This window comes from Macrotis lagotis, chromosome 3 (assembly GCF_037893015.1).
Source record: "Macrotis lagotis isolate mMagLag1 chromosome 3, bilby.v1.9.chrom.fasta, whole genome shotgun sequence".
Taxonomy (NCBI): Eukaryota; Metazoa; Chordata; class Mammalia; order Peramelemorphia; family Peramelidae; genus Macrotis; species Macrotis lagotis.
The window spans coordinates 281198046-281338053 of NC_133660.1; the positions used below are offsets into that span (position 1 = coordinate 281198046).

Genomic DNA, 140008 nt, shown 5'->3' on the forward strand with positions numbered 1-140008 from the left:
AGCCCCCCCAGTCCTCCGCCCGCCAGCCGGGCCCCCCCTCCCGCGGGTGCCACTGGGTTTCCAGCGGCCCTAAAAAGGGTCCAAGGAGCCCCCGGCCCAGCCTCCCGCCTCGGCCCCATCTTCCTGCTTCCCCTCCCCCCGCGCCGGCCTCCCCTCCACCTGTTCCCCGCTCCGCGCCCGCCCCGCCCACTCCGCTCGCCCCTCCACCTGTTCCTCCCTCCCCTCCCCCTCGCCGGGCCCCCTCCCGCCCCTCCGCCCTTCTCCCCTCCCCTCCCCTCCCCCCCGCCCCCGCCCCCGGCCCCCGGCCCGGCCCCGCCCCCGCCCCCCGCTCGCGGCCAGGCCGCGGAGCCCGAGGCGCCGGGGGGCGGGGCCCGCGCTCTCCCCGCCCCGCGGCCGGCGCCGGCGGCCGTTGGCTGTGAGGCGGGGCCGGGGGCGGGGCCGGGCCGGCGGCCGCCAATGGGCGCGGGCGGCCTGTGACGTCACGGGCGGCGGGGGCTCCTCGTGCCGCGCGCCGGGCGGTGTAGTCAGCGCCGAGCCCGCGACCGCCTCAGACGCGCCTCCCGCCGCCGCCGCCACCACCTCCGCCGCCGCCTCCGCCGCCGCCTCCGCCGCCTCCGCCCGCGCCCGCGCCCCCAGCCCCCGGCCCCGGCCCCGGCCCCCACGCCCCTCCCGCCGCCGGCCGCGGCCCCTTTGTGCGGCGCCCCGGCCCCGAGCCCCGGCCCGCCCCGAGCATGAAGACCAAGTTCTGTAACGGCGGCGAGGCCGAGCCGCCCGCCCTGGGGCTGCTGCTGAGCTGCGGCGGCGGCGGCGGCGGCGCCCCCTCGGCCGGCGGGGGCCCGGCGGGCCAGCGCGGCGCCGAGGCCGAGCTGGAGGCCGAGGAGCGCGGCGGGGGCGAGGGCGGCGGCGGCCGCTGCTGCCCGCCGCCCCCCCGGCCGGCCCCGGCGCGGGACGAGGGCCCCGAGGGCCCCGAGGACGCGGCCGCCGCCGGCCCGCCCGAGCCCCGCACGCGCCGCAAGGCCTACCTGTGGTGCAAGGAGTTCCTGGCCGGCGCCTGGAGGGCGCTGCCCGAGGACCAGTTCCGCATCAGCGTCGTCAGGTCAGGCGGCCCGGCCCGGGGGGAAACTGAGGCGGGGGGCGGGGCCGGGGCCCAAGGTCAGCCGGGTCACCGGCAGTGACCCCGAGCCCACGTCCGGGGGCCCCAGCGGCAGCATGGTGGAGGGGAGGGGGTCTTCTCGGCCCCCCGGAAAGGGCCCCGGGACATGGGGGAGGGGCTCCGCATCCGCAGCTTTATTTGGACACCTTTAGGTGTTGGCGTTAGGGGACCCCGAACTCTGTGTGAGTGTGAGTGTGAGACGCGGTTTGGGGGTCACCCCAGCTTCTCTGCCCAGAGCCCCCCTCCCAGAAGGCTGAGGGCGCACGGCACCAGACCACCTTCACTTCCTCTTTATGCCCCAAGGAGCGGGGGCTCCGCCAGGCCCCCCGCGGAGCGGGCCTCGCCCGAGGCCCCCAGCCCCCAGGCACTCCGGGGCTTTTCCACAGGAGGCCTAGGAAGAAGCGGCCCCACCTAGCAGTGGCCGACATTGTTCCCATCATTCCCGGAGAGAGAAAGAGAAGGCCGGCAGGAGACCAGACTCATTGTTCCGGCCTGAGGGCCAAGTTACCCCGAGGAGGAGGAGAGACACCCCTACCCTCCAGGCGCCCGCCACGGAGTGAGGGAGATGACCAGCAAACAAATATGCATATAAATCTGGCTATATACAAGATAAATGGGAAATCATTAACCAGGGAGTCTTACTGGAGGAGGTGGAGCTGAGCGCAGAGAGCATTCCTGGCACTTGGGAACAGAATACACAGAACTGGGGGGGGGTCTTTCATGAAACCGCCTGGAGCTGGGTCCTCACTGGATGGAGGACACATCTGGGAGTGAGATAGAGGAAGCCTGGAAAGGCAGGGAGGGGGCAGGTAATGAAGGGCCTTGAATGTCCGAACATTTTGTATTTGGAGGTCATGGGGGAGGGGTGGCGATATCAATGACTTTATTGACTAGGGCGGAAGGATGACATGACCTCAGTCTGAATTTTGGGAAAATCACTGATGATTGGAGTCTTAGACTGGAGTGGGCAGAGAATTAAGGCCCCTGGCAGCCACTGCAGTAGTCCAGGCGAGAGGCTTAAGGATCTGCAACAGAGGTCAAAAGGGAGCATGTTTGAGAGGTGTTGCAGAGGTGACACTGGGAAGCTGATCAGCAGATTGGATCCATAGTAACAAGGGGCCAAACTCAATGTCTGAGCTTGGGGGGGGGGGGGGCATCTAATGAGCATGCAGGCAGTTGGAGATGGGAGATTGGGGAGGGAATGGTAGATTGGAGAATCATCTGTATAGGGGATGGTCATTATGTTCACAGGAGTTGATGAGTGATTCTCCAAGTATAGAGGGGGAAGGAAAAGAACCAAAGGAGGAAAGAGCAAGAGTCTACAAACCTAGAAGAGAGGTTCCAAGAGGAGAGGTGACCTCTAGGATCTGAGGCTGCAGAGGTCAGGGAAAAGGAGTACAGGCTAGGAGAGACCAAGGAGGCCTGCATTACGATGCTTCTAGTATTACAATAGAAAATTTTAAGCTATTCAACTGCAAGGGCCCAGAGATAGAAAGTCTGACATTGTTCTTATTCTCAAGGATTTTATAGTGTTATAGGGAATGGTGGGTCTGATTTACTTATCACACCTTACATTCATTTGGAGAAGATGAGATAAAGGGAGAGAGAGAAGCCAGAGAGTAGGAAGAGGGAGATTTCTCTGTGCCCTCAGGTCTGGAAACTCCTCTGGGAAGTTCAGCTAGGATATAGGCATTGTGTTGGGGTGGTTCTCTTCTGGAAGTTAATTTTATGTGTTTTGGACTTAATCTCAATAAGAATAGGGGCAGTTTGATTTTTTTTTTTTGTCACATCTCAACAGTGCCTAGCTCATTGTCAGCCTTTAATACATTTATATTCCATTAGAGATGGCAGATTTGTGTGTGGTGTTGGACTTTTGCCTTGAGAGTTAGGATGATTGAGGTACCCTTCTGAATTGGTTCCTTCTTTGTGATAAGGATGAGTCTAATTCAGTGGTACTAACCAAGGCAACGTGGATTTAATTAGACTCTGGTAAAGTGTGGAAGTCCTTGCAAACTCTAGGATTTTCCAGTCATCTGATATAGTTCACGCTTCCTAATTGGATTGCATATCATGGTGCACACACCCCTATCACATTTTAATCGCCAACTGGTCTGGATACTGATACTCTGGTAATTGGAGCTTGACAAGAGATCGATGTATACTTCTGTTTAGACCAGTGTGTTTTTCTGAAGAGGTAGTGTTTAAAACCTAATGATATTCACTGAGTTAAGCATATTGCCTCTTTTTGATTACCTAATCCCATGGGGTCTGATATTTGTGTTTTCTAAATTTTTATGGTAATCTTGTTCAATATTGATTTTGTTATAATGAGGGCTAGAATCTTAATTTCCTATCAGTTTTGGTCATGATAGGTCCTAATTTTTGTTTGTCTTTTCAGTCGTGTCCAACTCTTTATGATTCCATTTGAGGTTTACTTGGCAAAGATATTGGAGGGGGTTGCCATTTCCTTCTGTAGATCATTTTTACTTGCTCAGGTCCACATAACTGGTGTCTGAAGCTAGATTTGAACTCAGGTCTTCCTGACTCCAGGTCCAGCACTTTATTCATTGAATTACCTAGCTGTGCATATATTGGCCTGAAGCTTCTTTTTAGAATGAGTTATATGGGTCATCAGCATTAACCATGTAGAAGGCATATTTGGGACCTCTGGAGGTTTTGAGTGGCAGAAGGCAGGCAGCCTGTTGCTAAGAAATGAAGGAAAAGGGGCAGCTAGGTGGCACAGTGAATAAAGCACCGGCCCTGGAGTCGGGAGGACTTGAGTTCAAAATCCGACCTCACTTCATAATTACGTAGCTGTGTGGCCTTGGGCAAGCCACTTAACCCCATTGCCTTGCAAAAAAAAAGAAAGAAATGTAGGAAAAGAAGGTATAGGAGGACGACGGGCAGTAGCAAATCTTAAAACATAGACTCTTAAGTTACAGAAGAAATGGAAGGTCTATCAGGGAGGAGAAATAACTCACAGGGACTATGGACTCACTGAAACCCCTTTCCCCCAGCCTCTTGGCAGAGAGGCAAGGAGAAGGGTGGCAAAAAGGCCTGGTGGATGCTCAGCAAAGATCCTGGCCAAGATCCTGTGCCTTCTAGCTATAGTATCTTCAGAAGGATGTCGATCCCATGGCAGGCTAAAGGAGGATTTCTGATGAACCCTCTGGTTTGTAGGGCCTGACCACAGAGAAAGTGGCTTACAAATTAACGAGAAAACCGGATTACACTTTTCCAGGTGTTTGTAATGGAGGCAGGGAGAGGTGCGGAAAGAGGACTTTACTAGCTTCATTTTAATATTTTCAGAAAAATTCACTTGTAAAGTCTATGGGGAAAGAAGCTAGCACTAGAATTTTGGGAGTTGCGGCCGATCTTTCCCCATGAGGAAGCTGTGTGTAGCCCTGCCTGCAAGACTGGGGGTGGGGGAGTCTACCCTTCATGAGGCAGCCCTGTCCACTTGGGGGAGACTCTCATTGTTAGAAAGTTAGACCTCGTATCAGGCAAGCTTCCATCTGCCTTCTCCTATTTCCTGTCCTCTGGGGCCAAGCTAAATAAGCTTTACATCCTTCAAAAGAATGGAGGAAGGTTTTTGTTTTATGCACAAAGGAGAGCAGAAGACAGCAGAGACAGCTCGGAGAGACAGGCTGCCTTGTCTCTTATAGTCTGATGAGCATCATGGGGATTTGCAGCTTTGTAACCACCCTTCTGTTTTGTTCCTGAAGGAACCTCTCCAGGTCATATGGAAGGGACCTTGGTGATAGTTCATTTCTTTTCAGTTTTCAGATGAGGAAACTGAGACCCCTAAAATCAAATGGGAAGTCAAGGGCAGAACTGGAATGTCAACCCAACTCTGCCACTTGGTCCTCTTTCTCAAAAGATAGTGAGGTCCCAGATACGCTGAAGCTCATGGCTCACCAAACCACTCTCAGATAGATGCTGTCCAGTGTGTTTTCTTCAACTTGTAACTAGAAAATTGTTTTCAGGCCTGTGCAACACAAAAGATGCTCATCCCTGTTAGGTATGGTAATACAGTATTTCTCCCAGCGTTCCAGTCTGTCACCTCATTAGCTGCCCTGGGTCATTCTGAGGGGCACCATCGCTGACACTGTTAGTGTCCTCTTGTTAAATTGCTGATTTGATTTTATCTTCCTTCTGAATGTGCCTTTTAAAAATCTTCAGAGTAAGTCTCTTGTACCTTGACAGACTTTCCTTTGAGACTGCCTCCTTTTCTTTCTCATTGGATGGTCTGGCCTCAGAATTTTGTCTTTTCACCTCATCTAGAGTTCATTTAAGTCCTAGGAACATTTTTCTCCTTTCTCTGGACCAGGGACAGGACTGTCCAGTTCTGCAGGCCACAAGAAGGCCCTTGAAATCTTTTGTTCTGATGCTGCCAAAGGCAACAGGGAGTACTCAAATTCAATAAACTTGTTAGGGGTGAATTAAATGTTTGACAAAATATAGCAGGCTAATTTTTTATTTTGGCAGAAAAATTCCTATCCCTGTTCTAGGCCCTTGGAAATTGACCCTGCTCAGATCTAGGGGCCTGTCTTCTCTCTCACCTCCACCCACTGTTTTTTCCCCTCCACCTCTTCTGCCCCTAGCATCTTCAGGTGCACAGACCCCAGTTGCCTGTTCTTCCTTCTCAAGATTGAAGTGTCTCGGGGTGGCTAGGTGGTGCAGTGGATAGAGCACTGGTCCCGGAGTCAGGATTACCTGAGTTCAAATCTGGCCTCAGACACTTAATAATGACCTAGCTGTGTGGCCTTGGGCAAGTCACTTAACCCCATTGCCTTGCAAAAAAACTAATAAAAAAAAAGGTTGAAGTGTCTCCTGGATGACTGTCTTATCTCCAGGAGCTCATCTTTTTTTCTGCCCAGGCAGCTATAAGGTTTCTCCCTCTTGTAACTTCCCACAGTCTTATCCCTGAGGTACCCAGACCCCTCTGTACTGAGTCTGTGGGCAGCCCCGAGGGGGAGGGGCTGGTTTGTTCGGTAGCCTCTTTGTCCTTTGTGCAGATGGTCAGCTCCTCTCCTGGACAGCTCTTGGGCCTCCACTCTGTAGACTCGAGACAGGCAGCTTTTTCTCTCCCTTTATCTTGAGTTTGCCAGAATTCCTTTCTGCTTAATGGCAGTTGTTGCTATGCTCCACCCCTGGATTTGTCAATAGCTTTTAAACCGTAGTCCAGAAATGTAGAGTCTTTTCTCAGATAACCAACTTGTTAACTAGTCCTCCCCAAATCTTCCTTCTTTTCTGAAGCCTTTGCCCTCAGTGGGCAGCAGTGAGAGGAACATCAGCTGTTGCCCTAAAAACTCTTTGTCCAGTTGGGTTGTTTAAGCTGAGCAGGATCTGATAAGTCCTTAACATAGGACATTTAAAAATTGATTCCTGGTAATGTTGGAGCTTTCTGTTATTCAGTCATGGCCAGTCCCTTTGTGAGCACAAGGACCGTACTGTCCGGGGGGGTTCTTTGACAAGAACACTGGAGTGGTTAGCCATTTCCATCTAGATGTTTGAAAAAGACCAGTGGTAGAACTCTTCAAAATAGTAAATTGATAAATGAGCAAATAATGTTGATACTTTGGAATGGTAGTGAATTTGTAGTTAGAATTTGTGAACTTAACTTAAAACATGGTTTGTGAAGAGGAAAGGCTTTCCTTCACTGTCAAAGATCATGACAGCAGGGAGGTGATGCTATGGCATGTGGACTGGATTTAGGTGAGGGGAGCTGGGTGAAGTCACCAGCTTCACCTTCTCCTCCAGAGTCATCTGGGTTCAGTTAGGGCAGCTAGGTGGCTCAGTGGCTTTGGAGTCAGGAGGATGGAGTTCAAACGTAGCCTCAGACACTTGACTCTTAGTAGTTGTGTGACCCTGATTGTCTCATCTCCTGTCCTGGTTCCTATCTGGATTTGAACTCACTCCCCCTGACTTTTGAGGGTCAATACTCTACCCACTAGCTGCCCTAGAGGAATGGGACTGGGATAAATTGACTTCTAAGCTAGAGGAGGCCACCAACTGGAGAAAAGTTCAGACTTCATTGCATAGGCTAAGGTGTGCTGCTGATTGGAATATTGTCCCTGAGGGCTAGTTATTGGGAATTCATCCCCCTCTTAGTGCTTTAAGGATTGCAGAGTACTTGACTCTTTTGTTACCACATGGGGGAGGGGGAGGTAGAGACAGACCCTTTAGTTAGGCAGTTGGTAAGTGCCCTGGGTGGGTGGGTCTAGGGATCCCTATAGCACCTGGAGGCAGGACATGGAGGGTCTTGTGCTTCTCTCTAAGCCCCTCCAGGCTCTAGAACACTTGGTTCATAATGAGCAAGCACTTAGTGACCCAGAGGGATTGCTCTGCTGTGGGAGGAGTCACTGTTGCCTAATTCACTTGCCCAAAGGCAGCCTTGAATCCTGCCCTTGGTTGGCTGGCTCCCTACTGGCAGAGGCTGGTTGAATGGACTCAGATAGACTGGTGAGAAGATTGTCTCATTCTGTCAGAGTCTGTGTCAGTCAGTTGTCGTGGACCTTTTTCTTGAGTATCGGTTGTTGGATATTTTGTGAAGCCCACTCAGTTTTCTTTTTTATTATTATTATTAGTAGTAGTATTATTTTTTAGGTTTTTGCAAGGCAATGGGGTTAATGCTTGCCCAAGGCCACACAACTAGGTAATTACTAAGTATCAGAAGCCACATTTGAACTCGGGTCCTCCTGACTCCAGGGCCGGTGCTCTATCCACTGCACCACCTAGCTGCCCCCACTCAGTTTTCTAGGAAGAATCCATAGGGCACATGGAACTGCCCAGTTAGATTTTCCTAAGACAATCAACCACTCAGAAAAAATTACATTTTGGGAGCTGGCAGGTAGGTTGCATGGGGGAAAGTCACCAGTAATCAAAATGTTTCTGGAAAGTGCCTTAAATCTTTCCCAAAGTATGAGGGTTGTGAATGGACAAGGAATAAGGTCTCTTTATTTTTTATTTTTTTTAGGTTTGTGCAAGACAAATGGGGTTAAGTGGCTTGCCCAAGGCCACACAGCTAGGTCATTATTAAGTGTCTGAGGCCTGATTTGAACCCAGGTACTCCTGACTCCAAGGCTGGTGCTTTATCCACTACCACCTAGCTGCCCCAATAAGGTCTCTTTAAAGAGGGCAGTTCACATTCAACTGGCCATCAAATTAGGTCCTCGAAAAAGAATTTTATTCTGCCAAGCTCATTTTGGGGTGGGGGTAGTGTCCGAGAACAGAGGAGAATGACTCTCGAAAGGGCTTCCCACAAAGTGTGGTCTCTTGGCGAGTGACCCACCACCCTCTGATGGTTCCTCCTTGTGTTTCTGAACAGGGTTACTAGGAAGGCTGATCCTTTCAACAGCATTGGCCCCTTTAACAGACTAGATGTGGGCCTGATGAAGGGGCTCTGCCAATTCAGCAAAATGAACTCACTGAGTCTGGGTAGTGCAGGGGAGGCTCCGGCCCCGCCATGCCAGGCACTGGACTAAGGTTGGGGAGATACAAAGAAAGGCAGAAGAACTCTGCAGACCTCAGGAATGGACGAGCTTTGTAGAGGCTCCATGTGGGCAGTCTCTGAGGGAAGGCCCCAGGATTAAAGGGGAGGGTTGGGAAGGGGGGTAGGAGCCAATGAAAACTGCTGCAACTGGGGAGATGGAGTATTTTGTTCAAGGAACAGTAAAGGAGGCTAGCCTATGGAGGGGAAGGATTTTGTGTTTGATCCTGGATGTAAAAGGAGTTTATGAAAGATGATGCTCAAACTCATGGTAGGAAGGTCACTTGGGTAGCTGAGTAGAAGCTGGACTGGAGTGGGGAGAGACTTGAGGCAGGCAGACAGAAGACACCCCCCCCCACCCCCCCCCCCGCAAAACAGCTATTCCCTTAAGCCAAGAATGAGCTGCTCAGGCCTGTCCTGGCCAGTGACAGTGTCTGAGGAGAGATACTAGAAGGTGGGAATGGCAGGACTTGACCACTAATAGATTTGGGGCTCTAAGAGAGGAGCTAAGTGTGACACCTTAATTTCAAACCTGGGAGGGTGGCAGTGCCCTGGACAGGAAGAGGGGGAGGATTTTGGAGAAAAGAGAATGAGTTTTGGACAAGTCTGAGAGGATCTCTCCAAGATAACCAACCAGTTTCAGGTGTTGACTAGGCGACTAACTTAGGATGGGTTCAGTGACTGCTTCTCAACAATGCCAGCTGTCTCCCAAATGGACTGGGACACTTGTGGGGGGCAGTGATGTCATGGAAGATAGGAGCTTTTCAAGATGAGGTTAGGCCACATCAATCTCTTTAAGTTGTTGCCATTTTAAAGTTGCTTGTTGGTACAGAATTGGGTCAGCAACAATACTTGGCAAGGTTGGCATTGACAGTGACCAGCATCTAATGCCCACTTGGTGGTGATGTCATAAGGTGAGCAGTAGTAAGGACTTATTGGCTACGTCAGTGAAAAAATCTGAATCATCTCTGGCACTGGGGCCTTTAGGTGAGGGGAAGCCAGTGAGAACAAAGCACCTGCCCCAGTGGAGCAGTCAATCATGCAGTGAAGCCATGTGACCTCTAGATGGATCACGAGGGTGAATTTAGGGCTCACTTCAAGGTGACCTGGTGATAGGCAAGATGTGACCCTTCATGTGTTCATGTGGATGAATTTTGAAGTGGCAGGAGGGGGGGGGGAAGAGATTGAGATTGGGGGATTTCACCCATCACCTGCAGATCTGCGGATAACTTGAAGAACCAACCAAATAAATCACTTTTCTCATCTTCCAGATTTACTTGATTCTTTGAGGGTTTTGTAGCCCACGTGCCCTGCAGCAGTTTTGGCTTGTTGTTGTTGTTGTTGTTGTTTGTTTTTTTGTGGTGATAGAAACGCTCATTTGGGGCTGGCTGTTGTGACTGAATGCCAGTGACCCTTCCTTCATGGGCTGTGCATCAGTGATCTTTAAAGAAGACAGGAAGCTGCAGCTAAGCTTGTGGTCAAGCTTCCACCAGAAAGACGGATGGATGATGACAGTCCCTAGGTGGTCGGGAATCTCCTGGTGGAAGTCAAGCTGGCCTGCCGGTCCATTCAGAAGTACAGGGACAAAATTGGGGATTCAGTCATATTGTGGAGAACAGTAGTTCATCTGTTTGCTCAAGCTTTTTAACAGTGTAACAGGAAGGGACAGAGACTTCCCTTGGATGTAGGGTCAGTCTTGTTGCTTGGCAACCAGCAGCCCCTTTGGGTCGTGTCTGGCACCACAATAGCATTTGGACAAGGCTGTACTAATAGAGCAGACTGGCTGTGGACAAGAATTTAAGAACTCAAATGGATTCTTTTCTGATGTATTTTTGGGGTGAAAATGTTACCTGCAAGAACATGAAATTTCTCTCCACTCACCCCCCCCCCCCTTCTGCTTGGATACAGGGAAAGCAGCTTAGTCATTTCCTTTCTGGGCCTAGGAGACCTGCAGATGAGTCCTTGCTTACCCTTCTGTTTGTTGGCTTTCCCTTCACCCCAGGACTCTGTGATTGATTCCTCCTAGGCAGTAAAAAGTGAACCAGGGAACTCAGGCCTAGCTTCTTCCCTCTTTTTCACTCTGTCCTTCATAAAAAGCTAAAAGACACGGGGCGGCTAGGTGGCGCAGTGAATAGAGCACCGTTTTTGGAGTCCAGGAGTACCTGGGTTCAAATCCGGTCTCAGACACTTAATAATTGCCTAGCTGTGTGGCTTGAGCAAACCACTTAACCCCATTGTCTTGAAAAATAAAAAAAACAAGCTAAAAGACAGACCTGCATTGTGGACCCCTTCTTCACAGCTGAGGAATTTGGATAGTCTCCCTAGTTTTATCAGGCTTTGGACTCAGGGAGGTAAGCATTACAATCACCAGGAAGGGCTGCCTGGCAAGAATGGCCCACCAAAAGCCAGTAACCATTAAAAATGTTAAAAATGTGAAGTAGACAAAAATCTTATAGCCATTGTTTTCTAGGTTCGTACTTTTGGGTCTTCACAAGATTAAATAGGCAGTGAATATCGATTACTCAAATGTTGGGTTGAAATATGGCCCACAACTTAATGTTGATGCTGCTACCTAAAGCTGCCATTGAGTGACTTTACGTTGAGAATTATCCTGGCTACCTTTGCTCTTCAGGGGTTTTCACCCAAGAGCATAGGGAGCTTAAACAAAGTGATGGGTTCCTCCTCTCAAATCAGAACCACTATAGTTTGGATGGGATATAGATTGAGGAGCCAAGGTTTGATGGAATGGTCCATCTGCCCCCCCCCCACCAGGAATCCTCCTGCCTTCTGCTTTTGGACTGATTCTCCTGGTGGAGTCCTGTGCCTGGCTGGTAGCCTAGCCTGCTATGAATAAGAAGAAACCAAAAAAGGCCAGGACCAGTGGACCCTTTAAGAAATGATGCTTTCCCATGGTGACTTTGACCATAGCTGCTGCTCTGAACTGTATTTCTCTGTGTTTACAAAGTTGCTCAGTATTTTTAACCTTGTGGCTTGGTTGGATCTCGGGGTGGGTAGGAGAAAGGCAGGGCTCAACTAAGAGAAAACTTCAGAAGAGGCTGCTGCTGTTTGCCAAAACAAACTTTGGAAGATACAAGTGTGGCCTTGATGGTTCATCGTCTTCACTGATGAGCCAGGCCAGAGAGAGTTCTGGGGTCCAGCTCGGGAGACTCTTCCAGCCCCAGAGCCTGGACCTTTGAGGTCATCTAGCTTGAGTCTTTCTAAGTAACTGAGGGCCAGAATGATCCCATGTGGAGCAGAGTTGAGGTTCTGATCCAGGCTGGCCAGTCCCATACCCAACGCTCCAGCCTCACAGTGTCCCTTGCTACTCTCAGTGAATACATGAGGAGGGGGCTTTATTCTCTCTGCCTGCTTTGGTCTTAGTTTTCATTTTGCTCAGTCCTCCCCAGAGGGAGCACACATGGCCAGGATTTGTGTTCCACAGCCTTGAGGGGATCAGGTAGGTCAGCGGTCTCCTTAGTCCTGAGTTTCCGTGTGCTGACTCCATTGGCCTTGTGCCATTTGTTCCATCGAGGTTAGTGATTGCTTCTGGTTTAGTCAGATTTATGTCATCCCGTGGAGACATCTGTTCAGTTCAAAGGGGGCATCATGCCGCCTTGAGCCTTTGTCGGGGCCTGGGCACCCAAGTCATTGGAAATTTTTCCGATTTCCCTTCTCGGACTTTTGGAGTGCTCCTGTAGAGCTGCTGGGTACACCAGTAACCATTCCTGTATAGAAGAAATTCCATAGACACTGAGGGAGCAAACGAGGGTGGGAGGGGTGGGGAGGGGCTGAGGTGAGCTGCAAATCAACCGCTTGGGTCAGTTGATCCCCTGGCTTCCCTGTCCCCAGCGTGACTCACATTGGCTGTTTTGCCCAGACATTCAACCTGGCCTAGAGCAGCAAATACCTTCTTGTTCCTATTGTATGGAAGGGATCTCAAAGATGGGCATACTTCCTGCCCTTCAGTTGCTTTCTCAGCCTTTCCCACACCACTGCTCATGTAATGGTGATGGTGCTAACATTGTGTTCACATTGGATCTGGTCCAAGGGCTTCAGATGAAGAAGCCGAAGGGGAGAAGGGTCATACTAGTCAATAATGATCTGAGCCCCATGTCTGGGGTTCTCTTCTTTGGGGAAAATATTTCCATCTTTCCCTTTTTGGCCTCAAGATCTATTCCTCTAGTCAGTAGACAGCCTAGGGCCTTGGGCAGAGATGGTTAGGGCTAAATTCTCCCTGAACAGCCCCCCAAAAGTTATCATTGCAAGATGGAAGCAGACTCATGGAAGAGGAGGAAATTTCCATCAGCAATGGGTGGATTCTTGAAACTTCCTCAAAAGGGAAGTATTTGCCTCTCTTTTTTGCACTAAGCAAGCTGTAGAGGGAAAGGATTAAAGAGTGACCCTCGAGTAGCAGAAGTTATAGAATGTCTCTGAAGCTGATTAAGAATTGGGCCGTTGGGTAAAGACAGATTGCTTTCCGTAGTGGGGAGGAAAGTAAGATTGGGGGGGAAATTGTAAAACTCAAATAATATCTTTTTTTTTTTTTAAGGTTTTTGCAAGGCAAATGGGGTTAAGTGGCCTGCCCAAGGCCACACAGCTAGGTCATTATTAAGTGTCTGATCTTGGATTTGAACCCAGGTCCTCCTGACTCCAGGGCCGGTACTTTATCCACTGTGCCACCTAGCCGCCCCAAATAATATCTTTAATTAAAAAAAAAATTAAAAAAAATTGGACCTTTGGGGGCAGCTAGGTGGCACAGTGGATAAAGCACCGGCCCTGGAGCCAGGAGGACCTGGGTTCCAATCCAGGCTCACACACTTAATAATGACCTAGCTGTGTGGCCTTGGGCAGGCCACTTAACCCCATTTGCCTTGCAAAAACCTTAAAAAAGAAAAAGAATTAGGGCTGTAGCCTGGGAGAGAGCATGACAGTATTGAAGTGTTTCCCTGTGTGACCATTGGATTACACCTGAGGGTGCAATCTTATGTATTCCTAGGGCTACATCTTGAGGGGAAAAAAACCAGCATCTATCCTAGACTAGTGAGGATGACTGTTGTCTCTCACCTCCAACAGAGGCGGCCTCAGCAACATGCTCTTCCTTTGCTCCTTACCTGACTGTGTCCAATCCGTCTCAGACGAGCCCCGGAAAGTGCTGCTGCGCCTCTACGGCGCCATTCTACAGATGGTGAGTTGATTCTATGGGAGTGGGGGAGGAGGAGACTGGCCTGATGTGGCCCTGTTGAGATGTAGTCATTTGGAATCTGGTGAGAAGGTACCAGTATTTGTTGCTCTACCCTTTGTGATTCTATCCCGGATTTTCTCTTCCCCTGGTGTGGGCCTCTGCCAAGCCAGACTCCCCCACTGGCCACCAGGGTGGAGGGTGGGCTGTGCAAACCTCAAAGCTGAACCCAGGAGAGTGCTCTCTTCAGAGCCTCCACAGCCTGGAAGGGACTTTTTGCCTGGCATGGTTGGCACATCTTAAAACATTCCTACTTTTAAGAGGGCACAAGCTCCATCTTCCTTCAGAAGTTGGAGGCAAGAGCTTTGAATTAGGTACAGATTCATAATCCATCTTTACTTGATTACCTCAAAGCTACTCTAAGAGTGTTTTTAACTTGCAAATGTGAAATCCTAAATATGTTTGGAAGAATATTTAAGCTATGTAACGAACATTTTGATGACCATAAGAACAAATGTTGTAAATATGAACTTTGTATATCAGCATACTTGATTACATTTGAACTTGCATTTGGAAGGATCCATTCCCAGAATGACTGAAATTGGCATTTTACTTAAGAGAAGGAAAGCCTGTTTACCTGGCAGTGTTCTCCTCACTGTTTCCATTACAGTACATAATCCCTGTCCCTAAACATGTCCAGAGTCCTTTTGGGAGGGAGTGTGAATTGGGCCCAACTGGTTTTTATGAGACTCTCTTCTATGGTCCCGGGTTCTTGCTGGATACTGAGAAGAGTCAACATGTCCTAGGGTCACTGTCACTGCTCCTGAGCCCTTACTAGGGCACTGCTGCCTGAGGATGAAAAATGTTCCCTATGATCCAGATGTGGAGGGAGAAATTTCTGTATGAATAGGCTCTTTCATTATGCAATTTTTTCTTGATTGTGGAAGGACACAAAAATGATGACCAGGATATGAAATCGCTCCCCTGGAGCAGTGGCATTTTACAAGGCCAATCTCTCAGGGCCTTTGGTTCCTCCAGGCTCCTGACCCTGGAAAATCCATATTAGAAACAAAACAACTGAGTTCATGAACTCTGGAGAGCAGCTCCCGCCTGGGTCCCTGGCAGGCTTGGATGGTCCTAGGGGCCCAGCCAGATGGGAGGGAGGCTAATTCAGCTCTGAAGGCACCTTTCATTCACAAGATTTGGGGCCCCCAGCAAACAAGGGAGTGGCAGCACCCTCAACAGCAACTAGGGGGCATTCTGGTTGGGCCCATGAAGATTTCTTGGACCTTTTGGAAAACCTTAATGACTTTACTGACTGCCGAGCCTTGAATGTTAGCCTAGTGTGTTCCAGGCCCAAAGCAACCATTTGCTGTTTCCAAAAGCCAGGATTTCTGAAATGCAGCTTAATTTGAACTTTATTATAATCCCACCTAATTCATTCTTAAATGATTGAGGGCCACATCCCAGGCTTAGGGGAGGAGCATTTCTGCTTTGATCAAGTTATGGGCTTAGCCATCTCCTGAAAATGGGAAATAGCTTTTGAGATCCCTTAAGGAAAAAGGGCTTCTATTGATTCTGTCCAGTAGATATCTACATACGCTTTAGCTCCGCAAATTCTCCTAATTCGCAAATAGGGGATTTTGAGTTTCTATTCCCAGACGTAAACCCATGTGAAGTAGACCAGTTTGCCTAGGACCACGTGTATCAAGGAAGAGGGAACCCTTGGCCATTGCCCGGGATAATGGAGAACACTGGGGCCCCTTTCTCCTTGGGGGCACCCCACTGCCAGCAGTCTTCTATTTTGTTTAGGAATATAGATAGTAGCTTCTTAAAACAGATTTGCTTGGTAGCATTCTGAACCTATAAAATTTGGATTTCTGAGACACTAATCTGTTTTGTAGCACCTGAAACCTGAAATTTAAGTTATCTTCTCATGATGTAGGAGAGTGATATATGCTTTTGAGAAGACCCCCAGGTTGCCTTTTTTTAAACACTGTAGGCAAACCCCATACAAAATGAAGGGCAGCTAGGCCCAAGATGTGAATTGAGTGTAGGGGAGGCTACAGATGCCACATTCCTGAAGAGCTCACCTCCCATCCCTCACAGTCCTGCCCTACTACATCCAAATGACCAATTCTGGGGGGAGTGTGCTCTACAAATCATTCCCTTCCTGGTATGACTTTTCAGAAAAGAACAGATTCTATGCCAGTTCAGCTCCTGTCAGCTGCCACAGGTCTCACTGGGTACACCCAGAGCCCTCAAAGGGAGTGTCCTCACCTCTACCAGGTGGTCAGGAACAGCCTTCCCTTAGGACAAGGCAGGGGCCAGTCCCTCCATATGTCGGTGAACATTCTGACCTGGGCCAGACTCCTCCCCAGTGTGGATGGTTATGGGTGTGTACAATTGAGGGTTGGCTGGCGAGTTGGGGGAGGGGGGCCAAGAACCATGTCTCCCCAGTGTTTTGAGATGTCTAATCTCCTTTATTTCCATAGTGGCAATGAAATGGCACTAAGGGTTAAGTAGCAGAGTCAAGGTAAAACTTGTGAGATTGCCCCTGCGGGGTGGGTGCACTTTCTGTGCCACAAACAACTGTCTCTTCAGCAACTATTTCTACGTAAGATAAAACCTAAGTAACTTTTCCTAACTGTTGTTCTGGAGACTTCTTTGGGGCTGGATCTGTGTGAACGTTTAGGTGGCATGTGCACATGGAGGGGGGAGGGGGAGGAGGCTGGAGCCAACTCATTCCTTTTTTTAAAAATTAGCTTAAGCAAGATCAAGACATTCATGCACTGCTTTTTATATTTTATTTTGTTTCAAAAAGCTAAACATTTACAACATCCCTTGAAATTTTATTAACTACATTCTGGGATCCAATCCCAAAACTTGCAAATATTTCAAATTTATTCCTGATAATTCTTCCTAGGGTTGATGTAGGAGGAAGGCCCCCATTTTAACAAACAGACCAACTGGGAAGAGGGAGCTGGACAAATAAAACTCCCTCAAGTAACATGCAGGGCAGTTTTTGTATTCTAGCTACTAGAAATGCTGAGGGCCAGTCCAACGGGCCCTTCTGAAGGGCACCGCCCAGTTGGTCCAAGCGAACTTGAAAGAAGACTAAAAAGTGATGGCCCCCTGTTAATGCAGCTTGAATCTCTCCTTTCTGTATTGGGAGGGACGAGCAGCCAATTTGGCCGGTTTCCAAACCATCCGTCCCCAATTTTGGAAGACACAAGTGGTCAGTCTGTAACACTCAGTCGCAGAAGAACACTTTGTACCTTCCTCAGGCAGAATTTTGATTCTCTGTTGAAACCGATTTCTGTGCATGAATGGGAAGATTTGGCCTCGCCATTGTGGGCAATCCCCCTGGCATGAATGTCTGTACCCATACACATCAAGGGCCTCTCGATTGGGGGTCTGAGTTGGGTTTTTTTTTTAACAGTAGAATGCTAATATTAGTGCTTGTTTGAGTACTAACCATAATGAAGTTAAAAGGTTCAAGGCCCAAGGCAGATATGCTTTAATAATTCGAAAAAGATACTTGGGAGATGACATTTTTTTTTTCCTTTTTACCTTTTCAACTGGTTTCCTAGGAAACCAATCTCCTTCCTTTCCTCCCTTCTTTCTAATTGAATATAAATATTTGCTTGTAGTAGCCTATGAACCATTAACTGTGTAAAGCATTACCCTCTGAAGCAAAGTGACTCCTATTTATTTTCCTCCTTTGTGAAACCAGAGCCCTGGGTTTGGGATCTCACAAATTTAATTTGGTCTCATCCCACTTTGTGAGCACTCCTATTAAGAGATTGTTGTTTTTGATCATCTTTTTCAGAAAGTGATTTGGGTTTGTTAATTCCCTTAAGTCCACAAAAACCTGGATTCCTTTGCGTTGATGAACACTGGATAACCATATATTGCCACAATCTAGAAATAACTTTGCATTCAAAGTTTATGTTGCTAATAGGATCACTGACTCAGTTACATTGAGTTTTGTTCAGTTGCTTTAACAAACCAAACCCATCCACCCACCAGCCAGCACAGTGCCGCTCGGCTGGGACTGACTCTACTCTAAATGTCGAGTTCCTAGGCCTGCCCGTGCCCAGGCAGGGTCTGCATCCTCGAGATGACCCCCAAGCCGAGAGGGTGGCCAACCCCTGCCCCGAGTCCTCCCATACCTGCGTTGGTGCCTCCTTGGGGCAGCTCCAGTCCGGGCCCTTTGTGTCGTGGGTCCTAATTGTTTGGGGTTTGTCGCATGATGCCAAGATGATGCCGGCGCCCGGCCGGGCACCTCGGATGGGGACGTGGCTGTGCTGGGTGGCGCGAAGGGGTTTGGAGGGGAATGTACCACTTGAGCTGTATGTGCATGTGTTCTCTGCTGCAGGCTTGCCCATGCGATCGTGCCTAGAGCACTCTGGTTTCCAGGTGACAGACACGATTCACGGTATAGTATATGAGACCTCGGAAGTGGGAGCGTTCTCTACAGCTCTGATTTCTTTCTCTTCGTTCTTGGTTTCAAGAAATGCTTTAACAAGACAGTTGCAATGCTTGTGCGAGGAGCCCCAGCTCCCTAGTCCGGGCTGGGGGTGCAGAGCTTGACGGCAGCCCTCAGCCGAGGCGCACCAGGCGCGCGGCTTCTGTTTCCTCAGTAAAGAGCGATGCTTGGAGGAATGCTTCCTGGTCCCTCTGTGTCCGGACCAAGTATCTGCCCCTGGGAATCCAAGCCCTGGACTTGATATCCTGCCCCACCCCCACCTCCCAAAGAGTTTAGGACATTGATATTTTCAATGTCGCTGGGTTTTGGAGGAAGGAAAATAAATTTGAAATTCGTTTAATTGGAGACATTCCGGGGCATCAGAAATGAGGGTTGGAAATCACTAGTCCAGGGTTTTTCCTCTGGTACACTGCTTTGTGTACCAATTCTAAAAGAAAATCTTGACCCTTTAAAATGCACTGGGGCATTCTAAGATGGGTCTCAGGAACTCCAAGTTTGGAACCCAGCATGCAGCAAATAGGCACTATAGGGCCACGGGATTTCCCTGTTTCTTGGAGGATACAGGATTCAGTGATAACCTAACATGGAAATTATTGGAAATTGTGAAACTCTCCATCTTCAGAATAAGGGCATGGAACCCCAGGGATGGAGTCTTTTCTGTTCAGCTCCCTTAGTCACCAAGCACGGGCCTCTTGCTTTTGCTGCTTGCCTCCCTTGGGGTAAACGGGGTTCTTGAGGCCGAGGAGAGAGACTTTGTTTAGTGTAGATTCAACTGATCCCAGGTTGCCCCTTGTATGTCCATGGTACACCCATGCTCTTGACCTCCCTGGCCCTGGCTGTTGCACTCTGTTGGCTCCAGCCGTCTTGACTGGAGTGTTTATTGACTCTCCCCCCAGATGCTCCAGTAAATTCCTTCATGGAGGAGCTTGCCTTGTTCCTGGCCTAGAAGCCCCCGAGATCTAATTGGACACTGTTATTCCAGACCGTTTTATTAACAGCCAGCATTCACACATCTTGGAAGTCCATTTGTGTCCTGGGGGGTGGTGTTAAAGTTTGAAGGTTCACCCTCACCAAAGGAGATTTCCTCCTGCCTCAGCTCAGGGTCTGGCTCTTGTTCCCTTCCCCTCATTCTCCCCCCCCCCCCCCAATTTAGAGAAGCCTCGTCTTCTGTACTGAGGAAACAGACCCGAGCCACTGCCGTCCCGGTGGCGCTGCTCTTTCTGACCATCTCCCAGCAGGCGGAGGGGGAGGAGGAGGGAGAGAAGGGAGGATGGAAGATTCCTTTGTAAAGGAGCCCACTGTCCAAAGGGATGATGGCCTTAAAAGAGAGATGGTGCGGCCTTTTCAGGCCTGGAGAAAAGTAAGCAATGTGTAACTTTGGATGGAATGACTTTCTTTCAGGAGCACCATTAGGTAAGGCAAAGGGGCTTCTTCCATTGGCAGAGTAACCCTTTAACTGTGTCACCCCTGAGAAGATACAGCTCTTGTTATGACAGAGTGAGGTAATGACCGTAGCTCTCTTTAGAATTTGTCCACAGGTCAAATCCCGTTACAACTTGGCATGGGCAGACAGGCAGACAGCTTTTCTCAAGGGAGTCTCCTTAGCACCCAGAGGTCGAGGGGAGGGAGGGTGGGGGCAGCGGGGAGGGGATGGGGCGTCTAGCAGCAGGCACACCTGGCTTAGCCCATGTGCCTTAGGGAAAGCTCTGGGGATCCTGGCCTCCAAAGGTTGCAGAGCAGTCAGCCGACTCCTGGGCAGTGTCTTCCCTCCCTCCCCACCCCTACTGGGGTTCCCATCACCAGATTTGTGACTGCAGAAGATGCAGACCTTGCCCTCCCAACAACATACTATCTAGTAGGAGGGAAGAGATAGCTGTAGGGGGCATTTGGAGTCTTGAGTCAAAGACAGTAGACAATAGCTAACATTTATAATATCTCTTTAAGGTTTGCAAAATGCTTTACACACATTCTAACTTGACCCTCACAACAACCCTGTGAGGTAGGTGCTATTTTTATCCTCATTTTACAGGTGAGAAAATTGATTCCAGGAGAGGTTAATTGACTTGCCCAGGTTAACACACTTTATTAGTAAGTGTCTGAAGTGGGATTCGAACTCAGGTATTCTTGACTCCCAAATCCAACACTCTCCACTGTACCAAGCTGTCTCCCACCAAAGAAGTGTGCTTTCTAGAAGGACAGAACTAGAGTGTTTCTCACTTTAGGATTTCTTTTAGGATGAGGTCAATCTAGAAAGAGATTTTTTCATACTTTGTGTAATAACTACTCTCCTTGTAACGGGATTTGACCTTTTAGCACCTTTGCTCAAAGGGAGTAAGAATTTCCTGAAAAGGCCCCACTTGTCCCTTTGTCCAGCTGGGTTTAACTCAGTGCTTAGGGAGGGTTGAGTGAGTGAGTTGGAGCCTTAGACCCTTTCTCATGAGGGGAAAGCAGCAGGAACTTACCTTTTACTTCCTCACTTCTTGGACAAAGTGAGCAGGTGCCCTTGGCTCCACATGCTCCTTAATCAATCCCAGGATGGGTCGTGTCCCTGCCGCCAGAGTAGCTTGGAGAGGCTTCTTTGACCTTGACTTTTTCCCAGGCCCACTTCTACTTTAGGTGCAGGTGTTTTAATAAAACCGTGGGACTTTTGTACAGCTCATGAGACATTTGAAAACTCAGTCCCCTTTTCGAAATTTAGAAAAAAGAGGCTTCCTTTATGGGCTTCTTTATGTTTGTTCTAGAGAACAAACTGTATTTGGGGAGGCTCTATCTGAAGGTCAAGGCTGCTGCCGAAACATTGACCCTCATTGACTTCCTCCTTCCCCATCCCCTTATTAAAAAGGACAGAGCCCCCAGGATGGATGGGGTAGAAAGGGGGGGGGGTGCAATGTAAAAAAGCTTCTCCGGCACTTTCCATGAAGTCTTTGGTCACTAGACTAGAATGATCTCCTAACTAGGAGGGGACCCAACTGTCAGGAGCTTTCACTCAAAAGCTCACCACCCCATTTGTGATGGAGGTTGGGGGAGACTGCTTTGAAAAGTCAGAGACCAGAGAATTGAGCAAGAAGTGTTTCTGCCTCTGCACGAGGAGAGCTCGCTTGGGCCTGGTCAGGCCTAACGCCAGGCCAGCTTCTTGCCTTGGCAGTACATTTCCACTCCAGCGTGATTAGGCCTAGGGCTGACCCAAAGCACATGTCCAGCTTAGCTGTTCTTGGAGGGAAGCCTGCCCCCCAGTATTTTGTGGAAGAGTAGACTTGATAATTGCTTTTGACGCCTCGCCCCTCAACCCCTTAGAGATTCCAATTGAAGATGGAAGTATTCCAGTTACTTTCCTCTATCCATGAAATTGTTCATAGGTGCAAGGGTGCTATTGAAAAGTGAAGTTGCTATTTGGACTCACGGCTCAATCTTTTTTCTTATAAAGATATTCGGAGCCATTGTAAAGTGTTGGTGCTTATTTACGTTGGATTCTGGTGGTGTAGCTTAGGCTTGATGCCGCAGGTCAGATCTGACCAATAAAGAGGCTAGCTCTTCTAGTTCTGTGATTTGGTTTTATCTAGATGTTGATGGCTACAAGTTAGCGTCTCCATTCGCTTTCACCGCCTCACTGAAAGTGTTTGCTTTTTCTCATTCATAGAGGTCCTGTAATAAAGAAGGAGCCGGACAAGCACAGGATGAGAATGCATGCCAAGTGAGTAAGAGATGCTGGGGGACGAGCCCCAAGGCTTTCTGTGGTGGGTTGGGACCAACAACTGCCCAACGACAGTCATGCCACTTGGCTGAAGGGTGGAACAAGTCTGCAGCTCTGAGACTAAGAACCTATTGACAGGAAATTCAATGGTGGAAAACCTTGAATTGGGTACCAGAAAAAATCAGCCTCATCCAGTACAAAATGTGGGGTAGGAATGAGGATGAAAAGTATTTTGCATGACTTTCTGAGTCAGCAGTCAGGAGAGCCAGGGGATTATGGGCATGGGGAAGCAAGAGGGGAACAGCCTCCAAGACTAAGGAGTCCCCCTGAGTACTGCCTTTGTCTGCCCTCATCTGGAGGGGTAGGTTCAGCTCTGGGCAAGACAGTTGACAAACTGGAGGGTCTCCAGGGGGGCAGTCGGCTTGGGGGGGAAAGCCAGAGTTTGCATCGGCAGTAAGACAGCTTCCAGTATCACCAGGCTGTTAGAGAGCCTAGAGTCTGTGGGTCTCCCACCATCCCAAGTCTGATGCCCCTTGCTCTTTCCCTTTGAGGACCTTCTGGCTTGAGAATTCCCATTTGAAAGAAAAACATGTTTTGGGGGGGAGGGAAAGTAGATGTTCAGAGGAGATGGGCCTTGGGACTCAGAGCAGCCCAGGCCAGAAGGCCTTGATCTACCCTGACCCCCTCCCCCAGAGCCGGCCAGATGCGCGAGCTCACAGGGAGTGGTGATCTTTCTCTCCTCTGGGGATGTCTCTACAGGGTGCCGAGGCCATGGTGCTGGAAAGTGTAATGTTCGCCATTCTTGCCGAGAGGTCCCTTGGCCCCAAGTTGTATGGAATCTTTCCACAAGGCCGCTTGGAGCAGTTCATCTCCGTAAGCCTCCCTCCTTCCTTTTTCTGGTCTGCTTTTGCAGGAGGAGCTGTGTCTCCAGAGGGTGAGGTCTCTGATACTTTGCTAGATTCAGAAAAGCGCTGCTGTGCTGGGCACTATTCAGAAGGACTTAGACAGGCACACCTGGTTCCCTAGATCCAGTGAGGATTCCCTGTCTTCATTTGTCGTTTAAAAAAGTTCCAAATGTAAGATCGACTTTAGCCAGAGAAGCAGTTAATGAGCGTCTTCTTTTGCAAATATTCCTCTGAGCCCCAGCTGTCCTGCACGACCCATAGAGACTTGTCCAGACCTTGAGCTGGGCCAAATCTTCCCTCTCTCGTTGACTCTTGGGGACCTCCCATCTCAGCTAACCTCCCCTTGAGATGCTGCTTGTCTCTTTTTTGAGACCTTTGTTGTCAAAGACATCTTCTGGGGGACTGACTCTGAGCCCCCGCCTTTTTCTCTTTCTGAGTAGCTTGGGAAGAAAGGGTCCCTCCCATTGTCTCCCAGGTTTCCCATCCTCCCTGCTTCTTCCTGGTTGGTCAGCATCCAGTCCTGAAGAGCAAGGTCAATCCTTCTGCCATTTGTAGTCAGGACAATTAGGGTTGGGTGGGAGACAGATCAAACTCTGCTCTTCTCTTGGTTCTGGCCAAGTGTGGCCAGGCCCACATGTGCCATTTGGAAATGATGGAATGAGCCAGTGATTCTGAGTGGGTGACGAATCAAGAGAACTGATTTTTAACTAAAACATAATTTGGCTTCTGCCTTTTCAAAGGTCATGTGAATATTGTCATGCCTTCCCAGAAAGTCTCCACAAATGTGCTTGGGAGGTCAGAGGCCTGTCTGCAAGTTAGGCTTAGATTCAAGGGATGTCTCAGGCTCCTCCTGTAAAATGGATCATGAGAGCACTTGCCTCCCAGGGTGGTTGTGAGGATCCTGTGCAGGAAGATCTGGCCCACAGCCGAGCCCTTTTATTTCATTCCTTCCTCCTTGAGAGGAGAGCCGGCAGCCAGATGAGCAGCTTCCTTTGGTGATGATGGAAGCCTAGGGTGGGTATTGGTGGCCAGAACATGGACTTGGAATCTTAGGCTGCGTTAATAAAAGTGATGGCTCCAGGCCAAACGAGCCCTGGAGGATCATGGTCAGTCAGACCATACCATCTTTGAACCCAGAGCCCCAGAGGCTACTTGAGGATCAGAAGAGGAGAGATACCCAGGGGATCCAAGCTGCTCTGGGGGGCCCCAGAGGGTGAGTGGAGCCTGGCAAAGAAGCTGAGGGGATGAAGGGTCCTGCCCGGGGGCGGGGGGCAGAAGAGCTAGCCCATCCCCAGCAAGGGCAGGAGGGAGATGGGACCATGGTTTTTTATTTTCCTCTTTCTAGAGCCGCCGCTTAGACACTGAGGAGTTAAGTTTGCCAGATATCTCTGCAGAAGTAGCTGAGAAAATGGCCACCTTTCATGGTATGAAGATGCCGTTCAACAAAGAACCCAAATGGCTCTTTGGAACTATGGAGAAGTAAGTGGTCAGACCGGCCAGGCCGGGGTTGCGTCGTCCATGAGTGATGCCTCTTCTTCAGAGTGATCAACCATTGTCGTCTTGTAGTTTGATAAGTCATGCGTCCTCAGATGGGAGATGCAGCAGACCTGGCCCTGCCCTCTCAGGGTTTCTCTCTGCTCCTCTGTTCAGTGAAGGGCTCAGCCCCTTCTCCTTCTAAATTCTAAAAAGGCCATTAAACGGCTTTCTGGCTAACAGGGTCGGCCCCCCCCCCCCCCAGACTCCCCATACTTCCCTGGCTTGGATTAGACGGTGGAGGGTTCTCGCCTAAGAATGTAGGGTTGCATTTAGGAGCTTAATGAGGTTCGTCAGACTGAATTTAGAACAACACAAAGAGGTACAATCAATTGTCTAAGCTTCCTTTTTCTTTTTTTCACAAAGATATTTAAATCAAGTTCTGAGAATTAAATTTACCAGAGAATCCAGAGTTAAAAAACTAAACAAACTCCTCAGTTATAATCTGCCTTTGGAAATGGAAAATCTAAGGTGAGTTTTTCTTTTATTTTTTGATCCTATGACATTAGTCTATCTAAAAGATTAATTTTCTCCTTGTCACCATAGCTATCCTATAATTGACTAGAAAAATAGCGACTTATAAGATCCCATTGTTTGCTTGGCTAAGGCCTTGGACTCTGTCAGGAGTGCACCGGGCTGCCTTAGAGCCTCCAATCCAAGTATCTGATGAGGCCCAGAAGATGTAGCCTCAGCCCTGGAATGGAGGAGAACCTGGTGCAGAGTGCCAGGCAGAGATGGGACGGCTGGCTCTCTGGCCCCAAGACCCTGCCGGGTCTCCCGAAAGAAGGGGTTTGGCCTTACCATCCACACAGCAAAGCCCAAGGGGAGGAACAGGATCTTTTGACCAGGTTTCATCACCTACCTGGTTGAACACTCTTGCCCATTGGTCAGGCAGCACCAGTGGGCAGTGAGCTGGACCTAGAAGAGGAGGTGGGCTGCATTGCATAATGGGAAGACCAGGAAAGGAGAAGCTGGCAGGAGGGCAGAGCATGCTGTTGGCCTGGAACCATGGCTGTGTGTCAGAGACAAGAAGGGGATCATTTATTCCGTTCAGTCCACAAATTGGAACCTGCATGGATTCTCTGCATCTTAGGATGAAACGTGCATTAATCAGGTTGTGGACAGTCACAGAATTCACAGATGGAACACTTTCCCCTGGAGAGCACCTTCCAAACAGCTGGGATCCTTTCTAAAGGACATTTCGAGAGGACACGACCTCATGGTGGAAGAGAGTTGGTGGGCAAGGGAAGCGGGAAAGCTGCCGGTGGGTGCCCTGGAGATGCTTGGCCTCCGCAGGCCTGGCAATGCTGGCACAAGACAAAAGCTTATTTCGAGAGGACATGACCTCATGGTGGAAGAGAGTTGGTGGGCAAGGGAAGCGGGAAAGCTGCCGGTGGGTGCCCTGGAGATGCTTGGCCTCCGCAGGCCTGGCAATGCTGGCACAAGACAAAAGCTTATTTCTGGTCTCCTTGCCTTTAGCTTCTGAAAAAGGAAGCATGTGTTCGATGCCCATTAAGTTGGTGTGTATATTTGATACTGAAAAATCCATTCTTTTCTAGGTCATTGCTGGAATCCACTTCATCTCCAGTGGTGTTTTGCCATAATGACTGCCAAGAAGGTAGGAGATTGGTTGCAACCCCCACCTTGCCTGCCCCTCCCCTCTTCCCCCCATCTCCTGCACCTGCTTCTCCACAAATGATGCAGAGTCTGCCTACTCCTTACTGATGCATTTTATTGTAAGGAACTCAAAATCACACCCAAATAGACAGCAAAGGCAGGTGGGCCTGGGTCAGGAACACCTGATTCAAATCTTCCTCAGCACTCACCAACGGTGGGACCTTGGACTAGTCATTTCACCTGTTGGTCTCAGGGGTATTATTGGGGTGTGGTGAAGATCCAACAAGGCAGTATTTGTAGACTGCTTAGTAGTGGGTGTGTAATACCCAGCTACAGAATGGTCACTATGAGTGCCCTGGTCTTAAAGATACCCAACAGCCTTGGGTTCCAAGGGCACCAGAGGGACTCTAGAGGGATGACATCTAGGGGCTGCTATCAAGATGTTGCAAGGTTAGGATAGAGAATCCCGGGGATAGGGAACTACAAAAGAGTGTTCTAGAATATTCCATGAGCTCCAGAAACTGCCTCTTTGTCTTCCCAAGGGGGAGTCTTGGGATGGCACTCTGACCTAGGGGACCCATTCCTCATTAAAAATGTGGGGTCAACACTCTTGTAGGTAACATCCTCATGCTTGAAGGCAGAGAGAACTGGGAAAAGCAGAAGCTGATGCTCATTGACTTTGAATACAGCAGTTACAATTACAGGTAAGATGTCTAGAGCTCCCCGGGGCTCTGCCTACTGTTTGATTATTTTGAAATTCCTCTTGGCTACCAGCTGCTTTCTGGGTAAATCAGAAAGCCAGAGCTGCTTTTTGAGGGGTGGGTACTTCAAGCACAGGAGTTGTGAAGTCATACCACCTGGGGGAATCTGACAAGGAAGAGAGAGGAAAGCTGTTAGCTTTGACCATCCTTCATTTTTGTGACATTAGAAGTCATTTTAGGGCAGCTAGGTGGTGCAGTGAATAGAGCACCGGCTCTGGAGTCAGGAGGACCTGAGTTCAAATTTGGCCGCAGAGACTTAATAATTACCCAGTTGTGTGGCCTTGGGCAAGCCACTTAACACCATTTGTCTTGCCAAAAAAAAAAAACCAACTAAAAAAAAAGTCATTTTAAAAATAATGGGGCAGAAGAGAGGAGCAAGATTGAGGTATTTGTGCCTGAAGAATACTTTTTTCTGGGAAAGGGGACAGCTTCATTTTTTAGTGTAAGGGTACTAAGAAGAGTTGACACTTTGGGGGGGGGATAAGAATTAGGCCATGTCATCATCTGTTACTATACACTATAATAGATTCCAGGTGAGTCGCAGATAGAAATATTAAAAAGGAGGAACATCTTTTTTTAAAATGAGAGAATAGAAAAGGCTATCTCCTTCACCAAAGTTAGGTAGATTTTTTTTTTTAACAATCTGAACTTGAAGGAAAAGGAGTGATATAAAGTTATGTTTAGTTATGTAAAAAGAAAAAAATGTATGACAGAAACAGTGGACCCAAAATAAGAAGGGCAATAATGATAATGAAGGGGAATTTATAAGAAATATAAACTGGGGGGCGGCTAGGTGGTGCAGTGGATAGAGCACCGGCCCTGGAGTCAGGAGGACCTGAGTTCAAATCCAGCCTCAGACACTTAATAATTACCTGTGTGACCTTGGGCAAGTCACTTAACCCCATTTGCCTTGCAAAAACCTTAAAAAAAAGGAAAAAAAGAAAAAGGAATATAAACTGTCAATAACTATTTGAAAAAAATGTTACTTGTTACTTTGTGAAAGAAAAGAATTCTTGGTCATCTGTCCATCCATTTGGTAAAAATCATCATTCAAAAAGGATAATGTTGAATACTAGAGCAGCTGTGAAAAGCCCAGCTTAACCATGTTTGCTGCACCCATTTCTGTCTTAATAGAAAGCAAGTTGATACATTGCTATCTCTAAGGATGTTGTTAATAGGCAGGAAAGACCTGGGAGGAAATGGGAGTAGATAAATAAAATGGAATATTTTGGCCCTGTTAAGAAATGATGGCTCTGGTCTGTGTTGTGTAATTATGTAAATCTGTCTACAGCCAAATGGGGCCAATACAGTTGAGTCCATAATTTACCACCCCTGCTTATTGATTGTTGAATCGTTTTTCAGCAGCAGGTGCTTAATACTCAGCTACAGAATGACCACCATGAGTGCCCTGGTCTTAAGGATACCCAAGGGCACCCAACTCTTTGCAACCCTATTGGAGGTTTTCTTGACAAAGACACTGGAGTGCTTTTGTTACCTCCTCCAGCTCATTTTACAGATGAAGAAACTGAGGCAAGCAGGGTTCCCCAGCTAGGAAGTATCAAGCCAGATCTTAGCTTGGATCTTCATGACTCTTAAATTTCCATTGTTCCACCAAACCTAAAAGCAATGTTTGATAAAAGGTTTGAGGATTCTTGGGGAGTCATAGGATTGGTGTCCCATCTCACCTCTGATATTTGCTCCTAGGGTGACCTTCTCATTTTGGGGCCTTAGCTTCCTTGACTAGCAAGTGACAGAGTTGGCATTCTAAGTCTAGGGTCTTGTAACCCAAATGAACTTTTGGTGGACAAACAAGGGGACTGGGTTATTTGACATCTCCTGAACGTGGCAACTTGTTTTCTGATTGCAGAGGCTTCGACATTGGAAATCACTTCTGTGAGTGGATGTATGACTATACTTATGAAAAGTACCCCTTTTTCAAGGCCAACATCCTGAAGTACCCCTCCAAGACACAACAGGTACGTCTCCGTCGGTGTTGGTTGTCCACTGTCCAACCAGGTGGGCTTTGGGGCCCCTAAGCTCTAAGCAGCCAGACACATTTCCCTACAGGAGGTTGGGAGAGAAAAGCATGGGGAGTGGGCTTCCTTTGTAATCCTATGAGTAGGATTTTATGCACTTGGAATTATGTTCTGGGAAGGACCTCTCCCCAACCCCCAGGGTCTAACTTGGTTTCTTGGTTCTGGAGCAGGAAAGAACTGAACAGGGATACAAAACTGGATCCATGTATCCATCTGTCTGTCCATCTCAGAAGCAGCTGCCTCTACCTTTGGCTCTGCTTGCCCTCCTCTCTACCCACCCTTTTGTCAGCTGACCTTAGGTCACCACAGACATCTCATGCTGTGGATGTTCTCCCATGTGGGAACCTCACTCATTTCCCTGGGCTCCATCATTCTTTTTGGGCAGATGACTCCTGGGGCTGTATCTCCAGCTCTGATTCATGCCAGCTGCCTTTTGAACGTATTAGCTGACCCAGCATCTTCGACTGGTGTCCACACCTATCTTTGCTCCCCCCCAAACCCAGGCTCTAGTGAGGGTGAGGGACAACAGACAGACAGACAGCCACCTAGCATTGCTAGGAGAAAATGAGAGAGGTCCCCCAGCACACTGAATGGATCCTCTGGTGACCTGAGGAGGGCAGGCACACCTAAATTGTGATTGTCACTCTGGAGAATATTTGTTTGGGTTTATTTGTGTAGGTGCTAGGCAGTGGGTCAGACCTGCTTATCTCCAGGGCTCAGCATGGAGGCTGGTGCAGAGCAGGCCCTTTAATCACTGCTAATGGGTCCTTTATAGTGTTGGTGGGTGGGAAGAAAAGAATAGGGAGAAGAGCCTTAGCATAGGCTCATGCTCAGAGCTCCACATGAGGGAGAATGATCCTGGGGATCATTCATTCCCCCCCAGATCAGCACTTGTCCTATGGGCATTCCCCTGCTGAGTGACTGTGGGGCAGAGGACCCACTTTAGACGCCTCCATCCCCACTCTAGAAGAGTCGTCTTTCAGGCAGAGGATATAGACTAGACCAAGATCACCGGAGCTGTTTCTGAAGCCGGTTGGTATGAAGGAGGGAGGGGTATTGAAGCGGGAAATGGAGGGTTCAGTGCCAGGGTTCAGCTCCAGACTGCCCTCTAGTGGGCTGCCTCACCAGCTTCTCTTCCCTGAGGTGTTGAATTCCTCCATGATCCTCCTCCTGTTGACTGTTTGAACAATATACATCTGAGTGGGAATGGCGACTGTGAGCATAAAAGCTTCCGGGAGAAAAGGGAGTGGGTCAGGGCTTGGTCATGGTGAAGCCAGGCTCATGCCTGGGGCATCTGGAGTCAGGGGGGGCGGGGCTAGTGCCCACTGGGTACAGACTAGTTCAGCTTTACATTTTCAAATGGGAAGAACTTGATGGAGACAGCTTTGGAGCCTGGGGAGGGGGCGGGGAGGGTGGCGCTGCCCAGCTGAGACCTACTGACCAGCTTCTTTGAAGTCTGGCTGTAGCCCGGGACACTGGAAGATATGATTTCTCCTTTCACAGAGACTTCATGGCCAGTTTACTTTCAATAGCTTTTTGTTGTTGTCCAGTCATGTCCAACTCTTGGTGACACCAGGCCCTGTCTGACACTACTATGCCTTCTCCTTTTTACCTTCACCTTCCATCTTTCCCAACATCCAGATCTTTTCCAATAAGTCCTGTCTAGTCATTGCCAAGGATTTGATCTTCTATTGAATAGCCTGAATTAAGTATTTGACCTATTCGATCATCCTCCTCTCCATGGGAATCTCCCAATTTGAAGGCGTCGATTCTGCAGCACTCAGCTTTCCTTACAGTCCAACTTTGCCATCTGTACTTTGCTACTGGAAAAACCATAGCGTTAAGTATGGGAACCTTTGCCAGCAAGATGATGTCTCTGCTTTGCAGTGTCCTGTCCAACTTTGCCACAGCTTTCCTTCCAAGAAGCAAGTGCTTGGATTTAGCAACAATATTAAAAAATAGGAAACTAAATAAGCCTGAAAAAAATTGTGGAGCTTGGTCCACCAGGTCCCCCGGAGCTTAGGATGAATGACCTGATATGTGATCCAATAGTTGTAACTAAGACCTAACAGGAAGCCATGGTTGTCGACCAACTTCTCGTTAATTCTGAGACAGGTAATCTTTGCTTCCTGCAGTGGTGGGGTTCTCTAGCTGTTGGCCATCCTGAGACTGCTTCATTCGACCTCTTCTCACTTGGCCGTGGAGCTCTCTGGGTTTCTGGCCACTTTTCTCTTCTAGACAGGGCTAGGCCCTCACTTGTAGTTTGCCAGTGATGGATCTTTTATTGTATTCTCCCTTTCTGTCATTTTCTTTGTTTTACATTGTCTTCATTTTCATGTGCGAATTTGTTTGCATTTCAAGTCTTGATTTCTCTGAGTGTGTCATTCATTTTGAGGAAATTCCTCAGAAAAGCCAGTCCAGTTTCCCTGTTCTGTCTGTTGTTCCTGGTACTTTGAATTGATTCATTTGTTCATTGTTTTCTTTGTAACCACATTCTGCTTGACCAGGACACAAAAAGGCAAAACCAGTCTTTACCCTCAAGAAGCTTACATTCTTTTTTTTTTTGCAAGGCAGTGGGGTTAAGTGACTTGCCCAAGGCCACAGAGCTAGATCATTATTAAGTATCTGAGGCTGGATTTGAATTCAGGTCCTCCTGACTCCAGGGCCGGTGCTCTATCCACTGCGCCACCTAGCCGCCCCCAGAAGCTTACATTCTTAAAGGAAAGATATGTATAGACTATAATTATTAGAGGGTTTTCATTTTTATTTTTTATATAGTATTTTTTCTTCCACTTGTACACATTGTGAAAATTTTAGCATTCATTTTTACAAGATTTTGAGTTCTAAATTTTTCTCCCTCTCTTCTGAAAATGGTAGAAAGTTTGACATGGTTTATACATGTGCTAACATTATGGTCTCAGGTGTGGACAAAGAACAAATTAAAAGGAAAAAAATAATCACAGGAAAGAATAAAGTATGGGCGGCTAGGTGGCACAGTGGATAGATCCCTGGCCTTGGAGTCAGGAGTACCTGAGTTCAAATCCAGGCCTCAGACACTTAATACTTATCTAGCTGTGTGACCTTGGGCAAGCCACTTAACCTCATTTGCCTTGAAAAATCTAAAAAAACAAAAGTAAATGAAAAAATATATGCTTTGATCTGCATTGAGTTGGTTGGTTCTTCCTGGATACGGGTCTCCTTTTCCTTCTGAGTTCTTGGTACTTGTGTTTGGTCACTGTCTGGCCTGTCATTCCTAGTTGATGATCACACAGTGTAGATGACAGTCCATTGTCTGCTCTCCTCGCTTTGCATCAGTTCATATGAGTCTTTCTGGGTTTTTCTGAAATCTGCCAGCTTGTCATTTCTTACAGTCCATTCTAATCATATACCACAATTTGTTCAGCCATTCTTCAATTGATGGGCATCACCTCAGTTTCCAGTCTGTCACCACAAAAAGAGCTTCTCTGAATATGTACATGAGGATATTTTTCCCTTTTTTATGCTCTCTTTGGGCTCTGGACCTAGTAGTAGCCTTGCTGGATCACAGTTTGATTGCCCTTTGGTTGTAGTTCCAGATTGCCCTCCACAATGGTTGGATCGATTCACCACTCCACCAACAGTGCGTCAGTGTCCCAGTTTTCCTACATCCTAGCCTCTAGTATTTTCCTTATCTGTCATATTAAGCAGTTTGCTCTGGGTGAGTGATATTTCAGAATTGTCATTTGGAACACTTACAGAGTAGGCTTTCCTGAAGGACATTTGAGTTCTTTTTCTTCTTATGTTGTTGGGAGTGTGCCACCAGTCTTCTCATTCAGATGTCTCAGTTCAGTCTCACCTGAGAGTGATTGAAAGTTCCAGTGACCTTGTCATGTGCTGCTGTGTTAAATGAAAGCGGACATGAAAACACTGGAGCTGTGACGCAGTGCTTCTGTCTCTGTCTCTAGAGAGTCCCATGCACTAATTCACTTCTGTTGGTGACTAATCTCTCTTTTTTTTAGCTTCATTTTATTTCTAACTACTTGGCTGCCTTCCAAAATGGATTTGAAAACCTCAGCAGTGAAGAGAAATCCAAAATGAAGGAAGAAATGTTGGTAGAGATCAACAGGTGATTTTTCTTTATCATTACATGGTGATAACTTGTCTTCATTGTCGTCCAGCTCCCCCCACTGAGGTGGGGGTGTTCCCGGGGTCTCATTGGGTATGTACAGGTGACCCTGCTGCCGAGGCAAGGTCCTGTTTCCTTCTCCTCTGTCAGCCCCTGGCAGACTTGAATTCACTGGGTGGTTGCTGTCAGCTAAGATGGACTTTCTAAACAACCTTAAATTTTGCTGGCCTGCTTGCCCAGGAGCTTGTTCCAGAATGTTTGCTGAAGTGGGACCTTCAGGGACATTGTTTAGGTAGCTCCTCTGCTGGGAAAGACAGCTCAGTCAAAAGTGGCCCCGGTTGGGCGGCTAGGTGGGCAACTAGGTGGTGCAGTGGATAGAGCACCGGCCCTGGAGTCAGGAGGACCTGAATTCAAATCCTGCCTCAGACACTTAATAATTACCTAACTGTGTGGCCTTGGGCAACTCACTTAACCCCATTTGTCTTGCAAATTCGGTCAACTGAGAGGGTCAGTGGGCTGTGTGTGTATGTGTGACCCTGGCTCGACCCTGGCTCAACCCCGTTGAGTTCAGTGACCTACTTCCAGTGTTGCCTTATCTGGGCCTCTCTTCCCAAATTTTGAAGTACCATTGATTTCCTCAGTTGGAATGGGAGCAGAAATTGGAGAGAAGGCCCAGTGAGGTGGGAGGGAAGCTCAGTCGTGGCCTGAGGAATTCTTGGAAGAAATGGGTTGGAAAAAATGTTCTGACCAAGTGGTTTTTATTATAAACATAACCATCAACAAAAGTAATTGAATAATGATAGAAAATAAGTGGAAACTTGCCCCTCCCCCAAAACTTGGGACAAGTGGGCAGAGTTGGCTCTCGTCTCTGAACCCTTCCCAACCTGCTTTGTAATTCTCCACTGTGGATCTGGTTGGTGGTTTTGGCAGTCGAGTGTGGTGCTGAACCAGCCTGAAGCCCAATTAGGAAGTCTGTGTGTATGGAGGACAGCAGTGGAGAACCCCGTCTCCTCTTTTGTTCCATCCCGAGAGGGAGGGCACCTCCATTGCCCTCTTAGGCCTTCCATAGGGTGTGTGGCAAGTTCATCTTTAGTTTTATCCAGTGGTGAAGTTTCATCACAATAGACATTTATTTTAAAATTCAACTATTCCAAAAAAAAAAAATTCAACTATTCCCTTGAACAAAAACAAATAAAAAGCAGATGCCTGGGGGTGGGTGTGAGAAGGGAGGCGAGTCAGTCCCCTGCCCTCCTGACCTGTTCCTCAGAGGGTGAGATATGGAGATGGGGGACAGCAACAGCGGCTCCCCCAGCCCTCAGCGCAGTCTTCTCTTCCCCAGACTGAGGGAAAGTAAACCTCCCTGGGCATTGCCTTAGTGAGATTAAGGAGAGACAGCTGGCTTTGTTTTCTTTTCTGGGCATCCTTTTGTCACCCAGCCTGCCCTGCCCACCCTTCCCTCAGCCCTGGCACTGGCTGTCCATCTGAATTCGACATGGCCCTCAGGGTTCTGAACACAGGGACAGAATTCTGGTGGGGATCTGCCACCAGGGGCTCTGAATGGGAGACCCTCAGCAGGGCTTATGGTGGGTGCTGACTGACATTGATTGCGCAAGAAGGTATTTCTCAACATTTTCTTCTGCTTTGCCATCTTAGGTTTGCCCTGGCATCCCATTTCTTCTGGGGACTTTGGTCAATCATACAAGCCAAAATTTCATCTATTGAGTTTGGGTACATGGTAGGTTCTTCTCCTCTAATCTCACCTGCCCCTGGCCACCCAAAGAAGTGATGGAGGGAAAGGTTGGGATTTGAAAGGCAGTGACTGGTGGCGTTCCCCCTCCTGGGAAGCCCTCATTATTGACAGCGGTCATTGCTGTGCTGGTCACTTTGCCTATGGCCTCTCCCCATTACCTCCACCCCGGGTCAGAGCTCTGCTCGTCCCCTGAGGCCCCTGCTTCTCTGTCCCATAGGACTACGCGCTAGCCAGGTTTGAGGCCTATTTCGACCAGAAGAGGAAACTCGGCGTGTGAAGCTGGGGGCCCGCTTGAAGCAGGGGTTCCTACGCCGTGTGTGTGAAGAGAGCCGCTGGGCGGGATTTCTCCTCTGTGCTTGACTCCTGTTCCTGCAGCCCAGGAGGTGGAGCCCGCCTCTACTGGGAACACCTGGGGCTGTGACTCCAGAGACTGTATTAAAGTTGAGTGACGTTTGCTTCCTGTCTCGTTGACGATTTCATGGAGAGTCTTTGACATGAGATCGGGAAGCAAACAAGATTGCGTCATCTGAGTGTCTCCTCATCCTTTCCTCCTCCTCCTGGCAGGTGGGGAGCTTACCCCACCCCCAAGAGCCAGCAGCATTCCGGGGTGGGGGGGGGCTGGTTCTTATTGTTTCATGGTTATGTATTTTTTAAATGTGCTGGTAAAGGTTTTGGCCATGGCCATACATCGTAGACACTACTAGCTTGCAGAAGGAAACAGGAGCTGCCCTCAGTGTCACGGGGGCACCACTAGGACACTACCATTCCCAACCCTTGGGTCCAAATCGCTGATGCTCGGGAAAGCACGTCAGCACAGAGCTCACCTGTAGCTACCTTGTGACTGGCGTCCGTGCTTCATCATCCAGACGTATCTGACTGTAACTGGAAAAGGTCCCCAATTGCTGGACTGCCAGGGAGCCTATGGTGGGGCCGGAAGGCTGGGGGCAGTGGGGAGGGACTGACAAGCTGCCACGAGCTTCCTCCGGCTGATGGGCTGTGGCAGCACTCTCCTGCAATGCCATGGCCCTCAGCTTCCCCCTAGCCTCGCCCCTCCTGTGTGGTGGGGAAGGGAATAACTGAATAAGGGAGTAAGAACAGTTGGTCTTCCTCCTCCTCCCACCAATTGTGGGGCGGGAAGGGAACCCTTGCACAGCCCCAACTTCTGCCTTATGGCACCCCTCCAGTACCACGATTGGGGTGACCAGTGGACTGTGCTGTGACGGGAGGGGGAGGGAAGTATCGCTGTGATATGTCCATAGGTATTACATGACTCTCTAAGGTAAACCTGGAGCTTTTTTACTCTGAACTTTTATTTGAGTTGTTTGTGCAAACATTTCTGCCACCACACAGATTGTACTATACTAAAAATAAAGTTTTAAAATCAGTCCGAGCTTGGCAACACTGTTCTTGGGTGTTGGCAGCGTTTTCATAGTGGTGTTAATGGGATTTTGGTTTGTGTTTTATGAGAGTACTCTCAAGGAAGGGGAGGAGAAGATTGGGAAAATAGGATGTGGAAAACAAGACGGACAAAAGCGACATCACCACCTGCTGAAGCCAGCACTGGGGCGCCTGCCCCGTCTGGAGCCTCCCTTCTGGGCTGCGGTCTCCAACCTTCACAGCCCCTCCAGAGTTTGCCCTTGGCCAGAATTCTGGGTGGAGGTCTAGGACACAGCGGAATGGGGGAAGAGTTGAGGGAAGAAAAATAGGGGCCCATTGGGGGCATGAGTAGATGGATATCCCCCAAGTGCCTTCATAAGCGAGGAAGATGACAAATTCCAAAGGGCCAGCGCTGCACGGACTAGCGATGTCTGCGGAGTCAACCCAGAAGGAAAATCAGATATCCAACCATCCACCCAACCCTCCACACCGATCGATGCAGCAAAACATCCCCCCTCCCGGTAGGAGTGTAGACCAGAGCTGGAGAATTGAGGGCGAGCCTGGTCAGCAAGCTGGGGGGTTGTCTATACCCCAAGCCTAGGCTCTGGAGAAAGGCTGGTTTGATGACAAAAGCACCAGTTTCCCAGTTTGGTTATGTCACATCGTAGCTGTGTGATCTTGGCTTCCCAGAATTGGACAATTTTAAAGTTTGGAAGGGGCCTGCATGTGTACAACGGGCAGCAGGCACAGCAGTGAATAGGTCAACTGGCCTGAAGAAAAGCCTGCACTAGATCCTCCCACCTTGACCAGCTCTGCCCCAGTCATTGCACTGCTCTGCCTCAGTTTCCCCTCTTATGCTTTGGCAGCCTTAGGTGACAGGTGAATGCCAGCTAGCCATGGGTGGTACCCATGCCACCTTGGGGCAGCATGTCCAGGCTGGGGCTGTGGACTAGGAAGCTGATGGCTCGAAAGCATCCCATGACCCCAAGCCACCTCCCCATGTTCGATATGCTCAATTCTTCAGTTGACCCTCTGACTGCCGTCAAGTACCTGCCCCCTGCCCCCCCAGCGGGGGGGTTCCTTCAGACCCTCTCCAGTTTTCCATCTTCTTGGATACTCCTTCCCTCCAGGGAGCCCGAGATCACATTAGCTTTCTTGCTCACCACATTGGGCTGCTGATGCATGCAGAGCTTGTAGCCCACTGAGACCTCTGGATCTCTTCCCAACTTCTGCCTGCTGCCACCAACTCCCTCTTCTCTCATCTCTAATTTATGAAGTTGATTTTTTTGTGCCCAAGTGCAAGGTGATACTGTTCTCTAGTGAATTTAGCCTTTTTCAGTTCAGCTGAATTGGACTCAAATGGGAGGGGGAGACCCTGGCTCCTCCAGGCCGTGTCCCATCCCCCAGCTCTAGCTTTGTGTCCCCGATGTGCCTAGAGGTCTACACAGCATTCCCGGGAAGAGAGCCCAGTCCTGGTATCTCACCGAGGTTCTTGACAGACATCAGGAACACACCGAGACAAAAGCACATTCTCCAGGCGCGACCGGCTCATCTCTTCCCACAAACCCTCTCGTGCCCTCCTTCCCCCAAACCTGGAACACTGTGCCAGCTCACCGGCTCAGGCCTGCCATAGAAGGGCCAAGGCCAAGTCTACTCTGCAGCCAAGAGGCCAGACTACAAAGGGGGTTTTGTCCCCCCATCTCCACCCCCTAAAGGATGAGGATGAGGCCATCCTGACTGGCCTCTGGTACCCCTCCTTGGGGCATCCAAAACTCCCATTTGTCTAGGGCTTTTCCCTAGCCAAGTTTCCCCTCGGGACCCTCAAGGCATAATGGACAAGATTTATTAACGGCGTTTTTACCAAGTGAGAAACTCGGGGCGGGGGCTCATTTCCAGCTCAGTGATCCTTTCCTTGCATCGCAGCCCCTAGAATGCCAACAGCCTTGGGACCCTGAGTCAGAATCGGCTCTGTCCTGATGCCTGCCTCCCTGCTGGGGAGACTCAGACTGGCCCTCCATCCCAACACTGGCTCGCCTGGGCCCACAAGCGCACCCATTTCCTCGTCAAGAAGTGGGGGTGGGGGACGACTAGGAAAATCGGATCGATGCTGGTCCTTCTCTAGGGGTCTGGGCATGAGGGGGGCGATGAAGACAAGCTCCACTGATAGCGACCCACTGACCAGAGGTGCATCACAGAGGGCTGAGGAGGGTCAGGGGGACTGTCGTGACTGCTAGCCAGAGGCTGAGAAGAGTGGGTGCACACTGGCCTGGCAAGGTTGGGAAGGGAGGTCCTCGTTTCCTGGTGGGGGGAGTTCCTTGCAAGCAGAGCCTGCCAATGGACTCTGTCCCTAGCATTTGGCCTGTGGTCATACCCGATCCACATTTATGACAACCCCAGGCCTTGGTGCCAAGGTCACAAGGAAGCTGGGAAGGGTCAGTGCTCTTGGACAGCCTGGGCCCCCTCCAGGCCCACCCCCCAACCAACTGAGCAGAACAAGGCAGGCTGCTTCTCTTTTGATTCTTTTATTCCTTAGTAACACCCGAGGGTGGGTGGTAGGGACAAGGTAGGCATGGTGTGGGCATCAGGCACAGGTCTATAGGGTACTTTCTTCCACCTCGAAGGTAAACGGGTTCAGCTTGTAGCCGGTGCCAGCGTAAAACTTGTTCTGGAACTCCACCCTGTGGGCCAAGCCCACAAGTCAGAGGGTCCGTCCACCCCCTCCTGCCACCCCAGCCCGCCATCAACAGCCCCCTGTCCCCCCCCTCACCAGTGTAGACGCAGGGCATGCAGGAAGGCAGACAGTCCCTCCATCACCAGCAGGATGGCCACCGTGAGCACGGCAAAGGCGGCAAAGACGGGCACCAGCACCAAGCTGGTCGCACCCATCTCCCGGCCCAAGCCCAGGCCGATGCGCATCACCATGGCCCATAAGACCTCCGAGAGCTCTGTGGGAGACACGGGCATGGCTCAGCCCCGCAGATGAGTAAGCTGAGGGCTGGACGGCACACCATTTATCCTCCAGCCTCCTTGGTGTCTGTCCGTCCATCCCTGTTTCTAACTCGTTCCTCGAGGCTCTACTCAAGCCTTTTGTCCCCTGGACTTCAGTTTTCCACATACTAAACGAGGGAGGATGTCTCCAAGGGCCTCACAAAACCTCTTCTGACCGGACTGGCCCGACCCAGGACTTGGAGTCTTGCTAGGACACCCGCCTCACCTCTGGGCCTCTGACTGGCATAGGGCTTGTCTCCTTGGGCCTGCACCCGCCCACCAATGGCCTTGTCCTAGGGCCTGGGAGTGGCAGAGCACCCAGGACTCCTGGATCCCCAGGCATGGAAGGAGGGGAGCTGCCTTACGCTCCTGGAACCCCTCCCTTAGGCCCGGCCCCCCAGCCCCTGGGGTGGTGGCACTCACGGGCATGGGCCAGGCTCAGGGCCCAGAGACGCAGGTAGGAGGCGGTGTTGGAGATGCAGCCCAGACAATACTCGATGGTGTGGATGGCCTGGTGCATGAAGACATCCGAGAACTCCAACTACAAGGGGAGGGCATGGTTTGAGGCTCAAGGAGCCAAGCGGAAGAGGGCAAGTTCCAGGTGCTCCCATGTGAGGCTCTCCTGATCCTCACACATCTGGAAGGTGAGGGCTATGACCACCCCGTTTTACAGAAGGGAAAACTCAGGCTCAGAAATGAAATGACTTGCCAAGCCTCCAGGACTCTGATATGCCCGAGCTGGGGGTCAGACCCCAGGGTTCTCTGTGAGCCCCAGAAATCAGAAGCTGGCTGGAGTGATGGGGGGATGGGCAGCATGCCCATGGTGTGGGGCAACACAACCCTGCGAAGTGGATATTCTCATCCCCATTTTACAAAGGAGGTTCAGGGTGGGGTTCACCTTGGGATCCTGAGGGTGGGGAGCGCGACTCACTTTGGACTCTTCCTCCTCTGCGTGCCTCGCTTTCTCCTCATCTTCCTCAACTCTGGAGCCATTGGGTGAAGGTTCATCTTCCATCGCCCCCAAGAGGTGGGTCTTCTCCGAGGAGTCCTGTCTCAGGGAGGTGGGTTTGGCTGTCAGGTGGACGGTCCATCGACCACCCCCTCCCCAGCTACCCACTCCCAGCTCCCTACCCGCGGCCGGTGGCCAGGCCGTCTCCTCCGACGGTGCTGGGAGCACAGGTAGAGGGGGCTTCCCAGGAGAAGGACGGGCACAGAAGCCAGAGCCAGGATCACCAGAAACATCTGCACAGGTTCCTGCGGAAGGAGAGCGAGGAGTTCCACCCGGAGACCAGAGTCAGGGTCCCAGCCATACTAACACCCTTCCCAAGTTCCCAGAGTAAGCCCCGGCTTACTTCCCTGAGCAGAAGGATAACACCCAACCACCCTGCTGGACCCCTGGCATCTGTCTGCCAGCCTGGAGCAAGCTGGCTGGTCTCGAACCTGGCCCAGAGGATGGCAAAGCAGGCCTCCTTGGGCCATCCCATATCTCTTTGAGGAAGAAGTAGTTTCTCAATTCTCAAGGGATCTGCTGGGGGGCGGGGCACCGTACTTGGCCTCTCACCCACCTGACTGACACCCCCACAGGGAGCAGCCTCTCTTCTCTGACCTTGACCCAGAGGCCCAGGGAAGGGTGCCCAAGTAGCCCACCAGCCTGGCAGAGGGGCCCCACTCTCCCCCAAGGTTGGCCATTGCTCCTAATTATGAGGCACTTTTTTCAGAGACCAATTCTGATTGGCATCTCTAGTATAGAATACCCCAGGTGTGCACACCTGGCGATGTCTACATGGACACAGTGGCCCATCATGGGCTGACTTTTTCTTGTCACTGGGGAGGGGAGGGAAGGAAGAGGTTTGGAAATGAAGGCAATGTAAGATAGAAAGCATGAATGGTGGGGGATGGGTAAGGGGGAGAACACGGGAGGGGGCACCACGTTTAGCCTAGAGGAGGGAAGACGTCAGAAACCTGAGAACTGCTATAAACCCTTGAAAGGATTGGGGAGGAAGCATTAGCCTGGGAACAAAGCGGGGAGAGGGCAGAGGTCCCTCGAAGCTGAGGTCAAGTGAAGGAGCTGTCCTGCCTCGGCGAGTCCCCTTGTTGGGGATGTTGGGGAGGAATTCCTCTGACCCTGTCAACAACTCTCAAGAATCTCTGCTTTTTCTCATGAGTGGTCAGACTAGAAAAGCCTGGAAAGACTCGTGTGAACTGATGCTAGGGGAAGGGAGCAGAACCAGGAGAACACTGTATACAGCAACTGCAACCCTGTGAGATGACCACAGATGGACACAGCGCCTCAGCAGGCTAGATCGCTAGGACAGCCCTGGAGGACCCACTGTGGACAACGCCTCCAGAGGAAAAACGGAGCCTGTTTTGGTTGTTTGCAAGGCAATGGGGTTAAGTGTGCCCAAGGTCACACAGCAAAGTAATCATTATGTGTCTGAGGTCATATTTGAACTCGGGTCCTCCTGACTGCAGGGCCGGTGCTCTACCCACTGTGCCAACTAGCTGCCCCCAAACTACGGATTCTTAATGCAGAGCAAAACACAGTTTTCATTTTTCAAAAACTTTTATAGTCTGCCCTTCCTTTCCTCTTGGTTCTAATTCCTCTCACAGCGTGATGAATATGGAAATGTTAAACCCAATTGTTCATGTTGTCATGGGGAGGGAAGGGAGGAGGGTGGTAGAAAAATGTGCAACTCATAAATTTACAATAGGATGAATGTTATAAAACAACCATTGCATGTAATTGGGAAAATAAAAGAAAATTTCAATTAAAAAAAAGAATCTGTGATTCTTGTCCTAATAAATAAGTGGGTATTAAAATAAGAATCAGGAATCAGAAATGGAGGGAACCCAGTGACTTGTGGCAGGAGAGAAAACTTGAATCCGATTCTGACACCCCCCACTGCCTTCTGCCCATAGAGTGGAAGCTCCCTGCAGGCAGGCCCTCCCAGCAGCCAGGTGGAGACTCCTTCCAAACTCACCTGGTGAGAGTAGAGTTGCTTGTTGGTAGAACTCTGGGCGAAGAGGAACATGTTGATAAAGTGAATGAGGATGCTGGGGGCCCCGGACGAGTTGGCGGCCGAGAAGCACAGCCACTTGTAGATGATCATGAACACCAGGTAGCCAAAGAGGCCCAGGAGGAAGAGCATCTCTGGTAGGAACTCCAGCAGGAGCCGGTGGTGTTGCCGGAAGTGTCTGTGGGGTGGAGGAGGGGCAAGAGGATGCTCTAGGGACCAGCCCCCAAGCTGCCCTCCACCTGCCCCCCCAGGCTCTTCCCGCTTTCCCTCCAATCCCCAGGCTGCCCCCACTGCAGCCCTCACAGGTGATTGAAGACACCCAGGACGACCCCAAAGGTCATGTGCAGGATGCCCAGGATCACCGACATCTTCATCTTGAAAGAGTTGAGAAAGCTCAGGTGGTTGATGGCCAGACTCCAGATCTAATCAGGAGGGGAAGGGACAGGTCTGAAGGAGGGGATGGGGTGCTGGGGAGGGGCAGCCAGCCTCTTCTTCCCTCATCTCCCTTCTATTCAATTTTGGCAAGGGTGAGGGGCTTTGCCTTCATCAGGGACATTATCAAGGTCCAGCTGGAGCAGACCCAGGCTAGTCTAGAACCCCTCAAGCCCCTTCTGTCCATGGGACTTCAGCACCGGAGACACCTGGCCCAGCCTTGCTCCCACACAGTGCTCCCCAAACTATGGCCACCTAAGAACATCCTAGCCTTGTCCTTTAAAGCACAAGCAGCTTAACTGCTATAGCAACCATGAAGCCCACCCTGATCATCCTAGCTGGGGGGGGGGGTCCCTCAACTCTTCCAGGGTTTTGATTCACGTGCTTCCCCTCCTATCCTGTGACCTATGCCACATTCGAGCTCCTCCGTAGCCCTTCAGTGACATTCTAGTCACTCGTGTCCCTCCCCGCTCCGTGGTCCTCGGTTCTGCGGCTTCTCCAGCCTCTGCCAGTCTACGTTTTTGTTTTTATTTTATTTTTATTTAAAGAATGGGTTAAGTGACTTGCCAAGGTCACACAGCTAGGTAATTATGAAGTGTCTAAGGTTAGATTTGAACTCAGGTTTGACTCCGGGGCGGGTGCTCTAGGCACTGTGCCACCTAGCTGCTGCAGTCTACCTTCTAAAGACCCTTCCCTTCCAGCTCCAGAGTCTGGGACTCACCGGGTCGATGCCAAAAGGGTAGGGTCCCAGGAAGACATCAGTGACATTGGGATCCAAGCTGAGGATGGGATGGTTGGCCAGAAACTCAGAGCTGTAAGATACAGGCTTGTTGGGGAGCCTGAGGAGGCAGGTAGGGAGGGTGGGCATGGGATGGGGCTAGGGGAGAGCTTCACCTCCAGTTGGACTGGCTCGCCATGGCTCTGACACTCCATCCTGAGGGGAAGATGGTGGTGGCTCGACTGAAGCACTCATTGTAGATGAAACCGGTGTAGATGGAAAAGGCCCCCATGAGCAGAAGCAGGTAGCGGCCTCCAAAAAAAGTTCTCCAGATCTGGGGAGGGGGTGGGGACTGGTGTCCAGGGAGAACAGTCCACAGCCCGGAGCCCCCTCCCCAGCTCCCCCGATCCTCCCCAGCCTCCAGGACTCAGAGCTAGAAGGGCCTTGACCACAGCATTACAGATCTGGCCTGGGGAGGGATCTCAGAGGCCATGTGGGCCAGCCCTGGAGCCTCCCCCCACGCTGAGCTCTCACCTCATTCTGCGAGGCCTTCATGCTGGGGCGATTCTCTCCAAGCACCATGGCCAAGGCAAAGAGGAACATGAGCAGCCCGTGCCCCACATCCCCAAACATGACGGCAAAGAGGAAGGGGAATGTGATGATGGTGTAGGGTGCTGTGGAGGGAGGAGGAGAAGGAGGATTGAGAGACACATCAGGACCAGGCTGCTGCCCCTCCCTACCTGCTTCACCATCCACCTTCACAAATCCACAGAATGGAAGGTGACCGTCTAGCTCAAATCCAGTATTTGACAGATGGGGAAACTGAGGCTAGGATGTAATGAAGCAGTAGCAGAGTCAGGTAGCTAAGATCCCAACCCCTAATCTAAAGCTTTTCCCCTCTAATGTTTTGCTGTGTGGAGAGACCAGCCCCCAGCATACTCCTAGGGCACCCTCACATTTCTCAGCATACATCTCTGCTCTAACTCAGGATACAACAGGTCCCATTGGGGGCTGAATGGAAATACTCATTGGGCTGTGCCAGAATGGTGGACCCTGGATCCTGTCCCCAGAGACCCTCAGAATTAAAACTTTGAGATTAAAGCAGCACTGACCTGGAGTCAGGAGGACCTGAGTTCAAATATGATTGGCAACACTTGATATTTACTAGCTGGGTGACTTTGGCCAAGTCACTTAACACTAATGCCCCACAAAAACCAGAAAGAAAGAGAGAGGGAGAGAGAGAGAGAGAGAGAGAGAGAGAGAGAGAGAGAGAGAGAGAAGAAAGCAAGAAAGAAAGACAAAGAAAGAAAGGAAACCAAAGGAAAAGGGCAGCAGGTGCGTGGTGGATAGAGCACCAGCCCTGAAGTCAGGAAGACCTGGGGTCAAATTCGGCCTCAGACACTTGGTATTTATTAGTTGTGTGACCTTGGGCAAATCACTTAACCCTCTTTCCTTGTCAAAAAAAAAAAAAGGAAAAGTGCTGTAAAATTGGGGCAACTGGGTGGTGCAGTGGATAGAGCACTGGTCCTGGAGACAGGAGCTGAGTTCAAATCTGCCCTTAGGTACTTGCTGGCTGTGATCTTGGGCAAGTCACTTAATTTTAATAGCTTCTCCTTCTCAACCCCGCCCCCAAAGGTATTCTCTCCCTTATTCAGCAAGGAATTCAAGACTCATAACTTTAGGGCAGCCAGATGGTGCAGTGAAAGAGCATTGGCCCTGGGGTCAGGAGGACCTGAGTTCAAATCAGACACATGATACTTACTATGTGTGACCTTGAGCAAGTCATTTAACCCCATTGTTTTACAAAAACCAAAAAAAAGAAAAAAGAATAAAAAGGGTGTTCAGAAGCTAGAAAGGACCTTGGAGATCAGTGAGTCTACATCTCTGATGTCCAGGGGAAGCAAATTACTTCCTTACAGTCACATAACTAGTGAAGCTGGTTAGGACAGAGAAAAGGGTGATCTTGGCACCCAGCTATGACCACTCTGGGGGGAATTGAGGCTGGAGACCCGAGAAGGGTTCAGGGGACTGAGATAAGTCCTGGCTGACCCCCCATTGACAGGCCCTGGGCTCCTCTCCTGACCCAAACCTGGGCTGAGGTTCTGGCTCCAGCAATGACCCCCCTGGGGACTACACTGTTCTGCCCCCGGCCTTGCTTCTGGTATTCACAACTCCTTAGGTTGTGATCACCGGATGAGGACTGAGCCCCCAAAACTTGTTACCCATTATGGCAAACAACATGCCAGGGGGTGTTCTTTTTTTCTTTTTAGGTTTTTTTTTTTTGCAAGGCAAACGGGGTTAAGTGGCTTGCCCAAGGCCACATAGCTGAGTAATTATTATGTGTCTGAGACTGAATTTGAACCCAGGTACTCCTGACTCCAGGGCCAGTGCTTTATCCACTACGCCACCTAGCCGCCCTGGGCACGTTCTTTTTAACTTGTCCTGACTTTAGCTCCAAAGGGTGTCCCTTACCTGTAAATCTGGGGAATGAATGGGAACCCCACTAATCTGGGCCATTCAAACTTTGAACATTTCAAGGAAGCTCCACATTGTTGAGAGAGAGAGAGAGAGAGAGAGAGAGAGAGAGAGAGAGAGAGAGAGAGAGAGAGAGAGAAAGGGAGAGCAAAAGAGTGATGGAGAGATGGAAATAGAGATGAGAGAAAGACAGAAAAAGAGAGAAGGAAGAGTCAGAGAGAGAGATACAGAGACAGAGAGGAGAGAAATAGAGTTGAGACAGAGAGATTGGAATGGGGGTTGGGGTGGGGAGAGAAAGAGACAGAGGGGTATTCTGGTCTAAAAACCCAATCCACACAGGTTCGGGAGCCCTGGTTGAACAGCTGTTTGTGCAAAAATCATCTGGGAGTGGTGGGTGGTAAGCTCAATGTAAGTGGCCAGGGCGACATGGCAGTCATACAAGCCAATTAGACCTAGAGGATGGTGGTCCATCCTGGGCACTACTGAGGAGGAAGGGAACTTTGCAGCTACAGGAAGAACCCAAAGAGGACAGTCTGGATGAGGAAGGAGCTGACATCATGAGAACTGTTTATAGGAGCCAGGAATGTTTGATTGGAGAAAAGCAGGCCCTGGGTGGCTGAGCTTGGAGGCTTATGGCTGTCTGGAGGGCTGGGCTATGGGAGGCAGGCTTAGCCTTGCTCCATCTGTGCAGCCTGGCCGGAGCTGGGCTGCACATGGGCTTCCTGTTTTGGCTTGTTTGGGGGCATGGCCTCCTGTACCCATTCATTTTTTAAGTGAGGGAGGGGCATTACTCAAGGAAGAAATGGAGCTATGTCTGATGGCATGGCCCAGGGAAGCGGGACTGGCAGCTCAGGGCAGGGTGGGCTGGGCCGGGCCACTTTGTCCCAGGGAGGCATCCCCATCCATAGCTAGAGGACCACCTGTCACTAGAAAGGAGATTACTCAATGGGGGAACTGGATCCTTTCCAGATCTAAAGTCCTAGAATTCTATCAGGTCCTTCCTTGGCAAACCAAAATCCAAACCCAATGAGAGCAAACCAGTGAGAGAGGATCACAGATCACGGATCCAGAGGCATGGAGACCAACCCCCTCATATTGCAGATAAGAAGACTGAGGCTGAGAGAGATGAAAAGAATTGCCTGCCCTGGGTCACACAGATAATAAACGTTGAGCTGGGACCATGACCATGCAATCTTGCCTCATGGGCTAGCTGGGCTCTTGGTATATCACCATCCAGGATTGGAAGGAGAGTCTGGTCTCCCCAAAATTGTCCCAATGTCCCCTTTAGTCAATTTCTGACCCTTGAGAGCTCACCTGGGTTCACCTCCTGGTAGCGCCCCACACCATAGGCATCCACAATGCCTTGGAAGCTGGCGGTAAAGCGGTTGGTACGGACGAGGGTTGGGGGCGAGTCTTTGGAGGGAATTCGATGTACGACGGTTCCCACACCTGCCCCACTTCGGAGCTGGCAGGAGAGGAGAGAGAACAGTGCACCATAGAATTTGATGAGAGATGACAAAGCTTAAGTGTTGATGGGCAAGCTGTTAGGGACCATAGAGTTGAAGATAAAAATGACCCTGCCCTTAAGCATCTTACATTCTGTTGGGGTTATAGCAAGTCACTTAATCTGTCTGCCTCAGTTTCCTCATCTATCAAATGGGCATCATAATAGCACCTACCTCCTAGGGTTGTTGTGAGAATCTAATGAAGTATTATTTATAAAGGGCTTTGAAAATTTTAATGTGCTAACATGGGGGTGATATTCAACCTTGATGGATTTGCTCATCCCTGCAGTGCAACAACCAGGGACAATTTGGGGCTGTCTGCAATGGAGAGTGCCATCTGTATCCAAAGAAAGAATTGTGGAGTTGGAACAAAGACCAAGGACTGTTACCTTTAATTTAGGAAAAAACCTGATATCTTATTATGTAATTTTTCTCTCTCTTATACTTTATGTTTCTTCCTTAAGGATTAGATCAATGTACAACATGGGAAAATGTAAAGACTGGCAAACTGTCTTCTGTAGGGGGCGGGAAGTAAGATTAGGGGGAAAATTGCAAAACTCAAAATAAATAAAATCTTTTAAAAAAAGAAAATTTTAATGCGCTGAATAAATGCTGGCTGTTATTCCTATTACTCCTACTGCTGCTGCTGCTACTTTTACTACTACTGCCACGATCACCTACTATTGCTGCTACTGCTACTATTAGGACTACCACTCCTGCTGCTACTGCTAGTACTACTACTACTACTACTGTTGCTACTGCTGCTACTACTACTACTGCTGCTACTACTACTACTACTACTGCTGCTGCTGCTACTACTACTACTGCTGCTACCACGGCTACTATTACTATTACTACAGCTATTACTTATTCAAGGAGGTAGAAAAAGTGAATTTCAGAGCTAGGGGTTCATCACTGGTGTAGTAAGAGAACAATGAGCAAGTGGGATGATGGGGCTATTGGTTGGGTCCAAGCATACTGATGCCAAAAGCCTCCTCCTCTAATTCCTTCCTTTTTCATCCTCACCCAAACATCCCCCCTTTCCCTGCCTCCCAGGAGGCATGGGAAGTACAAGACCTTACCCTGCTGAGGTTATGACTACGGCTGGCGAAGACTAGTGTTTTGAATCACTTCAGAACTACCCTTTTGATGTTGATTCTAATATCTGAATTAGTCACATGATCTAAATTGTGTTTTATGGGCCACAGGTGCCTCCCTAGATTTTAACCTTCAAGCTGAATCACCGGACTGTCCTAACTTGGGCCTGGCTAGTCTAGAACGTTTGTTTGGCAATAAGTCACAAGAAATGTCTTCCTTCCTTCCTTTCAATGGAACGGCCTCTTATTTACATTCATTTTTATGGGCGATGGAAGAATATTGTGTTAGAAAAGGAGCTTTGCGTGATGGAATGGCCAGATGTAGGGTAAGTGTTATCTGAGACACGTGAGGGGCCCTTTTCATGAGATAAGGTGAAAATGCTGCTCGCCCTGAAGGAGCAGTCCTCTCATGTTTGAGGAAGGGACAGGAAAAATATCCCCTGGCTATTCTAAGGCATCTACTAGAAAAACTGGGCGGCCCAAGCAAGGACAATGGAGAACGAAGAGTCCTTGCTTATTAAACAATCCAGCAGCTAGGTGAAGCCATGGTGGCTAGAGTACCAGTGGTAGGAAGACTCATCTGCATGAGTTCAAATCCAGCCTCAGAGACTTAGTAGCTGTGTGACCCTGGGCAAGTCACTAACCCTTTTTGCCTCTGCTTCCTGTAAAGAGGAAATGGCAAACCACTCTTGACTCTTTGTCAAGAAAACCCCAAAGAAGATCCAGAAAGGACTGAACAACATTCAACCATTTATGGCCAAAGGGAACTTTTGATCTTTAAAAATCATGTCCTGGAGGCAGAGCAGCTTTTAACAGATGTGTTAATTATCCAGATGGAGAGGAGACTAGAAATAGGGACTACGAGGCTACCGAGTCTAGAAAGAACACTCTCACACTCAATTTTCACTGGAGACTGTGGTGAGTCCTGATAAAAGCAGAGTCATAGGGGAGGAGAGTAGAAGCAGGAATGGAGGGGGTGAGCATATATGCAGGTGATAGGAAAGGCTTGGGGTTAGCATATTATTAGGTAGTTCCCACATACCACTTCCCCAGAGTGACTTCTTTCTTGGGGGGGCGGCAGCTGGCTTTTACTACCAAAGTACAACCACAAGGAGCTAGAGGTATTGCAGAACCCCAGAACCAATGACTCCTTAGAGTCAAAGGAGGCTGAGCTCACTGGTAGGAGCTGGTGTGAGGGAAAGGTTGTGTTGCCTCAATTTTCTCATCTGTGAAAAGGGAATAACACCCATAGGGCCTACTTCACAGGATTGTCATGAGATGTAAAGTTCTTTTCAAACCTTAAATCACCATATAATTTTCATTATTAGTATTAAGTGTCTAATATAAACAATAATTTATAGTACTAAACAGTATTATTACTATTGGCAATAAGGAGCCAAGGACTACTCCGGGGCAGGGGAGTGTCATAAATAGAAGGTAGAATATGAAGAATGTTAAAGTGGCTAAGCATCTTGGTGGAGGGGAGGCTTTGATCCTTAAGTCTTTGTGGTCTCTGATAACTTGCTTTTGTCTTCGCTGAGCCTCAGTTTCCTCCTCTGTAAAATGGGCTGATCATCCTGGCACTCCTACCCACCCTGGATGAGTGTAAACAAAACCTTTGTCAGCTTTACGTGCACAAGAAATGGGAGGTGCTGTTCTCTTTTTTCAAAGCCTCTCTGTACAGACACCTTCATTAATCTTCATAGCATGGATGTCAATAGGCAGAACCCCCTGGAAGGATGAGGAAACTGAGGCCAGCAATGGCATGGGACCTTATGATGTGTCAATGCTGGTGAGAAGATGGGGTCTTAGGGAAACCAGGGACTCACCGAGCTCTCGTTCAGGGTCTGCTGCAAGGCAAAGAGGTCACGTGTAGGACACCAGACCTCAGCAATGAGGCACTTGTCGGTGACACTGAGGCTACACTGGTTGAGCATTAGGTAGACGGCCTTCATCTTGTGGATTTGAACTTGCCATAGGGGGAGCAGGCCTTGTACCCGATGGAGCACCTGTCCTAGGAACTGCTCAGTCTCTTGGAGCACCTGGGAAGGGGCAGAGCCAAGGGCTGGTTACCGGGAAGTCTGGCCCAAAGTTGCCAACCTTTCTCTGGCCTTCCATTTCCTGGTCTTTACAATGATGAGGTTGGACCTGGTGCTCTCCATGATCCTTCTTTCAGTCCTAAATCCCATTCCAGTAACCTCCCCAGGAGAATGGAACAGTTTCATTTCTGTCTCTTTATCCCCGGGGTCTGGCACACAGTAGGGCTCTAATTAATGATTGTTCATGGATTTATAGAAGAGGGATTAGGTCAAAGGGTGGGACTAGGAGCTATTGTGGGAGGGGAGAGGGCAGGTGACATAATATCAAAGCAGATGTCTTAAAAATGTCTCCCAGTGGAACAAGCAGTCCCATTCCTGGTGGGTTCAAGGCAGAGGCTGGTCATTCAGGGTCCAGGATGCCTCTCCTTCCCCATGCTCACCACATTCAGGTCCTGCTTCTGCTGTTGCAGGTGCTGCAAGCTGGCCAGACGTTCCTCCTCACGGTCCGGATATGGGAACACGTTGCAGTGAAAACTGAAGGGACAGTGGGTTGGGGACAGTTGAGAAAGAAGAGGGCCAGGGCAGGAGGGCCCTCTGTGGGCTGCAAGGGCAGTAGGAGGAGAGAAGAGTTGGAGGAGGGGAGGTCACTCACCAGGCTGTGATCTTGTGGATTTTCTGTCCAATCTGCTCTCCCCAGTAAGAGATGAGGAAGATCACCCAGGGCATGCTCTCTCCCTGCAGAGTCACCGTTGGAGAGTGACCTCTTGAGCCCACCACTGCTTCTCCTCTCCTACTCCCTTTCCTACCTCTATCCACCCCTGGGTCCCTAAGTCACCTTCCTTAGGACCCAAAGAGGAGGTTGACAGCCCCAGCCTCAGGAGGAAGGCTGAGTTTGCCCTGGACCAACTACCTTTTCCTACAGTAGCAAAGCCACTTGAGGGCAAGGACAACTTCTGGATTGTTGCCTCTTACAAAGGTAAGGAGCAAGACCAATTGATTTTTAGATCCAGGAATTTGTGAACCAGTTGTCAGGATCAAATGGTCCATCTAGGCCTCACTCAGTGACCATGTTAGCCTAACACCAGAGTTAGCTTCAGTCTGGGGTCAGGGGTTAGTAAATAGGGTCAGGGGTCACTAAGGCTCAAAGGATCCTTGAGCTTGGCCTCATTAGCGTCATGCAGTGAACCCTGAACCTCACAGCCTCAGGGAATGCCCCAAGGAGACGGGCTGAATCCTCAGGTGCCTGACTGGAGGACACAAGAAGGACCGGTCCAGCTGGGCATCCCAAAAAGGGCTGATGAGTCATTCTGATTTAGTCTCCCCAGGTCTATGACTTCTTGGACCAGGGCAGCATAAAAAGGAGAGCAATTCCTTACCGTCAGGGGATCCTCAAGGGGCTCCTCCATGTCCATGAAGCTGGCAATAAGGTAGCCACGGCAAGCCCGCCACAACAGACGCTCGAGAGCACCGGCACGCCATGGATGGATGGCTCCTGCCACAAAACTAACAGGTGACCCCATGAGAGTGGGAGAGGCCCAGGGTCCCCTGCAAGACAGCCTCCTCCTGTGTCCCTGCTCACCAACGAGAACAGCTGGCCAAGTGGAGGCACAGTGCCCACTCTTGCCTCCCTGGAAACCTGCCACACTGCCAGAGCCCTAGGAGCATTTATCTGTCGCATGGAGCACTCCAGAGATGGTCAGCGGGTCAAAAGAAACAAGAAACCCGGAACTAGATCTTCCTCTGACTGTGCCACGGATACACCAGGTCTGTGGGCACTGCCTCTGCTTTTCAGTTTCCTCTGCTATCCGTGGAGGGGGACGGACTAGGTGATCTCAGAGACCCCCTCCTAGCTCTGACATTCCCTGCCCCAAGGCCATCCCCATTCTAGGATCTCTCTCAGCTCTGACATCCCCTGTTCTAAGATCCCTCCCAATTCTGAGATTCCCCGATTCTAAAGACCTACCAGTTCCTTTATCCCAGGTTCCCTTCAGGTCCACACCCTTCAAATACCTAATCCTGAGATCTGCTCGTGGTCCAGCTGGGGGGTCGAGTAAGGGAGTCTCTTCCAATGGCTGGTTGGGTGGTGCATCTGGAAGCTATGGGATCCCAAGGACACTAGCTTCAGAGTTGCCCCCCAATATGGGGAGTCCCTCTTCCATCCAGCCCTAGGAACCCCACTCCAATGCGTTGTCTCCCCACCCCTCGTTGGAGCCCTAGGAGACCAGAAAGCGCTAACATGCTGGCCGCTGGAATAGGGTCCCTGTCGCAGGACGGCAATGTGCTGTTGGAGCAGGTGCATCCTCGTGCGCATGGCCTGGTGGTTACCCCGAACTTCTCGAAGCTCCTGGGCCAACTGCTGTGTCTCCTCCTGGATGCGCAGCAGGTCTTTGGGTGGCGGAGCCTCTGGGTTCCCCTGGGGCTCTGGGAGGGTCAGGCCGGCTCTTCTCACCTCCTCCTGCAGGAAGGCTGGGGACGGGAGGGCTCCAGCCAGCTCATTCTAGTCCTCAGCCTCACCACTCTCAGGCCTAGGGTCCCCTTCCCCCAGACCCCCTCGGCGCTCTGAGGCCAACAGTTCTACCCAACGAGCACCCACTTGGGCCAGGTCCTAGAACGGGCTCTGGAGAAACACGCTGGTAAAACCCTTAAGGAAGTTTGACTCTCCAGGACAGAGGAGCCTGTGATTTCCGTCCCAGGACCCCCTAGCACAACCTTCGTTCCATCCCTTCCTCCTCCCCTCCAGCTGCCCATACTCTCGTTTCCCACCCAACAGCAAGCCCCTGCTCCCATTAGCCAGCTGGTTAATCACAAAAGCACTGCACAAGCCCCTTTGAAGGGATGTTCACATCCTGAAACAATGCAACCCCAAGATCAGACCTCCAATGAGTGGTTCCAAAGGCTGGGGAGAAGCCGACCTGGGAGCTCCAATGGATTCCTCCCCTAAAGCATGGCCAGAGGGCCCAAATACCCGCCTTCTCTCCAATCTCCTCTCACCCCCAGCCCTGACTGCCCCATCACAAAATGACAAAAGGGAGCAGGGACTCAAGGGCATCACAAGGGACCAGGAGGGCTCTGGGGGGCCCCTTTGGTTTGAGCCTCAGCTCAAATATTCTGTGCTGCCCTCCTCCTTTCTTCTCCCCTTATCTCTAGTCCTACCCAGCTCAGCCCCAGCCCCAAACTTACAGAAGGTCTTCTCCAGGTCCTCGCAGCGCCTCACCTCCCCAACATAGCGCCGTTGAAAGGTGCTCACTGAGGCATTCAGCTATAGCCAGAAAGACAGGGTCAGTGGTCCAAGGGCAAGAGAGGCCCCTGCCAGCCTGCTCCTTCCTCCATCCCAGTGACTGCCTGTCAGCCCCAAAGCCCTTCTTGTGATCAGAGCTAATCAAGGGTTTACTGGCCTTCGCAGACTTAGGAGCTGGAAGGAGCATTTTACAAATGGGGAAACTAAGCCTTAAAGGGGAATGTAATTTAAGGTCACACAGGCTGAGCAACGGAGGCCCAATTTGAATCTAGAGCCTGTGATGACTCTCTTGAAGCTTGGGGTCAGCGATGCTGACTAGTCCTGGTACCGCTGTCTCCCCTTCACCCCACCCCCTAAAAAGCTCAACCAATATTCAACACAGGGAAGGGATAAAGGCTGGGACTCCCAAGAAGATGGGGACCCAGAGGAATCCAGCCCCAGCGGTTTTCTGAGGAGAAAACTGAGGCTTGAGATGGGGAGGGACTTGACCAAGGTCACTCAGTGGATGAATGATGGAGATTTCTGAGTTTGAGTCCTGCGTTCTACACACTGATCCCCATGAGACCTTAGGGAAGTCACTTTTCTCATGACCCAGATAGAGCACCTTTGGCCTCAGATCTTGACAGAGGTGCCAAGCATCCCGATTTCTCCAACACCTTAGTAACTTTGTAGGCCTTCTCCCTCCTGGGTTCTGGGAGCCCCTCCAGAGCTTGGCAGCAGCCCCTTCCTGCCTCTCAGCCCTCCCCAGGGGGCACCTCCTCTCTGCAGCCCCACTCACATCTCTGAACTCCACCAGGCCACGCTCTCCTAGGTCGCTCACACAGGTGTAGGCAGAAGCTGTGGGCAAGAAAAGCTGGGCCAAGGCCACCTCTTCACTCCTGAACATGGAACCCATGGTTCTGTGGACACAGAAAAGTCGGGGAGTTAGTGGGACCTTGCCAAGACAACACCCAGAGCTGACTATTTCCCAGCCTGAAGAATGAAGGAAGGCCGCTTCTCTATACATTCTGTCTGTAGACCAGACTCAAGTCAAGTCTCCCTGAGTGTTTGGCCCTCGTGGACCCCAGAGGATTTCAGCCCTAGAGTGCCATCCAATCCAAGATTGTCATTTTTCAGAAAAAGAAACTGAGTCCCAGGGAGGAAGAGTGACTGCCCAAGGTCATACAGGTCAGAAAGGTTGCTGAACCCAGGTCTTCCAGTTCCAGAGACATTACAGCCAGAGCTTCATGATCTCAAAATCTTTGAGTTGGGAAGGACCCGAGGGGCTGGGGTTTCAGCAGGAACGCACATGGGAGGAGCTCCTCTGGGGCTCACCCCAGATAGCCTACATGCTCTTGAGTCTTCTCAGAAGACTCTTCTCCAGAAATAGAGAAGTTGGAGGAGGTGGCCTGTGGCTCTGCGCAAGGCCTGGATTTTCCAGACTGGCCACATGGGCCACCTCTCTATGCCTTGGTTACTGCAGTCCCGCCCCCTCCTCAGGACCCTCCCCAGCTTCTCTGGCCAGTGTGTGGAGCCCCAGATGGACCCAGCCAGGAGCCAAGTGGCTGCTACCCATGCAGCAGCTGATGTGACCTTGGCCTCTAAGACAGGGCCCTCATCCAAAACACCCAGAGGGGAAGGAGGAGCCCGGGAAGGGCCTGGGGCCTCTACTTCTTTGCCGGCTGAGGCAACATTTGGAAACAGAAACCAGCTTTCCCTTGGTCACTGCCCCTTTGGCTGGACTCTTCTCCCAAACACGACATGTCCAAGGTGGCGGTCACCAAACGGTTTGGGAGGGTGGTGGGGCTGTGCCCAGATCAGAGCTGGGGGGTGGGACTAGGGAGCAGCAGACAACTCAATGAGCTTCTGGGAAGCCCCTAGGTTTGTGCAGGTGAGGACCCTTCACGGATAGGAACTAATGGGACCACGGAGAAGAAAGTAGCTATGTAGCTAGCACATATATGCATGCCCCTGATCTGTGTTGATAGGGCATAGACACATATCTATTACATGGAATCTTATAGAGGATGTGTGCAATGCGTATAAAAAGGATTGTTGGGAACTGGGGAGCGGATCAGGAGGGCCTTGGGGAGGGGGACCTGGAGCTTCTAAGAGAGGCAGCATGGGATAGTGTGGGGTGGGTTTGGGGATCATGGACTCTGAGTTCAAATTCAGACCACCACTTCCTAGATGTGGATGTTGGGCCATCTCTCTGGCCTCAAGTCCACTAAATATCCAATGAGAAGGTGGGATCAGGCTCCAGAGGGTTCCAGAGGGGAGGAGGAAGTGGGGTCCAGTCTGTATAAAAGCAGAGAGAATTGGATGGGAGAAACTCTCCAAGGGGAACTGAGGCAAAGAGCCCTCCTGGCGGGCCCACCGAGGGCCTGCTCAGTGGCGTGGCCATGCAGGGAGGGCCGGGCTAGGCCCACACTCCCCCCATGGCTGCCCATGGTGCTCACAGTCCGATCATGCTGAGTTCTCTGGGGACAGAGCAGGATCAGGAAGGAGGGGGATGGGTAAGGAGGGAGCACCCCCCCATCATTCCTCTGCTACCTTCCGAAGCTCCCCACTGCCCCTCAGCCCAGAGTTGGGTCTGGCCAGTGAAACTTCATCTCCTGCCTCCAGCCAGGGTACCACAGCTAGAGGGGAGACAACTTCTTTAAAGATGGAGAAGCTGGGGGCAGCTAGGTGGCACAGTGACCTGAGTTCAAGTGTGATCTCGGACACTTAATAATGACCTAGCTGTGTGACCTTGGGCAAGCCACTTAACCCCACTGCCTTGCAAAAAAGCAAAAAAATCAAAAGATGGAGAAGCTGAATGCAGGACAGGGGAGTGGGGAAAGCCAACCTTTCCCTCACACCAACTCCTACCAATGAGCTCAGCCTCCCTCTGGCTCTGCCTCCACATTCCTCAGCCTTCCTTGGCTCCAGCAGGCTCAGACAGATGGGTCACTAGAAGCTCCCTGAACTTGTCCCTGCCCTGCAGCCACCCTCCTGGTCATCCTCACCTCCTCAGAACCCCCCCTCACTCCCCCATCTCCCAGAGTCACTCACTTGCCCAATCTTGTTCCTATCTCCCACACATCTCTCATCTCTCCCTCTCCCCCCATAGGAATCCTGCTCGGCTACAGGCCTTCAGCCCAGCCCTCCTGGACTGCGCTGCCCAGAGGTCTCCTCCCTGGTCTCCCAGCCTCCCCTCCCACTCCCCTGCCCCAGACTTCTCCAGCCTCGTCTGATCGGATGAGGTTCCCCTTCCCCCAAATCTTCGCTGGCTCCCTATTGCCTCTAGGATAAGATACAGAATTCTCAGCTGGCCCTTCCAGCCCAGGGTCATCCAGCTCCCTCGTCCTGCCTAGTCTTCCTTCACGAGCGCTCTGGGTCACAGACAAACCGGCGGCTGCTCTTGTTTCTTCTCTGACTCCAAGCCCTTGCCTGGGCTGTGCCTCCTGCCCGCCATCCACTCCCAGGCTCGGCTCAGACGCCCCTGCCCCCGTGCCCCCACCCACACCCGCCACTTGGCATCTAGCTGCTCTGTCCTGTCTCTATTCATTGTTCCTCATAATAAGCAGGTCAGTTCTGTGCGGCTTGTCTCCGTAATCCCAGCATCTAGAACAGATTCTGCCAGGAGGGGGAGCCACCTCGTAGGGGTAAAATGGATGTTCTAAGGACTGACATTGCTTCCCTGGCCTCACTTCCCATGTCCCAAGGCCTCCCCCGGCTCCGGCATCCTCCATTCCGAGTCCCAAGGCCTCCCCCGGCTCCGGCATCCTCCATTCTATGTTCTGAAACTCCTGACGCCCCTTCTCCCACCCATGGACCTTGGACCTCTGGGTGAGGGAAGAGGGCTCGGGCAATGGGGCAATGGGTGAAATCGGTCAACGTTCCTTCTCCCTGGGGGGGAGATTTAATGGGGATGAAAAGCATCCCCAAGCTCACTGAAAAGTCTCCCAGATTACCCAGGAGCTTTTTGCCACCAAGGTCTTTCCTTAAAGGCTGCCAATGATAGGCCCAAACGGACGGTTCCTGGGAGCGGGGAAGGATTCCTCAGGCAATCCCGCTCTGCGCATCACCAGTCATGAGCGTCCCAAGGGATCCCGCCATCTTGACTGAGGTTGAAAGTTGGAGGGAGCAGCCAGGGTTGGGGTGGGCACTGGTGAGTCATTGAGAAGGGATAGCCTAGGAGGGGAGCCCCATTCCCTTTCTCCTCTTCCTCCCCCACCAACCCCACCTGTCTTTGAGAACTTGAGAGTTTTGTTTCCCAGACTCCCCTCCGTGCCAGCGCCTGCCCAGACAACGCGGAGTGTCTCCAGAAGGAACTCCCCGTGTGCTTAGATGTGAGGGATGGGTCAGGGAAGCCGAGACGTGGTCTGACAGACCTGTGTGGACTCGGGAACCCTGCCCAACAACACAGACCAGGGTCTGTCCTGTAGGAATGACTCTCAAAGAGGGGAAGGGCTGCCTCATGAGGTGAGTGGAGACATCTGGGGGTCCCCTAAAGGTTCCATTGATCTCCCTGGGTCAAGACTGACTTGTTCATTCATTCACAGACATTCCCTGGCTCCCATTATGTGCTGGGTATCATGGTAGGCAGCTCGATGACTTGGAGTCAGGAGGACAGGCATTCGAATCCAGCCTCATTACTAGCTGTGTGACCTTGGGCAAGTCACTTCCCCCAATTGCCTCCCATCCAGAGCCATCTCCAGTCCTGATTCCGATCTGGCCCCTGGACCCAGATGGCTCTGGAGGAGAAACTGAGGCCAGTGACTTAGCACAGCTCCCCCTCACTCCAATCCAATTCACGGGCTTGTCATGGCATGGTCTTCTTCGAGAAGGAAGGACAACCATTATGAGACCAAAGATGAACAAATTCAACATCCTACCCTCAGGGGCTTCCAGTTTAGCGTGGTGCTGCTGGCAGAAGTTGGCTCTTTCAAGGGACACTAAATTGGGAAATTTGAGGTAGGAGCTTTCCATTGCCTTGAGCCAAGTCACTTCCCCTGGGGAGGGGTGGGTGGGAGGTCACCATCTCGGGACTGGGAAATGAATGGTCACCCAAAGGGAGATGGAGAAACAGCATCACCCTGGCCACAAGAGAAGAGTATGAGTGGAAACGCCCCAGAACTGGAACAGCACATGAGTCAAGGTCCCAATAACAAGGCCCTCCGGGGCCGGAGAAAGGGGAAGCCACAGAGGACAAAGAAGTTCATTGGTCTCTCCAAAGCATCACTCTGATTGGACTCCTGCCCAGCTCCGCGGCTCCCCAGGGAAAGGGGGGGGTAGAAGGATGGGGTGGGGCGGGGGGAGTTAAGGCCAAACTCCCGGGAGGGAGGAGCCATAATCCAGGGCTAGGGGCCCAGGCTGTCTCTGGCAGCCTTCACTGGGGCTCCTTGTCTTCCCTTTCACTTTCGGTTCATCGAGAGGCCTCGTGGGATCCAGAGATGCCCCAAGCCTGACTTTCTAGAGAAGGTTCTAGGTCTGAACGATTCAAGCCTAAACAGCCCAGGCTGTCCTGAAGGGGGCTCGGACCAGATTGTGGGTTCTATGTTCTAGGGTCCCAGATCTGCCTCCTTAGCACTGATTTTCTATTCCCTCCCCCCAACCATGGTCAACTCCCACTCCCAAACTGGCTCTTCCTGCCCCCAGGATCCCCCAGGGCCCTTTCCCATCTCCAGGCTCTGGCCGGCCTGGCTCCCCTGCCCGCCTCATTGGTGTCTCATTCTCAGCTCTCTGCGGCTGACTTGAGCCAGGTCTGTAGTCCTCAGCCAATCTCAGCATCAGACTGTGAGCTCCCTGAGGGCAAGCCTTCCAGTCATTTAAAAATAACTTTATTTCAGGCAAAGGGGTTGCGTGGCTCGCCCAAGGCCACACAGCTGGGTCATTAAGTGTCTGAGGCCGGATTTGAACCCAGGTGCTCCTGACTCCAGGGCCGCTGCTCTATCCTACCTTGCAATCATTTAAACAATATTTTTCTGCCTACTTTCTGCTTTGAGGCGGCCCTGTCCAGAGCCATTGGTACAACAAAAAGAGAGGAAAAGTCAGTTCTGCCCCATTCGCCCGCCCCCCGGGCTGCCTGCGCCCCCACCTCTCTCCAGAGGGAAGCGCCCCCCAAGTCGGAGCCTGGCTCTGCCCTCGTCTCCCTCTGCGTCCTCAGGTAGAATGGGTTCCGGACTCACCCAGATGTCTCCCAGGAGGGGACCCGAGTTCCGAGGGGGGGAGGGGGAAGAACCCAGGCCTCCGGCCCCCCAGCTGTCTCTGTTCTGGCCCAACGGGGAGGGGCCGGCCTGGGAAAGAGTCTGGAGCAGGAGCAGGTCAGCCGGGAGGCTGGGCAAGAAGGGCTGTCAGGGCCGGTGACTCCAGTGGGCAGCCCTGGGGGGCGGGTGCCCCTGGAAAGCCGCCAAAGGAGCTGGGGACGAGGAAGAACTCGGAACTTGTGGGGAGGGGGCGGTGTGGGGCAGTGGTCAGAGAGAGCACCGCCTGGGAGCCGGGAGCCCGGCTTGTAGGCCCTAAGTGGGGGAGTCCCATCGGGGGCTCTATCACCCCCGACAGGGCCCGGGGTCCCCCAACCCCGGTTCCGGGGCCCCTGAAGCTCCTGTGACTCTTCGCCCCATTTTCGAACGAACAAACTGAGGCTCCCGGAGGGGGGGGGACACGCGTGGAAGCTGGAAGTGGCCCCGGCCCCCGGCCCCCCGCCCCGGCCGCACTCACCCCGGCCCGGCTCCGGCTCCGGCTCCGGCCCCGGCTCCCCGCTTGCTCGCTCCCGCGGACGATCGGCTCAGGGGCGGCGGGAGGGAGGGATCCCCACTTGGGGCTGGGCGGGGCCGGCCCCTCCTCCGGCTCCTCCTCCGGCTCCGGGGGGGGGGGCACCGACTTCTGGACCCCAGACCTGGAAACTGAGGCCGGGCCGGGCGGGGGCAAGTGTCAGGCGGAGTCACCCCGAGGACACACCCAGAGCTGGGAGGGACCTGGGAGCGCATCCCCTTAACCCTTCTCTCCCCGCAAGGGAGGAGCCAAGCCCCTCCCCCCAGGGCTGGAGGGGCCAGCCTGGGCTCAGGAAGACCCGGGTTCAAATCCATCTGGGTGGCTTGGGCAAGTCACCTCACTCACCCTGCCTGCCTCAGTTTCCTCATCTGTCAAATGAGCCGTCAACCACGCCTGTATCTGCCGAGAAAACCCCAAATTCGGGCTCCCCGAATATCCCCCCACGGGCAGCCTAAATAATGAAGTGGACGAATACAAAGAAAAGCACTGAAATAAGGTGGGGGGGAGGTTGGTGGCCCCTGCGCTGCTGCCTTAAGGCCCTGGGAATTGGGGGTGGGGGTGGGGGGAAGCACCAAGTGGGTTTGATCCTGTGACTTTTTTAGTAGAATAAAACGTTCGCACTCAGGCCATAGAAGGAGCCTGCAAAGGTAGTGAGCTCCCGGTCCCACGGGCGAAGGCCAGGTCGGAGCAGCCCAGAGCAGCCCAGGAGGAGGAGCTGGCATCTCTCTCCTGAGCAAGCAGCTTCTCTCTCTCACTGAGCTTGAGCTTTTCCGTTGCTATTCTATCGTAGCTTCCCAATGGCATGTTCTGAAAGGGTTTCGCCATTCATGCGCGTGCACATGCGGGGGGGGCCCTTCCTAATTTTCCTTCTGCCCCCTCCCCTCGGCGGCGAGCAGCCTCGGCACACTAAGGCCTTAGTCATTTTCTGCAGGAGGAAGGGGGAGAAATGCAGAAGAAAAATCTTAAAAAGCGGATTCTGTAGGTGTTGCTTTCCCTGGGAATGGCCCGGTCCCAAGCCGCTCTCCTAGGAGGGCCAGCTCTCTGCCTGCTGAGGCCGGCCTCCGGCAAGGCTGGCCAGTTCCCGGCGTCGCTGCTCCTGAATACCTTGTTCCCTCGGTGCTGCTCAGCATCAGTTCCTGTAATTCGTCCCAGGCTTCTCTGGAGTCCGGCCACGCGTGGTTTCTTACAGAGCAACCGTCCTCCGCAGCAGTCATACACCACAGCTTGGAGCCTAACTCTCTAAAAAATGCTTCCCGTAGCCGGGCCTCCCTGCAGCCTTTCACAAGGTCACTCGGAGAAGGGATCCATCAAGTGGGTGGGGAGAACCAATGGGGTTCCAGAGCCGGGGAGTGATCTGGGCTGTAGGAAAATCCCTTTGACCATGCGAGGAGGCTAGATTCGAGGGAGGAGAGCGTGGAGGCCGGGGCAGCCATTGGAGACCAGCGGGGAGGGTGGCAGGAAGGCCAAGGCTGGGCAGCTGCCCACCTGGGTGGGGGTGCTCTGAAGAGGCGCAGGCAGGTTAAGAGTGACCAAAAGTGAGAGACTCGGGATCTCTTGTGAGATCATTTAGAGCTGGGGTCCTCAGGCCCCCCAAGATGTCTGTGGTGAGATTTCGGGAGATCCATGACAAAAAAGACCAAGCATTTCCTTGACTGGAGGCAACAAAGGTGATTCTGGGTAGCCTTCACTGGACTCCCAGCCAGAGGGGTCCAAGACATACAGAAGGCCTGGGCCAATCTTCTAATTTTACAGATGGGGAAAGTGAGGCCCAGTGAGGTCAAGTGAGTAATGTCCAGGGAGGGAATGGCTAGCTGGGTTTCCAAGCCAGATGTTCCACCCTCCCCTGGGGCTGAAGCCCTCATTGTCCTTGGAGCTCAGGAATGTGCCCCCTGCCCTCTTCCCTGGAAGTCAGAAGGTCCCTCCTCTCCCCCTTTCCCCTAGGCTCTGCTCCTTGGATCTTTACAATGCAGCAGCTATTCTGGTTCTAAACCCTTCCTTCTTTTTTTTTTTTTGCAAGGCAATGGCTTCAGTGACTTGCCCAAGGCCACACGACTAGGTAATTATTGTCTGAGGCTGCATTTGAACTCAGGTCCTCCTGACTCCAGGGCTGGTGTTCTATCCACTGCGCACCTAGCCGTCCCTAAACCCTTCCTTCTGCATCAGTTCATACAAATCTTCCCAGGCTTCTCTGACACCCCCCCCCCCAGTCCTTCAGTTTTTAGAGCACAATCTGCCTCCATACACCATCACATTCAGCCATTCCCCAGGTGATGGGAGCCCCTCACTTTCCAGTTCTTTGCTGCTACAAATAAAGGTGCCAGTGTGTTTGTACCAACAGCTTCTTTTCCTCCTTTGATCAGTTTGGGTTCAGAACGAGTTCTGGCGCCCCTGGGTCAAAGGGTACACCCAGTTTAGAAGCTTTTGGGCCACAGCTCCAGAATGACTGCAATGCACCCCAAAGCTGCATTCCTGACTCCTCTGTAATTTTCACAAGGGCACCCAGGGATGTGTGTGTCTGCCTGTGTCTGTGTGTGTGTGTGTCTGTGTGTGAGCACTTACTCCAGAGAGGAGACTTGAGGCCTGGAAAAGGGAAGTGATTCATAAGAAACAATGCAATAGTTTGGAGGGGGGGGGATCCAGGCTTTCCGGTTGGCTTTCTTTGTCCCAGACCACATCCTCTTTCCTCCCTGCCCTGCCCTGCCCTGTCCCCATTTCTGCTAACCACCAACACTGATGGGATTTGGCCGATGGGTGTTATTTTGGGTTGCCCTCGTCTTGCCTCACCCCACCCCCACCCCACCCCCAAAGCTGCTGCAGGAGGCTTGTGTGACAGAGGGGACCGGACTGGGAGGACCTGGGGCCCAGGCTGGCCCTGCCATTGAGTCACCGTGAGGCCCTGGACTTGTCACTTTAAAAGTCAACTTTTGGGAGTTGTTACCAAGGAGCCAACCAACAGGGATGGGAGCATCCCAGTTCCCTCATTTTATCATCTGGGAAAGTGAGGCCCAGAGGGTGGCTCCCCCAGGGTCCCCAGCTTGGAATAGCAGGTCCTCGGCTCCAGGGTCAGGACTGGCCACTGCACCAAGGCCACGCTCAGCTTCTTGGGCACCAACCCTGGGCACGATGCAGAGTAAAGTGACTTCAGGTAGCGATCGGGGCCTGCCATTGCCCCTTCAGGTGCTTCTCTAACCCAAGCTAGCCATGGCCCACACATAGTCGAATCTTTACAATGACTTTCTCCACAATTCTCACAATCCTGTGAAGTAGGTGCTATTATGAGCCTCATTTTACAGTGGGAGAAACTGAGGCAACCAGAGGGCAAGTGACTTGCCCAAGGTCACACTGCTAGGGGGCATATGAACTCAGACCTTCCTGAATTGAGACCCAGACTCTTTCCTCTATTCTAGCTCTGTCATAGATAACTGGGTGATCTTGCCCACATCCCTTAAGCTTACTGAATCTCCACTTTAATGTCAGACAATTGGGTCGACCTCGGCGGTTCCTTGGGGTCCTGCTGAATGAGCCTCTCGTCATTCTCTAACCTCTGTTCATTCTTGGGGGGCAATGAGGGTCAGCTATGATCTCACCCACTACAGGATGCCCCCCTTCTGGGTATTTGGGAGTTCTGACTCTGCCCTCCCTTGGGGTCAGAGCTGCTTCTCTGTTGTGGGGGGGAGGAGGAAACTGAGGCCCACCGACTCCCCTGATTATCCAGGCCCCAAGTCCCTTCTCCTCCACATTTCCCAGATCCCATCCCTCACTTGGACTGTATGCAGCCTAAGGCTGGGCAGGTCTCTGTGGCCCAGTTTCCGCATGGGCAGTGGGGATGGAAAGGGGACCCATCTCTGGGGGGGCATAAAGCTCTCTAGGATGTCCTAAGCTTCAAGTACTAGAGAAATGTCCCCAGTGATGACTCAAGAGTGATTACCCAAAACATGGGGAAATCGGGGCTCTGGTTCCCCTCTGGGACTTGGTCCAATGCGGGATCAGGGCCCCGCACTCATGGCCTCCACCAACTGGTCCATGGGCAGCTGGAGCAGGTGGGGGCCCCAGGTGCTGACTGGGTGTGACCCGAGTTGGACTTGGGGGCCTGGAGACACTAAGGCAGCCTACAACACACAGGGCCTGACCTTTACTCCCGGCCCAGGCCTCAAAGGGAGGGGAGCAGCAGCAGGAAGTGGGTCTTGGGTGCCACTCCCCTGAGGCTTCCTGCCTCCATGGCCCCCAAGCCCAGCCTATTTGTTGCCTCTCCTCTGGCCCTGCTTCAGTCTCCCCTAAAGGCCCAGCCAAAGTCCCACCTTCCCCAGGAAGCCTTTCTCAATCCCCTTGTATTTGAGGGGTTCCCCCCACTGTGGCTTCTCCTGTTCACCTTGGTCAGCTGTGAGAGCAGGAGCTGCTCAGGGCCTCTTGGATCCAGGGCAGGTGCAGAATAGTAAAGCCGTGCCCGTTGGGGCAGCAAGGTGGCACAGTGGATAGAGCATAGGCCCTGAAACAGGGCTGGAGTTCAAATCCAGCCTCAGACAGGATATGTATTAGCTGTGTGGCCTTGGACAAGTCACTTAACCCCAGTGCCTTGCAAAACCAAAAACAGAGAAGTGTTTGTTGGCCGATGGCCCTTCCCTTAAGCTTCGTCTCTTATTCACTTTTCCAGACCTTTCCTGCCGCCCCCCCCAGGTTCTGTCACATCTCTGGCTTATGAGTAGCAATCAGAATCACAGAACTAGGGGCGGCTGTGTCCTCACTGGCCTCCACAATGATATGCTTTAGATCAATCTCCTTTTATTCTGTTATCCATGACAGAGGCCAAGGTCAAATGACTTGCCCAGGGTCCCTTGGCCAGTATCTGAGGCTGGATTTGAACTCAGGTCTTCCAGGGTCCAGGATTAGAACTGTCATCTACTGGCCCCCGAGTTAGTAGAGCAAGGCCCTGCCTGGGCTTAAAGGGGGAACCCTGTCCACTCTAGGCAAGCTCTGGCCGATGTCGGCCCACTGGTACCTGCCCCTGATTCTGTCAACAGCCCCTCAGCTCCCTGAGCTCACCTTCTCCTCTCCCAGTCCATAAGGTGCATGGACTTGGGTCTTTCCCATCCCCCACATTGGACTGGAAGCTCTGGGAGGGCAGGTACCCAGTCTTGGGCCCAGGACCACAGGTCTCCTGCCCTCCCACTCTCCTCTACCGCCTGCCAGGCTATGTTGAAGCCCCTTACTCCCTCACCCTTGCCCCCAAGTTCTGACCCCAGATCACAGCTGGGAGACTTGGGTCAGAGGGCATGCCCGAGGGGATGGCCCAAGCCCCCCAGTTATGACTCCTCCCTTTAAATTAGATTTCATGGGGATGGGGTGGGGCCCTTCTGCTACCAAGGCAGAGGGGCCCGAGGCCCAGAGCAGGCCTTGAACCTGGACCTTGCTGATTCCCAGACAGTCCCTGATTAACTTGTGAGGGGGGGCCCATAAGGATGAGTTCAACCTGTTTGGGCCCAAGCAGCCCCAGGAAACGGGAGAGAGGCAAAGAGAGGCAGTGCCTCCCCACCCACCTCCCCGCCACTGTGACCTTGAGTCTGGCCTCTGGACAGTATAGACAGCAGCCATCAAGGATCCCCACAAGGGGGGGGGGGGGCCTGGCCTCCCTCAACTCGACGTACCCCCAAGCTCCCTCAAGGAGACACTCTGCACACATTTTAAGGTTTATTCCAGGGGCCCGGGCAGGAGGGCTGCTGCCCTAGGACCAGACTGGGGGTGAAGGGAGTGTTCTGGAAGCCCTGGCTTCACCGGTAAAGGAAGTCGGCCTGGATGTTGGCGGCAATCTCGGCCTCCCACTTGTCTCCGTTATTGAGCAGTTTCTCCTTGTTGTAGAGCAGCTCCTCATGGGTCTCAGTGGAGAATTCAAAGTTGGGGCCCTGGGGGGGGGGGGAGGAATGATGAAAACCCTGGCATTGCCCCCCCACCACACCCTCCTGGGTCTCTGGCACCCAACCCCGGCCTGCTGACCTCCACGATGGCATCCACAGGACAGGCTTCCTGGCAGAAGCCGCAGTAGATGCACTTGGTCATATCGATATCGTACCGCGTTGTCCTCCGACTGCCGTCCCCTCTGGGCTCAGCCTCGATGGTGATGGCCTGCGGAAGGAGTGGGTCAGCGGCAGAGCCCCCTCTTCCCTTCACGCCCAACTGGACCATGCTCGTGCCTTACCCATGGATATCTCACCTGAGCCGGGCAGACAGCCTCACAGAGTTTGCAGGCGATGCACCGCTCTTCCCCGGATGGGTAGCGCCTCAAGGCGTGCTCCCCACGGAAGCGCGGGCTCAAAGGGCCCTTCTCAAAGGGATAGTTGATGGTGGCGGGTTCTCGGAAGAGATAACTCAGAGTCATCCCCAAACCTACAAAACAGGGAGCGGGGTCTCAGGTCGGCTGCCTGTCTCCTTTAGGGTGCTCCCCACCCCTTGGGAGGACCCAGCTTGCACCTCGGAAGAGCTCTGTCCACAGAAGGGTCTGGGCTGCTCGGTCAGTCACGGACTTCAGGTCCATGGAGGGCTCCTTCATATTCACATACTCTGGAAGGGAGGAGGGGAGGAAGAATGAGTGGGGGGAAGACTCTGCCCCGAGTATCCTCAGATACAAAGTCTCCCCAAAAAGGAGCCTTTGACCCCAACATGAAGTATGGCAGCATCATTGGTCATTCACCAAACCTCTAACTTACCGAGGCAGGAAAGGGGACATCTCAAAGCCTCAGTTCAGCAAAAAATAAATCAACTGAACAAACAGCAAAGAGGGATCCTGGAGAAGGGAGGCTTTTTACCCAAGTCCCCCCCGCCTCACCAAGGGGCCGGGAGGGGGTCACCTGCTAAGCCAGATGCTGGGAACAAGCCCTGGATCAAGGACCCGTCCCACTAAGGGAGGTCATCCAGGCTGGCGAAGGGTGCTGATTGATCCAGTACATTTTGGGCATTCCCAGGGCGCATCTGATAAGCATATGCCAGGGTGGAGTCTGACACATGTGGGGTCTCTCTGGGGCTCATCTCCTGCCTTTTGCTCAGGGATGGGCCAGCACAAGGGCACCCCATCTCTGCTCAGGTACCTTAGAACCCCAAATGTCAAGTACCTGAGAGACTGACTGCCCCAAAAGGATGGAAGGGAATGGTGCAGGACCGCACCCCTGAGTCATGGGGTCCGGGTAGAGGCAGACCTGAGGCTTCAGAGCTGCAAAGTGAACCCTCTGACTGCAAGTTGTCTGTGGGCAGGGACCCCTGCCCTCTATCTGTGAGCGGTCTGCAGACCCTGCCAGGGCATGTGTTCTTCAAAAAGGCCTCCATGGAGACAAACGTGCACGCGTGCGCGCGCGCGCGCGCACACACACACACACACACACACACACACACACACGCAGTGCCCAGGATGCTTCCAGAGGCCTCACCTCTGCAATAGGCTAGTGGAAGCAGCTCTGGGAGGGTCCTTGGATGCCAGCCGGGGCTGCGCCAAAACCAAAGGCTGGCAAAAGAACCCTGCCCAGGCCCCAGAGAGAGGTTTCTGGGGATCCTACATGTCAGAGGACACACCAGGCAGCAGGACGAGCTGGTTAAGATGCTGCCTCAGTCTCTGTCCCAGTCATTAAGGGGAGGCTGGGTCTGGAGGGCAGGTGCAAGGCGGGGTCTCGGGGCCTTTAGCCCTCTGGCACCCATGGGCTCCCTTCCCTCTGGCCCTGAGCAAGTCACCCCAAGTCTCAGTCCCGCTTCTCATCCGCCTCTGGGACCACCGGCCCGGGATGCTGCCCACAAGGGGGCTGAGGAAGCTCCTCCACCTCTGCCCTGACTGGACCATGCCAGGGGGCCGAGGTCAGAGGTCAAAGATGGGGGGGCAGTTGGGGAAGAAGCGAAGCCGCGGAGGAGACTCACTGTAGGAGGCGGCGGAGGGGCTGCCGTGGAGGCCGCGGGCCAGGCTTCGGGGACTGGCGGGTCCTGGAAGAGACAGAGGGTCACCCGGGCCCGGGGGGGGGGGTCACCCGGGGGGGAGGGTCACCCAGGCCGGGGGGGGGGGGGGGGGGCACCCGGGGTGGGGGTCACCCGGGGTGGGGGGGGGGGGAGGGTCACCCAGGCCGGGGTGGGGTCACCCGGGGGGCGGCTCCCGCCCCCTCCCGCGCTGCTGGGCCCGGCCTACCTGCGCCCGCCAGCCGGCAAAGGACCCTCAGCAGAGCCGCGTTGGGGCCGCCCATCTGGGAAGAGGAGGGGGAGCCGCGATCAGCACAGGGTGCGGCCCGGGGAGGCCCGGGTGGGGGCCCTGCCCCCCGCGTCCCTCACTCCTTGGGGCGCCCCGGGGCCCGGCGCCTTCACCGAGCTCCCTCACGCCTCCCCTGTGCCATCGGGCCGCGCTGCCCCCTCCCCCGGCCGTGTCCCTAGCCGGGCCCCGGCACCAGGCCCGGGCCGAGAAGTGGGGCAGATGCAGATCCCGGGCCCGGGCCCCGTGCCCCGTGCCCCGTGCCCCCGGGCCGGCCCGGGCCCCGCCGCGCGCACGGCGCATGCGCCCCCGCCAGGGTGACCCCGCGGCCCGCGGCCTGAAGGACGCTCGGGGCGGCCCGCCGCGCGCCCGGCCGGAGCAAGGCCGCCCGGGCCGGGCCGGCCGCTCTCCGGCCCCGCGCCGCGCCCTCCCTTGGTGCCCGGGCCCCCCGGGCCGCGCGCCCACCTGGAGGGAGATGTCACGGCCGCCGCCGCCGCAGAGCCTCCGAGCCGGGGCGGGGGCGGGGCCGCCGACCCCGCCTCGCGGCTCCCACTGGAGCGCTGGCCCGTCATTCAGGCCCGCGGGGGCCGATATGGAGGACGCTGATTGGCCGGCCTCGGCCTCGCGGGAAGTCAGGCGGCGCCATGTTGGTCCCGAGGAACCAATAAGCCAAGGCGCTGCCGGCCCTGAGGGGCGGGCGGCGCCGGGCGTGAGAGCGCGGTGACGTGACCTTCCGGTGCCGCCGGGCCCGTCTGGCGCCTCCCCTGCGGGCCTCGGTTTAACTGAAAAGTAACGGGAAGGAGGCGTCGGGGGGCCCGGCTTGGGGCGGCCCCCACCAGGGGCGAAGAGCTGCCCGCTGGGGGGCTGGAGGGACGCCCGGCCTCCCCTCCCCCGACCCGCGGCGAAAAGCGGGGGAGGGGGCCAGGAAGGACAGTGATCACGTGGGAGGGATGGGGGCACCGAGGCATTGTGGGCGCAGCTGAGACCCGCAGCCTCTGGAGAGCAGTGTGGAGCCGCGCCCGAGGGCGACGGAGACGGGCAGCCCCCGCCCCAGCGATGCCACTCCCGCCTCCACCCCGGGGAGATGATGGAAAGGGGAAAACCTCACCTGCACGAAAATATTCCCAGCAGCCCTGTTTGTGGTGGCAGAGAATCGGAACCAAGTGAATGTCCCTCAGTTGGGGAATGGCTTAGCAAACTGTGGCCTATGTGTGTCCTGGAACACTAGAAACCAGGAGGGACGGGCATAGGGACGGGCATCCAGGGAAGCCTGGAGGAGCTGCATGAACTGATGCTGAGAGAGGAGCAGAACCGGGGCAACATTGTATCAACCTTAATGGCCTGGCAACATTGTGGCATCAGCGCCACCACCAGGGACGATTTGGGGGATCTGCCATGGAGAATGAAAGAACTGTGGCGTCTGAACAAAAACCAAGGACTAGAAAACAAACTGCTATCTTGTCTGTTCTTGCTATCTCTTAGACTTCTTGTCTCTTCCTTAAGGACATGTTTTCTCTCTCATCACACTCAGTTTGGATCCATGTACAACAGGGAAACAAAGTAAAGACTGACAGATTGCCTTCTGGGGGTGGGGTGGGGGACGGAAGTAAGATTGGGGAAAAATTGTAAAACTCAAAATATAATTAAAAAAAACCATAGGGGACACTGAGCCTAAGTCTCCCTCCCCCCAATGGCTGCACTTTGCTTCACTCTGTCCTCAGGCCCTGAGTGGAAAAGAGAGTCTCAAGGTCCCCAGGGGAGAGCTCCAACCAGATGGCAGGCTTCCACCCCAACCCTCTCCATCCACTCCCACCTGAGCCCCCAGTTTCCCCATCCAGACACGGACAGGCTTTATTTCTTGTCCAGCATGTCCAGTGTCTGAGGAGTCAGATGGGGCACCTAAATGGTACTGGGCCCCGGGCTGGCTCGGAACCGCAGATCAACAATAAAGAACTGAATATGGTTCTCTACAAGGCCTTTACTTAGAACCAGGCAGCCCCAGGGAGCTCAGAGCCCTGGGCCCAGGTACAGAAAGACAGCCAGCTTGGGAGGCTGTGTCCCAGGCATCTTCTGCCTGCCCCCAAAAGTCCATCTCAGCTCCACCCCAGGGGGGCAGGAGCAGCAGAGCCCCGGTGTCCATCCCTGGGCTCAGAGGAGTGTGCACTGGCTCCTGCGGCTGATCTCCACTGTGGAGAGCAGCAGACCCAGGCTGCGCTGGGCATAAGGTGGGTACCGCAGAGAGTTCAGCTTCTCCAGGCCTGAGCTTCGCAGGAGGCAGGCACGCTGGTGCGAGAAAGTGTCAAAGCTAAACTTTCCATGGTACATGCCCATACCGCTGTTTCCTAGGAGACAAAGAAGTGATGGGTCAGGTGACCCCCCCCAATCTGGAGGTGTGGAGGGAGGGGCAGCTTCCGTAAAACCCCTCAACCCTGGGGCATACAATTGAAAATGGATGGCTTGTATCAGACCTGTCTGAACTGATACAAAATAAAGTCGAGGACAACCAGACCATCACTGTGAAGCGACAGCCTCGCTGAGTGATCATCTACCATGAAAACCTTGGCTGATCAGAGAATCAGGACAGTGATCGGAGACCATTCCCAGGGACCCATGACAGAAAATATGGTCTCCTCCAGAGAAAACTGAGGAGCTCCCACTTCCTGCTTTCTATCTTGCTTTTTTGGCTTTTCTTTTTGTGATCTGGCTAATAAGGAAATAGGTTTTGCAAGACTGCACCTGTATAATTGATGAAAAGTTTGCTAGTTGGGGAAGAGGGAGAGAACTTGTCATTCAGAATTTAAAAAGAATATTAAAAAATAATACATTCTTATGAAAACCTTGTGTCTTCGAGCTGAACTGTGAGTCCATAAGGGCAGGAATTGGGCAGGAATTGGGCCTTTCCTAACCTTCGTGTGTCTTCCAGGACTCAGAAGGGCAATTTGAGTCAATAAATATTAAAGGTTGTGTCAGTGTGCAAGGTGGTTAGACAGTGTGATACAGTGGGGAAGGCCTTGTAATCAGGAGGATCTGGGGTCAGGTACCACTTCTGTTCTAGTACAGATATTGTGGAGAGAACAGGAAAGGACCCTGGGGAGAGGGCTGGGGCCCAAGACCTACCTACTCCTCCAAAGGGCAGGGTGGTCAGGGTCATGTGCATAAACCCATCATTCCCACAGAAGCCCCCACTGCTGGTGTGCTCCAACATCTGGTGCACCACCTAGAAGAAAATCAGGAGGGCTCAGGAGATGCAATCCTATGGCCCCTCCACTGCATGAAAGATGCAGAGGTGTGCCAACCTGACCAGTCCCTGGGCTCTGACTCCAGGAGAGATACCCTGAAGATCTCGTTCTCAGCGAATCCCGCTTCGTTACTTCGGAGTGTGATTTGGAAGTGTTGAAGCAACAATACCCAGGCAAGGAGCCTGAAGTCAGATGCAACATCATGAGGACTTCTCTGAGAACCCCAGAACCTTCCCTCTCCTCCATAAGCTGCCAGGTTTTGCTGATTCCAGCCACCCCATGCCCTTGGTGTCCTTTTGCTTCTTTATGGCTCATCAGTTCTCAGAGACTTTCCACATATTTACCCAAGGAACCTTCTTGCAACACTGTTCTAAGTATGCCACTATCCTGCACAAGTCCCTTCCGTGACTCCCTCTTCCCTTTAAGATAAAATGGTTTCATAGATTTGAAGATGAGGGGGCCTGTCAGAATTACCTAGTCCACCCTTTCCAAGAAGAGACTGACTAGTGAATCTGAGAGTTGGACCAGGGTTCCAGGGCTGTAAAGTCTGATGCATTTGTTAACAGAATTCTCCTCTATAATACTAGAGTAAACGGGGAACAGTGACTTAGAATCAGGAAGATCTGAATTCAAATTTGACATCAGCTGCATTGTTTGTGTGACCTTGAGCACGTCTCATGCCCCAGTTTCCTCATTTGTAAAATGAGCAGGGAAAGGACATGGCCAACTACTCCAGGATCCCTCCCAAATGGGTCAGTGAGAGCTGGAAATAAGTGAGCAACAAGTACAGTATTGATCTGTCTTTTTTCTTTTTAGGTTTTTGCAAGGCAATGGGGTTAAGTGACTTGCCCAAGGTCACACAGCTAGGCAATTATTAAGTGTCTAAGACTGGATTTGAACCCAGGTCCTCCTGACTCCAGGGCAGGTGCTTTATCCACTATGCCACCTAGCCGCCCCTCGAGTACAGTACTGAGGATGAGAGTGGCTGGTCATCCGACCTGCTTGAAGAGCTTTGGCATTGGGTGTCTCCCCACATTTCTAGACAGCCCATTTCTGCTCTGGGGCAGCTCACAGGGTTAGGATATTTTCTGAGATGCAGTTAATCTTCCTCTTTGCATTTCCTTCTCATTTCTCCTGGTTCTGCCCTCCGGGGCTGGGTGGAACAAGTCAATCCTCTCCCTCTTCTGCAGGACAGCTCTGCCTAGAGTTCTTTTTGTCGTGGTGGTCCAGTCATGTCTGTGACTTCATCATGGGTTTTCTTGGCCAAGATCTTGGAGTGGTTTTGCCATTTCCTTTTTCAGCTCCTTTAACAGATGAGGAAACAGAGGCAAATGGGGTGAAGTGACTAGCCAAGGATCACACAGATAAATTCCTGAGACCAGATTTGAACTCAGGAAGTTGGATCTTACTGACTTCTGCAGGCGCTCTGTGCACTGAGGTGCCTGACGACCACTGTTGTGGCTCCCGAGTCTTCCCTCCTTCCAATCTACAGCTCCTGTCTCTTCAGCTCTCCAAGCCTCTTAGTATTGCAGAGTTGCCCTATGACTTGTCCACCAACTTCTTCAAATGTAGTGGAGTCATGCCACCTTCATTGTTTGGGACCCTTGGAGACCTCTTGCCTTTCTGGCATGTCACACTATTGAGTCATAGTGACTGTGTGGTCCACGAAATTACCCCAGTCCTTTTTAGGCAACGTGATGCCTCCCTCCACACTAGTGAAATGGATTTAAAAACAAAACTGCATAGGCCTTCCTTCACATATAAAGCTTCATCTGATTCGATACCACCTGTCATTCTAATTTGTCAAGGTCATTTTTAAAAGCTGACTCTGTGGTCCAAAGTGCCAGTCATCCCTCCCAGCTTCTTGCCATCTGGAGATTTGATACGCATGCCATCTGTCTTTTTATCCAAGTCGTTAACAATGTTAACGGCAGGAGGCCAAGGACAGAGCCCTGTGGCACTCTGCTGGAGACCTCGCAAGCATACGCTGACCCAGTGATGATTACACTTGGAGTCTGGGCACTCACTGAGCTCTAAATGGACTGGGTAGTCAGTCATCTGGCCAGGTCACTGTTATGTCCAGGACATGGGCAACTTTGTCAAGGATTTTGCTAAAATCTCAGTCAAGTCTATCAGAAACATTCCCAAGGAACCCGGACAGAAGAGGAAATGAGCTTATGCTGGCATGACCCAGGCAGGCTCTGAATCATCCCTTCCCTCTGTAAATGTCCACAAATCATCCTTTCCATGAGACATTCTAGAATTTTGCCAGAATCAAAGTCAGGGTCACCAGACTATTTTCCAGTCCTTGAAACAAGGACTCTAACTCTCCCTCAGAAAACCTGTGGGAAGCACCTTTGGAAGACATGATTGTGTTTGTGCAGAGGCTGCCAGGGTCATGAGCTCTATTGCTGCCCCCTTTCTTGGCTTGCTCTTCTTGCTCTGGTGAACTTGCAGTTGTGGTCGAACCTCTGTGGTGTGAGACGGCAAATCCCTGGGGACGGTTTTGTCATCCAAGCTCCTTTTCCAAAAGTTTTTTGATCCAATCCAGAATAACAGGTCATATGTCTGTGGGTGCCTTTCTCATGTAATAAGCCAGCAAAGAGATCCAGTCCCTCTCAACTCAAAACCTTAGCAAGGAATGAAATTTGCTCAGCAAAATAAATAAATAACTGCATCTTATCAGCCAGAGAGGAATTGTATCTAAGACAGACGCAGGGGAGCAGGATGTATGGGAGCTGAACAAAGGAATCTAGGGAGAGATGGGGAAATGTGCTAGAAGGAGACAGCTGGACAGGCTGGAGCATTAAATACAAGGCTGCTGTTAATGAAAAGCTTTCCAACTCCTTGGCTTTCTGGTGAAAACTACAGTATGCTACTTTGGAGAAGTAACTTTGGGCTAGACTTGGAAGCACAGTCTCGCCTGTGACTGCCCCCACCTGTGCTCCGATTCCATCCTCCTCCCTCACCCCATGGTCCCTTCCCCCCAAGCTTCATTGACCTTTGTAGCCCCAGCCCCACTCTAGACTCTACTGGGCCTTCTTTCTGGACTCCACCCTCTGGGCCCACTGCCTTCTCTATCCCTAGACCCACCATTTAGACCTCTCTTTCCCCTATTTTCTTGCCAGCACCATTCTCTTCCCTTACCTCAGAGTCATTGGAGAAGGTGTATAGGGCCAGGGGCTTCTCTCTCTTCCTGATGAAGGTAATGGCCTCATCGATGCTCTGCACATTTAGGATGGGTAAAATGGGCCCAAAGATCTCCTCCTGCATCACAGGGTCTGTCTCCTTCACATCCACCAGCACTGTGGGGGCTGCCTTGGACCACAGAGGAGACCTTAGTCTGGGACTTTCAGAGGTACCCAGAGTAGAGGGAATGGGGATGATGGGGCATGAAAAAGTGATCAGAGGAGAGACTCGGGGTAAAGCAATGCATTCCATACTATGGAGACACCAGGAGTGTGAGAGTCACAGGGTCCTAATGACACAGATATCAATCAACCTTGACTATATGGCTCCTGTGGAGCTAACAGCATCAAGGACCCTAGCAAGGAGAGTGGGACCACTCACCAATGTAGCGTTCCTCCTCATCTGACTGGCCACCAATGGCTACTTGGCCACTGCCCAACAGGCCTCGGAGTCTTTGGAAATGTTTGTCATTGATGATGCGGCCCAGGTCTGGAGAACTCTGGGGATCCTTCCCATAGAACTGGGTCACTGCATTTTGGAGGGCGGGCAGCAGCTTCTCTTGCATCTGCTGGCTGCACAGGAGGTAGTCTGGGGCCACACATGTCTGTCCCGCGTTGAAGAAACGGAAAAAGGCCACACGGTTGGCCACGTTCTGGGGGTCACAGTTGTCATCCACATAACAGGGGTTCTTACCTCCCAGCTCCAGCGTGATGGGGGTCAGATACTGGGAGGCAGCAGCCATGATGATCCGTCCTACAGAAGGGTTCCCTAAGGTCGCAGAAGAATAATAGACCATTAAGCACCTCTCCGCCTCCCTTCAGACCCAGGAATCTGGGGTTTTCATAGCATCTTAGGCTTTAGAGTTTCAGGGAAGCTGAGAGATCATTCGGTTTCACCCTTTCTAACCTATCTTCTACTGAGTTGCTCTGTTACAGACATGACTATCCCCTCCCCTGAAACTTCAGGGGCTCCCTATTACTTAGGATGAAATACATCCTAGGTCATTTATGGGTCAACCAGACCCATAAAGCTCTCCATCATCTACCTCTAACCTGCCTTTCTACTCATTTCTATTCTCCTCCATGCCTTCTTCCAGTTCAACTCTATAACTGGCATCTCCATCTCTGATCTCCAAACCTGGGCTTGTCAGAAGGCTCTCTCTTCTCTGTCCAGGCATCCCCCTCCTTTGGGACTTCTCTTTGGAGCCCCCTAGCTATTAGCCCTGTTTAGCTTCCTTTGTATTTGTTTGTGTGTATCCTATGCTCCCATCGTCCCCACTGTAAGCTCTCTGAAGGCGGGAGATCTCCATGGAGTTCAGAGAAGTTACAGGAGAAGCAGGATCTGAAGGAGTCATCTGAATTCACATCCAGGTCCTTACCACTAGAATCCCCAAGGGTGAGTCAATCTCTTTTCTCCAAGACCCTGGAGGAATCTTGGTCTGGGGGGGGGGGATCAAATCAGACCATTCCACACCTCTCAGAGGGGCCCCCTTTCCCCAGGGCTGTGCTGGATCAATGGTGCTAGCTGTGGGGAGGGAAGAGCCTGGAGACCCGGCCTTGGCCCTGACTCTGAGATGTTAGACAATCTCCTTTCCCCTCCAGGTCTCTACTTCCCTAGTTATAAGATGAAGGGGTGGATCAGAGGGTCTCCCACACCAGAGTTCTGTTCTGATCTGGTCAGCAAAACAAGACATGCCCATCATCTGTTCCCTTCTCTCTATTCCCATGAACTCCACAAGCATCCAGTCCTTACCTCTAGCCCGGGTCAGGACTGTGACCTCCTAACTAATCTCTCTTTTCCTGCTTCTTACTCTGGTCTACACCCCTGGTTCATCTCCTTCACCCCTCAGTCTTCTCCTTGCCCTATGATGGTCTGCCTCTGAGGCTCCCAAATGAAGAGCAGATTCCTTTGGGATCTTACTGGTGGTCTACACACGCTATGACACATGGAGTTTGGTGATGGTGCATTTTTAACTGACCTCTCCAAACCACATATCCAACTGGGCCTTTACTGTAAAGCTGGACTCACCTGTGAAGAAGATGTAGTCAAATTTGTTCTCTAAGAGGCTGGAGGTCTCCTGGGGTCCTCCCAGAACCACAGAAAAGCAGTCCTAGGACACAGGAAAGGGGGTTCATCTGAGAAAGCCCCAGGTCCAGGGAGATCTGTCAAGACCCCCTACCCTGGCCTGGAAGGCCCCTCCTTCCTAAAGCCCTCAGCTGAATGTTCCCACCAGAAGTCAAACCTAGCCCCCACCCCTGAAATGACCTTGAAGCTACTTTTAGGCTCTCCTGGATTGACTTCTTGGGTTCACAATGGTTCCCTCATCAAATGAAGCCCCTTGGGAGTAGGAGCTATTAGATTTTTGCCTTTGTATCTCCTAGAACACCTGTCTCTCACATGGTAGCCATCTAATAAATGCACGGCACTTGAATGACAACTGGATTTTCCACCTGTCTTGGGATGGCTAAGGTGTCTCTTCAGGGCTTGGAGATGGAGAGGGTTAACTAGGGGTGTGTGTGTGTGTGTGTGTGTGTGTGTTGACTCATAGCCTTGGAAAGCTGAATAAAGGAGAGTTGGGGTTGCAGACTGTGGAAATGAGGGAGCCAAGGCCTTGACTATCAGGTTGGGTTTAAGGGCACAGCCCTGTTGGCCTTCGGTGAGCAGTTTCATCATTTCTTCCTGGCTTCTTCCCACTGACTCCCCCCCGGCATTCCGAGTAAAACCCAAACCGAGCCCTCCAAGGGCCAAGGACTACGAAGACCCTGGCCTCATTCAGTCCCAATGTTGCCTCAACACCTGATACTGCCTACAGTCCTCCAGGGTCCTTGGAGAGGGATGCAGGAAGCTGAGGGACTTGGGTCTGATTATTTGGGGGGACACCTTAGACTGGCTGACCCCTACAAGGAAGGGGTGCCACCCACAAACCCAGTGACCCCAGTGAGGAGCTGAGTGGGCCCCCAGGTTAGGGCTCTGGCCAAGCCTCCTTCCAGCTCCTTTCCTGGAGTGGCTCATTCTGGGCTTAGAACCTGGAGCCTTTTCAATGCATTGGCCAGTTTTGTGGCCTGCTCTTTTCTTTCTTCCTTATGAGAAGGTATGTCTGGGGGTGGGGGGGGTGGAGAGGGACAGAGAGGAAAGTGTAGGTGATATAAAAAACAATACTAGTAAAATTTTTTCTGAGTGATTTGAGGACTCAGTTCATTAAACTGTGTTTCTGCGATTGCAGACTCAGGAGCTCCCTCCAACAATAAAGATAGCAGCCCATTCTTACCCACTCTGCCTGGGGACTCTTGTCCAAGCCCTCCCATAAGTGGGTGGCACAGAGTCCACCCAAAGTGCTAGAGACCTTCCTCACTTTCTCTGGAGCCCTCTAGGCTCCCAAGGAAGTGCTCTATTTCCCCTTCATCCTTGCTCTTACCAAGTGAGCAGACCGTCCTCTGGTCACTGAACTAAATGTTAGTTGGTTCTTGTCCTTAGTTATGGAAGAAGACCAAAATGACATCACCACATTTCAGACAAATTGCAGTGTGTCCGATTGTGGCTGATCACCCCAGGAGGAGCTTGGAATGTATGGAGGCCACCACGGATCGGGCACAAATGGTCCATGGGAACACCTGGGGTGGGTACTCTGAACTGACGGATGTAATGAATGTATATAAGCCATGAGTTTGCAGAGCCCAGCCCCTGGGAGCCCATGAGCTTGTAGAGCAGACTGGAGTGACATTCTGGGGCCCCACTGGGCCCCCCCCCCAGCTCCCCACAAAGCCCTAGAGGCAGAGCTGGAAAAGTTAGGTCAGAAGCCAGCTGGAACAAGTCACTCATTTTATACATGAGGTGACAAGTTCTAGAGAGTAGTGTTCCACAGGACCCAGAGGGAGGGAGGAGTGGGGCTGCAATTTGAACCCAGGACCCTGCAAAAATGGAAGGCACTGGAGGCCAGGGCAACCCTGGACCACCCATCTCACCTTGTCCAGGTAGCAGGGCAGCCGCTCACTAATGATCTTCTCCACACTCTTGCTCATTTCCGAAGGTTTTAACACCACACAGTTGCCTGGAGGGAGGGGAGGAAGAGGCAGGTTCAGCCATGGGGGGGCCCATCCAGAGGTCAATTTGTTAGAGAGGTACTCCAGGATCATGGGGCATGTCCCCCTCTTCTCAGGTTCCAGGACCCAGGACCATCAGCACAGCTTTGGCTGGCCTGGAGATCTAACCTGCTCATTCTCACAACTGAACTATAGAGGGCAGCCTTGTCTCTGAGTTCCATGGTCCTGCCCTAGCCTCTATAGACGATCCCCTCTCCCCCCACTGCCTCCCACCCCTAGGCTCCCCAGGTCTCTAGGAAAGGGAGGATGCAGCAGGGGGAATAGGCATAGACAGACCTGGGAGGGCATGAATCAGAGGGGCAGAGGAAGGACAGGAAAGGAGGTGGGGAAAGGGATATGGAGTGCGGCCCAAAAGGCCTTGTCATTCAAGTATTTCAGAGATTTCTATTAGATCATATAACATAGAACTAAGCCTTAGAACCCCAAAGGGAGGTTGTTGGGGGGGGGCATTCCCAAGGTCATTTAAGCCCAGCTGCCACCTCAGATGAATGTGGAGGGAACTGAAAGCCAGGAAGGGAATCGGCGTCTTGACTGCTATTCCTGGGCCTTTGGTCTCTGTTGGGTTTGGGGGGACAGGACCAGTGATGTCACAACCTCAGTTGGCTTTTCCTTAAAATTTTTTTAGCCAAACCCTTCCCTCCTCCACTCCTTCATGCCTCTCTGCTCCTCATTAATGGGCTTTAGAGACCCAGGGTAGACTTGTTCAGCCCCTCATGGAACAGGAGGAGGAAAAAACAAGCCCACAGCAGTCTTGTCCGAGGTCCTGAGGACATTAGGGCTCTCTTAGGACAAGAATTCTGGGTCCCCTCCCTCACAGTGGCTGCTTTCCTTGGCTACCCACTTCTCCTCCCTCTCCCTTCCCCACCTCTGCTCCCATCCCTTCTCCCTCCCTGCCATTTGGGGAGAAAACAAGTTCTGGCCCAAGCACAGAAGAGCCCAAGCCAAGTGAGGATTCTGGGGTAAAGGGCTAGACCCTCATTCCTTACCTGCTGCAATGGCCCCAACCAGAGGGACCAGAATGAGGTTCAGAGGGTAGTTCCAGGGGGAGATGATAAGGACCACACCATAGGGCTCCCTCCGTATAAAGACCTTGTCCAGTTGGGTGGCCTGACAACACAGGGATGAGTACCAGGGCCCCTGAGCCTAGAGCTCAGCTTGGGGTGGGGAAAGAAACCTCTCTCCCTGCCTCCTCCCAGCCCCCCCCCCCCCCCCCAGTGATCCCACCCTCCCTCCCAGTTAGCCCTGGCTCACCAGGTTTTTAGACACATGTTCATCCTTCATCCAACTGCGCAGGTTGTTCAGAGCCATATTGATTTCACTCTGGCAGATGCTGATTTCAGATATCTCAGACTCAAAGGGAGACTGGAGAAGGAGATGGTCCATGGGTTAGACCCAGGTCTTCCCCATGAAGCTCAGGAGCCCCCAAGCCAAAGGGGAGGAGGTACAACAGGTCCCTAAATATCCTTGGCTGATGCTGCACTCTCACATTTTTGGGGCCTGTGCCAGTTAGGCATGGGTTCTACCCAGCTGGAAGGATCTAATTTAGATCCCTGACTTTGGTCTTCTCCATAGGTTGCCTATGGTTCAAGGACCAGCCAGGCCAGTAGGGTTCAGAGTGGCCCCACCCAAGCTGGTCACTGTAGGATCAATATTTTAGCCACTGCTACTTTCAGAAACTATTTGCTAAATCATACTGGGAAAACCCTCCAGCCAGAGGATTACAGCCCTCTGAAGCCTTGGATTGGTCACTCAATAAGGGTTAATAAAGTGTATATCTTTTTTTGTTTTTTTGTTTTTTTAGGTTTTTGCAAGGCAATGGGGTTAAGTGGCTTGTCCAAGGCCCCACAGCTAGGTCATTAAGTGTCTGAGGCGGAATTTGAACTCAGGTCCTCCTGACTCCAGGGCCGGTGCTCTATCCACTGCGCCACCTAGCTGCCCCTAAAGTGTATATCTTTTGCCAGTCTCTGTGCCAAGCCTTGGAGATACAAAGAAAGGTAGAAACAGAGGAAGCCCATGGGGAGAAATGTCAATAATGGGGCACACAAGATGGGTAGAGAATCAATGGAAAGCAGGCCAAGACCCTAGAAAGACACAAGGCAGGCACAAGGGGTGGGGGGCAAGGGAAAGGAAACAGAGAAGGCCTGTACAAGGCGGGAGGTGAGTGGAATCTGGAAGAAAGTCAGAGGAGCCGGGAAGCTAGGGTGAAGGCTCAGTCTTAGGGGGACAGCTCATGCCCCAATTTGGAAGGAGCACAGCTTTCTGCATATGGCTTCAAATGAATTTACACTTGAAAGGCTTCCTTTTAGGAATAGGGAGCCATCAATGACTTTTGAGAAGGGAAGTGGCACAGTCAATCTATACCTCTCAAAAAATGATAACAGCTGAGTGGAGGAAGGTTCTGGGAGCCCAGGGCTCAGTCAGGAAAGGAATAGTGTGTGGGGCCTGAACCAGGTGAATGGGAAGGTGGGGATGACTAGGGGAGATGCTATAAAGGTTGGATTAGCAAGTCTTGGTGACTGACTGGTTATGGGAGCTGAGGAAGGGAGAGGCCATGGTCAAGGGTAATTCAAAGGTCATGGACCTGGGTGTGTGGAAGGATGATCATGTGCTTTAAAGAAAAAGAGGAGCTGGAGAGGTGGGTTAAGAGGAAAAGCACAAAGAGAACTATTTTTGTGATGTCACATTTGAGATGCTCATGAAATGTCCAGGGCAGCTGCCCAGAAGGGAACAAAGTTTAGGGAGAGACTAGTACTAAGGGTGTTCATCTGAGAAGCTTATGGGTAGAGATGCAAATGGATCCCATGAACCCTCAGTCACCAAAGGAAATGAGTATGAAGAGGTGGGACCAAGCCTTAGCAAACACCCACAGTGAGAATGAGGGGGATGGATGATGAATCAGCAAAGGAGACTGAGATGGAGGGGTCAGATAGGCAGGAGGAAAATCAGGACTATCATGGGAAGTCAAAGAAGGAGAGAATAGCCAAGAAGAAGGTCGGGGGCGGCTAGGTGGTGCAGTGAATAGAGCTCTGGCCCTGGAGTCAGGAGTACCTGAATTCAAATCCAGCCTCAGACACTTAATAATCACCTAGATGTGTGGCCTTGGGCAAGTCACTTAACCCCATTGCCTTGCAAAAAAACTTAAAAAAAAGAGCTGGAGGCTGAGAAAAGTCCATCAGCTGTAGCATTTAAGAAATGATTGATCATCATTTGCCTTGCAAAAAAAAACTAAAAAAAAAAAGAAATGATTGATCCATTTAGGGAGAAAATTTCAGCTGAGTAGTAGGGTTAGATGGCTAATTTGTTTTTAAAATAAATGTTAATTGATATCTTTTGGCTTTATATAAACTATATTTCCCAATGTCTACCTCTCAGAGAGCCTTGCCATTATGGCAAAGAATAAAAATAAGGGGAAAATTCAGCAAAACTAACCAACACATCAAAAGATGATGTCAACACATCATTACATACAATAGTCTCCCACCTCTACAAGGAAGGATGGAAGGAAGGGAGGAAGGAAGAGAGGGAGGAAGAGAGGGAGGGAGGAAGGGAGGGAGGGAGGGAGGAAAGAAGAAAGAAAGAAGAGAGGAAAGAAAGAAAAAAGGAAAATGTGAAGGAAGGACGATATCTTTATAACCTAACTGTAAGGAGTATATTCAAAGTGGATGAGCAGCGACGAAGTTAAGGTAGAGATTGCTGACTACTCTCTAAGCACTTAGCCCTGAAAGAGAGGAAGATGATCCCATGAGGAGATTATCACATCAAATGAGAGTGGGGAGACTTGGGCATGCTGGTGAGTACCACTGGAGCTATGGAAGATGATAGAGAAGGTGATGGATGGGGCAAGCTCCTGGAGAAGATGAGAAAGGACAAAGACATGAGTAGCGAGAGGTGGAAGGGAAGCCTTGTCTAAAAGAATAGGCTGAATGGATGGGGTCAAGAGAAGTCTTGTCTCCAGAGAAGGCATAGTGGAAGGTGTAGAGCCGGGTGAGGCTAGAAAAGAACAAAGCAAAGGTGAGAGTGATCCATGACTCTACTGTACTCCTGCCAGCAGGTGGGGACTATAGATTACAGATCAGGGAGCTATGAGCGAGGTAAAGATCTGGTGATGAGAGGTCCTCACTCTATTAAAGGAAGGGAACAAATTTATGAAATGCCTCATATGGGCCAGGCTCTGTGCTAGGTGGTGTGTTGGATAGGGTGGATGCAGGACCTGGAGTCAGGAAGACTTGAGTTCCAAACCAGCCTCAGACACATACTAGTCAGGTGACCCTGGACAAAATCACTTTACCTGTCTGCCTTAGCTTTTTCATCTGGAAAATGGATCTAATAGTGACATCCTCCCTCCCAGGGTAGTTATGACTTTCAAAAAAGCTACCACATGCAGAGCACTCTGTAAACATTAAAGGAAGCTATAAGCGCTAGCTGTTATCAATGCTTCTATCTACAGATAAAAATAACTCACATGTATATCACACTTCAAGTTTTCAAGTCACTTCCACCATGTTTGCTAGGTGTAGGCAAGCTGGGTGACTCCCCCAGGGTCTCCCAGTCTTCTAGTCATTAAGAATAGCTAGAGTAGGGGCAGCTAGGTGGCGCAGTGGATAGAGCACCAGCCCTGGAGTCAGGAGGACCTGGGTTCCAATCCTCAGACACTTAATAATGACCTGGCTGTGTGGCCTTGGGCAAGCCACTTAACCCCGTTTGCCTTGCAAAATCCTAAAATAATAAAATAAAATAAAAAAGAATAGCTAGAGTTGCTATGGGGTCTTAAAAGTCCGCAAAACATTTCACATGGGTGATATCACTGGAGGCACACAACCTATGGCCAAGGAGGGCAGCTCTGGGCACTTTGTTCTTTATATATGCCTTTACTTTCACAAAGGATACTTCTAACAGTTCAGGGAGAGTATAATCATGGTCCAGGGTCAGCAATTCCATAAGGGAAGTTGGCTTATTGAAAATTTGCCAATTCCATTTCATATGATCTCTGATCAGGAATGAAGGGAAAGGGGGATGTCTAGAGAGCCTGGTTGGTTTCATTTGAAACTCTAAGTGCTACCTAGAAAAGGAGGGATGGGGAAGTGAAGAATCCAAAAGACCATCTAGGAAGACAACTCAGAATAACTACAATGCACATTTATATAAAGCTTTAACTCAGGGAAAGCAATATACAGATAGCTATGTCTATATCTAGGTCTATCCTCTCTCTCTCTAAATAGATATAACTACAGCTCGATCTATCTATATCTATATCCATCTATTCTCTCTCTAACTCTCTCTCAAAAGAGATATAGATATATAGACATAGACATATGGAGAGAAGGGGGGGAGAAAAGGAAATGAGAGAGAGCACTCTGACTCTGTCCTCCCCAATCTGGAGCTTCCTCTTTTTATTTTTATTTTTTGGTATAACAGCTCATTCAGTGTTCTCATCTGTAAAATGAAGATAATAATAGAATGTTTCACAATGGTTTCGTGAGAACCAAAAGAGATTTTAAATATAAACTGAGAACCAAAAGAGAGAGAGACACACACACACACACACACACACACACACACACACACACACACACACACAGTAAAAGCTAGGTTTGGAGTGAGAGGAAGAATGAGGAAGGAACTGGATTTGGGGGAAGACACTCAGTTTTTTAGAAACCACAAAGGAGACAGAATGACTTACACTCATTATGGTTTGGATATTACTGTTAGGAGGAAAGATGGAACAGATCTGGTTTAGAGGCAATTGAAGGCCCAGGTTGGGGAAGTCAGGGCCAAAAAGTGCTGAGAGGCTCCTTATGTCAGGATTTGAGTCCTGGTTCCTAGAAGAACTGAACCTTGGGCTGCAATGGCCAATTGGGTCTGCCATCTTGGAGAAACTAAGGAGAGCTGGAAAGGTACGTGAAGATTAGGTGGGCAAAGGTTGTCCCCGTGTTGGAAAGGTTCAGGAAGGCTGCTCTAGCTCCGCTTGAGTAGCTGAGCTTAGAGATCAGAGCTCCACAGCACGCAACAGAGATTCATTAAGGACACGGCATACCAAAAAGGAGTGTCATTTTATTTTACTTTATAGTACTAACTGGTTAGGAAAATTCTTAGACACAGAACCTCAGGATTTCATTGAGGCAAAGGATCTTTGTGGACAAGACTGAGAAATATGGACTGGACAGTGGCACAGTAAGGGTAATCTATAGCTGAATGACTTGGGTTGAGTAATGAATGGATGCCAGCCTGGAAGTCTTTAGTTATGGGCCACAGGGCACTACCCTATGATCTGATCTGTTCCAGATTTTTATCAGTGACTTAGAAGAAGGCTTAAAATAGCCTGCTGAACAAATATAGGGATGATATATATCTGAAGAGATTATATTCTGGATAGCAGAATGAAGATCCCAAAAGATACTCATGGCTAGGATAATGGATCCAAATGAGCAGGGATGAATCTAGGATCTTGAACCTGGGCTCAAAAACCCAGCGAAGTACAGGGTGAAGAAACTAGGGATAGAAAATGGTTCACATGAAAATAACCTGGGAATTTTGATGGTCTCCTCCTCATTATGCATGTGATATGGACACCAGAACAGAGTCTTGTCCTTGTCAACATGGAAAGGGTGAAGATCCCAGCGTAAGGCCGTGAGAGAGGGGGGCAAGAGCTGGCCAAGTCACAGTGAGAGCCTGGCCTTGAGCACCCCCTATTAGAGAGACACTGAAGCTGGGATGTATCCAGAGCAAGGGGAAGAGAATGGGGAGAAGACTGGAAATTATTTCACATGAGGAGCAAGTGAAGCAAAAAAAGAATGAGAAGAGACTTGGGAGCATATGATAGCTGTCCTCAACTTCTGAGGATTGTCTTAATTGATTCTAGTTGGTCTTAGTGTATACAACTAAAGCTAACAATTGAAGGCTACAATAGGGCAAATTTACCATGATAAGGTAAAGAAGAAACTTTCTACTAGGGTAAGACCCTGGACTATCTTGTGAGGTGATGAGCTGTCCATCCCTAGGAGTATTCAAGCTGACGCAGGGTGGACCCTGGCAGGGAGGCTGTCAGAGATGTTCATGCACAGGAGGGAGGTTGGATAAGCTGCTTTGAAAGAGTCCTCTCTATACACCTGAGGTTCTGTGATGTTCTGAATTAGCTGGGCTGCAGAAAAACCTTTAGGCCCTCACCTTGTGTAGATCCTGGGCCAGGGCAGCCAAGAGGGCATCTCGGTTCTCTTTTAGAAAGCGGCTCAGCCCCTCCAGCTGGGCAGCTCGGAACTCAGCTGGGCGGGTTCTTCCAGAGTTGAAGGCATCTCGAAGGCTCTGCAGGGTATCTGCGAAGGGATTCATCCTAATTCAGAGAGAAGCAGAATTGGGTTTAGGGGTGGAAGCTATCTGCACACCTGGAGTCCCCAGACACAACACTGTCATGCAAAGGCAGAAAATGGGAGCCTCCTCATTTCCTCTGGACTCCACAAAACACTCAAACAGCAGTTCTTTCATGAGGCCTTCCTCAATTTCCCCAGTCAAAGTCACCTCTCCTCCAGCTGATCCTTCTTAGCATATCCCCACTCTTGAGACATAGAATTAGGGTAGAATCTTGGGTCTAGAACTGGAAGGAAATCTAAGACCACTGAGTCTGACTCCCTGGGACCGAGGGCCAGGGCCAGAAGTGATTTGCCCATACATGCAAACAGATGGGCTGGTCCTTAGGCCTAGGTTTTCTGCCAGGAGACTTTGGGGTTGGTTTTAAAACATCATGACCACTTATCCAACCTTTCTGGAGAACAATTTGGACCTATGCCCAAAGGGCAACAAAAATGAGCATCACCTTTGACCCAGCAATACCGCTACTGGGTCTATACCCTGAAGAGATGAGGAAAAAGGGTAAAAACATCACTTGTACAAAAATATTCCTAGCAGCCCTATTTGTGGTGGCAAAGAATTGGAAATTGAGTGGATGTCCTTCAATTGGGGAATGGCTTAGCAAACTGTGGTCTATGTGTGTCCTGGAACAGTATTGTTCTATTAGAAACCAGGAGGGACGGGAATTCAGGGAAGCCTGGAGGGATCTAAATGAACTGATGCTGAGTGAGAGAAGCAGAACCAGAAGAACACTGTATACCCTAACAGCAACATGGGGGGGGGGGCGATAATCAACCTTAATGGACTTGTTCGTTCCATCAGTGCAAAAACCAGGGACAATTTGGGGCTGTCTGCAATGGAGAGTACTGTCTGTATCCAGAGAAAGAACTGTGGAGTTTGAACAAGGACCAAGGACTATTACCTCTAATTTAGAAAAAAAAACCATTATCTTACTTACTATGTAATTTTGCGCTCTTATAATTTATGTTTCTTCCTTAAGGATCTGATTTCTCTCTCATCACATTCAACTGAGATCAATGTATACCATGGAAACAATGGAAAGACTAACAGACTGCCTTGGGGGGGGACGGGGAGGGAAGCAAGAATAGGGGAAAAAATTGTAAAACTCAAAATAAATAAAATCTTTCTTAAAAAAAAAATCATCCTGAGCAAGAATGAGGACCCTCAAAGGGCCCAGCATACAGAGGCAGTTGTCACTGACATCTCAATGAAGATGGGAAGGAAAACTCAAGCATCTTAGAAAGATTTTCATTAAGTAATGAAGGTATATCTTCTCATGACTCTTAGTCTCAGCCTCCTCCTCTGTAAAATAGAAGAAATAATTCCTGACTCACAACTGGGTGGAGTGTTGCAGATGAGAATGCTGTTAAAATGTAATCTGTTTCTAGGAGAGAGGCCAGCTGGGTTTCAAGCTGACAAAGTCCTCAGCCACCATTTAGACACCCCTTTACTTCCCAGCCACATTTCAGACTGCTCCCCTTCACACTCTCTAGCCCAAACTGGTCTGCTAACTGATATCTGTCAACAACATTCCATCTCCTGCGACATAAACCATCTCTAATACTTGGAATGCTCCCTCTCTCCCCCATGTCTCCTAGAATCTCTGGCTTCATTAAGACTAAGCTGAAGGACTGGCATCTCCTATAGGCTTTGAATGATCCTCCTTAATCTTGAATGTTCTCTCCTTCTTTTACGATTCTATTTATTTTATTTTTAATTTACTGAATAAAACAAGTATTTCCAGGACACTATATAACTTTTTAAAAGATGATTTTACATGAAATTGCAAATCTAGCATGAACAACTTACTATCCTTTTAAATATATATTATCTCCCTCTTGAAATTTTTTTGTATATTCTCTGTATTTTCAAACGTGTATTCATGTTTTAATCTTCTGGTTCGAATGAATGGACCCTTTGTCATTTGTGTCCCTAGCACCTCCCACAGTTCTAGTTAGACTAGGCACAGTCAGTGCTTGCTGAATTGAACCTTCAGTCTTCCAGAGAACTGGGTTCAAAGGCACTCTTTCCCATTGACTGACACTGAGATACAGAATAGTCCAGCCTTCCTTGGGATTGACTTAATGAATTTCAATCCATACTTTACAATGGAAATAAAAACTTCCAAACAGAGAGAATGCCAAGGTCAAGCCAGGTATAGACAGAGGCACACTCCCCACCTCCTCCCTCCTACTCACACCTGCCTGCCTGCCTAGGAGTGTGGCAGAAGAAGCGTGTGAGCACAGACCTGGCTGTGGTCCCCAGGCAGCACAGACACAGGGACAGTGATCATCAGTGACCTTGCAGTGGTGTCTTTTTGAAGTACATCAACGATCTAAACAGAGATGAAACTGAAAAGCAAACACAACCTGCCAGGGATTCTCCCCCTGCCTGGTCTCCTAGTGCTGATTCCACTGGGTTGTTGGGAAGTATGCAAGATGGCAGACAGGTTGCTGGGAAGCCTTCTCAGCCCCTTTCCTATCTCAAGGAAGACCCCCCTCCCTTTACCTGTATATCTATGCTAACTTATCACTCAACTGGAAAATCAACCATAATCTTGCCTTGGATAAGTGACCTTATCTCCTGTTCCCCATCCCACTCCATCCCACCATCCTTCTTCAACACATTGAACCATTCCCATCATACCTTCACACTCTAGTATAAATGGATTTGTGAGACTCTATTCAGGTTGGGTGAGTGGAAAATACCCTTACAAAATAGTTCCTATGAAAAAAATCTGGAAACTTTAATGGAGATTCTCCCATCTCTTCACTTGCACAATCATCCTGCAAACCCAGCACTCATCCCTTCTTGCCTGCCCTCTTGTAATACCCTTTTAACTGATGTCCAGTCTCTCCTCACTCCCAATCTTTCCTCTAAAGGTTTAAACCCCTTTACTCAAAGATCTCCAGTAGCTCCCTATTACCAGTAAGTTTCAATAAACTCACTCATCCTCTACAGAACAAGACTTCATCCTGTCTTTTTATTATTTTTTCACATTAATTCCCTCTACGGACTCTGTGATCCAATCTTTTTGGCCTGTTTCCTTTTCCAGGTACATCATACTCATCTCCTATCTCCAAGTCTTTGCAAGAACTGTCCCCCAGGCCTAGAATGCCTCCCTCATCACCTCCTTCCTTCAAGACCCAGATCATAACCAGGTCTTTTCCATTCCCCTTCCCCCAACTCCTATGGTAACCTTCATCTACTCTGGATGTATCTTGCCATTGCCCATGTATCTTGCCATTGCCCATCTTGCATTTGCTGCTTCATTGTTATCTCAGTGTGTAGCTCATGCCTAGCACTTAGTAAATGCTCAATCGAGGCTGGCTTATTGATTGTGGATGGCATGCTGGGGAGGAACTGACTGCATGAGGGTTGCTTTTGAAGATTGAGGTTCCAAGTTCAAATCTTGACTTGACTATTTTAGCTTTTCAGCAAATAACTTAATCTCTCCTTGGATTTCAGTTTCTTTAAAATTAAAAACAAAAGAGTTGGACTAGAGCACTTCCAAGTCCCTTCCATCTAGAAGAATCTATGATTCTAGCCACACAAATAGTAAACATATGATGTGATCTTAGGCCATGTTTAGAATCAGGATAAGGGACAGGAAGGTCCCATTGTCTTTGGCCTTGACGAGGTGCCAACTTGAGAACTGAGCTCCAATTTAGGAATGGCATTGATACATCAGAGCAGCAGTGTGTGTGAGGAGATTGGAAAGCATGCCCTTGGGTGAGGGGAACAGATGAAGAACCCGGGGAGGTTCACATTGAAAAAGGATGAAAAAGGGTTGGGGGAAGGGGAGAGATGATAGAAGAACTATCACAGGAAAGACAACTTGGAGGGTAAAATTGCCAGCACCAAGAGGTGGGGGAACAGATTTTGGCACCATGAAATTAAAAACTTCCTAATGGTGAGGGCTATCCCAAAGCTCAATGGGCTAAATCAATACTATATAAACTATTTGAAAAATTAGGCAAAGGAGTTTTATCAAGGACCAGAATGGATTTACAAGTAAATTCCACCAAACCTTTAAGGAATAGTTAATTCATTTTAGGACATAAATAGAGGTTTATTACCTAAACCAGGGAAAGCAAAAACTGAGAAAAAAACTCAGACCAATTTGTTTAATGAATATTAATGCAAAAAGTTTAAATAAAATACTAGCAAGGAGATGACAGCAATATATCCTAATGATCACATACTATAACCAGGTGAAATTTATGCCAATAGCATTAAGCTGGCTCAATATCAGGAAAACTATCAGCATACTGGCCACATCAATTAAAAACCCAACAAAAGTCATGTGATTATCACAGTAGATGCAGGAAAAACTTTTTTTTTTTGGTTTTTGCTAGGCAATGGGGTTAAGTGGCTTGCCCAAGGCCACACAGCTAGGTAATTATCAAGTGTCTGAGGCCGGATTTGAACTCAGGTACTCCTGACTCCAGGGCCGGTGCTCTGTCCACTGCGCCACCTAGCCACCCCTAGAAAAAACTTTTGACAAAATAAATACCGATTTCTATTAAAAATACTAGAGAGCATATGAATAAAAGGGGCTTTCTTTAAAATGATAACTAAAACCAAGAGCAAGATTATCTGTAATGAGGAGAAACTAGAAGCTTTCCCAATAAGATCTGGGGTAAAGCAAAGATATCCATTATCCCCATTACTATTCAATATTGTCCTAGATATAGTAATGGAATAAGAAAAGGAAATTGAAGAATAGGCAACTAGGAAACAAAACTACAATTCTTCACAGATGACATAATAGTAGACTTAGAGAACCTTAAAGAATCAACTGGAGGGGTGGCTAGGTGGCACAGTGGATAGAGCACCGGTCCTGGAGTCAGGAGGACCTGTGTTCGAATCCGGCCTCAGACACTTGATAATAACCTAGCTGTGTGGCCTTGGGCAAGCCACTTAACCCCACTGCCTTGCAAAAAAAAAAAAAGAATCAACTGGGACAGCTAGGTGGCCCAATGGATAGAGCACTGGCCCTGGAGACAGGAGGACCTGAATTCACATTTAACTTTAGACATTTAACAATTAACTAGCTGTGTGACCTTGGGCAAGTCACTTAACCCTTGTAAAAACAACAAAAACCCTTTCAACAGCAACAAAAGAAGAATCAACTAAAAGAAAGCTGAAGCAATGAACTAGTTTACCAAACTTGTGGGATATAAAATAAAACCCAAAGAAATCCTCAGCATTTCTATATACTACCCATAAAACCCATCAGGAAAAGATAGAGAAATTCTATCTAAACGAATTGTAGACAGTATAAAATACTTGGGAGTCTTCCATTCAAAGCAAACACAGGAAGTAGATGTACACAATTACAAACACTTTTTGCTTCAATAAAGACAAATCTAAACCACTAGAGAAATGTTCGTCGCTCACGAGTAAGCCAAACCAATATAATAAAAATGGCAGTTCTACCTAAGTTAATCTACTTATTCTATGTCATGCCAATGAAACTACCACAAAATTATTTTTTAGAGGTAGGAAAAAAGTAACAAGATTCAACTGGAAGAACAAAAAGGTCAAGAACATCAAGGGAATTAATGGTGAAAACGTGAAGGAAGATAACCCAGCGATACCCCATCCCATACTTGATTACAAAACCCTGGAGCGGCACACCACTCCAGTATCTTGGTTGAGAACGTGGTCACAAAGAGTCACTCATGAATAAAAATGTTTGAGCAAATTTTACAAAATGGTAATCATTAAACCCATCTGATACTAGATAAGAAACAGTAATCAGTTAATGGCATAGAAAAGACACAAAATAGATGGAAGTACATGACTACAGTAACCTAGGGTTTGATAAACACGAAGACCCCATTTATTAAGTCAAGAGCTCACTATTTGACAAATATTGTTGGGAAAATTTGCAAGCATCCTGCAGAAACTAGTTATAGACCAGTATCTCACACATATTAAAATAAGATAAAAATGGGTATGTGATATATAGAGGTTGATCTCATAAGCAAACTAGGGGAGCATAATTTTTTTCCATGCTATTTTTTCCATACCTATCTGATCTATGAATAAGGGAAAGGTTTATGACCAAACAAGAAGCAGAGAAGATCATGGAACCTAAAATGAGTAATTGTGATTACATGAAATTAAAGTTTTTGCACAAACAATTCAATGCAATCAAAATTAAAAGAAAAGAAAGAAACTGGGGTAAAAATTTTATAGCAAGTTTTTCTGATAAAGATCTTATTTCTCAAATATATAGTGAACCGAGTCAAATTTATAAAATTAAGAATCATCCTCCAAATTATAAATGATGAAAGGATGGAAGTAGACAGTTTTCAGAAGAAATCAAAGCTACCCATAGTCACCTGAAAATAGATGTTCTACAAAGACCAAGGACTATTACCTCTTTTTTTTTTAGGTTTGCAAGGCAATGGGGTTAAGTGGCTTGCCCAAGGCCACACAGCTAGGTCATTATTGAGTGTCTGAGGCCGCATTTGAACTCAGGTACTCCTGACTCCAGGGCAGGTGCTCTATCTAGGGCAGGTGCTCTATCTACTGCACCACCTAGCCCCCCCCCCCCCCCCCCCCCCCCCCCCCCCGCCAACTATTACCTTTAAGCTAGGGAAAAAACCCTGATATCTTATTGTCTGATCTTGTTATCTCTTATACTTTATGTTTCTTCCTTAAGGATATGACTTCTCTCTCATCACACTCAATTTGGATCAATGTACAACATGGAAACAAAGTAAAGACTGACAAATTGTTTCTGTGGGGGGGTGGGGGAAGGAAGTGAGATTGGGAAAAATTGCAAAACTCAAATAAAATCTTTAAGAAAGAAAAAAAGAGAGACACTAAAACACTGTTGGTGAAGTTGTAAACTGGTCCAGCTATGAAATTATTTCCCAGGACTATAAAATTGTAGATACCCTTTGACTTAGGAATGCCATTAATAGGTCTCTATCCCAAAGAGATAAAAGAAAAAGGACTAAAGTGTGCAGAAATGTTTATAGCAGCTCTTTTTGTGGTGGTAAAAAACTGGAGATTGAAGAGATGTGTATCAGATGGAGAATAACGAAATAAACTGTGGCATATGATTGTGATGGAATATTATTGTGTTATAAGAAATGACAAGCAGGATGGTTTCACAAAAACCTGGGAAGATTCATATGAACTGATGTAAAGTGAAATTAAACAGACCCAGAGAACACCGTACATGGTAACAGCAGTATTGTCATAATGATCACCAGTGAATGACTTGGCTACTCTGATCAATACAAATCATCCAATTCAGTTTCAATAGACTCATTCTGAAATTTGGTCTTCCCCCTAAGGGGGGGTGAACTCTAGGTAAATTGAAACTTTTTTTTCACTTCATGTATTTTCTTTGTCCTCCCCTCCCCCACAGCAATGTAGTTATTGTGGAATTATTTTGCAAATGTCTCATGAGTATTGTATTTCTTCCCTCCTCAAAGGATTGTGGAGAGGCTAGAAGGAGGGAGAGAATTTGAAATTGAAAAAAAGATTTTACTCTTTTAAAATATTTTGTTAATATAGTAAATGTTCAAATGCATTAAATGGAGAATATCAATTGTGATGAGTTCCTCATTTTTATCCCTCCCTTCCTGCCCCTCTGCTCATGATAGCAAGTAATCTGATATAGGTCATACATGTATAATCATGCGAAACAAATTTTCTTATTAGTCATGTTGTGAAAGAGGAATCTGAACAAAAGGGGAAAAAAACCATGACAAAGAAAAACCAAAAACTAAATAAGAAACAGTGAAAACAGTGTTTTGATCTGCATTCCATCTAGTTTTTTCTCTGGATATGGATGGCAAAAAATAAAATTTTTAAAAATAAACCAAAAATGGGGGTGGCTAGGTAGTGCAGTGGATAGAGCACCAATCCTGGAGTCAGGAGGACCTGAGTTCAAATCTGACCTCAGACACTTGATAATTGCCTAGCTGTGTGGCCTTGGGCAAGTCACTTAATCCCACTTGCCTCGCAAAAACCAAATAAATAAATAAATAAATAACCCCCAAAAAACTACAATAAAGGGGCAATGGGCTGTCTCCATCAAAGGAGAGCTACAAGCAGAGTCTAGCTGGGGATTCCAGTTCAGGAATAGACTGAACTTGGTGGGGGGGGGGCGCTGAGATAGATTCTGTGATTTCAGAAGCTGGTTGTGGATGTTTAAGGAAGAGAGAGAGAGAGAGGGAGGTCCTGAGCCTTGGAGAGGGAGGGATCTGGAATAACCCTAGAGGGGCACAGGACCAGTGGTATGCATTTCCCCATTTTTCCTCTGACAGTTGGAGCTGAATCATTTGATTGCTACAAAGGGATGGGCCAGCTTTGGGGGTTCTCAAGAGAAACAACGCAGCAGCTTTGAGACCAGATGCTGCAGCATTTTGTGGTAATTCTCTTGGCTACTCTGAAGCCCCTTCTCCCTTGGCTGACATGACTCCAGTTTGCTTAGTCCCTAAGCCCAGGAGGAAGTGGATGGGAAGATTTATATCCAGATAGTCTTGTGCAGGTTGAGAGAACATTGTAGAAGCCCTTCATCTGAGCCCTGACTCTATGGCTGGAGTGGCCAGGGGGAGGGTACTTTTCTGTCTTGATCTTGGTTCCTCATCTCTGAAGGTTGGACAAGATGACTTTGAAGGCCTCTCCAGTTCTAGTCTTCAGCCCTCCTTCTAAATTAAAACACCTAGTGACCATCCCAAGGAAGGGATGAGCCAGAAAGCAACTCTGCCCAGGCTGGGATTCTAGTTGCCCATAACTATCATGAAGAAGAACAGAGAACGAGGTTGAGGATGCCAGCTGGGGTCCTTCTCAACTGTTCCATGGCTAGGAAGTGAAAGCCATTTCCTTGGGACCCCAGGAGAAGGTGCCTCCATCAGAGGTCAAGACCAAGGTTTGCAGTTCACCCAGATAAGTCACTTGGCTACATTCTCTACATTCCAGAGGAAGAAAAGTGCCTTGGGACCTTTTGTCCCAGTGCTGTGGGCAGGAGGCCTAATGCTATCACCAGCAATGCCAAGTTCTATTAGCAGAAGGGAGTGGCCGATGGCATCTGAGAGGTTGAAAAGAGACCTCCTGGGGCTGAAGTGGGCAAGGAAAGGATGGCTCCTAGCTCTCAGTCCCCTGGAAAGTGAACTCTCCTCAGTGTAGCAAAGACAGATACATCAAAGACTGATTAGTAGAGACAGGGATACTGAAATCAGGGCGGAAGGACTTACCCAAAGTCACAGAGTAAATTAGGACTACACTCCAAGTCCCACACCCTTCAGTCATTGATTAGAAGCGCCCAAAGGGCATTTTTTGAGGCAATGTGAGATAATGGCTAGAGCTATGGATTTGGACTCAAAGTCTTGGGTTCCCACCTTTGACATTTACTCACTGTGTGCCTCAGTTTCCTCATCAGTACGTTTAGGATAGTAATATCTTGTTTGGGAGTCTCCAGTGAACTTGGTCTACCCCTTATTCTATTCTAGAAATGATTATTTCTCTGGTTTGCTTTTGATCTTTGTATCTGATACTGAGCTGGGTCCCAGGCCATGGGATTTTTCCTCCACCCCATAGAGCCTCAGAGAACTGATAGCAAACAAAAGTCCTCTCCCAAACCAAATTTTCCAGCTCCCTCAGCCTCCATCCCACTGCCTTGAGGCACATCTCTCCTCCCCAGACTGGAAGCTTCCCCAGGACAGGGATGGGATCTAATTCTTCCTGCTGCTTGGGCTCAGGATAGACTATGCTTCTTGGGCTCCTAGACCTGAAAGGGATCCTAGACCTTCTATTTATCCAGAAGGAGAAACTGAGGCTCAGATGGACTACAGGGATTGGTTGGAGAGGACCAGATCCTAAGACCCAAAAGTGGGATATGAAGAACCCCAAAGCCTGCCCCCTCTTCTGGCTGAGGAAAGCTCCTGGAACAAATCCCCTGATTACTTAAAAGAAGATCCAGCCTCCATTTTCCTGGCCTCCCCACTGCCTCCCTCCTCCTCAGGGCGCTGGGCTTTTGGGGGGGAGGTACCATGGAACAAGAGGCCCAAGTTCCTTTTTTCACTTCTCTTTCCCTTAAAGAAGAGGCAGACACCAGGCCTTGGCAAGGCAAGAGTGGTTGCCCCTCCCCCTGCCCCCAGGCTCTCCCCCCCCCCCCACCAGCAGAGCCCCACCCGGCTCCTCTGGGCTAGAGAAAAACTCACTTCCTGTCCCCCCACCCCACCCATAGCGGGAGCACCCAACTGTTGGCTGAGGGGGTGCAGGGATCGATCCTGAGGACACCTACCTGATGGTGTGACCCGGTGGACTCCAGTTCAACTGTCTTCTCCTCCTCCACCTCCTCCTCCTCCTCCTCCTTTTCCTCTCTCTCCCTCCCTCCCTGAGGTTAGGTCCCTCCACAGGCCTTCTCCGTCAGCTAATAAAATTCTGCTGATAGTTGGCCCGGCCCTTGGGAGGCGGGACATGGCTCTTCCCCCAGGCCAGGGAGGAAGACTCTGGGCTGGGCCAGGCTGAGTGGCCCTAGAAACACTGGTGGCTAAAAGCTTTCTGCCAGTGACCTTGGCTCTAGATCTGCTTGCTTCCAGGGGCAGCTCCTCCCCACCCCCCACCCCCACCTGAAGGACATGGCCTGTGTGTCTTGATCATCCTCCTGGGCTGGGCTTGCTTGGGGTCCCGGTTCTAGGCAGCACTACCCCCCCCCCCCCCATGCTGGCTGGGGTCCAGGTTCTAGGCAACAGCTTCAATCTTGTCTCCCCCAGGCCTGGGTCTGGGCCCTTTGCCAGACTGTTACCCTGGTCACAGTACTAACTTAGGTCAGGGCCAGACTGGGCTCTCTGCCATCACAGCGGGGCTCCAGCCACTAGGTCCCTAGGATCTGGGGTCCCCTTCTATAGAGAGAGAGAGGAATAATTCTCTCCCCAAGACCCATTATCAAGGGAAAGAAGGTCCCCCCCTGCAAGGCTGATGTCCTCTGGGGACACAGGCAGAGGCAGTAGGGAGACAGATGTCTTAGGGAAGATGCCAGCAGGTCACAGGTTCTTCTGTCTGACAAAGGAAAATAATGATCCCATCCCTGAAGCCCCCAGGGTGGGTAGATATAATCCAGAATATAATCAGTTCAGTTCAGGGTGTTATTTCCCTCCTCAACAATCTTCTGAGGCTCTCCACCATCAGGATCGGATATATATGCCTTTCCAATTCAGCTCCAGGTATCCCCCCATCCCAAACCTAAACCTCAACTTTCCCTAGGCCACACCAGTCAGATCTCAGCTCAGAGGAGGCCTTTCGGTTTCCATCCTCTTGCTGCTCCTCTGGGTAGGCAAAGGAAACAATTCCTGTCCTCAGGGAGTTTCTCCTCTAAGGAGGATGCTCCTTGGACACAGTGTGGATGAAAGGATTGCCAAACATTCCCAGAGGCTGAGGGAAGAGGGGGCACATTCCTAAATTTGGGACGCTGTCCATACAAACATGTAGAGATGGGGATGGACAACCATCCAATTTACTTGGAACAGAGGGAGTTAAGGGACAGCCCGGAAAGCGAAGGAGTCCAATTCATTAAGTTTCACTAACGGTTGTCATAGTGCATGGAACACCAGCCTTGGAGGCTTGTTTTCAAATCTATCCTGATATTTGACGTGTATTAGCTGTGCAACCTTGGACCAGTCATTTCACCCTGATTGCCTTGCATGCAAGACCATCTCCAGTCATTCTGATCCACATCCAGACACTGGACCCAGATAGCTCTGGAGGAGAAAGTGAGGCTAGGGACTCCTCATTCATATCCAGTTCACTTGCTTGTCTTGTCATGGCAACACCCGCCCTCCCCCCCACCCCATGTCATGGTCTTTTCCACAATGAAAGAACATCAACTAACTTGGTTAAATGGGTTAGAAATTAGCTGGAGAAGGCCTTGAATGTCAAGTCTTGCAGTTTCTCCTAAAGATAGTAGGGAGCCCTGGAAGAGCTTTGGAAATTATTCTAAAGGGGAAAGAAATGGAATCTACCACCTAGAGGAAGTTTGCCCTAGTTGGCCCACAGTAGGAGCTTGATAATGTTGACTGAGGGCCTGAAGTTGGAGACCAGGAGATCCTTTGGGAGGCTATAATGATAGTGTAGGCTAGAAGGAATAAGAACCTGAAACTGGCTTCGCGCCACGCCCCCCCCCCCCAACCCTGCCTCCGAGGCTGCCATTTTGATGGGTGGAGGAAGGTGCTAAACATACTTACTCCTTAATCTTACCTATGTCCCTGTTTTTACCTCCTTCCCTCATTCCCCACTCCCCAACCATAGACAAACATTTAGCTCCCTGAAGGCAAGGACTGGCTCAAGTCCATTCTTGTCTCCCAGAAGACTCTTGGCACCTGCTCTGGCTTCAGATTAAACCTTGAGGGATCTGGAGCAAAGGCAGATCCTATAAAGCATCCCAGCCCACGCCTTTCTCAGGTCACTTCCCATGCCAGGGCCCTGATCTAAGAATAAGTGACCAGGGCTGAGCACCTTACACTCTGACAGGATCAGGGCATTTAAAGATGGAAGGTCCATTCCTCTATTCTACAGGGGATGGGGGGCGGGGGGAACTGAGGCCAAATAAGGGAAAGAAATTTGCCTGGGGTCTCCTGAGTCCCCAAAGTGGAGCTCTTTCCTCTGTAAAGTACCATGTGTAGGGCAAGGAATAGGTCTTGTTTCCTTGTTTGAAAAACGAAATCTTTAATATATGAAGTACCACTATACATATGCTGTCTCATTTGATTCAAACAATAACCTTGTGAGATGATAAATACTAGAGCCTTGATTGGCCCCTTTTTGCAGATGAAGAAACTGAGACTCAAGACCCTCAAAGGTCACACAGTTGGTCAATCTTAGAAGTCCTTTTCTGTCTTGATCCCAAGTCTAGCCTACTATCCTTGCAATCTCTAAAATTCATGTCCTAAGGACTGGAGATAAAGAAGGGCCTCCTGTCCAAGACCATCAACACCCTGGGCCAAGCCTGGGTTCTACCTTTCATTACTTGCTCTCAGAAGGATTAACTAAGCCAGAGCTTGGATTCCAGATGGTCTGTCCATACAAGGAACAGCCCTAAGCCCTTGGCCTGCCAAGTCAGCAGGGGGTCCAAAGGGTCTGCTGAAAATTCCAATTGTCTCAGTGGCCTTACAGACAGTGGTGCTAAATTAATAATACTTGCTAATGGGAGCCAAGATGGTGGGGCAAAGCTAGGATGCTCCTGGAGCCTTTCCCTATCAAAGATATATGAAGCCTCTACTCTGACATTCACATTACAGATCCCAAAAAGAAAAAGAGAAGACTCAAACAAGTTTTCAACTGCAGACATCATGGGTGATCTTCATTTAAGGTCTGTCTCTTTGGGAGAAAAGGGGAAGAAAAGTCCAGGAGGTGGTAGAGTGGGGAAAGCCAGAAGGAAGTTTTTAGCCACAGAGGTTCTGGCAGCTGAATAGTTAGCCAGCAGGGAGGATCCCAACCCCAGACAGTCTGAACCCTGCAAACACTGGGAGAAAAGACAGGACTGGGTCAGGAACAATCCTCTGTTAAGTCAGAACATGGATGTAAAGGAAGAGGAAAAAAAAAAAATCACACCTCTGCAAAGGCAAGGCTTGGACTGCATAGGCAGCATCTTGGCCATCAACAAGCCAGGGATCAGACCCCAGCCCCAGGAAAATAACAGTTTGGATCTATACTCCATTTATCCCAGGAGCAGAACTATAACAACAAAGATGGGCAAAAGAAAAAGCTAAAAGAGCACTCACTATAGAAAAATACTTCACAGATAAAGATGATAGCAATGCCATGTCTGAAGAAGAAAGATGTGAAATATCACTCACAAGAGAAGTATCAAAACAGTCTATAAATTGGACTCCATTACAAAAGCTCATTGAAGAGAGGAAGAAGAAAAAATGGAAAAAAGAAATGAAAGGCATGTGGGGAAAATTGTGAAAATTTGACCAGAGAATTCAACACCTTTAAAAAGGAAACACAAAAAACAAAATCCTAAAACTAGAATCGAAGTTAGAAAACAACGAGTCTGCAAGACTACAAGATTCCATCAAACAAAATAAAGACTGAAAAAAATTGAAGAAAATGGAAAGTATCTTCTAGGGGAAAATAAATAACCTGGAAAACAGATGAAGTGAAGACAATCTCCAAATCATTGGACTACTAGAAAGCCTGGACCATCAAAAGAACCTGGAAAACATCATGCAGGAAATTATAAGAGAAAAATGCCCCGACCAAGATAACAATATAACAATTGAAAGAATCCACAGAACTCCAAGGGCTGTAATAGCCAAATTACAGAACCCCCAAATAAAAGAGAGAATATTGCTAACAGCAAAAAGAAAACAATTCAAATACAATGGGAATACAATCAGACTAATATAGGATCTATCAATCCCAACACTGAAGAAACACAAGAACTGGAATAACATTTCAGAGAGCAAAGGACCTGAGATTACAACCCAGAATATACTGCCTCGCAAAATTCAGCCTACATTGTCAGGGGGAAAGATGGATGTTCAATGAAATACAGGACTTCCAAAATTTCTTGACACAAAGACCAGATCTGAACAGAGAATTCAATTGCCAAATACACAACTGAATAGTTACATAAAAAAGGTAAATGAAAAAGGAGACTGAAAAAAACAAAACTGTTTTAAACAAATGTTGGTCACTAAAAGGGAAGATAGAACAATTTTAACTCATTAGAACTTTACTTCTCTAAGGAAAATTAGAGGGTAGAATATAATTGAGTCAAATGAACCTAAAGGATATAGGTTTAATTGGGTCTTGTCTCTTAATTGAGGGGGTCCAAGATCACTATGTTTGAGATAAAAAGACCAGAAAAAAAAAAGGAGTGTCAACTTTAACCTAAGTATCTCATTACATTCCCACCGGCTTTAATCACAAGGTGCTAAGCACTTTGTCTAATGAGGGCATCATAAGCCAAGAATATGAGACAGAGTCTCTATTATTTACAATCATTTGTAAAGTTCTCAGGGAGACCTCCAGAGCCTCCTAGTACTTAGAGATCTTCAGTTAATTAGATCAGGATACTTCACTTAACAAGGGAGTAAGTACCCTGAGGGGGGGGGGCAAGGTGGGAGAGACAAAAGGCCTTGGTTCACTTAACAAGGTGTTAAGTACTTTGAGTGGGAGGTGGGGAGGTAAAGTGGGAAAGAAAATAGACCAGGGGAGAAGGGCACAAATAGCTCAAGAAATGATATCACTTTGGAGGATACTTTGGCTTGTGAAGAGGACTGTGTGTACTTCAAAGATACTTGAAAAGGGGGTAAGGTAAAAAAATGATTATAATTATAATTTGATGCAATTTGAGTCAATGCTGCTTATCAATCAGTCTAGTAAACAATCTGTGATGATATCCTGATAATAATAGAAGCTTATCAAGCAATAAAGGTTGTGATTGATATTTGGCTAAAAATATTAGAGTACCAAGTGAAGAAGCACAAAGATTTATAATTTTAGAGGGAAAGAGGGGAGAATGTGAATGCTGTGTAAATTCTATTCAATAGATTTAACCCAGTGAGGGTTAAATCTTAAACTTGTGTTTAAAATTCTAACAATCTACAGGGAAGGAGGGGACTGGGAAAGGAGAAGACAAGGGAAGAAGGTACTGATAAAAAGGAAGGGAAGGTATAAGTGAAAATAAACTGAAATTTAAATTTTTAAAAAGATAAATCAAAGGGGAAAGGTAATAAAATTTTGGTAAGGAGGAATAAGAGGAAAGGAAAGAGATAAATACAAATGGAGAAAGATAGCATAGAGGGAAATACAGAATTAGTAAACTTAACTGTAAGTGTGAAGGGGATGAACTGTCCCATAAAACAGAAACAGATAGCAGAATGGATTAGAAACCAGAATCCTACAATATATTGTTTACTAGAAACACATTTGAAGCAGAAGGATGCACACAGGGTAAAGGTAAAAGGTTGGAGCAAAACATATTATGCCTCAGCTGAAGTAAAAAAATCTGGAGTAGTGATTCTAATCTCAAAGTAAAAGCAAAAATCAATCTCATTAAAAGGGATAAGGAAGGAAACTACATCTTCTTAAAAGGCACTATTGGAAATGAAGCTATATCAATACTGAACATGTATGCACCTAGTGGAAGAGCTTCCAGATTCCTAGAGGAAAAGTTGAGTGAATTACAAGGAGAAATAGGCAGCAAAACTATAATAAGGGGAGACTTCAACTGCCCTCTCTCAGAACTAGATAAATCTAACAACAAAATAAATAAGAAGTTAAGAAGATGAATGAAATCTTAGAAAACTTAGATATGAAAGACCTCTGGAGAAAACTTAATGGGGATTGAAAAGAATATACCTTTTTTCTTGGCAGTACATGGCACCTTCACCAAAATTGACCATATACTAGGGTACAAAAACCTTAAAATCAAATGCAGAAAGGCAGAAATAATAAAAACACACTTCTCAAATAATGATGCAATAAAAATTGCATGTAATAAAGGATCAGGGAAAGACAAATCAAGAACTAATTGGAAATTAAATAACTTTATCTTAAATAATGGGTGGATCAAACAGCAAATAATAGAAATGATCAATAATTATATCTAAGAAAATGACAATAATGATTCATCATACCAAAATTTATGGGATACAGCCAAGGCAGTTTTGAGGGGAAACTTTAATATCTCTAACTGCCTATATGAATAAAATAGAGAAAGAGGAGATCAATGAATTGGGTATACAACAAAAAAAAGCTAGAAAAAGAACAAATTAAACATCCCCAATTAAATACCAAACTAGAAATTCTGAAAATCAGGGGAGAGATTAATAAAGCAGAAAGCAAAAAACCCATTGATCTCATAAATAAATCTAGAGTTGGTTTTATGAAAAAACTAATAAAATTGACAAACCTCTGGTTAATCTGATAAAAAAAAGGGAGGGGCAGCTAGGTGTCACAGTGGATAGAGCACTGGCCCTGTAGTCAGGAGTTCCTGAATTCAAATCCAGCCTCAGATACTTAATTACCTAGCTGTGAGGCCTTGGGCAAGCACTTAACCCTGTTCGCCTTGCCAAAGAACCTAAGAAGAGAGAGAGAGCGAGAGAGACAGAAAAAGAGAGAAGATAATCAGATAACCAGTATCAAAAATGAAAGGGGTGAACTAACCACCAATGAGGAGTAGCAATAAGAGAAGAAAAACAACTTGATGGAATCAGAATAGGGAAGAGGAAGCAAAACTTTCATTCTTTGCAGATGATATGATGGTATACCTAGAGAACCTGAGAAAATTATCTAAAAAACTCCTTGAAACAATTAACAAATTCAGCAAAGTAGCAGGATAAACCAAACCCACATAAATCATCAGTATTTCTGTATCTGGACAAAGCCCAAGAAGAAGAGATAGAAAGAGAAATTCCATTTAAAATAACTGTAGATAACATTAAATACTTGGGAATCTACCTCCTAAGATAAACCCAGAAATTGTATGAACACAATTATAAAGCTCTCCTCACCCAAATAAATTCAGTTCTAAATCAAATGCTCATGGTTAGGTCAAGCTAATATAATAAAAATGACAATTCTACCCAAATTCAATTACTTATTCAGTGCCATATCAGTTAAACTACCAAATAAATACTTTACGAAGCTAGAAAAAATAGTAACAAAATTCATCTGGAGTAACAAAAGGGCAAGAATAGCAAGGGAACTGATGAAAAAAATGTAAAGGAAGGTGGCCTAGCTCTACCAGATTTAAAACTATATTGTAAAGCGGCAGTCATCAACACTACCTGGTTCTGGTTAAAAAATAGAGTAATGGATCAAGGAATAAATTTATGACCAAACAAGAATTAGAGCACATTATAAACTGAAAAATGAATGACTTTGACTATATTAAATTAAAAAGTTTTTGCATTAATAAAATCAATACTGCCAAAATTAGAAGAAAAGCAGAAAGCTGGGAAACAATCTTCACAACCAGGAGTTCTGATAAAGGTCTCATTTCTAAAATATATAGAGAATTGCATCAAATTTATAGGGTCACAAGTCATTCCCCAATTGATAAATGGTCAAAGGAAATGATCAGTTTTCAAATGAAGAAATTAAAGCTATACATACATATACATATATATATATATATATATATATATATATGAAAAAAATGCTCCAAGAAATGCAAATTAAAACAACAATGAGGTATCATCTCACACCTGTTAGATTAGCCCAGATGAGAAAAAGGGAAGATGATCAATGTTGGAGAGGTTGTGGGAAAATTGGGACATTGATGCATTGCTGGTGGAGTTGTGAACGGATCCAACCTTTCTGGAGAGCAATCTGGAACTGTGTCCAAAAAGCAATAAAACTGTTCATACCCTTTGACCCATCAATTCCAATTCTAGGACTATTTCCAGAAGAAATTGTAAAAACTGGGAAAAATCCTACATGTTCCAAAATATTCATAGCAGCTCTTTTTGTAGTGGCAAAGGATTGGAAATTGAGGGGATGCCCATCCAAGTGGGGAATGGCTAAACAAGTGATGGTACATGAATACTATGGAATATTGTTGTTCTACAAGAAACCATAAATAGACTCTAGAGAAGCATGGAATGAGTTACAGGATCTGATGCTGAGCGAAGGGAGCAGAGCCAAGGGGAATTTACACATCAACATTATGAGATGAACAACCTTGATGGAAGCAACCCCTCTTGGTAGTCCAAAGAGCTAGGACAACCTGATTTGACAGATTATGGACTATATTATCGCCAACCAGAGGAAGAAAAACAAAACAAAACAAAACACACAGGAACAAACACCCCTACCGTATCTGATGAACACTTTATAAAAATGATCTCTTATGTAACTCTTTCCCTTAATCCTAATTCCTTGTGCCAAAAATTACTTGTTCGTAAATATGTTTAACAAAATATGTATGTAAAATGCTAACCTGAGGGGAGGGGGATGGGAAGGGAGGGTGGAGGGAAACTTTGTAACCTGGAAATATATATGTACAAATGGATGAAAGTAAATAAAAAAATACTACTTGCTAACCCCAGTGGAAGGCTCCGAGAGCCAGGTTCACCCCCTCTGGAACCCTAGATCACATCCTGCCTGTCAGGGAGCAATAGGAAGTAGACTTAGTCCTGATTTAGGAGCCAGTGGGCCTGGATTTAAAATCAGCTTTTCTTGACTCTCTCCTACCTGCCTGAGCTGACTCCTCCTTCTCAGGCACCCCCCCACCCCCACCCCAACTCTATTCTGGTCCTCTTCCCTTTCCTCTCATGCCCTCTCTCAGTGACGTTTTTCAACTCCCAGGATTCTCTTTATTCTCTCTATGCAAATAACTTCTGACTTCTCTCATGCCCCATAAAAACCATATTATCTTCTCCTCATCGGCCATCTTCAAGCAGACATCCCTGGACTCTCCAACTCAACCAGGTCAAAGTGGGGTTTTTCCTACCCCACATCCCCAGTCTAAAATTCTAAACTTCCCTCTTTCTGTGGAGGGCATCACCCTCTGTCCAGTCCCCCAGACTCTGTGTCATCCTCCACTCCTCAATAACTCCCTTATCCAAATCTTCCTGATTCTCCTCCCATCTGCCTCCCTCCCCATCTCCTGGACAGCAGCAAAGGCTCTCTTCTGGATCTCCCAATCCTCTCCAATCCAGCTGTGGTAGGGGGATGGCAGTGGGGTAGGGGATGTCTCTCTATCCCAGGAAGGATCCCCAATACCATTTCTTTACTCAGAAATCTTTAGTAAATTCTGGTTACCTTCAAGAAAGCATAAAAGCCCAGAGGTTGTTTACAGTCCTCCAGGGGTGGCCTCCACTTAACCTTTCTTGCTTTATTTAATGACTGTCCTCCATACAACTCCCTATTCCAGTTAGACAGGCTTACTACTTGCTTTTTCACAGAGAACCCCCAGATCCAACTTTTACCTTTGAATGTGGGGTTCCCCAAGCCAGAAATGGAATCCTCTCTCAACCTAGACTCTAAGAAGCCCAGGAACTATCCCCTATGAAAGACCTTTCCTCATTCCCAATTAACACTTTCTCCTCCCTGAGGTTCCTTTTTGAATTCCTACTCTGGGTATTTGTCCTTTTCCCAAGTAGCCTGTAAGGTCCTTGAGCACAGGGGTGACTTCACTTTTTAATCTAGAATTCTCAGAGTGATTTCCACCATATAGTGGGTCCTTAAGCAATTTGATCAGTTGAATTGAGCTCTGTTATTTCTTAGCTGTGTGACTTGGAGGAAGTCTCTTACCTTTTCTGTGCCTCAGTTTCCTCTTATGTCAGATGGGGTTAATAACCCTTTCATCACTTGCCTCCCAAGGTTGGGATAAGGAAAGCTTTCTGTGCAGCAAGGTGGGTTTCCGGTGCTTGGTCCCTGTCAGTCTTGTTCAGTCGCAGAGGTTGGCACTTCTGGGAGGGATCCTAGGACTGCAGGGATCAGAAAGGGAGAGAGATGGGCTCTGGTGCCCTCTCAGGAGGCTGCCCCCATCCCACCTGTTGGAAGCCAAAACAAAGAAGGAAGATTTCTCTGAGCAGCTGCTGAGGATAGACAAGAGAGATATTGGGTTACAAGTGGGTGGGGAAGAGGAGCACATCCTCCCTTCTCTCCACCCTCCATGCTCAGCTGGTGCCCACTGCCTATCTGCCTTGCCCCCCGTGCCACCTACCCTGGCCTGGGATTCCCAGGTTTGCAACCTCCTTCTACTTACCTGGCCTGTGCCTCTAGGGCATCATTTCCTGGAAAGGTCCCCATCCCTGCAACCAGGAGAGGTCCCAGGGGAAAGCCAAAGATGGTTCACCCACCTTGGATGTGATGAGGAAGACAGGCAACTGTCCTTGTCTTCTCTGGGAGACCCAAACACAAGCTGCCACCCAGTCACGTGAGCCCAGCATGTGACAGAACTCCATCCTTGCCACCTGGAGAGGAGCCAGGTAGAGACAGGAGGAGGGTTGGGCCAGAGAGAAAGGTGCCTGACAGCTTCCTGGTCTAGTGGCTCCTTTCTCTTCTCCAAAAGGGGCCATTTTCCTGCTGTTGCAGGGCGGCAGGGGCATATGATGGAGCCCAGAGACCAGAGGGACCACTGAAGCTAGAAGGATCCTGACTAGGGGACAGAACTCTGAGAGCCTTCTCTTACTGACCTCCCCTCTTCCCAATGTGGTGCTGGTTGGGAATGGGGATAGAAGGGACAACAGATATGGAAGAGACCTGGGTTCAAGAGATAGGATCCTAGGATGTTAAGTTGGGAAGTATCTTTGATGTAGGTCATCTAATCGAACTCCCTTCTTTTACAGGTAAGGAAATAAAGACTTTTAAAAGAAATTTTTTTTTATTTAAGGCAATGGGGTTAAGTGACTTGTCCAAGGTCATACAGCTAGGCAGATTTGAATTCAGGTCCTCCTGACTCCAGGGCCAATGCTCTATCTACTGGAAATGGAGACTCTTAGACTCTAGTTAATAACCCTTTCATCACCCACCTCCCAGGGTTGGGATAAGGAAAGCCTTCTATGGAGCAAGGTGGGTCTTGGTGCTTGGTCCCTGTCAGTCTTGTTCAGTTGTAGAGGTTGGCGCTTCTGGGAGGGATCCTAGGACTGCAGGGATCAGAAAGGGACAATGGCAGAGCCAGGCTCCTCACCTAAGAGTGCTGACTCCAAATGATGCTTCCTATGCCCACTGACTCAATGACCAGAGGCACAGGAGTAGCCCTCTCTGAGCCTACACCAGGAGTTTTGGTTGGAACCATTCTCAGATCTTCAACATCATGGCAAGGACTGCCACTCAGGAGGGTCAAACATGGTGGCAGCCTGCTGAATTTTGAGCCTGACTCTGAATCTCACCTGTATCTCTAGAAACTCACCTTCCTGCAAACTCACATCAACTCAAACTCCTGGGTCCTTGGTACTCCTGCCCCACCCCACCACCACCTCCCTCGGATTGGAGAGGATAGAATTCCTCTTAGATTCTCCATCATTTAAGGAGGGCCTTAGAGAACACAACTCATCATTGCCTCCAGATACCCTTTCGTTTTCATCTTCTCTCATTAGATTGAAAGCTTTTTGAGGACAGGGATGCCTTTTTGAAAGTATCCTCAGAGCTTAGCATGGAACCTGGATTCACAGAAGGCGCTAATAAATGTTTTTTGACTGAATTCTGACTCAGCTACTTAGTAGTAATGTTACCATGACTATGAATCACTTAACCTCTGTGGTCCTCAGTTTCTTTATCTGTAAAGTGAATCAGTTAGACTATTTTTCTAAGGCTGCTCCCTACTCTTGCTTATGAGGCATTGATTGGCAAGTGACTTACCCAAGGTCACACAGTAAATGTGATGCCAGCAGAGCCAGAGGGGAAGCTCTACTGGCTTCCCAGTTAGAACATGGACCACTGTCAGAGACCCGAGGGGTCTCAAGTCCTGGGCAGAACTGCTCTGCTCCTTGGGGAGCTTCAAAGTATCTGAATCTAGAGCCATTTAAGCCTCCCACAAAAGCCTAGGAGGTGGGCTCTTTGCATCCCAACTGTCTTTCCAAGCTCTGGATGGTATCCCAGAGTGTGTGGTTAGGTAAAACACTCAGCTCAACTATTCTGTTTTGTTCTCCCACCCCATCCCCCTACACTCACACCTTGTCTGGCTGGCTGGACCACTGCTACTTGGCTCTTCCCCAAAGACATCAGAGTGTGGGAGTCTCTCCCCTAACCCAGCAGAGCTTTTCCAAAGACTGGGGAGCCCTGATTAGGGCCTCTCCTGCCAGGCCCTTCCCTTTCCCACCCAGCTCAGACCCAAACTAGATCCAGTCCTTTCAGATGGTAAAGCCCTTGACAAATAAACTTTCATTCCCTTGAGCCTCTGGAGAAGGTCAGGTGTTATGATGACCATTGTATAGAGGAGGGGACTGAAATCTCAACTCTAGTCCCCTTTGTTCATGAAGCCTCTCCCAGTCCTGTCTAATCTCTCTGCCTTCTTTCAACCCAGGCTGACTGGTTCTTGTCCCCCCATTAGACTGACCCTGAAAACAGGTGCAGGGTTTTGCTCTTTTTTGCATCTTTAGTCCTCAGCCCAGTGTCTGATACATAGTAGGTACTTAATAAATGGTTACTGACATGGAACACTGTTGTTCTATTAGAAACCAGGAGGGATGGGAATTCAGGGAAACCTGGAAGGATTTGCATGAATCGTTGCTGAGCGAGATGAGCAGAACCAGAAAAACACTGTCCACCCTAGTAGCAACATGGGGGTGATGATCAACCTTAATGGACTCGCTCATTCCATCAGTGCAACAATCAGGGACAACTTTGGGTTATTTGCAATGGAGAATACCATCTGCATCCAGAGAAAGAACCGTGGAGTTGGAACAAAGGCCAAGGACTATTACCTTTAATTTAGGAAAAAACCTGATATCTTATCATCTGATCTTGCTATCTCTTATACTTTATGTTTCTTCCTTAAGGATATGATTTCTCTCTCATTACACTCAATTTGGATCCATGTATACCATGGAAACAATGTAAAGACTGGCAAATTGCCTTCTGTGGGGGGTGGGGGGAGGCAACTAAGATTAGGGGGAAAATTGTAAAACTCAAAATAAATAAAATCTTTAATAAAGAAAAAATAAATGGTTACTGAGTGATTGAGGGTCAGAGAGAATATCTGATCTTCTGATGATCACACAGCTAGGTAAAGTTAGAGGAAGTTTTAGACCCAGTTCTTGCCTGCACCAACCCCAGGACACGTTCTCTCTGTCTCCACTTGGATGTTTCAGAGACATGTCAGTCTACACGGACAAAACCTTTTCCCAAAAACCTTCCTCTCCTTTACACTTCCCCATTTCTGTTGAGGTAAACTGGGCTTCCAACCTTGGCTTCATCCTCAACTCCTCCCTTTCTCTCATTCCATACATCTAGTTAGTTGCCAATTCCTGTTTCTACTTCCCAACATCTCTTATATCCAGCCTCATTCTCTTCACTCACATAGCCACCATGCTCATTCAGTCTTCATCCTTGGAGCAGCTAGGAGGCTCAGGGGATAGAGAACCAGCCCTGGAATCAGGAGGACCTGAGTTCAAATCCAGCCTGGGACATTTAATAATTACCGAACTGTGTGACCTTGGGCAAGTCACTTAACCCCACTGCCTTGCAAAAAAAAAGTCTTTATTCCTGTGCTTGGACTATTGAAATAATTTTCCTAGTCAACCAGTAAGGAAATATTTATCAGAAGCTTACCCTTGGGGCTATTGGGGTTGCCCAGAAACCAGTGACCTCCTCTCTATCTACTGCCACCACTACTCACTCACTCTGGCCCCAGAAGATTCAGTTATGGATAAAAATAAACTAATGCAAAGACCAAAGTGGCTGAGCCAGCTGAGATATAGGATGATATGGCAGCCTGCAAGAACTGTGTAACTGGGGCGGCTAGGTGGCGTAGTGGATAAAGCCCTGGCCCTGGAGTCAGGAGTACCTGGGTTCAAATCCAGTTTCAGACAATAATTACCTAGCTGTGAGGCCTTGGGCAAGCCATTTAACCCCGTTTGCCTTGCAAAAAACCCCTAAAAAACCCTAAAAAAACAAAACCTGTAACTGAGGGAAAACCCAAATTATCCAATGAATTGAAGAATCAATGTTTAGGAGCCCAGAGGTCATCTGGGAGCAAATACTCCAAAATGAGCAAAAGACAGAAGGTACTGAGTCAATTGAAGCTTCACAGAGAAAATTGAAAGCAAACTAAAAAATACCTTGCCTTGATTTCTCTCTCTCTCTCTCTCTCTCTCTCTCTCTCTCTCTCTCTCTGTGTGTGTGTGTGTGTGTGTGTGTGTGTGTCTCTGTCTGTGTCTCTGTCTCTGTCTCTCTGTCTCTATAGTGGGGGGAGATTTGGGTCTCTCCAAATAGAGATTGAGGGTTAGTGAAAAGGTGAATGAATTCACATAAACCCTGGGATTTAAAACTGCTCAGGATTTATTATAGATTGCTGCAAAACAAACAGATTAAAACCTTTTTCTCCTCTGGAGAAGCAACAGGCACTTTGAAGACAGAAGTGAATAACAAAAGTCTAGGCGATGTTGCTTGGGAGACAGACAGAAAGAGATGAGGAGGGAAAGAGACAATCAGGAAGAGCTGACTGGGTCAGGGAGGGCTGACCCAGAGGGGAGTTTAGGCCAGGTTTCTATAGTTTTGCCCATTATCTGGGTACTGAGGGCAAAGGGGAAATCCTTCCCCACCTTAGTTCACTGAAACCAGGTAAAAAGGTTGGAAGCTGGGGACTGGGAATGAGGATTTTACATTTTACATTTAACAATGGAACAGGGCGGTTAGGTGGTTCAGTGGTTCAGTGGATAGAGCACTGGCCCTGGAGCCAGGAGGACCTGAGTTCAAATGCGACCTCAGACACTTAATAATTACCTAGCTGTGTGGCCTTGAGCAAGCCACTTAAGCCCATTTACCTTGAAAAAAACTGAAGAAAAAACAAAACAATGGAATAATAGGAGTCAATTTACATCTCAGGAGCAGATAACATTTTATACTTTAACAAAATTAACAGCATATAAGATTATAAAATCTGTTTCTAATTATAAATTTCCTATTTTCATAATTCTCTGCATCATCTTCATCTCTGTCTCTGTCTCTTTCTCTCTGTCTCTCTGGGAAAAGCTCTTGATTCCTCTCTCTCTCTCTCTCTCTCTCTGTCTCTCTGTCTCTGTTTCTGTTTGTCTCTGTCTCTCTGGGAGAAGCTCTTGAATTCTAAGTCTTCTCAAGCAGAAAGTAAAGTTTTCTTTAATAAAAATGCTGTCATATGGCTGAGATTGCTTCTAGTAATAACTCTTCAATGGATCGATTCCAACAAACATAGCAAGAATCATTTGAAATCAGCCAAGGGAGATGCAAACGCTGAATGTCAATGTTCTAGTGTGAGATCCTGAAGTCTCCCGAGAAAGTTGCCCTGCACACATCAAGTGATGCATCCTAGAAAGCCAGCACACTAGTGATGAGCTTACTGACAATATAGATGATGGACTCCCAAAGAGATGTGGGAGAAGGAGGGGAGTTAGAAAACTTTCCAGTTCTGATCAGCCTCATTTTGAAATGGCTGAGGTGGACCATTTGACATCCATGCTTTCCCACAAAAAATTTTGCTTATGATTTAGGACAGGTTTGTATTTATTTGGATTTCTGGATTTCCCATGTGGTTTTATGTTTAATATTAGAAGAGGATGACATTATGGGGATATAGAATTTATATGCACTTTGATATAGTTGGCAAAATAGTTTTGATCCATGGTGATTTCACAATGCCAGAATTAAAACGCCATGATTAAAAAAACCAAAAAAAAAACCAAACCCCAAAACCAAAAAAAAAGCCAACTCCTGACCATATATTAGCCTGTTATGGTTGAGAGTGGGAATGGGGAAGGGAAGGAGATAATTGGTTCCATGCACAGGTACAGTTTCCTCATGGCCAGGGTCCCAATGGTTTGACTGGTCTGCTATGACTCCCTATACCATATGTAAGAATCTTTTTTTTTTAGTTTTTTTGCAAGGCAGTGGGGGTAAAGTGGCTTGCCCAAGGCCACACAGCTAGGTAATTATTAACCGTCTGAGGCTAGATTTGAACTCAGGTCCTCCTGACTCCAGAGCCAGTGCTCTATCCACTGTGCCACCTAGCCACCCCACTCCCTATACCATATGTAATCTCTTGTGTGCCTTTATGAGACTGCAGCTGCAAAAGTGTTTTTTTTTTTTGCAAGGCAATGGGGTTAAGTGGCTTGCCCAAGGTCACACAGGTAGCAGATTTGAACTCAGGTCCTCCTGATTCCAGGGTCGGTGTACTATCACCTGCACCACCTTGCTACCCCAAAAAGTATTTCTTCAGACAAAGTTTTAACCCAGGTAATTTGCTCTCAAGAAGGGCAGAAATAGGGGCGGCTAGATGACACAGTGGATACAGCATCGGCCTTGGAGTCAGGAGGACCTGGGTTCAAATCTGACCTCAGACACTTAATAATAATTACCTAGCTGTGTGGCTTTGGGCAAGCCACTTAAACTCATTTACCTTGCAAAAAAAAAAAACACCCTAAAAAAAGGGCAGAAATAGCTCACCTTCTATTAGCTGTTCTCTTTCCTTCTTTTTGCTATATTCATTTTATTTGTATCCACTTGTTAAGGCCCCCTGGCAAAGACAAGGATGAAGCTGTTGTGGAGCTGCACACATCAAGTGATGCATCCTAGAAAGCCAGCACACTAGTGACAAGCTGTAACATGGATAATTTTCATTTCATTAAATTTAAAAGGGTTTGTAGCAATAAAGCCAACATAGCCAAGCTAAGAAGAAAAGCAGAAAATTGTAGAGGTGGGAATTATGGACAGTTGCTTGGATAAAAGTCATATTTCACATGTATGGAGAACATTGGCAAATGTATAATAACAAAAGTCATTCCCAACTGATAAATGATCAGAGAATATGAACAGGCAGTTTTGTTGATGAAGAAATCAAAGCTATAAAAAATCATTGAACTGTGGCTCTAAATCCTTACTGATTAGAGAAATGAAAATATAAACAACTTTGAGACAACACCTTACTCCTATCAGATTGGCTAATATGGGAGAAGAAAATGATCCACTCTGGAGGCGATGTAGAAAAATTGGGGCATATTCAATATTAGTGGAACTGTAAGTTAAATCCAACCATTTTGGAGAAAAATTGGGAGGGGAAAAGGAAAAGAACCTGTGTGTGTGTGTGCTCTCTTTGTGGTAGCAAAGAACTGGGGGAATTGAGGGAATGCCCATTAATTGGCGAATAGTTGGACAAGTGGTAGAATACAATTGTGTTATAAAAGATGACAAACGAGTTGATTTTAGTGGAAAGACGCATGAAACAATGATGAGTGAAATGATCAGAACCAGGAGAATGTTGTATACAGTAATAGCAATGTTGTTCAAAAAATACTGTAAATCAAAGTTAGTTTGAGTACTATGAATATTAATATTAACTACAAAGGACTTAGGAAGAAAGATACTATCCACCTCCAGAGAAAGAACTGATAAATAGAAATATATAGAGTATGGTTTTTCACTTAAATATATGTAATATATTAATGTGTATATTATATTGTGTATATAGTATAATTATATATATTATAATAATTTCAATACTCTGCTTTAATGGAACAGTGGGAATAGATGTTGGAGATATTCCTATTTTTGAAGAACATGGGTAGTATTTTTTCAAATACTAAAATGCTCTATCCACTGCGCCACCTAGCCACTCCTCATATAATTTTTTTAGGTTTTTTTTTTTGCAAGGCAATGGGGTTAAGTGGTTTGCCCAGGGCCACACAGTGAGGTAATTACTAAGTGTCTGAGGTCGGATTTGAACTCAGGTTGTCCTGACTCCAGGGCTGGTGCTCTATCCACTGTGCTACCTAGCCACCCCTCATATCATTTTTTTAAAAAAAAGTTATTTATTTTGAGTTTTACAATTTCCCCCCTAATCTTACTTCCTTCCCCCACCCCCACCCCCCACAGAAGGCAGTCTGTTAGTTTTTCCATTGTTTCCCTGGTATACATGGATCCAAATTGAGTGTGATGAGAGAGAAATCAGATCCTTAAGGAAGAAGCATAAAGTATAAGAGATAGCAAGATCAGACAATAAGATATCTGTTGGGTTTTTTTTCCAAATTAAAGGTAATAATAGTCTTTGGTCTGTTCAAACTCCACGGCTCTTTCTCTGGATACAGATGGTGTTCTCCATTGCAGACAGCCCCAAATTGTTCCCTGATTGTTGCACTGATGGAATGAGCAAGTCCATCAAGGTTAATCATCACCCCCATGTTGCTATTAGGGTGGACAGTGTTTTTCTGGTTCTGTTCTTCTCACTCAGCATCAGTTCGTGCAAATCCCTCCAGGCTTCCCTGAATTCCCCTCCCTCCTGGTTTCTAATAGGACAATAGTGTTCCATGGCATACACAGGCCACAGTTTGTTAAGCCATTCCTCGGTTGAAGGACATGCACTTGATTTCCAATTCTTTGCCACCACAAACAGGGCTGCTGGGAATATTTTTGTACAGGTGAGGTTTTTCCCCTTTTCCACCATCTCTTCAGGGTGGAGGCCTGGTAGCGCGTGCCATTTTTTTAAATATTATCTCTTATTCTTAACTTGGCAAACATCAACAAACATGCACATTTCCACACACAAAGAACAGAACAAGAAGACTGCACCTGAAACCCTCCATCTCCATTTCTTACAGCTTACATCTTTTTTGTTTTTTAAATCATTTTTTTGCTTTTTTAAAAATAAGGCAATGGGTTAAGTGACTTGCCCAAGGTCACACAGCTAGGCAATTATTAAATGTCTGAGGCCACATTTGAACCCAGGCCCTCCTGACTCCAGGACTGGTGCTCTATCCACTGTGCCACCTAGCTACCCCCTCTTACATTGTTTTTCAATATATTTTCCAAGCTGCCCTGCTTATCTGTCTCTCTTCTGTTCTCTGTTCTCTATCTTTCTTCTGGTTGTTTTTTTAGTGCATAATGGTTCTCTTTTCTTTCTTTTGGGCATTTTCTTTTTCTTCATCAGCTTCACTATTCTCTTTTCTCTCCCACATCCTTCCCCCCATCAAGAAAACAAACAAGTCTTTGTCACAAGTAAGTATATTCAGATAAAAAATGCACTTATTGTGTCCCTCCCTCCACAATTTGAAAACCGCTTTTATGTGAGATACATTGTAAGAGGGCAGCTAGTTGGCTCAGTGGATAGAGCACTAGCCTTGGAGTCAGAAGGACCAATTCAAATCTAGCCTCAGACATTTGACACTTACTCAGTGTGTGACCTTGGGCAAGTCACTTCACCCTGATGGCCTTCACATCCAGTGTCATCTCCAGACATCCTGATTCGTATCTGGCCACTGGACCCAGATGGCTCTGGAGGAGAAAGTGAGGCTGGTGACCTCAAAGAGCGCCCTCCTCCCCACTGAAATCTAATTCATTTGCTTATCATGGCATCACCTCCCTGATATCTTCATCTTCATGGAGAATGAAGGACACACATCACATTATAATAACCCAGGGCTTAGCACTGTAGGTACCTAATAAAGGTTAATTGAGTGATCGACTGACCTCCCCCCATTGAATCCTAACCCATAAATCCATAAATCCATCCTCCATTGAATGGAGGATGAGTTACAGCCAAGGGAATTTATCTTGGATCTTGATGAATTTGAGGGGGTCAAGTTGAGATTAATTATAGTAATGGATCTTATTCATCACCACATTTGGTTGCAGTTCATTCAAAGTCTGTTTTTTCTTGATTAGTATATTAACAGACCTGGAAAACTGGACTCAAGGAACCACTGTGTAACTTTGTAGAGGTAATGTTCTAGAATAGTTCTGAGGTCACATTGTGTAATCGTGAGCCGAAGTGGCATTGCACAAGTGGGTGTGTTGAAATGTCATTGTGTAATTGGTTGAAGTGGTGAGTCCCCATGGTTTTCACAGATTAGAGCGCTGGTGCTTCAACTAGTTTAACTGAAGTTTTGAAGGATAGCCACTGCACAGGAGCAGGATAACGGCTAGTAATAACTAATGGTTTATAAAGTGCCTACCATGTGTTGGGCACATTTATCTCACTTGATTCTCATAACCCTGGGAGGTAGGTGCTGTTATTATTCCCATTTCACATTTGAGAAAACTGAGGCACACAGAAGTTAATTGACTCTCCCAAAATCATACAGTTAGTAAGTGAACTCAGGTCTTTCTGACTCCACTGTTTCCCCTAATTGTGTGGAGGCCGCCATTGACTGACTTCCCACGCTACTGGGGGCTCTCAGGGGGACGGAAGGTCTTGAACAAGGTCTGCTTGCCTAGATTCCCCCAGCTAGTAAATGTCTGAGGTCAGATTTGAACTCAGGAGGATGAGTTTTCCTGACTCTAGGCCACAAATGGGGTGAAAGTCAGCTGGCCTAGTGGATAGAGCGCTGGGTCTGGAGTCAGAAAGAACCAAATTCAAGCTCAGCGTCGTACACTTGGGGATCCTAGACAAGTCACTTAACCAGTCACTAAATAATCATGCCTCCTTGTCAAAGTATAAGATTCTCAAAACTATTTCTGGGGGGAAAAAGATTGATTTCTTTAGAGAATATTCAACCTTCATATCAGTCACCTTGCCAAATTTAGGAAGAAATTAAGAGTTAATTACAAACTTTTTAGGAGGGGCTGCTAGGTGACCCAGTGAATAGAGCACCAGCTCCGGAATCAGGAAGACCTGAGTTCAAATCTAGCCTCAGACACCCAACACTTAAAAGCCACTTAACCCCATTGCCTTATAAAGACCAAAAAAAATAAAGACCAAAAATAAAAATGAAAACAAACTTAGGAAGACAATGATCAGGATGCTGGAAGACCTATCCTGCCAGGAAGAGACAAGAGATCAGATAGTGTTTTACAAGGATGATAGTCTTTGTGGAGCAGTTTTGGGCTGAGATAGTGTGCAGACTTCTTGTTGGGTCCCTCAAAGAAAGTTAAAAATTTTTTCCTATTCTCTCTTTTTGCATAAAAGATCAACTCTTTCCCAGTTGTAATATGGTCATTTTCTGAATGACCTTCACCTTAAGGTTTTGAGGTAAGATCTTAGAGAATAAAACTTAAAAATGTCTTATCTAGAATTTCCATCATTTTATTTTAACACTATATTTTTAAGGTTTTTACAGTTTTAGGTTTAAGATCCTTGAGTCATAGATCTCACTGCTAGACACATACCCAAGAAAATATCACACACACACACACACACAGATGATTTTAGCAGCACTTTTTCTGTGATAGCAAAGACTTAGAAACAAAGTTGATGCCTGTTGATGGATGAATTATCTGAATAAGTTGTCCACGAATGGAACAAAATATGACTGTGTGTAAGAATCAAATCTGAGGAATACAGAGAAGCATGGAAAAATTTATATGAACTGATGCAAAGTGAAGTCAAGTGAGCCTAGAAATTGCCATAGCTATATAATGACTAGGCAAGCCAAAAGTCTACCACCATCACACAATTCCATTTGAATCCCAAAAGACAGGCTTGGTTCCAAAGAAGAGCTAAAACCTGCCTCCCATCCTATCCTTTGCAGAAGTCAAGTTCCCTGGGCAGGATAATTGCCAGATTTTTTTCATTTATTGATTAGCATAGCTGGATTTTTTCTTCTGTTTTCTTCTATTTTTTTTTTCACATTAAACTGTTATAATGGTTTCAAAATTCTGTTCTGCATGTGGTCATGTGGGAAGAAGGAACAAGATGTCAAATTTGATTAGAACAGAAACTGCCTGAGGCAAAGATGAAAGGGAAAGAATATGGCAGATTCAAATCAGAACTGTTCTAAAGGCTAGAAAGAGGGAGGCGTGGCAGGGATCACATAGAAGCCATGAAGTCAGAAAGGAGCACCCATGGAAATAGAGGTTTGGGGTTCGGAGGAGACCCACCAGCAGGCCTATGCCATCGTCTAAGTCAATCAATCAACCAATAAACACTTATTAAGTGCCTACCATGTGCTGAGATACAAAACAGGCCAAAGACAATGGGGAAGACAACAAATAGACACAATGCAAGTGTATTCAGAAAAAAATAGGAACTAAGAGAGGAAAGTCCTCCAGGATCAAATAAAAATCTTTCATTTGCTTTTGAAATCTCTCCACAAACTAGTCCCTCCTGCAGCTTCTTTTACTTTCCTCCCTCCAAACTCTCTACAATTAGCTCTTCTTACCTCCTGTTGACCCTCCCATAGGATACTCCATCTCCTTCTTTCCAACCCGATAAGCATTAATTAAGCACCTACAATGTACCAAGCATTGTGCTAAATATTGGGTTTCCCCAGCTGTGAGAACTCACAAAGGAGAATATACTGGAGGAGATGGGGACCAACTGTACCAAAGGCTTCAGAGAGATTCAAAATGATTCAGATGGAGAATAAGCCACTGCATTTGACAAAATAGAAATCATTAGTCACTTTAGAAAGTGCAGTTTTAGATTCATGAGATCAGAAACCTGATCTTACAAGGTTTGGAAGACAGGAAAGAGAAGGGAGGGCAGACAGCTGTCAGGGGCAGCTTTTTCATGGACTTCAGCCCCAAAAGGGAGGAGGGACTCAGAGTTAGCAGAATGAAAGGAGCATATGAGTTATTTTTTGAAGGATGACAGAGGTGTCATTTTCCCTTTTTTATTTTATTACACAATCTATGCATCTTAGCAACATGATGATTTAGAAATACAAAGATGTCTGTCCACTTTCAATCCTGGGGACTTAACACAGCATTTCTCTCTTATTTTTTTTTAAATTGAAATTTAGTTTTATTTTTCCAATTACATGCAAAGATAATTTCCAACATTCATTCATTTGCAAGATTATGAGTTCCTCATTTTTCTCCCTCTCTCCTTCCCTTCCCCCCTCCCCTCCCCATGGAGGTGAACAATGTGATAAATTTTATTTAACCTATTTCCACATTAGTCTTGTTGTGAAAGAGGAATTAGAAGAAGGGGGAAGGGGCGGCTAGGTGGTACAGTGGATAGAGCACCGGCCCTGGAGTCAGGAGGACCTGGGTTCAAATCGGGTCTCAGACACTTAATAGTGAACTAGCTGTGTGGCCTTGGGCAAGCCACTTAACCCCATTGCCTTGCAAAAAAAAAAAAACCCCTAAAAAAATGGTATGAGGTCACATTCACCCAGAAAGGACTGGCTGTTCTGGAGGCTGAGGCTCAAAGTAATGGCCAAAATTATTGGATTTTTAAAAATATATCTCTTGCATAGACATAGCTACTTTTTTCAGTGAAAATCAAAGCTACAAAAGACAAAATCAATGAATTCTCTCTCCAAATAATGGTGATTGAAGCAAATGAATTATTGAAAACAGCAGGCACCAATGAGGTCAAATTTGAGTTGTGGAATGGGGGATTTCAACAGGGGCTGTTGAGTTTGATGATTATTTTATAAAAAGAAGAGAGAGGTAATACATGCATTTTTGTTGTTGTGTAAAAAATGTGAATGTTCCTCCATGAAAAGTGGAAATGATTATGAAAGCTCAACTCTTACTCAGATCCCCAGGTACTTCTCAAGGTCATCTGAAGTCAGTTTGGATCTTGCTAAGATATCAGACAGAAAGACATTGAGGGGGCAGTTAGGTGGCATAATGGATAGAAGCACTGGCCCTGGAGTCAGGAGGACCCAAGTTCAAATCTGACCTCAGACACTTCATAATGACCTAGCTGTGTGGCCTTGGGCAAGCCACTTAACCCCATTGCCTTGGGGAAAAAAAAAGACATTGAGAAAAGACATTCCATTTAATTGGAATAAAAAGCAAAACAAAATAAAAACATATCTCAACACCTCATTCCCAGAAGTCTTTGTGTCTGTCTCAGGGACATGCTGAAGCCCTAGGTGGAGGGATGCAGCCATTGCAGCCTTAGATGCTGCTGCCTCCCAATCCCCTGGCTGGTTTCTCCTCTGCTTCCATGTTAATCAGGTGGTCTTCCTACAACACAATCTCCCAGTGGCCCAGACACAAAGTCTTATGGGAAATCTTCTCTTATAGAATGATCATTATCTGGGGACTAGTATTCTGGGAAATACACTACCCAACTTCATTTCATTATTACACACTTTGATTTATTTCCTGTCTTTCTCACAGGAAAGATTATTAAAATAATCACACCCTTTGACAAAATGGTTCCATTGTTAGGAATAGATCCTGATGGTGTTATCAAAAACAAAACAAGAACCAAAAACCCAATTCCTGACCCAAAGAGTGTAAGAGCAGCACACACACACACACACACACACACACACACGCGTAATTGTGAAACAAGAAAACACAACTCCCCAACTTTGGAAGCCAAAGCAAACAAGCAAACCTGGAAGCAACCTCAGTAGCCAACCAAAAGGTGAGTGACTGAGCAGCTGATAGTCTATGGCTGTAAAGAAATAGTATAATACAATTCAAACCAGCTAATCTGAAGAATAGAAAGAATTTGAAAAGATCTTTAGGAAAGAAATCTTTATATTCCTCAGATTCAACACACATTAATTATAGATATAGGAGAGGAAAAAATAAAAGGGAAGGGAAGAAATAAGAATTTCTCTAAGCCCCTCTCTGGGCAGGAGGTGTGCACAGGATTTAACAAGTCTTAGCTCATTTGATTGTAAGAACAAACTCACAAGATGGGTTCTCTTATCGTTCCCATTTCACAGCAGAGGAAATTGAGGCAAACAGAGATTAAATGACTTGCCCAGGGTCACACTGCTAGAGTGTGTCTAAGATCAGACTTCAATTCCAGTCTCCTTGACTCTAGGTCCTGCCCCCACCAAGCAAATAAGAAAGAATGAATAAAGACTTTTACCAAGACTTGGGGAAAGGGATGGAAGCTCTACTATGCTAATTAATGCATTGAAATTCATTTCCATATGATTAAGCATACCTAATTGGTTGGATTGGTCCTCAACGTTGTTTTTAATAAATCATTTCATTTGGGGCATAGGTTGGGACCTCTGCTGAAATTCCCAGGGTAACCTTAGGACTCCAGATCTGGAATATTGCAAAGTGAGCCAGAGGCTATGGGTTTGAATTCTGCCTCTCCAGTCTTTAGAGCTTGGTAATTTAGTGCCATCACACACTCTCTCTGGGCCTCAGTTTCCCATCTGTCCTTTCCTTCCTTAGGAGCTCTGCTGGGCAGACTGACAGCTGGAGGCCAGAGGGTCTTAGAGGCATCTGCCCATTTCCTTGATCTGACATGGGGGGGGGGGAATAGATTTAAGAAAGACCAGAGGTCCCCTTGCAAGCTTTATTATTCATCATTTATGAATAATAATGATTAATTCAGCACAGATGACCGATATTTGTCAATAATTTGTTAGTCATTATTAATGTTAGCATTCTTAATTTATTAGTGCCGCTTTCTACCCAATCAAGGATTAATGGCGGCAATAAAATGAGCTCATCGTCAATAACGGCTGAATCGAATTTATTCATTATATCAAATCTAGTCAGCCGGCAGTGGGAGAGCTTTTCCGGGTAACTTTGCAGCATGATCTCCTTTTAGTTCAGCTTTACAGGGGGGGAAACTGAGGCTCGACACCCACAGAGGGGTGCCCCTCGAACCCAGCTCTTTCTGGACAGCTCCCAGCAGGCTCTCGGGACCCCCACTCTGGCTTGCCGGCCTTTGGGTCTCTGGGGCTCCAGGCTCCAGGCCGCCGCCACAAGACTTGCTGATGAAAGGGCCGGGTCGGAGAACCCCACCGCGCGGTCTTTGCGGCCTCCGGCCTCGGTTTCCCCGTCTGTCAAGGGCCAGAATCAGGCATGGGGGGCGGGCGGCCCCCTCGGGTCCCTCCCCTTGGGGTTCCTGGTTCCTGGTTCCCGGCCCGCCCCTGCCCGCGCCCCGCCTTCGGCCCAGCCGGCTGATCTCGGAGCGCTGGGGGCAGCCCCTGCCCTTCTCCGGCCATGGAGGCCGAGCCCCCGCTGTACCCCGTGGCCGGAGCCCCCGGCCTGAAGGCGGAGGAGCCCGGGGCTGGAGGCCCCAACGCCCACCTCCCGGACGGGCCCGAGGTACTCCAACCCCGGCCCCTGGGGGAGAAGGGCCGGGCCGGGCCGGGGCGGGCGCGCTGCCCGGCGCGGCGGCTTCCAGCGCCCCCTCTCCTGCCCACCCTTCCTGGGCCTCAGTTTCTCCATCTGTAAACGCTCCGAGCCTGGGCACAAGGGAGCCAGGGGTCTGTGGGGGGCGGGGTGGGCAGGAGGGAAGGGCACCTGGCTCTGCCACCTTGGGGGGCCCCAGGTGAAGGCCCCCCCAGAGTGGCCTCAGCCCCTCCCCGTGGTCCCCCCAGCTAGATGAGTTTGTGGGGGCCTACCCCGACTACAATGAGGAAGAAGAGGAGCGCAGATACTACCGGAGAAAGAGGCTGGGCGTGCTCAAGAACGTGGTGACGGCCAGCCTGGGGGGGCTGCTCACCTACAGCGTCTACCTGGGTAAGAGGGGGCCCCTGGCCGCCGCCCCGCGCCCCCGCCTCGGCCACAGAGGCTTTGGGGCCGGAGAGCCCTCCTCCCCAGTTAATACCTGGGTGCTTGTGGACGCTTCGCGGGGCCTCAGTTTCCTTGCTCGGGTTCCTTCCCAGAGTGAGGCCTTCCCTCCCCCGTGTCCCAGGCCCCAGACGGAGTGGGGTCCAGGCTGCCTTAGTCCCTCCCTCGGCCTTCCTCAGGTTGGGTCAGCCCTTGGCTGCCGCCCAACGTCATCCCTCAAGCACCTGAGGGTTCCTTAGGCCACCGGCTTGTTCTCCCTGCTTCATTCATTCATTCATTCATTCAGGACTTTGAGCACTCTGCTCATCCCAGGGCTGGGCATGCGTAGGAATGCTAGCTGAATGATGGTACCTTGCGAATAGCTAGGAGGACCTGAGTTCAAATCCATCTCAGACATTTAATACTTAGCCGTGTGACCTTGGGCAAGTCACTAAACCCCATTGCCTTGCCAAAAACAAAAACCCAAACCCGGCCTCCCTCCAGGCCCGGGGTGTCACTAGTCACCCCCTGAGGGTGCCAGAGGAAAATGTTGCCCATGTGAGGCAGGACAGGGCAGGGTTAGGCAGTGAGGAGGTCCAGAGGGAAGGCACCTCCATGGATCCCTGGGCTCTTCCCAGGGCGCTCCCAGTGATTTCTTAGGCAGCAGCTTTGCAAAGCCCTCCTCACCTAGGCCCTGGCGCCAAGCACTGGAGCACACAGGAGGGTCTGGGGCTTTGGGGACATCCCTGTCTACCTTGTCCAAGCGGTCTCTTGGGCCTCAAAGGGCTGTCCTACGAGGAAGGAGCCCCAGTCTGGAAGTCAGCCCGGCTCCACCACTTGCTCCCCGGGTGACCTTGGACAAGCCACTTCCCTTTAGTAAGATTCAGTTTCCCTACTGTCAAGTGGCTACGGCCACACCTACTCAGCCCCCTCCTAGTGGGGCCTGGCAAGCTCTGCTGAAAGGAGACTTGGTGGTCTGTAAGAGGGTATTATTAGATTGCATCTGGTCATGCTTGTGAGAAGGGAAAAGAGGAATGGGTGGTTCTTCCTCTCCAGCGGGGGCCAAGTGGGGATTCTTAAGCTCTGAGCAAGTCATTTCCCCTGTCTTAGAAGCAGATGAGGAAGAAGGCACTGGGTGGCCAGTGGGACCCTGACCCAGGCAGCCTGGGACCGCAGTCTCTTAGTTCTTCTTCCACTTCCTCTCCCCCAGCAGCTGCAGCAGTAGGACTGCTGTGGGAAGGGGGGGCTCCTCTCCCCCTTCCCCTGGTCCCCAGGTTGATTGTGAGCATCTGGGGGGTGCGGTTGCCTGGTCCATTGCCCCTTGGCTGGGAGACCCGGGTATGTCTGCTCAGAGCTGGGAGGGACCTCTGAACCTAGAATGGCAAAGAAAGGAAGAACCTTGGAACAGAGAAGAGAGAATGGCAGAGCTGGGAGAGATCCCAGAGCCTAGAATGCCAGAGCCAGAACCCAGAATAGGAGGGACCATAGAATATCAGAGCTGGGAAAGACTTTAGAACATAAAATGTCAGACTTGAGAGGACGTGAAATGGGAACAGGAAATATCGGAGCTGAGAAGAACCTCAGAATATGGGATGTGAGAGGGGAGATTCTTAGAACATAGAATACCAGATTTAGAAGGGATCCAAGAGAAAACTAGGGTCCAGTTCCCTCATGTTGCTGATCAGAAAAGGGAATGGACTTGTCCAAGGTTGTAGAGTGACCTGGGCATTGTCCCCTCCCTGAACTGGCCTCTCTGCTGACCTCCCATGTGTTTTATGTGTTACTGACCCAAGCTGTGGTTATGGCTCATGTCCTGAAAGTCCTAAAGTAACACTTCCGGCCCCCCAGGGGTTAGTAGACCCCCCCAATGGGAAAGAGATGTTGCCTTTTGTCCCCCTAGCCCGTAGACCACTGCTAGAACTGGGTCCTGGACTCCTGAGAGCAATGTCCTTCCTCCTTCCCCCTATTGAAGCTGGGCCATAGCCATTCTGGTCTCCTTGGGGCTGCCCAGGAGTGGACTAACTCCTGGGTGGGGCTTTGTCCTGGGCCTAATCTTGCTGTCTGAGCCTATATCTAACCTCCTCTCCCTAATGCCCCAGGCCTCCTGGAGATGCAAATGATCCTCCACTATGATGAGACCTATCGAGAGGTGAAATATGGCAGCATGGGACTTCCTGACATCGACAGCAAGATGCTGATGGGCATCAATGTGACCCCTGTGGTGGCCCTACTCTACACACCTGTGCTCATCAGGTAGGTGTGGGGAGCATGACCAAAGTGACCTCCGATCCTGTCCAGGATCCCCTGCCCCCACCATCTAAGCTTTGCCAGTGCCGGGACCTCAGGGGGAATTGGGAGGCAGGAGGCCAGATTCTCTCCGTGCTTCAGTTTCCTCATCCGGCAAAAACCTGTATAGGCTCCTCTGAGTTCGGATGCTTCCTCTAGAACCCTCAAGATCTTTCTGAGCTCAGTTATAGGACCATCTCCCATAGTAAGACTTTCCTGGTCCACCCTACCCCAGCCCCACCTCTCCAGTTATTGCCGTTCCTTCTGTCTTGAAATTATGGATAATTTGTGTTCCCTTGGGGCTGTATTGGATCCCCTTCCCCTTGAGGGCAGGCATTGTCTTCCCAACCCATTGCACACTGCTTAGCATACAGCAGATGCTTAATAAATGCTTTTGAAATTGAACTGAATATACTATGCATATCTGATCTCACCACCTTAAGGGAGACAGAGAGTGCAACATTTCAAGAGCTGAATCAACATCCTTGTTTTATTATTTGGGAAACTGAGACCCAGCGAAGGGAATGGAGTTATCTAAGATCACACAATGAATTAGAAGAAAAATTGGAACTGGAATCTAGACCCAGTGTTAAAGTTGAGTCTGGATTTTTTTTTTGCTGCCTTCTTCTTGGACCTGGAAAAGGTTCATGGACTCCTAGAATCCCAGACTTAGAACTGGAAGAGACCTGGGAGGCTATCTCTCCATTTCACAGATGTGTAAACTGAGGCCAAAAGAGGTTAAGTGAGCCTTGCTGAAGGTCACTCAAGGCATAAGGGTCAGAGGTGGGATTTGAATCCAGGTTCTTGACTCCTAGAGGAAATATATTTTTCCCTGAACCATAATGCTTGCTGTGGACAATGCTAGAGATTCAGAGATTTGGGGACTGCTGCTAAGTGGGGACCAAGTCAGGAGGTGTCCCAGACTAAAAGGGACTATCTTGACACTGGGGTCTTGGAGCAGAGGCTAGATGGCCACTGCCAGATCTGTTGACTTGGTACCAGCCCCAGAGGCTAGGAGAAGACAGCTGACTTAACAAGGTTCTGTCCCCTGGCAGGTTCTTTGGCACCAAGTGGGTGATGTTCCTGGCTGTGGGCATCTATGCCCTCTTTGTCTCCACCAACTATTGGGAGCGATACTACACACTAGTGCCCTCTGCAGTTGCCCTAGGTGTGGCCATTGTGCCCCTCTGGGCCTCCATGGGGAATTACATTACTCGGTGAGCAGGGGCCAGCTGGGCAGGGTGGCTTGTGTGTGGGAGGGGTAGGAAGTGGGGGTTTATTGGTGGCCACATGGTCCCTTTGCCTCATCCGGCCAGGGCAGAGGATATGTGTGCCAGGATCTTGATGGGTAATGCCCAGAGAGCTTGGAACCAGAATCTGGAAAGGGGTAGAGTTTATAGGCTAGAAGGGATATCAGATACCAGCACAGATACTACTGAGATTTAATATTAAATGACAAATGTATTCAAGACATGTCCACCTAAGGCTGGTGAGGTGAGCTCTGAGGAGGAAGGTTGAACCCTAGAGGTCAGAGGAAGCTTCCTGGAAGAGGCAACCTTTCAAGTGGGTTTGCTGGGTCATGGCCTTTGCCCAGGCTTCCCTCCTTTCTCATCTCTGACCTGTCAGATTCCTAACTTATTGACAAGCACATACAGCCCAGGTACTTCCTGTCACAGGAGATTTTTCCTGACACAGCCTCCCCCAAGTTGGTAATGCTCTTTCCTTTTGGAGATGATTGTTGTATTAGTTTGCAATAAATAGTAAACATAAAACAATCAGCTTTGCTGTGTCCATTCTGTCCCACCATAAAAGTGGGTGGGAGTGAATTGATTCCTCCCCCCAACGTTTGTTTTTTTCTTTTTTTACAAGGCAGTGGTGTTAAGTGACTTGACCAAAGTCACACAGCTAAGTAATTACTAAGTGCCTGAGGTCCTATTTGAACTCAGGTCCTCCTTACTCCAGGGCTGGTGCTCTATCCACTGCAGCATCTAACTGCCCCTCCCCAATGTTTGTTAAATTAAACAGAGTTGAAATCAATGGGTAGGGGCAGCAAGACATAGAAATCAGTATGATCAAGAGCACAGAGCAGGGAAAGTTCTGGGCATGTCAGAAGAAGTGAGATATCCAGATGGGTAGGAATTTTGAGCCTGCTGGCAGGGAGTTGTGGGAGCTGGAGTGGAAAGGTCGTAGGACAGTGCCTGGCTTCTCTCCACCATCTTGGCTGGAAGTCTGGACAGCTCCCAGAATGGAGAGGTTATGGGTGAAGAGATCATCTCATTCCAATGCTTTTCCCTGGTAGGATGTCGCAGAAATACTATGAGTATGTGAATTACAAGGAGGAGCACGTGCAGGAGCAGAGGCGTCCTCCACGGGGGGCCCATACCCGCTATCTTGTCATCTTCCACACCATCTTCTATAGCTTCTTCTACGTGAGCATGGACAGGGCAGGGGGTAGAAGAGCCCCAGGGAACTTCTAGCCTAGGCCAGTGCTTGCCCTGGGTGGGGAAGGGGCATGGAGAAGCTCTCCCCTTCAAATCCTTATTTTTCAACCTCCCCATCACCCAACTCTGCTGGTGGTGCACAGGCTTTGAGCAGGGTAAAGAGGGTGCTGACTTTGGATTCCTGAGAGACCAGGGCTCAAAGCCTTTTTCTAACTGGGATCAAATCATCTCATTGCTTGAAGTCTCCTTTTCTTCTACAAAATGGGGAGGTGCATTTGCTGACCTCAAAGATTATGACCTCTAAATGCTCCCAGAAGTCTGGTTGTAGGGCTGAACCTGGGAGGTGGGCTTGGCTCAACATCATGTGGCCACCACCTCCAGCCCTCCTTTTCTCCCTTCCTGCAGCTCAGTTTTGCCTGTGCCCAGGGGCCTATGGTCTTCTTCCTCAACAATTACCTGTATGATCGGAACCATACTCTCTTTAATGTGCACACCTGTGGTGAGTCTGAAACCTGATTCTGTGGTGAGGGTTGGGATGGCAGGGACAGGGAGGGGATGCCCAGCCTCGATTCAATTGAACAAGTGTCTATTAAGCATATGCTATATGTAGTCACCGAACTTCTGCTTGTCTCAGTATCCTCATCTGTAAAATGGGAATAATAACTGTGTCATGGCCTTGGGGTTGTTGTGAGGATTCAATCAGATAGTGTTGGAAAAAAAGCTTAGTATATGTACTCATAGTAGGTGCTATAGAAATGTTAGCTATGATGGATGGTGAGCATATGCCAACCACTGTGCCAGGAGCCTGGGAGGCAAGGTGCCTTGCCCCTAAAGTGCCTACATTCTATCTGGACAGAAACACAGGAAGACGGAACAATGTAGCAATTTAAGGAAAAAAATCATGACCTTGATTATCAGCTTCTCCAATGTTCTAATGAGCCAAGAAGAAAAGAGGATTGTGTATGAAGCCAGGAACTTCTGTTACCGAGTTTCTTTTTGAAAAGTTAATTTTAGCATAGTTGTAACAAAATTGCCACTTCTGAGCTTGTTCTTTTGTTTCCTTCTGTGTTTTTCAATGTTGTATTGATGCTTTTTCTTTCTAGGGTTTCCCCCCCATCTATCACTTCCTAGTAATTCCTCCTCACCCCCAGTCCCATAGAAATCATCCTTTAGAGTAGATAAATAGAGTCAACAAAAAAAATTGATACCCTGGCCAAATAAGTGGTAATTTGAGGAGAGGCAGAATCCTCCAAAAGGAGGAGGTGAGGATGGAGGACATTCTGAAGGATAGTAAAGTAGGCGACTTTGGTTGGCACACACCTGGAGACAAAGTCATGTGGGTGAAGTCTGGCAGGCAGTTGGTGATGTGGGATGAAATTCAGGGGAGAGGTTAAGGTTGGATATATAGCTCTGGCAGACATCTGCATAGAGTTGATCATTGAACCCATGCCAGCTGATAGGATCACCAAGCGAGACAACATAGCAGGGAAGCAGAACAGAAGGCCCAGGATAGCTTTGGGGGAACGTTTGGGCAAAGAAGATAGAACTAGGAGATGGCTGGGCCAATGGGCATGACACGCTGTCTAATTATATGAGATATGTGCCATGAGTGTCTTCAAAGGTCAAGGAGAAAGCATGATACAATGGGAAGGGCACATGAGGTCAAATCCTGGATTGCTACTTTTGCCACTTGGGGCAAGTCCCTTCCCCTCTCAGGGCCTCATTTTTCCCATCTGTAAAATGAAGGAGATAGATTTGATGGCTTTTGAAGTCCGTTCCATTTATAGGTTGTGCTTCTAAGAGAACACACCTAAGTAGAGTGGAGTGGTCAGGGAAGAATTTCTGGAGAAGGTGGGCCTTGAAGGACAGCTTGGGTTTGAAGAGGAGGGAATAATTCCTCCATTGTTGTACTCATTAGAGAGATTCTGAACCAGTACAAAGTTCTCTGTTCATGCTGGTTAATGAAAGCTAGATGCCTCAGTGGAGTCAAAGATGGGGCCTTGTGTGAGTCTCGGTAGCACTTTTTCTGTGGGGGTTAATATTGATGAGCCCCAAAGGCTCATGTGCTTTGGGTTGTATCTCAGGATGGGAAGCATTGCCTTGAATTATCCATACCTCTTTGTAAGATGGCCCATAGAGGTTAAGGGTTCAACTTGGGACCAGGATCAGGGCTCAGTATGGGCTAGGGTTAGGGTGAGAACCACAGTCTTTGGCCTAGGTCCATTGGTCAGCTCTTGAATGAAAGCTAAACATTGGACCACTGGGAGATAGAGCCGTGGCCTTGTCCTCTGAGCTCAATCCCAAAGAGCAGCAGCAGACCCATGAATGGATCTAGAGCAAATTGGCATTTCTGTCCTGTCACTACTCCTGTGCCATCTCACTCTGACTTTGTGGCCTCTTTTGTTCCCTAGGCTCCAACAGCCATGGGATCCTCATTGGATTCAACAAGACTGTGCTTCAGAGACTTCCCCACAGCCGAAACCTCATCGTGGTTGAGAGCGTGCTCATGTCGGTGGCCTTTGTGGCTATGTTGCTGGTAGGGATTCATTCAGTCTGACTGAGCATCCATCCATCATCCTCCCCACCACCTCCATGAAAACTGGAGAAGAAGGGGGAGCTATGATAAGATTGAGCAAGAGGGCTTCTGGGGAGGGGGACCAGGAGATCTCTTGGAGTTAGATTCTGGTCTTCACCAAAAGGGATCCCCCTTAGCACATGGCCCCATTCCTAGGCCCCAAAAGAGCTATGGAGCAAATCTTGTTCAGTGCAAGAAAATTCCTGAGTGCTTCTGGGAATAATGCTTAGCCCTATGGGAACATAAAATCAGACATGGACACTGTCCTTGGCAGACTCATAGGGTGGGAGCTAAGTGTCCTCTGGAAGATTACCTAAGAGCACAGCCTTATGAGGGGGCACCTATGGGTGGTACAGATCATCATGCCTCTGGGTCCCTGAAGTCCCATATTAGCTTGGTGCCTAGGATGCATCCTCAAGTGGGTAGGATATGGATCTGGTGGGCTGTAGGATTGGGCAGAGACTGGGACTGGGTGGAATCTGAATGTCCCTAGATTTCAGCCTAGACCTTTCAATTTGAACTCAGAGTTCTTGGCATCAGAGAACTAACGTGGATCCAATGCTTGACCTTGATCCTTATGAGTCTTTTGACCTTATACAAGTTTTTTTTTTTTAGTTTTGGCAAGGCAATGGGGTGAAGTGACTTGCCCAAGGCCACACAGCTAGGTCATTATTAAGTGTCTGAGGCGGATTTGAACTCATGTCCTCCTGACACCAGAGCTGGTGCTCTATCTACGGTGCCACCCAGCTGTCCCCTTATATAAGTTCTTAACAGGAACAAGAACAATAATATTAGCTGACATTTGAATATCCTTATTTCCTATTCTAAGCAGATATTATCTTTCCCTCTTCTCCTGAACAATAAAGAAAGAAGAACCCCCCCACAATAAATATGCCTAATCCAACAAAACACATTCGCACATTGGCTATGTCCCCAAATGTGTGGATCATTCTTCATTTTCAATCCGGAGGTTGGGAACACATTTCATCTCCATTCCTCCAGAATCATAATTTGTCGTTGAACAGAGCACTGAACAGAGATCCAGAGCCTTTCCAAATTGTTTCCCCCTATAAAATGTTGCTGTTACAGTGTAGATTGTTCTCCAGGCTCTGCTCACCTCACTCGGCAGATCTGTCAGTTCCCTCCGAAATGATCCATTTCATCCTTTCTTATGACACAAAATGTTCCTATTACTTCCAGAGGCCAGTTTGTTTAGCCCTTCCCCAATGGAAGGGTAGCTCCTCATTGTCCAATTTTTTACTATAAATAATTTTCTCCATCTGGATCTTTTTCCTTTGGTTTCTTTCAGATAGAGTTGTGTTATAGCTACTCAACATTTCTCTAATGCTAATCTAGCTCAGAGCTGATAGCCCCAGAAAGCAGGTTCTGGTTTTTTGTTTGTTTTTGCGTGGGGGAGGTTTGGTTTTTGCAAGGCAATGGGGTCGAGTGACTTTCACAAGGTCACACAGCTAGGTATCTGAGTCTAGACTTGAACTCAGGTCCTCCTGACTCCAGGGCCATTACTCTAATCATTGCGCCACCTAGCTGCACCCCCCCAGGTGCTGTTTTTTATGACCATTTTACAGATGGAGTCAAAGAGGTTAAAATAACTTGCCCATCCTTTCCCAGATAACAAGGGTCTGAGACGAAATTAGAAACCAGGACTTCCTGAACCAATCCAAAATTCCATCTACTGTTTTCTGAGCTTTAGTTTCCACCACTACAAGTTGAGAGAGTTGGGTGAGAAAAAGGTCTGTTTTAGTTCTAAGTTCATAATGTATGCTCCATAAGAGGCTGGCAGCCTGGCATAATAATGGAGGGTCAGGAAAGTCTGGGGTTCTGCAATGTCTCTGTTTTCCCCTTGAGTTTACAAGTGAAGTTATTATCGTGAGTTGTTATTTGAGAATCTTTGATTTTTGGAATATGTTCATTCATTCTCTTCTGTGCTTTCTCATGAATGTGGAATAATCCTATTGTTCATTTCTAATTTCTTTTTAATTTATTTAAGGCAGTGGGGTTAAGTGATTTGCTCAAAGTCATACAGCTAGGCAATTATTAAGTGCATGAGGCAGGATTTGAATTCAGATCCTCCTGACTTCAGGATCCATATTCTATCCACTGTGCCACCTAGCTACCCCCTCTTTTGTTCATTTTTGAAAGTCTTTCTCTTGATTGCTTGCAGAATTCATTATTTGTTATTAAAATTGTCCAATTTGGGGTGGTTAGGTGGCGCAGTGGATAGAGCACACTGACCCTGAAATCAGGAGAACCTGAGTTCAAATCCAGCCTCAGACACTTAATACTTACTTAGCAATGAGACCTTGGGCAAGTCACTAACCTTGCAAAAAACAAAAAAAATGTTCAATTTAACCATTATTTGCAATGACATTTGAAGTGCATTTTTTCTTGGCACTGATTTGTAGGTTCTCTTGATCTGTGCTTTATATCCTATTCTCCAAAGTTCTGAACCATTTTCTTGTACTGTTTCCTGCAGGATGATATGCCAGTCCTTAATTTATCATACCATTCAGGAAGACTTCAGGAAGATCCATAAGTTAACTCTGCATGTCTGTCAGCATATTTGAATTGTAGAGAATTCATATATTCTTTTAACTTTTAGTTCTCTTCTGCCAAAATTTCTTGTGCCAAAGTATTTTTTTTGTGTTCCAAATATGTTATTTTCTTTCACAGAGCGTCTACTTCTTTATAGAATTCCTTCTTTATGCATTCAATTTTTGCTATTCTGTTTTCTTTGTTTTTAAATTCTGCATTGAGAGCATTGGTTTTTTTCTTTTAAGAATTTTTGTTCTGTCTTTTCTGTCTTGGTGCATCCTTTTGTCTCCATCATGTTCTATTTCTCTTTGTTTCTGTCTCTCTCTCTCTCTTTCTCTCTCTGTGTCTCTCTCCTCTTTCTCTTTTTCTGTCTCTGTCTTTCTTTGTCTCTCTGTCTCAGTATGTGTGTTTGTCTGTCTGGCACTCTTGATGTGGCTCTTTTTCTCTTTATAGTTCTGAAATTTGTTGTTGCTGCTGCTCCATGACCTCTGAGAGTGCTCCAGATTCTCTATTTAGTGACGTACTATTTCCTTATTTTCTTTACTATAATATTCCAAGGGCTTTTGTTTCTCCTTGAAGTTTGCCTCATTCTTCCTTTAGTTTTTATGATTCCCAAAGTTGGTTGATCTTGTGAGCCAGGTTGGTGTTCAGGTTTTCTCTGCTCAATTTTCTATCATTGAACATTGAGAATCCTCCTCCCTCTTTGGCTACCCCTGCTCCACAGACATCCCAGGCTGGGCTGCTAGGTATCCTGAACATCTTTCAGAAAGAGGTCCCTGATGTGAGCAGCCTCTCCAGGTAATCCTTCCTTAGGTGGGTTGCTATCTCCTTTCCTTCCCCTCTAGGTTGTGGTTCAGAGTCTTTCTCCGTGCCAAACTCTCCTGATCTTTCTCTCCTGGTCACTGTCACTATTCCTTCCTTCACATGTCAAAGCAGAAACTTTTGTAGGGTCAGAGACTGGTGCTTTCACTGATGTGCCCAGGCCCCGAGTCACAGGTTTGGGGGTTCATGTACACTAAGATTAGTGAGCTAGTGGGGGCACGTCAGGGTTGAGTGGAAACTAAATAGGAAAGGCCTGTAGGGTCAATACATGAAGTGTTGCCCTTGTGTGGTATTTTCATCTTATCCTATGGATTCAGCTGCAATTATTCAACATCTAAGGTTTTTTTCCAGAAAGCAACTATTCCATCATTTTAGTACATATGTGATCCAGAACCCAGGAAAATCTCATTTGAATCTGCCTCAGACTTTTACTAGTTGTGTGATCATTCAGCAGACTCCTCTCTGGGTATTAGTTTCCTTATCTGTTAAATGGATTGATAATGTGTGTTGTCGGGGCAGTGAGGTGGCACAGTGGATAGAGCACTGGTCCTGGAGTCAGGAGGACCTGAGTTCAAATCCAGCCTCAGACATGGCCTCAGGCACTTAATTCTTGCTTGTTGTGTGATCTTGGGTAAGTTACAACCCCATTGCCTTGCAAAAATCAAAGGAAAAAGAAAAATCATAATGTACGTTGTCGCGGGTTGTCATAGGTATCTGATGAGAGTAATTTGGCAATCAGAATACAAAGATGCCATCACTGTTATTAGTACTTATATGTGGCCTCCAACACGGACTAGCACGGTGGCCTAGGACTAGCTAGTCACCTACCTCCCCAGAGTTGTAAAATGGGGATGAGTCCAGTGGCCAACCTCCTCTAGAGTTGTCACCCAAAGTCCTTTGTAGGCTTCTGAGGGTGACAGACCTGGGGCCTGTGATTTCCTCCCCAGATCCTGGCCCTGTGTGGCTCTGCCTACCGGCCCACGGAGGAGATTGACCTTCGCAGTGTGGGCTGGGGAAACATCTTCCAGCTTCCCTTCAAGCACATGCGTGACTACAGATTGCGTCACCTCTTCCCCTTCTTCATCTATAGTGGCTTCGAAGTGCTCTTTGTCTGCACCGGCTTCACTCTGGTATGCTATGAGCTCCCCAGTGACCCAGAAACCCCCTCTCCCTGGGTTAGGGTGCCCTTGGGGGCTTTGTCTCCATGACCTTAATGTATTTTGGCAATTTGCAGGTATGTATCTGGTGCTGAAAGATGCTGGGAGCCTCTCACCTGGGTCCTGGGAGGGAGGAAGCAACTCTTTCTGACCCAGAAGCTTTGAGGCTCCATCTTATCTCTCACCAGGGCTATGGTGTGTGTTCCTTGGGGCTGGAATATCTGGCTCCCATCCTCATGGCCTATGGCTTTGGTGCTGCCATCTTCTCTAGCCTTGGGCTCCTCCAGCTGTGTCTGCCCCGACAGGTGCCCCTGGTGGCCGGGGCTACCGTGCATCTGCTGCTCATCCTGGGCTTCTTTTTCTGGGCCCCTCACCCACAGCTGTGGACCAACAGTCAAAACTGGATCTTCTACGTAGTGGCCATGCTCTGGGGTGTGGGCAGTGCCCTCAACAAGATTGCAATAAGCAGTGAGTTTTGGTGGTGGTGGCGGATGAGTTGTTTTTCAGTTCTGTCTGACTTTCCATGACCCCATTAGGGTTTTTGTTTTTTACAAAGGTACAAGAATGGTTTGGCCTTTTCTTCTCTAGCTCATTTTTATAGATGAGGAAACTGAGACAACCAGGGTGTTATGACTTACCCAGGGTCATACAGCTCTTAAGTGTCTGAGACTGGATTTGAACTAGACTTCAGGCCTGGGCACATGTAGCTGCCCATCCTGTAATAACTCACCTTTATTTAGCATCTTAACATTTCCAAAACACTCTAGAGCTATTAGCTTATTTGATCCTCACAACCCCTCTGGGATTGTGATGCTACCATTAGCATCCCTATTTTACAGATAGGAAAACTGAGTCTAAGAGAGATTAAGTTAATTCCACAAGGTCACATAAATAGAGGAATAATTGTAGGAAGAATGTGTGTCAGGGCTTCCCAACTTCAAGTCCAGGGCTTTTTAATTATGCTTCCTAGTGCTTACATCTATTAGAGACATGTGGAATAGAGCCAAGGGATCAGATTTACAGATGGGAGGTGAGTTTTTGGGCCAGACAGAGGACCCTACATATGAGTTATGGGTTATCAGGCAATCACCAATGTGGGACTTCATTAAGGTCTGACCTAGGACCTTAGATCTAGGGTTGGAAGATGAGGTGGGTAAGAACATCAGGCGGGGGATCCCACTTATCAACCCAGGGACCCTGGGTGCAGAACCTGAGATGGCTTGGTCAGGCCATGCCCTCTACCTTCCACAGCCCTCCTTGGAATTCTGTATGAAGACAAAGAACGTCAGGATTTCATTTTCACCATCTATCACTGGTGCCAAGCCCTCGCCATCTTCGCGGTCTACCTGGGTTCCAACCTGCCCATGAAGGTGAGACAGGGTGGTATGTGTGTACGTGGAAGGGGACATCAGAGGGGCTCCCTGGGAATCCAGGGCATTAGATTCACATTTCTCAAGCACCTTATCTTATAATTTCTACTGTTTACCAAAATCTTTTGTTTCTGTATCAGTTTTTTCATTTCTAAAGGCAACTGTATCCTCTCCCCCTTTCCTTGTAACTTAAAAAAAAGGAGAAAAACATTTAGCAAAATGGACCAATATTTTCATGATCATAGCCTTTGTGCAGATCATTTCCCTAGATCTGCTCACTTTGCATCAGTTCAGGTAAGTCTTCTCATACTTTTTGAATTCTTCCACCTTTTAAAAATGGTTTTTGAACACCTTTACAGGTTTCTCCTCACAACAACCTCTTGGTTCTGCATCTTTGCCTAGGCTGTGCCCCATGCCTGGAATGCCTTCCTCACTGCCCTCCCCTTAGAGGTTCTGGCTTCCTTCCAAGCTCAGTTCAGCTGCCTTTCCCCTCGTCCCCGCCTACTTCCTTCTAGCATTGACTTTGTTTTGATTTTGTTTATAACCTATGTTTGCTTAGTTTTGTCCAGTTCTTGAGCTCCTTTAGGGCAGGGGCTGTTGGATTTTTGTCTCTGTCCCCAGCATCTCGGCCGGGGCTGGACATATAGTGGGAGCTTAATATATGTTTTTTAATGTGAACTGAACCTGGGGGGCAGTGTGCCATTCAATCAGCCAATCAATTATCAAGCAATTATGGAACAGTTTAAAGAACATAGATTGGGTAGCTAGGTCGAACAGTGGTTACAGCACTGGCCCTGGAGTCAGGAGGACCTGAGTTCAAATTTGACCTCAGACACTTAATTACCTAGCTGTGTGACCTTGGGCAAGTCACTTAACCCCATTGCCTTGCCAAAAAAAAGAGAGAGAACATAGATCATTAAGTCAGAGGATCTGAACACAAATGGTACCTGGGATATTTCCCACCTTTGTGACCTTGGACAAGTTGCTTCCCTTTCTCCAGGCCTCAGTTTCTTCATCTGTAAAATAAGGGAGTTGGATTCCATAGCCTTTGGGTCTCTAAAGCTTAGAGAGGGAAGGGATTTGCAGACCTACCCCTCCCCCTGCAATCACAGAGGAAGCCTTTGAACTCAAGACTGTACCAAATTCTAGAGTCCAGGAGTCTAGTGATGGGGAGGGAAGGAAAGAAAAAGCCACATCCTATTTGTTGGGTAACCAACTTTCCTGAGTGTTGACTTGAGAGGAATATGGTGTAGTCTCTGCCCTGCCTTTGGGATTCTCTGGGGGCCCTGGGAAGGCAAAGTGAGCCATTGAAGAGCCTTCCTGGGACAGCCATGTGCTTGGTGAGGGTAAGGAAAAAGGAAGTAAAGGGGGAGACCTGGGGGTTAGGGAGACCACCTAGCTCAGGTTCCATCAGACTGTCCCTGATGTGTCAGTGTGGCCTAGTTTCTTGGAGGGGATGGTGTGGGAGCTGGCCACGGTAGCAGAGTTAGCCAGGCCTTCCTAGCAGGGATTGTATGAACCACATGTATGTGTACAGATGGGGGAAAGGGGAGCCACTGAATCTAACAGGGCTGGGCAATCGCACATCCAGGAGAGGGCTTAGGGGAAGGAAAGGTAACCCTTGAACAGCCCTGCTTCTCCCCCCCAGGCCAAGCTGACCATCATGTTGCTGACTGTCCTGGCCTCCGTGGCATCCTACCTGTGGATGGAGAACAAGCTCAAGAATCACGTAACCTACCGCCTGCCCCGCATTCCCCGGCCTCAGCACAAGGTGTGTGGCTACCGTTATCTGGAAGATGACAACTCTGATGAGACAGGCTCAGAAAATGAGGGCTCAGTTCATAGCCAAGACGGCTCAGACAACGAAGATGGTGATGGGGAGCCCGCAAGAGCAGGGGCACTGGGCTCTGCTAGGAGGCGCTACCCTTATGAGCAGGCCCTGGATGGGGAGGATGGGCCTGGGCAGGAGTAGCCACAAGTGGACTCTGAGCCTGTGCTCCTTCTGTCCCATATCCCCTTGGTCCCCCTGGTCCCACCTTAGGCACCTAGAGTAGCAACTAGCTGTGGGGTCAGATCCTCAGACACCTGTCCAATTTTCAGGATCTCAGTGTTATTCCTCCATTAACCAGCAACTCCAGCTAACTGGAATTTATTTGCGATCAGTGACGTGGAGAAAAGGAACTTGCTGGCTGTGGCCTGGCTTAGGACAAACTTAGTTCAACTTCCTGCTTTTATTGACTCCAGCCTCACCCCTGGAGCATGATTGCTGATCTCCACAGTGACAGTCTTGATTCACGCCAATTCGGACTTAGGCAGGAAAGGGACTTGAGGCTCCCTATGTTGACATTGTGCTCATTGAGACTGGGGGAGTAGCCTTTGATCCCCCAAAACTTGGGATCTCCACAGCCTTTCTGTCTGGAAGGTTATGATAATAATAATGTTTGTCCTTCCTTCTCCAAGAAGGCCATGACATCAGGGGAAGTGATGCCACAATAAGCACATGAATTGGATTTGAATGTGTATGTGTGTGTGTGTGGGGGCTGTACTAAGTCCCCAGCCTCACTTTCTCTTCTGGAGCCATCTAGGTCCAGATAGGAATCAGGATGAATGAAGATGACCGAGGAGGTTAATGTGACTTGGTCCCTCTTCTGCCACCTTTGAGATTCTCCTGGTGGCAGAATATAAACTTCACCTATATGGGTTCTGTATTTTCTTTATGAGTATCATGATCTTTTGAATCTCTGCCTTATGTCTGGGTCAGCTATCTGAAGTTACCTATGTGTGGTTGGGAGTGGGGATGGTAGAGGGAGAAGAAATAGGGTCATTGGACTTGAGCAGGACAAGATGGAGGGGCACCCTGGGGAGGGGAAGGCAGTTGAGGCCAGAGTACTGAGGCTTAGGGGAAGCAGGTCCTGGTTCTGCCAACTGACTATGTGTCATTACCAATTGATCAATATTTATTAAGCTTTGGGCGGCTAGGTGGTGCAGTGGATAAAGCACCGGCCCTGGAGTCAGTAGTACCTGAGTTCAAATCCGACCTCAGACACTTAATAATTACCTAGCCGTGTGGCCTTGGGCAAGCCACTGAACCCCATTTGCCTTGCAAAAAAAAAAAAACAACCAAACCCAAAATATTTATTAAGCTCCTACTATGTTACAGGAACTGTGTGAGACAGTCCCTGCCCTCAAGGAGTTTACAATGTAAGGGACCAAGCTTTCCCATCTGAACACCTGAAGGGGCTAGACCAGATGGCCTAGGGTCTCTTCCTGCTCTGAAATCTGGTGGTCCTTGGTGGGTATGGATATACACAAACTAGTTGCTGCTCCCTTGCACTGCATATACCAAGCCTTTGAACAGAATCACAGCCTTTCAG

General features: G+C 48.7%; 5 protein-coding genes across 12 annotated transcripts; 2 read left to right on the forward strand and 3 right to left on the reverse strand.

The window, feature by feature from the left end:
- Nucleotides 1–731: 731 nt before the first annotated feature.
- On the forward strand, nucleotides 732–36098 carry CHKA (choline kinase alpha). Its single transcript, XM_074230910.1, has 12 exons — nucleotides 732–1096; nucleotides 13719–13830; nucleotides 21954–22007; nucleotides 22767–22880; nucleotides 24258–24391; nucleotides 24812–24916; nucleotides 26005–26063; nucleotides 26679–26766; nucleotides 28691–28799; nucleotides 32858–32964; nucleotides 34618–34699; nucleotides 34932–36098. Exons 1-12 carry the CDS (start codon nucleotides 732–734, stop codon nucleotides 34989–34991), a joined length of 1389 nt encoding a protein of 462 aa, XP_074087011.1. The 3' UTR covers nucleotides 34992–36098.
- A 2479-nt stretch (nucleotides 36099–38577) lies between these two features.
- TCIRG1 (T cell immune regulator 1, ATPase H+ transporting V0 subunit a3) lies at nucleotides 38578–60390 on the reverse strand. 2 transcript variants are annotated; one of them, XM_074230908.1, is made up of 20 exons: nucleotides 60285–60390; nucleotides 54379–54499; nucleotides 53543–53621; nucleotides 52599–52828; nucleotides 52373–52458; nucleotides 51739–51865; nucleotides 51015–51097; nucleotides 50803–50896; nucleotides 50153–50365; nucleotides 47036–47186; nucleotides 43781–43920; nucleotides 43423–43580; nucleotides 43250–43340; nucleotides 42400–42518; nucleotides 42061–42274; nucleotides 40211–40333; nucleotides 40011–40127; nucleotides 39503–39620; nucleotides 38859–39036; nucleotides 38578–38769 (listed from the first exon to the last, which is right to left on the reverse strand). In XM_074230908.1, the coding sequence occupies exons 2-20, from the start codon at nucleotides 54493–54495 to the stop codon at nucleotides 38685–38687; spliced, it is 2523 nt and encodes an 840-aa protein (XP_074087009.1). In that variant the 5' UTR covers nucleotides 54496–54499; nucleotides 60285–60390; the 3' UTR covers nucleotides 38578–38684. The 2 variants fall into 2 exon arrangements, with proteins under 2 accessions (XP_074087009.1, XP_074087010.1); XM_074230909.1 differs by lacking the exon at nucleotides 60285–60390 and adding an exon at nucleotides 59753–60182.
- Nucleotides 60391–66010: 5620 nt separating this feature from the next.
- NDUFS8 (NADH:ubiquinone oxidoreductase core subunit S8) lies at nucleotides 66011–69094 on the reverse strand. The gene is made up of 7 exons (XM_074230917.1): nucleotides 69013–69094; nucleotides 68491–68545; nucleotides 68229–68291; nucleotides 66801–66890; nucleotides 66544–66716; nucleotides 66327–66455; nucleotides 66011–66235 (listed from the first exon to the last, which is right to left on the reverse strand). The coding sequence occupies exons 2-7, from the start codon at nucleotides 68543–68545 to the stop codon at nucleotides 66104–66106; spliced, it is 642 nt and encodes a 213-aa protein (XP_074087018.1). The 5' UTR covers nucleotides 69013–69094; the 3' UTR covers nucleotides 66011–66103.
- Nucleotides 69095–69633: 539 nt separating this feature from the next.
- Nucleotides 69634–107313, reverse strand: ALDH3B1 (aldehyde dehydrogenase 3 family member B1). 6 transcript variants are annotated; one of them, XM_074230914.1, is made up of 11 exons: nucleotides 107230–107313; nucleotides 106679–106854; nucleotides 86240–86402; nucleotides 80327–80437; nucleotides 80062–80182; nucleotides 78938–79023; nucleotides 77004–77085; nucleotides 75357–75743; nucleotides 74934–75100; nucleotides 71665–71764; nucleotides 69635–70889 (listed from the first exon to the last, which is right to left on the reverse strand). In XM_074230914.1, exons 3-11 carry the CDS (start codon nucleotides 86399–86401, stop codon nucleotides 70696–70698), a joined length of 1410 nt encoding a protein of 469 aa, XP_074087015.1. In that variant the 5' UTR covers nucleotide 86402; nucleotides 106679–106854; nucleotides 107230–107313; the 3' UTR covers nucleotides 69635–70695. The 6 variants fall into 6 exon arrangements, with proteins under 6 accessions (XP_074087016.1, XP_074087017.1, XP_074087015.1 ...); XM_074230913.1 differs by having other exon boundaries at nucleotides 106679–106920; nucleotides 107230–107302; XM_074230911.1 differs by having other exon boundaries at nucleotides 107136–107289.
- A 15550-nt stretch (nucleotides 107314–122863) lies between these two features.
- On the forward strand, nucleotides 122864–139754 carry UNC93B1 (unc-93 homolog B1, TLR signaling regulator). Of its 2 annotated transcripts, XM_074230918.1 has the most exons (11): nucleotides 122864–122983; nucleotides 123259–123400; nucleotides 125530–125683; nucleotides 126772–126933; nucleotides 128016–128145; nucleotides 128563–128656; nucleotides 130569–130693; nucleotides 135055–135237; nucleotides 135453–135732; nucleotides 136516–136634; nucleotides 138283–139754. In XM_074230918.1, exons 1-11 carry the CDS (start codon nucleotides 122879–122881, stop codon nucleotides 138604–138606), a joined length of 1818 nt encoding a protein of 605 aa, XP_074087019.1. In that variant the 5' UTR covers nucleotides 122864–122878; the 3' UTR covers nucleotides 138607–139754. The 2 variants fall into 2 exon arrangements, with proteins under 2 accessions (XP_074087019.1, XP_074087020.1); XM_074230919.1 differs by lacking the exons at nucleotides 122864–122983; nucleotides 123259–123400 and adding an exon at nucleotides 123569–124768.
- The last annotated feature ends 254 nt before the right edge of the window (nucleotides 139755–140008 follow it).

Coding starts and splice junctions, on each gene's coding strand:
- ALDH3B1 (XM_074230915.1), bottom strand. CDS start 86,401: ATGAATCCCTTCGCAGATACCCTGCAGAGCCTTCGAGATGCCTTCAAC. Junction 79,024..80,061: donor GGTTGGGGCCATTGCAGCAG/GTAAGGAATGAG, acceptor CCCTCCCTCCAG/GCAACTGTGTGGTGTTAAAA. Junction 75,101..75,356: donor TGAGGAGGAACGCTACATTG/GTGAGTGGTCCC, acceptor GGTCCAAGGCAG/CCCCCACAGTGCTGGTGGAT.
- TCIRG1 (XM_074230908.1), bottom strand. CDS start 54,495: ATGGGTTCCATGTTCAGGAGTGAAGAGGTGGCCTTGGCCCAGCTTTTC. Junction 52,829..53,542: donor GGACCTGGAGAAGACCTTCT/GTAAGTTTGGGG, acceptor TCCCGTCCCCAG/CCTTCCTGCAGGAGGAGGTG. Junction 39,037..39,502: donor CCTGAGCCTGGCCCATGCCC/GTGAGTGCCACC, acceptor TGTCTCCCACAG/AGCTCTCGGAGGTCTTATGG.
- CHKA (XM_074230910.1), top strand. CDS start 732: ATGAAGACCAAGTTCTGTAACGGCGGCGAGGCCGAGCCGCCCGCCCTG. Junction 22,008..22,766: donor AGGATGAGAATGCATGCCAA/GTGAGTAAGAGA, acceptor ATGTCTCTACAG/GGTGCCGAGGCCATGGTGCT. Junction 24,392..24,811: donor CTCTTTGGAACTATGGAGAA/GTAAGTGGTCAG, acceptor TTTTTCACAAAG/ATATTTAAATCAAGTTCTGA.
- NDUFS8 (XM_074230917.1), bottom strand. CDS start 68,545: ATGGGCGGCCCCAACGCGGCTCTGCTGAGGGTCCTTTGCCGGCTGGCG. Junction 68,292..68,490: donor TTGCCGGCTGGCGGGCGCAG/GTAGGCCGGGCC, acceptor TGTCTCTTCCAG/GACCCGCCAGTCCCCGAAGC. Junction 66,717..66,800: donor GTGGACAGAGCTCTTCCGAG/GTGCAAGCTGGG, acceptor CCTGTTTTGTAG/GTTTGGGGATGACTCTGAGT.
- UNC93B1 (XM_074230918.1), top strand. CDS start 122,879: ATGGAGGCCGAGCCCCCGCTGTACCCCGTGGCCGGAGCCCCCGGCCTG. Junction 128,657..130,568: donor CTTTAATGTGCACACCTGTG/GTGAGTCTGAAA, acceptor TTTGTTCCCTAG/GCTCCAACAGCCATGGGATC. Junction 135,238..135,452: donor TCTGCACCGGCTTCACTCTG/GTATGCTATGAG, acceptor ATCTCTCACCAG/GGCTATGGTGTGTGTTCCTT.